Source organism: Phaethon aethereus (assembly GCF_964289735.1).
Source record: "Phaethon aethereus genome assembly, chromosome: 2".
In the NCBI taxonomy this organism is placed as follows: domain Eukaryota; kingdom Metazoa; phylum Chordata; class Aves; order Phaethontiformes; family Phaethontidae; genus Phaethon; species Phaethon aethereus.
Window position 1 is genome coordinate 7,845,644 of NC_138582.1, and position 144,179 is coordinate 7,989,822.

Genomic DNA, 144,179 nt, shown 5'->3' on the forward strand with positions numbered 1-144,179 from the left:
GTGTTCATAATTCCCTCAGCCCTAAAATGAATTCTAGGAGGCTAATCATCATTTGTGTTAATCAGTAGTATGTAGAATAGCCACAATCTGTGACAGTAAGCAGAAGTTAATGATGAAGGCACTTTAAAAAACAAACAAAAAAACCACACAAACAAAAAACCCCAACAAAAACCAACAACAAAAAACATACCTTCACTATTTCAGAACTGTGTATTTCTAGAAAAAAACTCTGGGACTTCTTTAAATGGCACTTCCAGTAGTTTAGATAACATTACCATTTATGTTCAACTTGTCACAGCTTTGCACAAATGCTCAAAATGAGAAAACAAAAACAAAAACAAAAAGGAGATGAAAACACACTACCAGGGCTTAAAAGGAACAGAGGAAAACAAAAGACAACTAATTCCTAGTGCAATCCATGCTCCTTTTTGTCAAATTTAAAGAATTTCATCCCATTTACCCATTAATCAGCTGATAAAGCAGACCCACATTCTGACATGAAGCATAAGATAATGTCAACATTATTTGCAAACTGCTACATTACAGTGACGGCCTAATATTTATTACTGTGAAATTACTGTCATTTTATTAAAAGGACCAAAAGAGCTGGCTTTGCTAAGCACAGCTCTCCATCCCACTAGAGCAGTGAAGCTGCTCCTGCTTCCCCGCGCCGTTCTCGGTGATGGAGCACAGCGTATCCCTTGGCCCGCACAGACACCTCTGTGAACATTCCAGCTAATGAACGGTGCAGGGAATTTTAAATACCAGGACACCTTTTTACCTGAATCACCCTTTATTCGTTGATAGTTTTGTTGTGTTGTTTCCCCCCCCTCCCCGAAGCCTTCATATATATTATCACAACAGTTTATTCCCCTAATAGCTATTCTCCCTGTAGCGTTTCTGTTGTTAGGGCCAAATTCTGATAGCCTGGCTCAGCTTGAAAAGCTTTCTCTGCTGTGTCAGTGCTGGCACCTGTGAAGTGACATGCTATGTAATTTTAGGAAAGATATCACTGTGCTGCCTTCTAGATTTACATCTACTAGTCAAACAGAATGTAGTATTCTCATCACCTATGCTTTTCTAGCGTAAAATGAAAACATTTGGTAACAGATTTGGGCTAATTAGTTCTATAGGCTTGCATGCAAACACCCTAAACTTTATTTTGACATTGCTAACAAGGGCATAACAAGAGCTGGAAGCTGGAGACTGTAAAATTCAACCTTAAAATCAGTGACAATTTCCTAGAATTAGTACTGCTAAGAGCTGACACAAGGAAAGGAAGGGCAGGCACTCTCTCCTGTGGCCTTTTAAACAAGGTTTGAGATCCTTTTATCCAGCTTTGGAAAGAATTGTTGGATTTGCATTTTTTGAGTGGTAAAGAACATACAAGCCTCCTCTGCTGAATGGCTATGGGCACTAAAAGCAGGAATGGGATTTCTTGTGCTGCCCTCAGTGTATTCTTGACACAGTACTTGAGCTAAGGCTTAACAATTTCTTGCGGTAGAACTTAACGTGTCAGATTATCACCTATAAAGGTCAGAAGGATTCAACTATATACATAAAGAAAAAAGCATCAGATGTAGATCTGCTGTGCTCCACCGGTTTGCGTCCACAGAACCACTCCACTCTGTATGACCCTTGCCTCCAGTGTTTGTTTTACAGTTAGTAATGAGCAAACTGCAATTAGAGTTGGTTCAAATGAGAGTTAGCATGACCATTTAAATTTTTCAGAACAAAGAAAATAAACTCAGGACATTCTTCTCTACACTTAGGTGAATACATTGCAGAAATACACATTAAATAGCAAGTCATAGCAAGTCCCATAGCAACATACTTAATATGAAAGGTGGGAAATAGAATAGATGTGAGCTGAGGATTAAAAGCAGTTGGCTTTGGTTGTCACTGGAGGTTCTGTTACATATTCTTAGCTGAAATACTCTCACCCCCAGTCCAGCTCACTGTCCAGCTCCGGCACCATTAATTTCACTGAGTTGTAGTAGCTAACTTTCAGATATGAAACTGAGGCTTCTGGAATCAACCATTGTAATGCAGAGCCAAAACCAACTTTGTTAGACACCTGCACAAGAAACTCATACCTCCTTTCACCACTTCTTATGGCCTGTTCAATTCAGAAGATCTCATATCAAATGTAATGACTTTTAATTAACATATTTAAATGTATGTCTTTCCTTCATTTGGATTCATTATTTGACGTCACCATTTAGGGAAGCACTCCATCTCACTCTCCCAGCCAGTGATGACCATCTCTGGGTCCTGTTCGTGAGACACAACCCTGCTCTCATGTCAGATACTTATTCCACATGTTGGAGATTCTTCCAACCTCTGCTTGCGGCAGTCCTTACTTTTAAAAAGTAAGACTGCCGAGATGAAGTGGGCTATGGAGATTACAGAGCAGGAAAGAGAATCTCATATGCACACAGAACCTTTGTGTGATGAGAGTTTCTTTAGTTGAGCTGCAGTTACACAAAGACCAGTCCTGAGGGTCTGGGAAATTAGCATCCTTGAAGTTTGGAGGAGAATTTTCTAAGTTGACTTGAAATACTGAAAACCGGAAACAGCTCATGACTGCATTTTTCTCTGCACCAGGAATGGAGCAACCTTGCCTACCGCACATGCCTAATTCGGAATGAGCTATCTGCATCAAGGATACTTCTTCATTGTCCTCATTCTGTGTTAAACAAAATTGCCAAGATGGTGCATCTTCCTTTTGAGAAAATAAATATTAGGTGTTTAGTTGTGTTTTGTGGGTTTTCTTTCTTTTTTTTTTTAAATCTCATTTGCATCATAGGTTATTTTCTTATCATTTCATTTTACCAAAACACTTAGGTCAGATCCCCTGGTATAAACTGTGGAAATCAGCTTAGAAACTACAGTAGGAGTAAACACAAACTCAAATTAAATATAACTCATCCCAAGAACAGGCAAGAGGAGTACATCTGGCTAAATCGTAAGGCTGGGTTTTTTCAATTTAAAATACAAATGACCTCGAGTACACTGAAATTTAATTGCAAACATTTAGTCTGATTTAGTAAGCCTAAAAGTCTCTCTCTTCCAGAAGAGATGACTAAATTAGTTTTCTGGATGGGGGGAGGTGAAAAGAACTAGTCCTCTGCAGGGTTATAATAATTTAAGGATATATCCCTACCAATATCAAAACCACGGCTCTTAAATCTGCAGATGTCTGAAAAAGATTTTAAAGTCAAATAAGGCAGAAGATTAGGAGCTCTTTACTCCCAGGAAATTTCACATGCTTGAAGAACAGCAATTGCTTTGTCTTCTGCTGAAATGCAGCTATCTCTGGGGTAGAGAGAAGCAGCTGTGTAACACCACGTAGCGATGCCACACCAGAACTTGACAGGGAAGGAAAAATCGCATGTGAAAGCACAGCGGTGTCAGGAACTTTGCTAGACAAACTCTGCAGTTGTTACCCGTTCAGATTATTGGGACAGAGATCGGAATTAGGCTTCCTGTACCACAGGGCCTTTAAACACCCCCATGTGGAAAAGCTGGAAGTCTGATGTCTTAATTGAAGCCTGGCAACCACCACCTCATAGGACCCTTTGCTCTGGTACTGCTGCTGCAAGTGCTGTTCTAGTGTCATCATGGCCAGTACATTCTCATTGAGGAGCAACATTTGGATACAGACTGAGTTTGCTGGTGCTAATAACTTGGGCTGCTTCCAGAAAGGGTAAAAAAAAAAAAAAAAAAAGGGAAAAAAGAAGAGAAGAGAAGAGAAGAGAAGAGAAGAGAAGAGAAGAGAAGAGAAGAGAAGAGAAGAGAAGAGAAGAGAAGAGAAGAGAAGAGAAGAGAAGAGAAGAGAAGAGAAGAGAAGAGAAGAGAAGAGAAGAGAAGAGAAGAGAAGAGAAGAGAAGAGAAGAGAAGAGAAGAGAAGAGAAGGAAAGGCAGCAATCCAAATATGAATCAAAAGCTGTGCAACCCACGGAATCATGGGGACCTGAACTGAGATAATAAATACCCAGCTCTCAATGAATGTTAGAAGGCTTAGCAATATGGATCACTTGCTTCTCGAAGGGGGAAGAGCAGGGTGCAAAATTAATGCAGTTGCTGGAAACATAAGGGATAAATAACCAGCTTTGCCAGATGCTTAGGCATCTGGGTGATGAGTTTGCCCATAAAGGAATTTTGCTACCTGTGATTAAAGCATTGGTAAATGTAAAAGGCATCCAAAGAAGGAATACCTAAGCAGTTCTTGTGAAGCTCACAAATTGCTGCTATAAACAGGAGGCTGGTGATTTGTTCCTACCTTCCATAGGTTTTAAGTCATCAAAATGATGCATGCTAGCCTTTGCAGGACCTACTTGGATGGTAGGAGTATGCCACCCTGCTACTAACCTATGTGCCTCTTCAGGAGAGTAAGACCTGGCCTTCATATGCAAAACTTAGGCTTAAGTGAAGGATTTAGACACAGTTAAACAGATGCTTTTGAGTCCCACTGGAGGCCTGATCTATACCAACAACAAAACCACCATCCACAACAACGCAGGAGTCAGACCTGCTCCTTTCGTCCACTGTATATGGACCCAAGGTCTGGCAGCCCTAAAGTAGAGGCATTCAAACAAGCCATCTCTAGCTTTGTGTGGTAAGTAATGCTTAGATATCTTAATCAGACGTCTGCCTCAAGTGGGAGCGAGGCACTTATCCAAACAAACCTCATCTAGAGGTCAATAGTCCTTACATTTTTTTCCAGTTTATTTAATCCCCAGGATATTATTGCAGCATAGCATTATACACGACCATAGCAACACCATAACAATACAGTACTGATGCTGGAGCACTGCATGCTAGTAACTAAAGAGAACTCATGATCAAAAATAATTTCAGACAGTTATTGCAGAAGACTGGAAATTACTCTTCGCTGAGTAAAAAACTGGTTGGATAGCTGAGCCCAGAGAGTTATGGTAAACAGAGTAAAATCCAGTTGGCGGCCAGTCACAAGCGGTGGTCCCCAGGGCTCGGTTTTGGGGCCAGTTTTGTTTAATATCTTTATCAATGATCTGGATGAGGGGATCGAGTGCTCCCTCACTATGTTTGCAGATGACATCAAGTTGGGTGGGAGTGTTGATCTGCTGGAGGGCAGGAGGGCTCTGCAGAAGGGTCTGGACAGGCTGGATCACAGAGACAGAATCACAGAATCATTAAGGTTGGAAAAGAACTTTTAAGATTGTCAAGTCCAACCATCAACCCAACACCACCATGCCTACTAAACCATGTCTTCAAGTGCCACGTCCACACATTTTTTTAATAATTCCAGTGATGGCGACTCCACCACCTCTCTGGGCAGCCTGTTCCAAGGTTTGACCACTATTGATGGGCCGAGGTCAGTTGTATGAGGTTCAACAAGACCAAGTGCCAGGTCCTGTACTTGGGTCAAAACAACCCCATGCAACACTACAGGCTTGGGGAGGAGTGGCTGGAGAGCTGCCCGGTGGAAAAGGACCTGGGGGTGCTGGTTGACAGCTGGCTGAACATGAGCCGGCAGTGTGCCCAGGTGGCCAAGAAGGCCAACAGCGTCCTGGCCTGTATCAGCAATAGTGTGGCCAGCAGGAGCAGGGAACAGATCATGCCCCTGTACTCGGCACTGGTGAGGCCGCACCTTGAATCCTGTGTTCAGTTTTGGGCCCCTCACTACAAGAAGGACATTGAGGTGCTGGAGCATGTCCAGAGAAGAGCAACGAAGCTGGTGAGGGGTCTGGAGCACAAGTCTTATGGGGAGCGTCTGAGGGAACTGGGGTTGTTCAGTCTGGAGAAGAGGAGGCTGAGGGGAGACCTTATCGCTCTCTACAACTACCTGAAAGGGGATTGTGGTGAAGTGGGTGTTGGTCTCTTCTCCCAAGTAACTAGTGATAGAATGAGAGGAAATGGGCTCAAGTTGCGCCAGGGGAGGTTTAGATTGGATATTAGGAAAAATATGTTTATGGAGGGAGTGGTCAAGCATTAGCACAGGCTGCCCAGGGAGTCACCATCACTGGAAGTGTTTAAAAAAACGTGTGCACTTGGCACTTCAGGACTTGGTTTAGGGGGCATGGTGGTGTTGGCTTGACAGTTGGACTTGATGATCTTAAAGGTCTTTTCCAACTTTAATGATTCTATGATTCTAAATACATTCTATGATTCCAAACACATGGCCCCGAAGATAGCGCACTTGTAGTTCTTGTAATTCTATCATCTAGCACATTCCAATCAAACTTGTCATTATCTCAAACCCTTCGAGCCCCATGTTGGGCGCCAAAAAGGACTGTCATGGTTTAGCCCCAGCCAGCAACTACGCACCACGCAGCCGCTTGCTCACTCCCCCACGGTGGCACGGGGGAGAGAATTGGAAGAGTAAAAGTGAGGAAACTCATGGTTTGAGATAAAGACAGTTTAATAAGTAAAGCAAAAGCTGCGCACGCAAGCAAAGCAAAACAAGGAATTTGTTCACCACTCCCCATGGGCAGGCAGGTGTTCAGCCATCTCCAGGGAAGCAGGGCTCCGTCACGCATAATGGTTTCTTGGGAAGACAGACGCCATCACTCCGAACATCCCTCCACTCCTTCCTTCTTCTTTGTCCCAGCTTTATATACTGAGCATGATGTTATATGGTATGGAATATCTCTTTGGCCAGCCTGGGTCAGCTGTCCCAGCTGTGTCCCCTCCCAGCTCCCCGTGCACCCCCAGCCTGCTCGCTGCAGGCCAGCACGAGAAGCTGGACTGTCCTTGACTGCTCAGCAACAGCTCAAAACATCAGCACGTTATCAACATTTTCTCATCCCAAATCCAAAACATAGCCTCACACTGGCTTCTATGAAGAAAATTAACTCTACCCTGGCTGAAACCAGGACAGGCCAGCAGGAGACAGTTACACTGAAGGCAGTGTGACTTCTGCTCCTGAGTCTTTCTGCCATGTTGGAAATGGACAAATTTTTGCTACTGTATGTTACAAAATAAAAATCACTGAAAAAGTGATAACGAAAGATTGAGACTATTATAAATATGTTTAAGATGATGCACAAGATGGCAGCGGGGGCTGCCAAGCGGCCGCTGTGAGGAGCGGCCGGGGCTGCCCGGTGCCGGACACAGCCGGTCCCAGCCGGTCCCAGCCGGCTCCAAGGGCCGCAGCGCAGGACACAGCTGAGCCCCGCAGCCAAGCCGGGGGCGCCGGGGGGAAACAGGACCCAGAAAGGGCCCAAGGCGGCACCGGCAGAGGAGGAGGGAGCCCAGGAGGCGGCAGCAGCAGAGGGAGCCCGAGGCCGGAGGAGGAGGAGGGCGGGAGGGGCTGCAGGCCCGGAGCAGGGATCCCCCGCAGCCCTGGAGAGAGCCCGCGGGAGCAGAGACCCCCCCGCAGCCCGGGGAGGGCCCCAGGCCGCAGCAGGGGGATATTTCCTGCAGGAGCTGCGGCCGTGGGGAGCCCGGGCGGGAGCGGGTTGTCCCTGAAGGGCTGCAGCCCGGGGAAGGGCCCGCGCTGGAGCAGGGAGACCTGTGAGGAGGGAGGAGCGGCCGAGAGGGGCTGGGAGGGACTGACCGCAACCCCCGTGCCCACCCCTGCGCCCCTCGGGGGGAGAGGGGTCGGGAGTGAAGGGGAAGTGCTGAGCATGGGGGAAAGGAGTGAGGAAAGTGCTCTTTAAATTCACCTTTTTTTCTCATCCCTAGATCTATTTTAATTGTCAATAAATTAAATTCATTTTCCCCAAGTCAAGTCTGTCTTGCCTGGTGTGTGATTGCGTTGGGTTTGCGTGTCAAGGTTTTGGTAGCAGGGGGCTGCAGGGGTGGCTTCTGTGAGAAGATGCCAGAAGCTGCCCCTCCATGCCTAGTGCCAGCCGGCTCCAGGACGGACCCGCCACTGGTCAGCAATGGGGGTAGTGCCTCTAGGACAACAGAGTTAAGAAGGGGGAAATAACTGCGCAGTTGCAGCTGGAGAGAGGAGTGAGAATGTGTGAAAAGAACTCTGCAGACCTCCAGGTCGGAGCAGGAGGGGCTCCAGGTGCCGGAGCAGAGGTTCTCTGGCAGCCCCTGGGGAAGCCCACGGGGAGGCCGGCTGTGCCCCTGAGGCCATGGAGCTCCACAAGGGAGCAGATCTGCACCCGCACCCGGGGAGGGCCCCATGGCAGAGCAGGTGGGTGTTCATGGAGTCACAGCTTCCTTCAGAGCAAGACTGTTTCCCGTGGGAGGGACCCCATTCTGGAGCAGGGCAGAGGGTGAGGAGTCCTCCCCCTGAGGAGGAAGGAGCGGCAGAGACAGCGTGTGATGGACTGACCACAACCCCCATTCCCCGTCCCCCTGCGCCGCTCGGGGGGAGGAGGGAGAGAAATGGGGAGTGAAGTTGAGCCCGGGAAGGAGGGACGGGTGGGGGAAGGGGTTTTAAGGTTTGTTCTTGTTTCTCATTATCCTACTCCAATTTGATTGGCAATAAATTAAATAAATTTGTCCCCAAGTCAAGTCTGTTTTGCCCATGATGGTGATTGCTGAGTGATCTCTCCCTGTCCTCATCTCGACCCACGAGCCTTTCGTCATATTTTCTCCCCTTGTCCCACTGAAGAGGAGGAGCGATAGAGTGGCTTGGTGGGCAGCTTGTGGCCAGCCAAGGCCAACCCACCACAATCATCTCCTCATCTTTACTTTTTTTTCGTAAATGTAGCAGCCCAGATTTGCAAATATGACCAATGGCAAAATTTGAACTCTTATTTGCTTCAAGGCTGGCGAAGCCACTTGGGTAAGTGGCTGTCTAAATCAAAGTTGTAAAACTTTTAAGGCTTGCTCTGTCCTAATCAAACTATAATATATTATGGCCAGGTACTTAAAATTCTGACTATTGTTCTTTGGAAAGATACAGATGGATCAAGGGGGCTGTCCTAAAATATTGCTGAGGCTTTTTAGATTTCAAGGCCTCTTACGTGGAGGTAATGGGAACAATACATTCAGAGATACAGGAACCAATGCAGTGTTGTGTTCTGCCCACTAGATGTGAAATGCTGCAGCTGCTCAAGAGAAACTAAATAATAAATTGCAGTTTGCTAGTTTTTTGTGGTTCTTTTTAAATACTAAGAAACTGTTTGAAAAATTAATGCCTGCATATAATTGAAAATGTTGCCTGTTCTCCAGGTGTACCTGTAGCAGCAGAAAAGATCTGCAGGGATGATTAATAACTAACACTGTTTCTCAAGCACTATCTGAGTCATGGTGTTCCCATTTACACAATCCCCCACTTGAATTAGGAGAACAGGGTGTTGTCAGTGAATGACAATAATGGGTCTGGTGGTGGGGTAGCGTACAGAAGTCAACTCTTTCCTGCTAACATATGCTGATCATCGGGAACGTATTTATAATCAGCTTACCTACAGTCTGTGTTTGAAGAAGAGAAAAAACAGAGGAGTGAGCACAGACTTCATCTTTAGTGTGTTTGTTCATTAATAAATTAATTCTATTAGTATGTTAACGACTGCAATTATTTCAAACGCTGTTCATGTGGGTCAGTAAGTAGATGTCACCTAATATCAGGCAACCCAATGAAGCTTCTAGCACAGGAGAAGAGTGCTCTCGTGTTCCTCAGGCTAGCCAAATCATACCTGGCCCACCTGTCTCTCCTTTTCTTCAGTGGCTTTCTATCGCAGCTGCCTATAAAGGAACCTAGAACAACTACAGTCTAGTCTGGATCTAAGATCACATTCTGTGGGTCTAGTATACATGAAAACCGTAAGCTTCAATACACACTAGAGGGATTTACGCTCCCTGATGCTGTAAGTACCTTTGAAAAATCCACAGATGCTTACAGCATCCTCAAGACTGCACTGAACAAAACTGTTGTAATGGTCCCAAAGCCTGCTGGCTGAGGGAGGAAAAAACCCAGGAAAATATCTTTCTTTTACCATGACTGACTTGAGAAGAAAAAGTAACAACAAGAAAGCCTGTATTATCTTCTTAATCTCCTTTTCATGCTTTTTACTGAAGGGAAAGGAGGAAGGACCTCTATAGGTTTATGTTTCTCTCAACTACCTTCAGTCGAGTAAATGCTGACCAACTAATGCAGTGTACTAGGTAATGAAGAAGACAGGAAGATGTGGGGGAAGATTCGTCCCGTGTTGGTTTGGGTTTTTGGGGGTTTAGTTGTTTTTGGTTTTTTGGGTTTTTTTCCCCATGACATATATAAAATTAAATATAAAGCAAAAGAATGATGTACTTGATGCCCTTGTCCATCGTCAAGAATGAGATTCTGGGGAGTTACACGTGGCTGGCCTAACCCTGGTCTTTAAGAAGGTTATGGAAGAAATCCACCCAGATGCAAATTTCCATGCACATGAAGGACAAGAAGGTAACCAGGAACAGCGAACATAAATTTACCAAGGGCAAATCACACCTGATGAACCTGATTGCCTTCTGTGGTGACTGGCATGGTAGACCTGGAGAGAGCAGTCAATGTCGTGTACTTTGACAAGCGTGGCAAACGTGCAGTCAATCTGGAGATACAGAGAGTGGTTGGATGGGCTCCATGATGACTGGAAAACTAGGCTGTATTGAAAACATAGCTGGACAGCGGGACTCCAGCAGTAGTGGTCACTGCTTTGAAGATTTGGTGGCAGATAGTTCCTCGCAGCATGTCTCAGGGATCTCTCCTGGAGCCAATACTGGACCGTAGGATGGAGTGCACCATACGTACACCTGTAGAGACCAGTTGCGGGGGGTGGCAGAGGAAGGGGGATGGCGACACAGTTAATACGTTGCAGGACAGGGCTTCTATTCAGGTCGACCTCCATCACGGTGACATGACTGTGTTACAGAATCACAGAATGTTTCTGGTTGGAAGGAACCTCTTGAGGTCATCTTATCCACCCCTCCTGCTCAAGCAGCACCACCTACAGCAGGTTGCCCAGGACTATGTTAATACAGAGAACTACAGTTTGAGAGTTCTGTGTCACTATCCTGCTATTCTTCTTTCTACTTTTTATTTGTTCTTTTCCCTCACAATTTATTTTCTCATGTTTTTTCAGTGGCCTAGTAGCACAGGGCATGTCCTGAGAGAAAGTCACGCTTTAAAAAGATAAAAATATTAAAAAAAAAAAAAAATTAAAAGAAGTTATATTAAAATGAAATAGTAACTGTGTTCCCAATACATGTTTTCCTGCAAACCAATGTTTTTCTGGAAAAATTTGATTTTCTGAGGAATACTGCACCAAGGATAATTTTCAGGCTTGTTTTGGCTCTTCTTCTGCATCATATCTTCCTTAACACAACAGTGTTTGAAAGTTAGTGACTTCCTTAAATGTTAACAACCACAGAAGTATCAAGTCTTAGATTTCCATTAGCAGAAGCGCTGCATATTTTCTGTTTCCTAGTTAAAAAATTTCCTGCAGATATTCCAAAGGAGAGTTAATCTTATTTATACAGCTCTGGATAACTGGATAAGTACACTGGAGGTTTTTATTTTCCTTCTGCATAGCATCTTATGGTTATTAGTGGGGGCTGGATACTAATATTTTAGACAAAAGACTTAAATAACAAATCTTTTACTTCCTACTGTTTTAAGTTTTTATGCAGAGAAATTCAACTGCATTTTCTAGTCAGTAGACTTTCCTTCAGCATATCCCATTTATACCTTTCTTTTAAGCAATGACTAACATTTATAACAACCATAAATTCCCTCTTGTACAAGCCCTCTCAGCTAATATTCTAGTTAATCCCTAGATTTCAGATGCTTCCAAACAAACAAAAACATGTAGCCATGTTTAACAGAAGCCTCTGGAAACAAACACTGAGCATGAAAACGTCCTAATAAATACATATGCTAAGAAGGCCATGTCACAGGAACGTTTGGAACAGAAGCCATCAAAACATAGTCTGCCTTTTTTTCCTGCTTACAACAAGCAGAGCATAAAATTTTTCCTGAAGGAAGGACAGAGAGAAGGACAAAGAGAGAGCAGGTAACAAACGCGTTACACACACATCCTCGCCCCTACTCCTACGCATTTGGAATAGTCCCCTCTATACTGTGTAGCAAACCACATCTTCCACACACCTTACTATGAGAGCTGTCTTCAGTGATTTTCTCCAAGTATCTGTTTATTTCCAGACCCCATCAATTGCTGCTGTTTTCCAGGTATCCACAAAGCTGGATTTGGAACAGAAACATGAGTGGGATTCACCACGCTTCACTTCAGGTGTCTACGGTTTAAGCACCCAAATAAGTTTTATCACCCACACGAGTCAAGGGGGAAGAGCCAGAGGGTGAGTCACTTGATCTAAGTGTACTTCTGTCTCAGAAAGAAGAGTTATCCTTTGAGGTTGCTTCTCTTCATTGACTGTAAGGGGAGCCTGAGAAACCAGTCAAGACTTTGTCATCGGAGTTGTAGATACATAAATCAGAACTGAAAAATCCATCCTGTTTCTTTTCTTTAAAAAAAATTAGAGACTTCTGTTAACTTAACAAGTAGACGCTGCTTTTCAAAAAGCATATCTTGCAAGTTAATCACATCAATATACAAGATTTCTAAATGTTGCTTGCATGAGGAACAAGAGTTGTGTTGGTATGCTAGTATCAGTAAATACTGACTTACCCCGGCTTTCACTGTTTGTAAAGGCAGTAAGACATACATAATATATATAAATATATATATACAGAAATGGAGAATTCATCTTTGTTAATAAAAAGTATTTTGATCATCTTAATCCTCACAGACTACTCATTAGCTGGCAAATCAGGAAAAAAACAAGTGCTTTCTTGTGATGGTTATAATTATTATACAACAATCATGGATCCACAACTTTCAAATTCAGACACGGTTATTAGATCATTCAATCTAGTCTGCTATGTAGGAAAACCAACAGAAGTCCATTCTGCTGTAACTGTCTTGCTGCTGTGGTTAATCACTCTCATTTAAGCCTAATTTCTCATTTAAAACTGCAGGGCTTTTACACCTAGCATTAGTTCCTGCTTTTTTTCACTACTAGATTAGAGTCATTTAGTACTTGTTATTTTCTCCCTGTGCAAGTAATTATAAATCATAATCAAGCTTTTTAAGTCTCTCACAGTATGATATCATCTTCTATCCTTTGAATTATTCTTCTGAAGAGCCCTTACCAAATACATTAAATTATGTACACATGCATATAAGTATTCAGAAATAGACAAAGTGACCTTTGAAAGGGGTATCGATTGTGGTATTTACAAAAATTATCTGTTTATACCATTGAAGGATATCACAAAAAATGAATGAAGTTATTCCTACTATGTGAGGGATTCCAATGCCAGACACCGGTAGAAAAAAAAATGGTAGTTATCATAGACCATGCTTGTAACCTATGTTTCTCTTACCTCTCTGACCTAGGATTCATCACTTCAACGTCCTAACATCAAATACGTCTAAATCAAGAGTGAACTCCAGCGAATAATTGTTGTAATAGTCCATAAAAAAAAAAAGGACATTTTAAAGATTAGCAGCTATTGCAGGGCTTCCCAAACTAGCTCTGGAATATGGAGGCTTTCCTTTTCCATTACAGAATTTGAAGTCCAAAATGGCTTTTAGTATTTAGATTGCTTTTTAACAACCCATCTTCCTCACCCCCATCCAGTTTCCTTCTGTGTCATATGCTTATATTATTTTTCCATTTTCATTTCCTCAGATCTGCAATGAGTGTAATAAAAAAGTAAACGCAACTCATGATCACCACCATAAAACATACCACAAAACTTTACTGCAATTCCTTATGCATTTATCCCGCAGTCCTTTCAAGAGGAGTAATGGCCTGACGATCATCTCTGCTTTCTTTACTTACATTTCCTTAATTCTGTCAATTTTAGAGGGAGTCTATTTCTGATGTAACAGTAATACAGTCTTCAAGGGAATAATGAAAAAAACACACACACTTTTCTTATTAATATGCTGCATGAGAAAATCATCACTGGAATATTTTAAATATCTAAAGGAATTTTCTATTCAAACCATTTGAAGTTACAGCCTCAAGTGCTGTAAAAAAGTGAAACTTATACTAAACAGAATAAGCTTAATTTTCACATGTGGATAATTCTGATCATCATTATTAGTGAGATGACTTCCAATATGCATGTAGGCACATTCATCATAGCTTATACTTGGTCTTCTTACTTGCTTTCAAGCCTGCAATTAACTATCCTGAAAGGTCTACTGAAGTTTTAAAACAGTAAGTATTTATATTGCGGTAAGAACATCGGAAAATGATTCAGTAAAAGCCCAAGGTCCATGGATGTATGTTTAGCAGCATAATTCTGTAGCAGTCTTACTATCTGAAGCAAAAACATCTTCATCCATGGATTTTTGAACTGGTAATTGCATTAGCAGAAAAAGGAACTTAGAGGCAAATGTATTTTCCTTCTTTTTTAATATATCCTTAATAACAGTAGTGAATTCTGTGAGATGGAGTCTGCATATTTTCCCCTCAATAAGAACACAAGAAACAGCTACCTCCATGTTAAGAAACCCCAATTCTTAATAGAAGAATGAAGAAACAAACCACTTTATCAAATGAATAAAAAGTGAGTGTTTAATCTTCATGAGATATTTAGGGCATCAAGATCTTTCACAAACGGATCAACAGCAACGGCACAAGTTACCACTTACTCTTTAGCCATAGAGGACAATGAACTATTGAGTTCATACGTTGCTGCTTGAATAAGCATTTGGGGCGGTTCACTATGTTTTGCATAAGAGGGAGAAAAAAACCCAGTCTATGGAGGTCAGTAAAAAACCAACTCCCCTTTGCCTTCATAAAGGGGCCAGCATTTCACTTCAGGTGAAAACTTTCTTTCTTGACTCTAAATTTCAGTAAGAATACAAAGATAAGATCATTTAAGCTAAGTTATACTAAATGGTTCGAGGCATAAAGAACTGGGTAAGTGTTTAGCTTTGCAAACGCAGAAACTCAGCTATAAGGACTGATTTACATTTGATTTCTCTCAGGGTAATAAGAACAGAACCTTGTTTAGTCAGGAACTCTAGATCAGTAGCTTTCTGCCTTGAAAGCGCATAAGTTATTTTCATTACTGGGTCTAAAGATTCCTGAGAAATCTGGTCATATACTAAATAACAAAATGTATCATAAATGTAAATTATTTTAATTTCAAAATTTTCAAGTATATCTTTGACTGAAAAGTGGAAGTTTCCATTAAGCCTATTGCCTTATTTGCTATTTTCAGGAATGTCAACATTTCATAGTTTCTTAATACTTTCCCAGTGAGGAACCTAATAAAGAACTACACAGCAAAGCAGCTTTATTTCTGCCCCCGGCTACAGTTTCTAAGCATTTTTAAAATCCAAGTTTGCCAGCGATGTTCTCTTGACTTGCAATTGTAGAGAAAGCCTGCCTGAAGACAAGGGTCAATGCACTGCAAACTCATTGAAGCGTCTGAGGCTGTAAAACATTTATTATCTTAGCAATATGTGCTTTAACACTAAATACCTTCAATAATTTCCATTACCAAAGGGTTTTTCTCCCCATTAAACAAATGCAGCTGTCTTGGACAAAATTGCTGAGCTTGTGAAAATAATTCTCAGCCCCTTCATGCAAAACAACTTTTTCATAAACTTGAAATCAAAGATATTCTGATTCTTTGGTGTGTTTGTGACCAGCAGGTTGAGGGAGCGGCTTCTGCCCCTCTGCTCTGGTGAGACCCACCTGCAGTGCTGCGTCCAGCTCTGAGCCCTCAGCACAGGAAGGACATGGAGCTGTTGGAGCAGGTCCAGAGGAGGCCACAAAAATGATCAGAGGAGTGAAACACCTCTCCTGTGAGGACAGGCTGAAAGAGTTGGGGTTGTTCCACCTGGAGAAGACTCCGGGGAGACCACCTTCTTGCAGCCTTCCCGTACCTGATGAGGGCCTATAAGAAAGCTGGAGAGGGACTTTTCACAAGGGCATGTGGCAGTAGGACAAGGGGCAACACCTTTAAACTGAAAAAGGGTAAATTTAGATTAGGTATAAGGAAGAAATACTTCACAATGAGGGTGGTGAAGCACTGAAACATGTTGCCCAGGGAAGTTGTGGATGCCCCATCCCTGGAAGGGTTCAAGCCCAGGTTGGATGCGGGTTTAAGCAACCTGGTCTAGTGGAAGGTGTCCCTGCCCATGGCAGAGGGGCTGGAACTAGATGATCTTTAAGGTCCCTTCCAACCCAAACCATTCTATGAGTTTATGATTTACTCAGCTGCAGCAGTACTGAGGTTTTTGGATATTGATAACCCAGAAATTCTACTACAAGCATGGTCTTTCAGTACACAGTTGTGAACCTGGCACAAAAATCCAACTATAAAGCTAAAATAGTAAAAAAAAAAAAAAAGACTGCAAAGTTATGTGTGGAGAAACAGAAGCAAAACAACTCGAAGGAAGATTTGATCCTATTTATCAGCAATCCGTATTTTTTTTTTAAGTTTAACTTTGCATTTTGATCCTTAAATTTTCAGTTCCTTTGCCCAGAAGGATGAAGGGCCAACTTGAAAAGCATGCTCTCCAGAGTCATTTGGAAAGACAGGTGACCTCAAGGTTTGTTCTAGTTGATAGAGTCATAGAATATTATTTCATACATTTATTATGTATCTAAATGTGGGGACATCCCCACAGCAGGATAAACACTATTGGGAAGACTGATTCAGACTGGAGAATTCATTTGAAGTGGCATGCTCAAGTCCTTGCTCAAACTTTAAGTAATATGGTGGTGTGTAGAACTGGTATCACCGAACAGAGCATCAGGACTGTCTCGCAATGTAGATTGACTTTATCATCATAGACAGCACAGGCAGGATATGTGGTCTCCTGAAGTGAATGACAAAACTATTCCAGTGAGACCTAGATTTCACTCAAATCATTCACCAGAAATACAGAAATCTCAACTTAGTAGTAAGAAAAACAAGCCGAAATGAAATCCAGGCTTCAAAGCACAGAAACAGCCAGTCCCTAAGTTTTTAGTGAAATCAAGCGAAGTACTTGTAAGACAAACAACTGGATATTCTGCAGCCAGACCACTTTGAACCCCAACAGTTCCTGTGTTAGGCCACTCAGGACAAGATCTCAGAAAAATTACTGCATTTGCTAGATAGCTTTGATAGTCACATATATAACATAAGTCATACTCGCAAAGTATTTAATATTGGCATTAAGAAGATCTGTTGTTCATGACACCAGAGTGGAAGGCTTGATACTTCACTCCTTAAATAGTTCATAGTACTCCTCAAATGAGATTGTGTTGGTAATCCTGGTGTCTGGTCCAAATTACAGTAAGTGAAATTGCATTCTGCTTATCTAAATTCCCCCCACAGTATCTATATACAATTTTTATACTTGGCTAGCAGTAAAATGTTAGGTGCTGTTCCACACCAGAGGTTCCTGCCTGTCAGTCTGAAGGGAATCATTATTATACTTCTCTTGCACTTATTCAAAGGTTTTTGGATTTTGCTTTTACTTATTTAAGTAATTACTATCACTTACTGTGGAAAACATTTCGGAAATAGAGTTTAGTACAGTGAGAGATGATGGCAGGGAAAATCTTTCTAGATTGTGAGATTAACTGATGAAATCATCTTAAATATTTGAAGGTTAAAAATACAGACCTTTTTTTACAGTCAAAGTTTTTTTCATCTATTAAAAAAAATTGTATGTTACTCAAGACATGTTGATCAGTGTGCCAGGGTTAACAGTAACTCTATCCACATAAATTTCAAAGCCATTTTTCAATAGTCAGTAAATGGTATTAGAAGTTATGAATACAAGTTGAAGGTATTTGATGTGAAGCTATTAAGTGATATTGCTTATTTTCAAAATAAACAAGACAGACCCAAACTATGCTTTTCTTAGGATGAATGTGAGATTCAGTGAAGAATGGGACACTCATACTTTGCGAGAAGTATTTAAGAAAAAACACAAGAAATTAAATGATCAGAATTTTATTTGTTACAAATTATCACAATCACAATTAATATAAAACAGAAAGCACTGAGAAAACATGACTGTTAGATACAAGCTTTATCAAGGTGTAAAAGCCTCATCCAAGACTCTACTACTAGAAAATCTGTGACTATATTAGAGAAAACATTTCTATGCATTAAACACCAAGTGAAAGAGAATAAGCAGCATAGTATATTTGACAGGGGCTAACACCTTCATGTTCTACAAGTTTCTGAAGAAAATGGAAGTTGGAGTATCATTTCTACCCAAGAGTCTTGTTTTGAGTAGACCTGTTTGCAATTATCTATTAAGAAAAGCTTCAGCATAAAACAACAATTTTAACTTATCCATGTTGTTTATACATTAGACAAGCTATTTCCAAAAGCATTTAAATTCTAGTCATGAGACTTCACACGCTCTTACACTTGCTGCATAAGGCTAAAAAGAGTCACTAAAGGAACACGAGGTTGCATTATTGCTTTGTATCAAGAACTTAGATGAAAATTCTTTATTGAGTTCCAAATAAAACAATGTCACATCACTAAACAATTAAGTTTAAATATACAATTATTTTAAAAAGTGTACAGTGTTATACACTTTAAGGCTTTAATACAGGAAATACTGAACAGGATTTTCATACTCCGTAGCCTCATTGTTGTCTAGGCACACGGATAAATACAATGCTCAAAGCAGTCCGTAATTAACATGGCAGAAGTTCCTGAAAAAGAGCAAAATACAATTTATTTGTATACATCCTGAGACTAGCCACTATGAATTCTCTGAAGACTGTCAGATTATGAGCAATGGGATAAGGCAATTATGCATATAATAAATGTATGTAGATTTATGGAAGCCATTGCAGAAACTGCTATCATTGAAATTCAGTGCAAGTGTGATAAAAAGGTTCAATAAAGGCAAATTAACATGTTTATAATCATAATCATTAACATTAGTTGTTTGATCAGTAACATACAGCAACTGACCAATGTCAGAATACAAAGCCCTACTGGAATGGATAAACACTTCTAGGTTACTTTGTCACAATAAAAGGAAGGCTGCCTTCTACATTGATTTTTTTTTTTTTTTTAATTCAGAGACCTTTTTAGATTATTTTTCCCCTCTGTTCAAAACCTAATGGATTTCATTTCAGAGACTACTCCAAAGAAAAGAAAAATGCAGTAGCAGGACACAGTGCTAGTGCATGTCATTTCAGGAGCTGTCAAGAGAAGTTTTGTACTGCAAATATGCAGTTGCTAAGATCACTTAATACCAGCTGTTTGCACTGATGTTTATTGTACACACATGTATAAGACATGAGAATTGATACAACTTTTTTTTTTTTTTAAGAGGCATGAAAACACATCTTCCTAGGAGAAATAAAAGGTATCAATGTAGAGCACTGGAATAAGGAAGACTTACGGATTTAAATTTCATACCACTAATATGGTCAATGTACGCATGCTTTCTTAGACGTATCAGATTTAGATCTTGCAACTCATTAAAAATGGTTAACTTTTCCACCGAGGTGGGCCACAGCTCCGTAATGGGGGCACCATATGGCCACAGACTACTCCATCTTTTCAAAGGCACATCTGGCACATGATCAAAACAGCCACTCCTGACCACAGGATGAGTCTGCTCTTAGTCAGGAGGGGAATTTTCTTTTAATTTACTCAAGTGACCTGCAACATCCAGTCACATTAACACCCTGTCACACAACGGTGCACCCAAACAGCCTCTGCATGATTTGACAGGGATACACTTTTTTCCTCTGCAAGGGGAACCTGGAACAATTTACGGGTTTATAGGACTTCAGGACAGAGCAGCAGAGAAGTGGTACAAACGCATGCGGATACATTCATCCTCCATACAGGAGGCACTAAGGAAAGATGGCATAAAAAAACGAGTGGGATAAATATTACAGAAGGTTGAATTCACTTCTTATCTTATAGCAAGGATGGCTAGCAGACATTTCAGTTTAAACCCATCAAGTTTCATCGTATATTTAATATAAAGCTTCATATTTCCGAATGAAAACTTGTTGTGACATGTAATTCATCATATTACGTTGTTTAAGATGTGAACAAAAATAGAATTTTGGCCAATTCCATTATAAGTATTTTAAAGAAATATTTATATGCTCATTTTTTCCATAGCAGTTCTAGCAGCTGGTATTAAATCTTTGCCCTTTGAGCCTCAGAGGGCAGAAAGCTTCTCCAAGCTCTCCTAACCTTAAAAGGGTCCTTTAGCTTTAAATCTTTAAAATACTCTCAAAATTGTTCTAAAGCTATTTTGCATGTACAAAAAGTTCCTTTAGCCTGTGACAGCAGTCTCTGAAATTTACTGTGGTACACAGAGGCAGTGCAATGCATGCAGTATTTCACAGAGCTCTATTTATCTAATTCCTGTCAACTAAAGGCACTGAGATCATGAGGTTAGCAGGACGAATTACCATTCCAAGTAGGAAATAATGAAAAAATGTGTTCTATTTAAAATATACAAAATCTGAACATAAATACAGTTAAATTGTTTCTTACTTTATACATTGTATTCACCAGAAAAAGTTTAGCTAGCTATTCTTCAGCTAATGTTTTTCAATGGACTTGTTCTCCTTCATTTGTGCCAAAAAAACAGTCTGCTCCTTGTGCATAAATGCTTAACTTAGAAAATCATTCTACAAAATGCTTTCTTCAGCTTTGGAAAACCATTTTAGACATGTCTGATGACCACATTAGAGTTTTAAATTCCCTTTTGAACACTACTAGCATAAAAATGTATTCGTTTTCTTTCACCTTCCTCTGTCCAATGAAGTACTTGGTTGGTTGAAATGTCAAAGCTATGTATAGCTTCCAATAAACAAACAGCCAGAGGACACTGTCCATACAGTGGGACAGTTTAATGTCCTCTTTAATGATGACTTTTCCCACCAGAATTGACCACAGCCGATGATTTTTGTTAGTCTCCAGCAAAATATATTTACAATATATACACAGTGTATGTATTTACACTTCATACACAGTATATATTGTGTATAAAGAACTAAGAATAAAGAATTAAGGACCTGATTGAAAGCTCCATTACTTATCTAATAATTTCACAGATGAATAAAGATACCTACCAAAGCATCAGAAGGTTAAAGGTTTTTGTTCTCTTGGCTGTCCAAGGAGGTGGGTTTCCTGACAAAAGAAAAAAAAAAAAGATTTTTACTAAATTTCAAAGACTTTTTATTAAAAACTAAAGAAAACAATGTAAATAAAACTATAATTAATAGAAACTTAAAGATTAACAAAAAGCTTTAGATAACATTTGTAATGTTTAAGTTACTACAATTTATGGAAAAATAACATATTACAAACTATTGGTTATGAGGTTTTACAGTTGTTTAATAGGGAATAGTTTGTCCAAATTTAACTAGCTAAGCTGAGGCTTTTTAGATTACTAACACAAATTAAACGTTTTAAAATGAGAATTTAGGTGTCCTCAAAGTCTTTCCTACATTCTAAAATGAAACTTTCTAAGTTGTAGCCTCCCTGTTTTTATTGTTATATTAAGATAAATTAAGTGAGATTAAAATCTTATTTGATTTATTTACCTTTGCAAATGAAGACCGTTTTAAGGGTTACACATCCTCTGTCTCTGACGAAAGCGACCTCAATTAGTCAAGTCAGAAAGTCTTTAAAAGCTTTGTGTTTATTGCTTCCAGCACGGAGCGAGGTGGTCATTAACGTGCCAAAATTCTCATAAAAATTCCAAAGTTGCACTAGTGAAAAAATGCTCAACAAGATGAAAACTAGTCACATCTTTTTCAGAAAATTCATTAGCTATTTTAAACCATTTTTAACAAAAGTATTTTGATTTAGTGTGGCACTCAAGCAGATCCATACCATTTGGATACTTTAAACAGCATTTATGTCTACTGTGAGTATATATACATTTAGTTTTATACCATTTTTTTAAAGAAGTTGCGCAAGGTTTAATATGAGCCTTTTATGCTGATCACTGTTATACATTTCTCCCTGTTTACTACTATTTATGAAGTTTTATTATAAGATAAAGAATAAAATTAATCTCACACACACTGATTTTCTTTCAAAAGTTTATTTAGTATCAAGCAAGGGCAAAACTTTGCTTAACACTACAGAACATTTCAAGACTCGAGTTACAAAATACCACATTATTTGCATTTGTAATTTGCTTCCCTTTTTACGCATGTTTGCAAAGAGAAAATCTAGCAAATGGCTGAAAATAAAAACTAAAAACTAAATTGTTGAAAACCTTTAAAATAAAAGGTTACGCTTATGTTAAAAGAATGGACTAACATATTTAGTAAACCTATTTTTTGTTTAACACTAGTTAATCAAATGTTATTTTTTTGATCACCTATTTTTTCAAATACAGTTTGGAAATAACAAAGTTCCTTGTTTTACATATCCTTCTGTTCAGGTTGTTCTTTCAGCAAAATATTTTAAGTTCAGTCCATCCATTCAGGTTTTTATGCACTTTGATTTAATAAAAAGGGATTGTTCATAGAAAAAAATTACTTTGAACAGTATACAGGACTGGTGGAGATTGGATATTTCACAACATCAGACAGTACAATCAGTATCTCGCATATGGCTGGTCTCTGTAGACGCCTTTTGTTGTCCTTGCAGAAGGTGCCTTGTGTCTTGAGTTGGTCCATTCTTCTTGCCCTACAAGAAGGGAAAATATAGTTAGACACCTTCTAATGTTCTCAGACACTGTACTTATATTTTTCCTTATTTAATTGTGAATTACATAGCAACATTTTATTTACTGAAACCAAGGTGTACAAAGTGAAGTCTAACAACCAAAAAATCCAGGTACAACACATCTCTATGAGCTACTGTAGAATGCTTTTTCAGCACATAACAGCAGGGAGTGTGACAGGCTAACGGCAAAAATATTTAGGGCTCTGGCATTCAACCGGACCTCTTGTTGCAAATACACAGAAACGTCAGCTATAGTAGCAGACCTACAAATAATTACGCTAGGATGAAACGAATGGAGGATATGAATTATGTATAAGCAAATAGCTACCCTCAAAAATAAGCTTCTTTGCATCAGTACCAATTTAGGCTTAATTCAAATATGCAATCCAATAGTGAAAAGCCTCAACTATCACTACAAACACCTGTGGCTTCAAACAACCATGGGGCAATATTCAATTTCACTATAAACACGATTCCTCTAGACCACAAGAAATAGGAAGGCAGATTATAAAAAAAACTAAAAGGGCAAGTGAAGTTGCTTGTTTGAATTCTGACAACAAAATAAGTTTTGGAAAAACTTGTGCTATACTTAGTGCTTCATAATCCTACCACACTAGCGGTAATAAATCTTACCAAAAAGTATCAAAGTATTGTCTTAAGTGAGTCAGACCTACTGTGCCAGGCATTTACAAGAGGAAAACACAGGACCAAATGCAGAGTATAATGAAACAGTACTTAGTTACACTTTAATTAAGTAAACACACAGAGTACCATATCACCCCCAAGGTGAAGAAAAACAGAAAAAAGCAAAAAACAAAACACACCTAAAACACTGTATGTGCTTCCATATCTAACTGTGAAGAACTGCCCTGCCCTAGGCAGACAGGTGTCCAAGTGAACCAAAACCAGAAACTAAGGGTAGAATCCAAATGTATGGTTAACCTAAAATGTAGGCATCACTTGACCTTTCTAGTCCATTTCAGAAAAAATAAAAATCAAAGTCAACAGTCAAAGAAGCCCTGAACTTTGAATGGTCACTTGCTAATTTCAGATACCTACCTAAGTAGGTATCTGAAATTAGGTGACAAGAATCCCATAAGTCAAGGGTCCATTTTCACAATCTCTTCATAGAAGTATCATCCAAGCTACTTTATTTTTAAAAATTTAGATGGTTGTCTGCAGAGCCTAGGTTATATATCATACCTAGGTGGTCAGAACATTTGCCTAGGAGGTAAAAGGAACAAGTTCAAATTTGGTTTAAGGCTGAAAGAATTAAACTTGTACCTCAGGCAAGTTCCACAGGAATCTGATAACAGAACAACATATATGAAAAGCAATCTTTGTGCTGCTTCATCACACAGAAATCAAGGCTTATATTAAGCAGGAAAAGAACCCTAGCTTAACAGTAAAGGCAGCTGGCTGAGGAGTAAGAATTAAAAATATCCCAGCTTTTAAGCACCACTGCAAGTAACTGTTTAAGTGTAAAAAGTCTTGTTCACAACTTAAGGGCAATATTTGGTCCTTCTCAAGCAGTTGGTCAGATCAGTAGGGTAAAGAGTCGCCTTTATCAGTTTTCATTTTAGTGCCATTTAGGTCTCTGAATCCTAAAAATACTGATATTCTTCCTACAGCCTCTGGACTGGCACCCGAGCTTCTCAGAGGGGGAAAGTTCAGGTACTTTCTGAGAATCTGTGTTTCCTCCTGGCCAGCACTAGGCAACGATCTGCTCACTATGCAGTCTTACGAATTTTAGTTTGAGGTACCTAATGTTCTTTACATACTGTAAGGATGATTATTAGTATCTAGTTCTGCATTTAAGGATTTACTTGAGGGTCAGCTAGTTAAGAAATAAAGTGTATAAGTGTAAAAACTTCAGTGGCTGTAACCCATAATCATTCTTCAAGATATTTATAGTCATCCTCTCAACTTGAGTAAATACATCAATTAGTATTCTGAGTGGCTGTGCTTTGATAAACAGAAAACCGATTTTAAATGCAAAGCAATGAAAAATCCATATTTTGAACCTTAAATACTGCAATCCACATTTTTTTCCCCAGTCAACTATCTACATTAAGGAGTTTCATACTCCTCTCCCCCCCCACCCCACTTTGAATTCATGAAATAGTCTTAGAAATATCAGGCTTATAATGGCAAACAGTTTATTTTAATGCTGAAATGAAGATTTAAGCTATATATCTATCAACACCAATGGAAAGTGCTGGGGGACAGAGGAATTTCAAGTGACTTGTTGATGAACTGACTTTCCTCTTAAGCAAAATAATTAAAGCAGACAACAATTGTGTATTAGGTGCATTTATCACAACTTAGCTGAGGTAATTTTAGTTTTCAGCAGGAAGCACTTCCAAGTGGAGTTCAAGAAATACACCACAGAAAATTTTAAGTAGAGCTCTAAAAATCACTGAAGCATCAGTTACCCAGAATCACAACTCTTTTACAGTAGTTACTAACAATCCTCAAACATTTGAGATTTGTGATCTAGATTCTATTTCTCTGATCTCTAGCCAGAGATTTAACATTTATCCCTTAAGCAAAGGTGCCTTTTAACATGCTTTATGCGTCTAATCTGTAACAGATTTCTTTAATTAAACCTGTCACTACTACTCTTCTAGCTTAAAAAAGTGATCTTTACCACTGGCATATGTTTTTTTTGCTTCATTACGCATTGTTTTGTCTCCATGAGTAACCCATTGCCCTCATGTCTATTAGCTACCTAAAGTACTTTCATAACCTTTACATAATGACTCCCTGCTTGATTTCACAAGACTGATGCATGAAAATGAACTAATACAAAAAGACCATACAAGTCTAATACGCACTCAATTAGGCCCTGAGTCAGCTGAGAACTTTTACCTTGTACCATGTTCCAATGCCAGTTGTGCCACACTAGAAGCATTTGCTTTCAGCTGCAAACAGCTCCTGAAAAAAGGTCTTACACCCCCATTTTTTTTCCTTAAATTTCATCAAATGTGACATGAAAAGGGTACTTGCAACATGATTTGGATTTTTTTATGTCTTTGATTTTAGTTTCACATGACTGTTAGCTAACATACACAGAAGCCTCTTTTGGTCTTTTTCTCAATAAGCACTTGAGGAGCTCTGTGACAGTGGAGTCCCTGAACAGCTGTTATCCACTGCAGAACTGAAGCCTGCCTTATGGAAATTCTCCGTAGATGATATATACTACTGTAGCCTTTCAGCTCATAAAGCTACTCACCGTATGAGTCGTATGTTTCTTCACTCAGTCCATGGCCATAGTCATAGTAGTCTGCTCCACTGAACAGGAGAAAGGAAGTAGGAAGAATAAGAACAAGAAATAGAGCAGTTACATTTTAAGAAGCAATGCTTATCATTACACGTCCTACCTTTGAAAAGAAAAAAGCTCAAAGCATATAGACATCCCCTAAGGTAAGAAAGGTAAGCATTTATGTGACAATGACAACTTAGGTCCTGTTTGTTCATGAATTAAAGGTGAAAAAAACATTTACTTTCATTTAGGATTTATTTTCATCACTGAGCCCCTGGTTCACAGTGTAAATGCAGATGTGTAAATTCTGTATTTAAAGTTATATTTGGGAAGGTTGAAGATCTTACAAGTGCCAATGAAAGAAGAGTAGGTGGTGTTGGTACTGAACCAATTCATTTGTCATATAAACTTCTTTTCATTACCTACTGTTACCTAGTATTTTGCCTTTGCACCTTTGAATTCACTGATAAAAATACAATAAAGGACAAGCAACTTGCTGATCTGAGGGTTATACAGTTGCTATGTGTGTACAAGTTCCAGTGCCTTCAAAACACCACAGATGTACACACATGTAAATCCTACCATTATAATAGGCAGGTAAGAAATGACGATAGGAACTAAGTTAAAAGCAGAAATCTGCAGTTGTTAGGATTCAGAAGTATGTATGAATACCAAAAGCATGGCCTAAAACAGTCTTCCATTTTCCTTTCTTTTTATATTAAGATCACTGAATGGAAACTGAAAAACAAGTCTCATTACATTCTACTTCTCCATTATGCTTTCATATTTCATGTAGTGTATAGCTATGTATAGTCTTTTTACATAGTTGACAGAACAAAAGTCTATTAGACATGTTTGTAGGACATCAAAAGCAAGACTCAATTGTTTCTTTCCTTTTCTTTCTAACAGCCAAAACCAGGGTTGATGATATTTGGAAAATACAAACTGATGCTACCAAGTCATTACCTTCTAAATAAGAAGGAAAAAAAAAATAAATCACAAATGTATGATCACTAGCATACTAATATTGACAAAATGTTTCTAATCTTAGATTGATTGCTAACAAAATAAACAGAAAGAAAAAGCAATTTATTGCCTTAACATGAATTAGCAGGTAAAGCATTTATATAAAACAAATAACATCACTGACACACAAATAACTGACACAAGACAAAGATCATTTGTTGTGTTTAGGTTGTTTGTGTTTTAGGTGTGTTTAACTAGTTTTAAATCCTATGAAACAATCCAGGCCAGAAATAATACAATGTGTTGAAATGCATATCTAAAAAGTGTGGATGAGTATGTTGTTGCTAGTATGAGGCTTCCTTAACAAAAACTTAACCAGAATGCACTATGAAGACCCACAAAAAAGTATCTGCATACAACATAAATGTCGTCTAAGGTTTGTCAGTCCATGTGACAATGACCTCAGAATAACAAGGGCAAAGTTTGAAGCTTAACAAATAACAATTTTGCCCTGCAGCAGCCAGTGATAGGACAGTATTTATTCTGACAACCAACTTAAAACTGACATTCACTATCCTTCCGCACAGTACTTGGTTATTTATTTTAAGGCTGTCATCAAGTTTAGAATCCTATAGCAGCTGAGCCCTATCCCCATATCTGTCAATCCTGTCAGAATGACTTTTGCAGGGTTTCATTTCAGAGTTCTAAAATTTCTATTAAAGAAAAAATTACTCATTTTACAGCGTGTAAGCCACAAAATGAGTAAATATCAGAAAAGGAAAAAATAATCTTTACTGAAAGTAAATCATTACCCATCTTTATTAACAGACAAACCATTCAAAATTAATAATCTGTCCAAAAGTACAAGTTATAATGGGAAGTTGCCTAGTGCAATTCAATCCTCTCTGACTGCTTTCATTTCTGCTCTCCAAACAACGCCAACACTGTCAATTCAACTGTATGTTAAACAAATGCAAAACTTCAGATACGACAACTCGAAGACTATGACCCAAAGAAAAGGGTGTGTGTACACACAAATGGCTGTAAGGAATTCTGGGTAAAAAAGAAAACTTAAAAAGATTATTTTTTGTTTCACCTGTAACAGTCTGAATAGCCCATGGAATTCACAACCAAGACCAAAGATAACTGAGGTTTGTTTTTTTCTAGAGGAACTACAGAAAATTCTACTACTGTATATGAAGTTACAGCTTACAGAACTGTATTTTTTTTTTTCCAAAGCAATCACCTGATTAAAGGAAACCTAGTTAAAGGAACCTGCAATACCAAAGTTCTAAACTGATTGTTTGAACTCCTTCACTGAGATAGCGGAGGTCAATTCTGTTGTGAGGAATTAAGTAGCGATATTAATGAATTTTTCCTCTGGACAGAAGGCATGATGTCAATTTTTGTTTTAAAAGCATCCTTGACAATTATACTTTTTTATACAGGTTCTATGGCATCTTAGCATGCTAACTGAAGACTATTCAAACTCTACTTCTCCTTAATGGACTTATTCTGCAAGGGAATCCCTTTTCTTCCTATTCCTTTCATTTTGTCTCATAGAAAGGAGAACGAAACCAAGAACAGGTTCATTTTCTTCTTTACCTCATGTGCCTCCCTCCTTCCAGAACAAGGGAAAAACATGCCATGAGTTGCTTTGAGTTCCTATGTTTTCAGATGTGAAATGTCTTCCTGAGGCAATTTTCTTCAATTTTCTTTTCTTAACTTTTCCTTACTTCTCCAGGTGTCTACTTTGTAGATGGTAACTGCATTACATGGTATAGTCAGCTGAGTTGAAGCATCTTCCTAACCGTCAAGTAAACAGGACAAGTGCAATCAACACTGGAGTATCAGCTGTGACTGAGGTCTTTTTGTACATAGACAGCCCTTACTTGTAACACCTCATATTTAACATCTTTTGTATTCCCATTCCAGCAAAATGTGTTTGGGCTGAGAAGAGAGAAGACAGAGATGGAAAAGAAAAAGTGCTTTGATTTTCCGTGTCAACATAAAAACCTGGAACCACCTAATGGTATGAAAGGATTAGCAAGCAGCAATAAACTTAAGTACGTAGTTTCTAATTGCTAAGGGCTGGGCATTAATCCTCAATACTTAAAGAAAGTGTGAAATGAGGCTTAAGTAGTTTAGATGAAGCCAGGGGGAAGTACCTGTGTTCTCTGTTCAAGAAACAGCCTGAGATAGAGAATAGCAACCTCAGATTTCAGCACTGCATCCTTGATGAAGTAAAACCTTAGAAAAGCTTTTTTTATCTAGTGAAACAGAGGACTGGGAAGCTTCCTGCCGTTCTTCTAGAAGCACTGTGCTGTGAGAAGTATCTTAGAATACTTTAATTTAGAGGTATTCAACATAAGCTTTCAAAGGTCTTATGGAATATGGCCTGAATTTCTCAGGCTTTCCTGCTAAGCTGATTGTTTCTGAAAATATCTTGATGAACCATAATAGAAGAACAAATCTTTATATAACTGCTCTTGACATGATGGTTAAGTCTTAACGAACTCTTACATTTTAGACTACATTAACTGCTAGCTTATTCTGTCTAGAGATGTTCGTATATTCTCTTGGGACAGATACCAACAGAATGGTAAGAGTTTCAATCTAACTCTCATGAAGATCTCAGAATAGGTCATTAGGCTATTTTTGGGACAATCCTAAAACAGGCATGTCAACGGCACAATCTAAGTGTTCTATAGTATTTCCAAAAAACGCATAAAGGCAGTCAAAATACATTGTGATTAATGAATGTGATTGCCATAGCCCTTTAGATTTGATACAGCATCCTTTAGAATCAGCATTATGCCATTGCTTTGTTTGAAACAAATGTAGTACGTCAGGGAGCCTGACTGCTAAGGGGAGAGGAAAAGGTCTCAGATTGAAAGCTTCTAGTTTAATGGAAAAGCCCAGACTTAAGCATTGACAAGCCTGGTTACTGGGTTTAAACACTAAGTTAACAGAAACTTGCTTCATCTTCAGTGATGAAGAACAGCCTTTGCAAACAGTTCAGCTTCTTGTAATGCTCACCAGGATAAAACAGAAAAAATTCTGCTTTTTCTTTTGCACATTGGTATCACAAGTAACTTTGGGACTGATCACTTTAGACAGAAGCTAGGACAGTTTCAGAAAGTGATGGAAACAAAACCTTCTAAACACAAAGGTTTCCTTTTGTGGTAAGAGTAGCTCCACAAGTATCACCTTTGTCATTCTACACAGAGGTCACACAGAACAGCAAAGCAGAAAGAACAAACAAGGAACTCTAGCAATAGGTCTTATATGATAGACTGTATTGGGTTTGCATGGCAAGGTTTTGGTAGCCCAGGGGCTGCAGGTGTGGCAGGACCTGTGGCCCCATGGGGAGAGAAGCCCAGGCTGGAGCAGGTTTGCTGGCAGGACTTGCAACCCCATGGGGGATCCATGCTGGAACAGTCTGTTCCTGAAGGATGGCACCCCATGGCAGGGACCCAAGCTGGAGCAGTTCCTGAAGAACTGCAGCCTGTGGGAAGCACTCACAGTGGAGAAGTTCAAGGAGGACTGTCTCCCATGGGAGGGACCCCACACTGGAGCAGGAGAAGAGTGTGAGGAGTCCTCCTCCTTGAAGAGGGAGCAGAGACAACATGTGATGACCTGACCACAACCCCCATTCCCCATGCCCCTGAGCTGCTTGGGAGGGAGGGGGTAGAGAAATCAGGAGTGATGTTGAGTTTGGGAAGAAGGAAGGGGTGGGCGGAAGGTGTTTTAAAATTTGGTTTTAGTTGTCATTATCCTACTCTGATTTTAATTGGCAATAAATTAAATTAATTTCCCAAGTCAAGTCTGTTTTGCCCATGACAGTAATTGCTGACTGATCTTCCCCTGTCCTTATCTTGCCCCACAAGCTTTTTGTTGTATTTTCTCTCCCCTGTCCAGCTGAGGAGGGGAGTGTTAGAACAGCTTTGGTGGGCACCTGGCATCCAGCCAGGGTCAACCCAGCACATAGACTCTGACCGATATGATCACATCTGAACAAAACTTTTCCACAAGGACAAGATTCTTTCTATCATTCCTACCAGATCTTCATGCTCAGCTGCTTCTGATATCAAAAAGCATCTGTCAACAGTAAACAGGAAGAGTGTCCCAAATGTTATTGTCAAGACAATCACTGTAGCAAAACTTCTCATAACCCCATAATTGTCCTGAAAATTGAGTACCTGTTCTTAATGCTTCTGTGGATCACTAGAACACCATATTCTGTAACTGAGCTAACATCAGGATAACAAACCCAGGATATCAAGAAGAGATTCACATCTTTTCTTGCATCTTGCAGATAGATTTTTGTTTAACGCCCAATTCTGCCACTTCTTAGAAGAAGTTTCTTTGGTACATACTCTCATCCTGCATCTCAGTTTATGTCTGTAAAACAGATAATGATCTCACAAAGCAACTGAGACCTATATGTGAAAGCTGTATCATTTTTCTGTATTTTATAAAATCTTCCTTAACTTATATCCCATTGTACTCTCATATGGATAATACAAATAGCAATACTATTACCTATAATCCTAAAAGATGACCAGAGTGCCCCCTCAAGGATTGCCTTAGCTATCACTACTTAGAAATTACTTTTTATGGCAGAAGTTGTAATAAGTTTTACTTCTTAAGAACAGTGAAATGCCCTCCAAGGCATCTACATTCTGGTGCTACCTACCAGGCACAGACCTATACAGATTTTCCCAAAGCTAACAGTTCAACTATCTGAAACATACAGTCACTTGCTGTCTATGAACTCATTCAGTATTCTGTCCCCCTCTCTCCACACTCGTGTCCCATGTCTTAAAATGGGGAAGGTAAATGGCAAGTAGCAGAGGTGACCGAAGCACACTAATAAGGCTTCTTCTCAGGAACAGCAACACAACTACAGCTTTACCTTGAAACTATGAATAGAATACATCAACAATTCATTCCTAAACACAAAAGTGCTAAGTAAAATGTCAAAAATTCACTACAAACAAGAAAGCACCAGAAAGTCAGCAGGAAAACTAAAAACTCAGGCTGACTAAATACTAAAATTTTACTTTGGCCTGTGAATTAGAACCAAGCCCCAGCCATCCCCACAATACATTTTTCTGGTTCACACGGCAGCTTGGGGGAAGCAAACTAGACTGCGCTCAGAGGAAACTAAACAGGAAGCCTTAAACTACCCAAGTGTGTACCAAATGTGTTCCAACTGCTAAATGGGAACAGAGATGTGAACCAACATGAATATTAACATTGGCAAAGGATGTGTTTTCTTCCCTTTCCCTCCAGACGAGACTACTTAGGACAGTGGAAGCAGCAGAGAATAATGAAGATCTGACAGGTATCAGTCAAAATCTTTAGACTATCCAGTGCCATACTGGAAAGAGCTGTGGCTATTATTCCATCTAATCCTTGGTTATTCCTCTTGAATCCTGCATAAGATGCTGGTAGAGATCTGAGATGATACTAGCCACAGACCGGAGTACAAGACAACACTGTCTTTAATATATCCTCATCCACAAAAACTGCACAGATGGTATGTCACCATTCTGTCATTAGAAATACTACTCAGTAAGATATACAACATACCTTCTTGTTTTTCTAATTTACTGAAGTGTCCTGATTTCAGCTGGGATAGAATTAATTTTCTTCCTGATAGCTGGTTTAGTGCTGTGTTTTACATTTAGGATGAGAACAATGTTGATAAAACACTGATGTTTTAGTTGTTGCCAAGTAGTGCTTACACCAAGTCAAGGACCTTTCAGCTTCTCATGTCCTGCCAGCAAGAAGCTGGGAGGGGACACAGCCAGGACAGCTGACCCGAACTGGCCGAAGGGATATTCCATACCATAAGATGTCATGCTCAGTTTATAAAACCGGAGGGAGTTGGCCAGGGGGGCTGCAGCTTGGGAACTGGCTGGGCATCAGTCAGCAAGTGGTGAGCAATTGTATTGTGCATCACTTATTTTGGATATTCTTTTATCTTTTTTTTTCACTTCCCTTGCTGTTCTATTAAACTGTCTTTATCTCAAACCCACAAGTTCTACTTTTTCTGCCCTCGATTCTCCTCCCCGTCCCAGTGATGAGCGAGCAAGCGGCTGCATGGTGCGTAGTTGCCAGCTGGAGTTAAACCACAACATGAAGGAACAGTACAACTTTCATCAGTTTCCTATAAATTTGATATCCTTACTCAGTTGACACTGAAGAGCACGAGAGAAAAAATATCATTCCATTATATATATCATTCAAAAATAACTGAAGTGCCATCAAGGAAGGTATTTTGTTAAAGAGATTGTATTTAGCTGTTTTCAGGGCTGCACAATCATAAGCATCTGACAGATCTTAAAGTAATTTATTACAATCTTTGAGATCTTTCCAGTGGTTCTCTAATGCCCCTTACACAGGCAGGGCTTGAGCCTTGCCTCTGCAAGTACAATAAGGCAGACCTCTTCCTCTTGTGTTAAAGATAATTCAATCCACGTAACTGCTAAGACTTGTTTGCTGAGCTTATGTGGGCTCTACTACTTTTATCAACATATATGTTCCAAGCACATTGCACCTGACAATTACACCACGATAAACCTCAAATTCTGATGGTTACTAAACTGTATTTTTCATTGTCTGTCAACTGAAGGATGCCAAAATTGTGCTTAAAAGTCCAATTTACAGCTCCCAGTATTTCTTCTAAAATAAAATACAAGGAGAAGAAACATGTAAGACCATTTTGAAGTTTTCCTGCAACCATCTCCCATTTCTAAAGTTGCCCAATTAAATATATATTTCCTCACTAATGGAAAGAAGCACTATTTTCCTCCCCTTGAAAGCAACCAAATACTACAGGATAGTCTAAGAGAAAAGGTTGCAATTTTCGATTACTGCTAGTAAGCAGACATGCAACGTTGACTTGTTAACCAGCAAAATAGCGTCAAATCTACAAAAACATGTTCTGTGACAAAAATACATTCTGAAGGGACGAAGCCTGATTTCTCATGCCTCCTTCATTCAACTAATAGACATTGGCTTCCAAAAAAGTGTAAGTTTCCATTGAAGTTCCTTTCCACCCTACACTAGAGAAAATAAATCTTCTCTACATAATTCTTCACTTTCTACTGCAGGCATGAATTTATGATGCTGCCCTTTCTCTAGCCAGACAAACTATGCAGTCTTTCTTCCTTATCGTGGTATCTCTTAATGAAACCAGTAGAAAGTTTATTATGTAAGACATTTGAAAAGTTATTTCTGAATTAGTAACTTCAACTTGTAAGATGTGGAAGCCTGATTATCTAAGTTCTGTCTCCAAAGACAATATACCTTGCGGCACTGCTGCAGCACCCTGCTGAGGCCTCGCAACAGGATACTCCCCTTTCTCTTTGTTACTCCCATCATCCAAGCTTAAACTACTTTTTTTTAAAAACATACTGCAATTAAATCGAAGTTCTCATATAATTAAGATACTTTTAATACCGCAAATTACCCTTAACAACTACAATATAGCATTTAATATTTCAAAAATATTCACCATTAATGAGTTTTTCCTTCTATTAAGGACTTCTGAAAAGATCTTATTTGACCTACCCATTTCTCATGTTTTCACCTGTGTAATCAGTCAAGGAAAAAATCCTAAATCCTACCAAATACTCAGCCTCTTATAATTATATTGCGGTAATTCAAGCACCCAGTTTAAGATGCTGTACAATCACCTGAGTAAAATTAAACCAATCACACAAAATGAGTAATCTCATTTTATGAAATAATTTCTTTTGTGGTCCTCAAAAAGTTTCACGTTACTATTTGTACTACTATAACACACCTACGTTGTCTCCAACGTATTTTTAAATGCATTTTCACTTGTTTTCTAAACACTGAGGAGTATTTCTAGTTAAGTTTAATAGCAAAGCCATAAAGAAAACCCAAATAATTTTTTGTATCTAAAGCATTTTACTGAGTGTAATTAGTACAAATTGAAAGTATTCCTAACATTTCTTAAATAGTGAAATAATCAACTAATGTCAAAGGATTTTAAATCCTTTAAATCAAAGGATTTTAAAAACCTTTTCCAATTTCATGAGTGCAGCATGTGATATACTTCTGTTAAGATTGATCTTTTCTTTAAAGATCTAAAACTTTAAAGTTTTTTCCATCATTAAACTTGAATTGCCTTAGTCTTATTCCCATTTACTGATGTTTCAGACCAGATTTCTGTAAACCTGTTTAAAAAAAAAATTCAATCACATACGCTAGACTCACAAAAATATCTGTGCTATTGAAGCACTTCAGAATATTTTACCTTGTCACATTTTAACAGGTAACAAAAAAGGAAAACAATCTATCTAAACATGAAGAACTACATCTGAAAAACTGCAGAAAATAATCTCTTCCAATCATAGGAGGGTAAAAATTTAAGCAGGAAACCACATGGCAGGGATTTTCCAGTAAAAGATACATTAACTTGTTTATGCTAACACTTTTGAGGCTTTATTTGCACAGAATTATAACCTCCAGTAAGCTCATACATACCAGGTGTTCGTAAGCAACAATTGCAAAGCTCTAGCCATTTGCACTATCCCCAGAAATCAAGCTGCTGTGGATTGACTTGATTTATAAGTCAGAGCATGAAATACAAACAGCTACTAGCATTAAAATCCAGAGAATTACATCTTGAAAAGCTACAGTAACAGACACTGTTTTGCATATAATGCATATTTATACACACTGCACGATTGCTGACAAACTTAACAACGTAAATTTAAAACACTGAGCACCACAAACAAAATGTTAGCAGTTAACTTTCAAATGCCAGTAGCAACACCTCCATAAGCCAATTTCAAATCCATACACTCGGCCCTTTATGGAAATCCTCCTCTTACAAACAGTGATGTTGTCAACTTTTGCACGACTGCTGAGCACAGGTTCATAATACACCCGAAAATTTGATTTCCTAGTGGAAAGTGAGGAGGGTCTTGCCAAGAACTACATATAGGCATCAGCTTCTCTCAAAACTAAGGTGCCTCTGGAGTGGCATGAAATCAGGGATTTAGAGATTTTCAGGATTTTAGCAAACCAATTCAGCTGTATTATTTAGGCATCAGTTGAACAATGGCCACTGTTGGATTTCAAGGTGGTTTCTAGTCCTCTTTTTAACCCGATATCCAGTTTCTTAGTTCTTAACTACCACAAACTATGAAACACAAACTTCCTCAAGCCTTTCAAGCAACAGGGTCTTCGTGCAAGGTCTTCCCTACTTTGAATAAATTTTATGTCTTGAATCAGTCACTGTTGAAACGAACAGTAAAGAATAAGGCCTCACCGGATGGCACTCATAAATCTGAGCTTTTAACATGCTTAGGAATTACCACATGGGCGGTTATCTTTTTATGCTTTTAGACAAATAGTTTAAAATAAAGCTGCAGCATGTACTTCTCACTTCCCAAGACATTAACCAATAAACAGCGTGAACTAGAGGCACTGAATAAACAAAGGTATAGAAAAGCGAATTTGCCAATTCCTTCAATTCAGATTAGCTTGACTGGATGGCTCTACGGTTTACAGGCATCTGAATGTATCACGTTCTGGTATGATTTGAAATGGTAGCAACTATTGTTAGATATGCAAAAGCAGCAACTGGGAAACACTGTTCAAGCCAATGGCACAACAGTTGCTGCCGAGCGAAATCTAGAGCATTAACAGGCAAGTGTGGAAACCAGGAAACCATAGACAACGCCAGCAATTACGCCAAGTCCTAATCTTCCCCTTTTATATCAGTGTTTAGATTAAATTCTGCGACAGAGCGAAGGTGAGATCACCCTCATCGAAGACCAAAACCAGGTGTAAAATTAAGTTATATTTAAGCATCGAATGACTACATTACTACATGAATGACTTATTCTTGCCCCTAAACAGACACAGGCATATAGTTACACAAACTACTCCTTTTCTAGTTGAGATTGCTGATGTCTGCCATAGCTAAACAATGAAGCTAGACAGAAGCTTCAAGATTTAAATGCTAGCAGAGAAGCCTAAAGAAGTTATTTGAAACTTCGGAGTGCAATGAAGCAGACAGATTGGGTTCTCCACATTTTTTGTACTACAGTAACTGTGTTAGCCATTCCCTCTTGATAGTAAACTTAAAAGCACACAGTAAACCTTTAATGCTGTTGGAGAGGTAACAAACTCAGCCCCCTTTCTCAGGAACCTCATCACATAATCTGAATTTTAGTAACAAACCTCATTCTCTGGCATGTTAAGTCTCTGCAGCATCTGTCACTGCTATGAATGGTTGATCATAAGTACCTCTGTAGTCATCTCAATGCTATTAAGCAGATGGCAGCGCTAAATCCGAATGATGTAGTACATCTCCCTGGTGGACTTTGTTTCCATACACTACCATTATTCTACAATTCCTCAGTGATAAATCTTATGTATTCTAGAGAACATTAAACAGTGAACTGACAGTGCCAATTGATTTATTAGCATCCATTTCCCTTTGCCCTACTATAGTCTTCACAAACACTTGTGCAGATCATGTATGGAGCCACTAAGGGACAAAAGCACTTTTGCTCAATTTGAAACATATTTCAGAGATTTAAAATAAATTATTTCTTCATGCTGAAAATGTTAAGAGTGATCTACAAATTTAAATGAAGACTGAACTAAATACTTCTGCTTCCTCCACAATATTCTTCTCTGAATTTTCATAACAAAATTGTTCTGGCGTTAACATCAGGCCATTAAAACACCCACTACTTTTCGCAATAAATCCAAGTAAAGGATTACAGTTCTAGATAGATTTGGGGAAGATCTTTAAGAGCCAGCTAGGTCTTGTAAGCAAGCATACATATGTGCTAGTGAGGGTTGCTGACACATCTACAGGCATCTGACATGAGAAATTATCAGCACCGGCAGTCCCATGAGTGTGGTGTTTCACACTTGTCATTCACATTCTACCATAAGATGGCAAAAAAGTTTTTGGCATACAACTGCACATGTTAAACGACTACATACATACATAGAAGAAATTTTATGAAGGAATTCGGGACTGCATAACATGAAATCTGCTCTGCATGACAGAGAAACATTCAGCCTAGTCTTGGTGCTCTCCTTGGCTAGGCGTTGAGTATCAACCATAAATGATCACAGCTTTTGACAGTGTTCGTTATGCTCTATTAAGGTAAAACTGTCTTGGCTGCTTTACATGTTTGTTAGCCTTTGATGTTCAGAAATTGAAAAATATTTTGTTAAATTAATTTTGTTATAAAAAACCCAAAACATTCTAATACTGAATAGCCCAGTTGATTAACTATCCCTCCCAGTTTATACTGGTAAAAATATCCTCTAACAATCCTCTGCAAAAAAATGTGTATAATTTAGTCACATCTCTTCTAAAAATGAGTCAAGGTACCTAGTAAAGCTCAGTACAGCTCCAAAAGATATTTGAAGTCTTTTTGACCATAAAAAAAAATTCTGTTAAAAGACATCCTGAAGCACTATCTGGGGCTTTGTTGCACAAACAACTGTGGATAAGAAAATATTTTAAAAGGAAAACTATTTTTTTATAGGATTACAGGGCATTAAGATAGATGAGAACTTGGAGAAAACTGATGTTTCTTTCCCTATTAGTGCTGTGACAGGTTTTAACTAAAGCTTCAGATTGCCAAATACAAACAAGGATACAGTATCACACAATGTCAAATAAAATGCCATTAAACTTTTAAACACACATGATTTGATAGGAGCAAGCAGTCAGGTTATAGAAAGGAAGAATTGTTTGTAGAGGCATGCAAACTCAACTACCATAATGCACACATAAATATGCAGTATGCTATTCTTCATATCTGAACTATTCATATCACCCATCCTAGTCCATCTCAGATTTGCCCATTTCTGGAAAACACACTAGAAATGTCAAAATTAAAAGCAATGAAGGAGAGCCATACGGTGTTGTACTGAATGGTCAAATTTGGAGAACTTACATCTTTAACAGAAGAATCACTAAAATAAGCAAAAACTTTAAAAACAAGTATTTCAACTGTCTCCACTGTATGACACATGTACATTGTACACAGTGTACACACACTTGTGAACGTTACCCAAGTCTGATGAGGTGCAGGAAGAGGGTTCATATACTGAGAAACCACTGCGAATAATTTAATGAGCAAACTCATCTTTTCAGTTTCCTAGCTATTTGTCAAATTTCCTCTTTAATACACAAAATCATTAATATCAGTCTTCCAGAGACATTAATATCAGAAGACATACTAGAAATACTATTATTTTTTGAGTAATAAAACTTACAAAAGAAAAGAGGAAGAGTTATTTATACATGATGCATTTTAAACATGTGAATGCCCTCTATGCTCAAATGTATTTTCTTTCCATGCTTCGTGCAGGCAAAATATGAAGAATGAGGTAAGGCTGAACTATGAAAACAATACACTTTTCACTAATTTCCTTCACAGTAAGCACACAGTAATGCACCTAAATATGATAAGTATCTCTTAGTGGTTACAAAATGACATTTTTGCAATATGGGCTACTACTTGATATTCAGATTAAAGATAGGAATGCTGCTCTAGGTAGCTCAGATGGCTGTTTATAGTTATTACTTTTTGCCTGCCAATAGAATCCTAAAAATCTTTTTGCCAAGCCAGAATATATGCCAGAAAATGAGTGTCGACACGCCGTGAGAAACGTACAAGTGAATCATTTCTTGTTTCCTTTTACTATGAAGCACTTACTAAAATTAGGGGAAAAAGATGAAGTAATCATTCAGAAGCTAATGAATTTAAAAAAAAATCTAACAGTATATGTATTGTGAAACTACAGGCAAAATACAAAGCAGAGCAATCATTTTATGAAGTATCTCCTGTCAGACTGGGCTGAACATGTGCATATATTACAACTAAGAATATTTTATATATTCTGATGTATTAGTCCTTTACAAAAGCAATTTAATTTCTTGGGAAATTTGCTTTTTGCTAGTTTTAGTTCAAAGGAAAAAATCTTAGTGAAAATGCTCTTGGCATGGAAAAAATATCAAATCCAAGTAATGTTTAGTTTTGGCTCAGGCAAATGACTTTGTAATGAAGTCCAAATGTTTGTGTGCAATAAACCCATTTACCAACACTAGAAGCCATAAAACAGAACAGAATTACCAACATAAAAGTTGAGGACTATTTTGATAATCTTCTTTCTGGGAAAAAAATCCATTACAGCAGCTGCTCTCTAAATGTAACATCCTACAGAGCCTCATGTTTTGAAGGTCCTACACTGCTGGTTTCTTAAGTCGTATTATTTTCATCTATTTTCAGTAGCTTACAAGCCTCTGTAGGAGCCAAGTACCAGACACAAAGGTATTTTCATTCTGTTAGTTCTCAACAGTAATGACACTTGAACTTTCCACTAAGTTTTTTCACATTGACTGAATTGCTGGACACAGGAAAACATTCATTTGTACAACAAAATTTAAATTGGGTGTGTCAACACTACAGCAAAGCAGATGTCAGGTGCAAACAGCTTTAACTTTGCTGTGAACAGTTCTGTACTATTTCAGACAAGGCTATGTTATAAAAGAAGGGTCTTAAATATTTAGAAGGTAAAACAGTCCGATCAGTACCTAGTTATCAACATCACAATATCCACCAATATGTCCCTTTCCTACTGTCACATTCTTCCCAGAGAGCAAGGTCTGAAGCTCTAATCACCCCAAATAACCAAAGCAGTAATGCAGAACTACAACATTTGATCTTATTTTGCCATTTTCTCATTTTCAACCATTTGAAGTTTATTGCCAATAAAAGAAATTCTCAATAACATTACAAAATCTACTACTGTTGAAACTATGAATGTCTGGTCTAAGAGAAAAAAAGAGTGAGAATAAATTACAACTCAGTAAAAGGTGCACAGAAGGTCCCTTCCAGATCTGCACATTAGTAGTACCTAATAGTGGGGGCAATCAGTCATTAGTTCAAACTACCAACCAACACAAGTAGTTTGTACTTCATACCATTTTTCCCATCATTAGGATACATTAATATTCCCGGTAACTCCTGGAGATTTCAGATAGTGACTCTTTTGAAGAAAGCAAAATTTTAAGAAAATAAACAAGTGCTTAAAAATAGTGTTGGGAATGAAGTGGGGGAAGGAACACAAATGGCAAGAGATTCAAATTTGTCACAAAGACAATTACACAAAGGAGTAAAACTAAAGGGTGTACTTTTTTTACAGCCAAATAAAGGTAAAATACTGAAATATAACCATGTTTAAGTAGTAAGAAAATGCAACAGCTCTATGTTTCAGATTATTTAATATGTCTTATAAAGTTTTTTTCTTCCTTTCCCCATCCTCCCTCCCCCAAAATGATTCAGAATTAAATCTTCCTGAGTTTCCTTAACTTTTAAAAACTTTGATTTATTATTTGTCATCAGTAAAACTTTATTTCAAGTTCTCACTTCTATTTCTTTTCAACCACTCAGTTAACTTGACTTTCACATTTACATGCTACTAGAGACAAATAACACTGGGTATTATTTCTAATAAGCCTCTTATAATATTTTTGCTGTCTAAGATGAAATTGAAAAAATCTTTAAGTAAATCTAACTTTCCAACCATAGAATATTTCAAATGTAGTTACAGCACATCTGGAGACTTACCTTTGTGCTTGAGTGGTATAGCTGTTATCATAGGAATCATAGCTTTGTTCATCATAAGCAGTTCCATAACCATCATCATACTCCTGAAATGATATAAACGAAAGGTAATATTAACTGTAAGCACACTCCAGAAACGAAGTAGTAACCTAGTTCTAAATATGAAAGACAATACTCTCCTGAAACGCATATATGACAGACATACACCATGAAATGGCAAAATCTTAGAGACTTTCATTTAGGAGGTCATACACACCTAAGACTATAATTACTTTAAAGGTGTTTTGAACTACTGGCAATGTGCTTTGAAAAAGATTTTTTTTTATTTAACACTGGCTTGTGCAGAGACAGTGCAAATGCTTCATGTCTCTGTGTACCTGAATCTGAGATGAGCTACTGATGTTCAAGAGAGTTCTGGGAAGCATCTCAGGAATCCAAACATCTGAATAAATATTGTACAACTGACTTAGGCAGCTGACGTGTTTCTGGACAATAAATTCAATATTCTACATAGACTACTGACGGGAAAAAATTCGTTAGAGGTAAGACTAGTAAGATGGTTTTACTTTGAATGCCCTCTGTATCCTCATCAACCACTGCGAGTTCAGCATCCATTAAGAAACTAGAGGTAAGGATTTCTTACTCCTCCCACATTATGCACACTATTTAAGTATATGCTGTAGTAACACTCTTCCCAAAATAGTACGGGGTTTAAACACCAAGTTGAACAAACCACGAACTCCAGCTACAAGCCATACAGAAGTTTAAGCTACAAACAAGTGACAAAGATGCTGTGTTTTCCCAGAGAAGGATGAACTACAGAAATGCAAAGAACTGTCACCAATTTATTGTTTCATCCAATAATAAACCTGAGCTAAACACATGAAAAGTAGAAAGGGCACCTCCCATTGTACCGATTCCTAGAAATCCTAATATCCAAATAGGCCAGAGACCTTGATGGATATTTAGGGGTCCCTTGTCCATTTTTGCCAGATGAGAATGACCTAATGAGAAGACGTTTGGAAGCTACAGGGATCCAAAGAAATGAAAATCAGGCATCATCTTACATACGGTGTTTTCTGAATAAGCATGTATCAAACCCTAGCAACATAAGGATAAATTCTCATGAAAGAACAAATTCTTTCCCAGAAAAAGGAACCTTTAAGAACAGGTTGCCCAGAGAGGTGGTAGATGCCCCATCCTTGGAAACATTCCAGGTCAGGTTGGATGGGGCTCTTAGCAACCCAATCCAGTTGCAGATGTTCCTGCTCGCGGCAGGGGGGTTGGACTAGATGACCTTTGGAGATCCTTTCCAACTCAAACTATTCTGTGATTCTATAACAATCTTTTAGCAATGGCTAAACAAAACTGACTACCAGTATTAATTAGGTAGGGATGACAAATGATCAACTGTCCAACTCTAGTACAAAAAACATCTCCACTGATTGGAATCTGACAGTTTTCTAGACATTGTAAGGAAAGCTTTCTACAGTGGAAGACAATGACATCCTCGAAACAAATAGGAAGTTGTGAATTTGCTAAGAGTTTTTAGCATTTCTTCAGTCCCTTGAAATTGCTTATATGGAAAACCAGGCAATCTGCACATCAATACTGCTTCACCCCCACTAGATCAGTGAACATGATTGTTTCCCAGCAGTGATTAGTAGAAGGGTGTCTATGAATAATTGCAGGCACAAATGACTGACAGCCTATTCAAAGGTCTGGAAGAAAAGAGGATTATTCCAATTGTCTGTTGCAAACAAGGATTCTTCCAATTGTTTTCTCCTTCAGTAATTCATTGTCCTGAAACTAAAAGTTAAAATAGAATCTTAGCTTGTTCTTTGCCCATCTGATATGGATTTTTCTTGATAAGCCACACACTAAACCACTGCTGCCTGGCAGTTATTACGAACAAGTAGTTTGTTACTTATTGATGCAATACACAGACATCTGTTAACAACAGAGACATTGATCAACAGCAGAAGCTGGCTGAGCCAACTTACTCTGTTCCAGAACATTTACATGGCATTTGGTCTCTTTTCACAGCATCTCCTAACTGTGCACCAGCCATCCCTAAGAGGGACTCCTAAACTTCAAACCGTGCACACCCAGCAGTGACAACAAATGAAAGCAGAGTACTGAAATTAACCTTTTAACATGTTAGGGAATCTTTGTCACCAAGGAATTTTTGGAGAGTTCTTAAGCAATCAGTCCTACTCGCATTTATGTTAACCATTTTACTAAAAAAAAGAGATCGTGAAAGAAGAGGGGAAAACAGACTACTCAAGTTACGGTGTATCCATGACTTCTTGAAGACGAAGAAGCAAAGTGAATTTGTAATAGGAAGACCCTTAACAAGATGTCCAGCACAACAAAAAGAATTTTGGGGAAGTGTGTGCTGTATCAGACTTAAGTGCTTCTACTACTAGCATTTCTCTTACAGAGAAATTTTGCCCAGAACTCAATACCGTTCACCATTTTGTGTGTAAATAAATTGGCTACTGCAGAAATTAAGTCCTGCATTATTATATTGTTGAAGGTGGCTCTTATAAGCTTCGAATGGAAAACAGTTTATACATGGGACTCTTGTCAGTTAACATTAAAAAGATCAACCTGTGCTGTTGCGATTACTCTAATTTGCTTAAATAGATCAATTCTTCCTCTTTATTGCTGTACTTACATTTATAAAAACAAAAATTTACATTAAAACCAAGACAAACGTCATGTGCAACATGCTGCAAAAACAGAATAGATTTCAAGAGCTGCTCTCAATGCCTTGTTCTGCTGAGATAAGAGATTCAAAATCCAAAACATTTGTTTACTCTGTACTATTCCCTTGCAATAGCAATTAGGCAGGGGCAGCTGAAGTATGTTGCAGTGCTCTCCCTGAATTAGGTCTGACAGTATTTTGTCTTAGTCATGCAGTATTCGGAAATTTTCAGTAGGTTACAAATACAGCTGGCCAAGGATAAATGTTTTATATTTCAGATTAAATCCACACTACTTGAGTATTTTCTTTCTGAAACACAGACCTCTCCTGGATTCAGTAAGCTTTCTCTAACTTTATTTACTATCTATGTGAAATATCCTTGGCCATCTGGTATATTTCAGTACTAGAAAATACCAGGCTAAGTTAAATGAAAATAACGATCATTTTTACACATATATAGTGTGTCCTGAGGGAATTGGCTGATGAGGTTGCCAAGCCACTCTCCATGATGTTTGAAAGGTCATGGCAGTCAGGGGAAGTCCCTGGTGACTGGAAAAATGGAAACATTGCACTCATTTTTAAAGAGGGTAGAAAGGAGGACCCTGGGAACCACCAACCTGTCAGCCTCACCTTTGTGCCTGGCAACATCATGGAACAGATCCTCCTAGAAACTATCCTAAGGCACATGGAGGACAGGGAGGTGATTTGAGACAGCCAGCATGGCTTCACCAAGGGCAAGTCCTGCCTGACCAACCTAGTGGCCTTCTGGGATGGAGTGACCACATCAGTGGACAAGGGAAGAGCTACCAGTGTCATCTATGTGGACTTTTATAAGGCTTTTGACACAGCCCCTCACAATGTCCTTATCTCTAATATGGAAAAATGGACTTGATGAGTGGATGGTTGGATGAGGAACTGGTTGGATGGTCACATCCAGAGGGTAGTGGTCAATGGCTCAAAGTCAGCTGGAGTTCAGTGATGAGTGGTGTCCCTCAGGGGTTTGTACTGGCACCAGTACTCTTCAATATCTTCAATGACAGACAGTGGGATCGAGTGCACCCTCAGCAACTTTGCAGACAACACCAAGCTGAGTGGTGCAGTTGACATGCTTGGAGAACAGGATGCCATCCAGAGGGAGCTGGACAAGCTCGAGGAATGGGCCCGGATAAACCTCATGAGGTTCAACAAGACCAAGTGCAGGGTCCTGCACCTGCAACAGGGCGACCCCCAGTATCAACAGAGGCTGGGGGATGAAGGGGTTGAGAGCAGCCCAGCCAAGAAGGACTTGGGGGCACTGGTGGACGAAAAGCTGGACATGAGCCAGCAATGGGCGCCTGCAGCCCAGAAGGCCAACTGTGTCCTGGGCTGCATCCAAAGCAGCGTGGCCAGCAGGGTGAAGGAGGGGATTCTGGCCCTCTCCTCCACTCTGGGGAGACCCCACCTGCAGTGCTGCACCCAGCTCTGGAGCCCTCACCACAGGAAAGACATGGACCTGTTGGAGAGGGTCCAGAGGAGGGCCACAAAAAATCATCAGAGGGGTGGAACACATCTCCTGTGAAGAAGAGCTGAGAGAGTTGGGGTTGTTCAGCCTGGAAAAGAGAAGGCTCCAGGGACAGCTTCTTGGAGCCTTCCAGTACTTAAAGGGGGCTTCTAAGAAAGATGGGGACAGACTATTAGCAGGGCCTGTTGTGATAGGACAAGGGGTAAGGGTTGTAAACTAAGAGGGCAGATTTAGAGGAGATCTAAGGAAGAAATTTTTGAAGAATGAGGGTGGTGAAAAACTGGCAGTTTGCCCAGAGAGGTGGCAGATGCCCCATCCCTCGAAACATTCAAGGTCGGGCTGGACAGGGCTCTGAGCATCCTAAACTAGTTGAAGATGTCCCTGCTTATTGCAGGGGGGTTTGGACTAGATGGCCTTTAAAGGTCCCTTCCAACCCAGAGATTCTGTAATTCTATGTTTATGAAAAGGGACAGGAGAGAACTTAGGTATGCACAGATGTCATGTACTAAAGTACATCAGATTCACTGACAAGCGTTGTTGTACAGGTTTCTTTCTTTATAATACAGTAAGAATTACACTTTCGTGAGTATTTTAATTGGATTTTTTCTGATTTTTCAGCATGTGTCAAGTATTTATAAAAGCATTCATTTTTGTATTTAAAGCCATTATTCTTCATGTGGAGGATAGCATTGGTCTTCCTACCACCTACCCAATGCAATACAATGGACTACCTCTCTACTCCAATTCGATAGGTGTATAAGTAGCTCTTCTTAGAAGTACACTGTAATCAGAAAATTTACTGGTGAAGCTATATTTCTTCTCCCACTCCAAAAAAACCCAGAAGCCCAAACAAGTTCATATTTTCATCCCATAAATGGGAGCATTTTGTTTGTCATTCACTATTCTACTTCTCAGGATAACCTAGAAAATTAACCGTCATCAGATTTAGTCTGACCAAAAGAAGGCAAGTGTGCAGTACAGTTTGTGCTTACAACAAAAACGTAGAAAAAGATGAGCTGAAAATGCTAAAGTCCTCTTAAACTTCAGGTATTTTACACACATTTGAAATATTAACCAGGATGGTGTCAAGAGCAATTCTCCTGACTTCTGTTAATTTCAGTCTTAAGAATCTTCCTCCAAAGTAATAGAACAGCTATAATTACAAGACAGATATAAAAAGAATATGAAATTACTCTGTAAAAATCTCAAACCTTATTAATAATTCTTGTATTAAGCCAGAATCACATTATACTTCCCCTTAAAGAGTGCTTCTGCCTGCAGTTGCCCCAGTGATAGTGCCCACAGTTGATATAAATCCGAAGAGCAGCACTAGTAACAGTAATTGTTCAGTGCAAAGTGCAGAAATTTTTAATGAACAGAACCAAAGGCAATGTGTAAATATGCACCCTTCAAATATATTAAATAGTAAGTTACTATCACAGGTCAAAAGATAAAAGCAATGAAAGCAATTTTTGCCAAAACCTCTGCATTACGGAAAACATTATAAATCATGCTAAGCCTTGCTCATCAGTATCAGTTTAGAGTACTTCATCTAATAATGAAGTACTCTAGACATACCCTTGTTCATGGGGAATAGGAAATGGTGTCTTTAAATTATGATCTGCTGGCAGTGACAATGACAGACTAGTGTTTGGGCTCTCTTTAGGGGAAATGAACAGTGTTTCAAAGACAGCAAGACAGAGAAACAGGAATAAAGAAGAGGGTAAAAAGTTCATTTTAACAAAAAGGCTATTTGTAGTGCTAAAAAAAAAAATCACAAAATCAATAAGAAATCAATTTTCCAGCTCTCCACAACTAAGGAAATCCATCCAAGGGAAAAAATTAAGGCTGTTATCACTACAACTAAAAGGTGGTGGTTTTTCTTCCTCATTCTCTGAAATTAATACTTACACCAGTACTTTATCACAGAACACTGGAGGAATGTCTTCCTTTTAGATAAAAACTATCACATTCAAAAAAAAATTGTTTGTACAGAGATTAACTTGAAGGAGAAAGCACATGAGACCACATCAGTGCAGTGCAATGAATTTTTGTTTGTTTTTTTTTTTTTTAAATTAGAATTGTAAAGTGAAAGAACAGCCATTTTGTTACACTGAAACAACATCTCCCCACCATTTAATCAACAGGGAACATGGAGCAATCAAAACAAATATAGGTAGCCACTACCATCTAAAGTCTCAGTGATAACGTTAAGGACATTAGCAGCAAACATACACAGACTGTAAGCTCTTATTTTGTAATTTTTCATGTTTTCATCTAGAAGAAGCCTAGTGCATATTCAACTCAAACCAATAAGGTATTCCTGGAATGAGAGATGTTACTAGCAGAATTGCCTTTTGTGCACCTCCAAAAAAAGAGAAGAGTTGCTAATGAATATAGGCAGCGACATTTAAACCAAGTTACTATCAGGTCAAAACAATTCTGTCTTTATGTACAACAGCAGGGAGAGCAGTGTCAGAATCAGGAGGATGACTCATACTCGTTCAATAATACTAAGTCAGAAAATGGTCTACTTAGATGAGCAGTTTAAACTAAAATACCTGAAAAGAAAATATTTTATTTGCATATTACAGGTGAACTTCGAACTTCAACATAGGCAGGTGGAAAAGCTTCTCAGCCTTTCATCCAAACCATTCCACTGTTTCCACAGTCACCTGAGTTCCTGAGAAAATGAAAAGATTTTCCATTCTCTCCACCTCACCCTGAAAACCCCAGAGAAGGTAAATGTAAAAGGTTCAAAATAAAACAAAACAATTAATTGAGGGACTTGAAATAAATACAAAAAAGATTCTTAAATTTTTCTTGTTTGTCCTATTTCTCATGAAAAACATTGTAATTGGCAAAAAAGCCAAGAAATAATGGTATGATGTTATGAACATGCTTTCCAAAAGTCTTACCTCAATTCACCCCAACTTTAAAAGTAGTCTTAGCACTTCTGAAAAGCCAGAACTCAGTAAACACACTGCTTAAAAAAAGGCATAATATCTAAGCGGAAACCACAACATTATCCACAGGGGGGAACAGAGACAGAATGGACAAAATGTCATTTCCCCAGTTCTTAGAGGATGAAGCTACCTCAAGCCCTTTTCCAAGAATCCAAACAAAAAGCTTCATACTCAAAACGACTAAGCAAATAAAAGCATTTGAAATGAGCATTGCTTGTTATTAGGAAACTATCAACATGCAGAAGACCAAGGTAAATTAAAACATGGTGTGACTCCTGCAAAGTATCATTAAAATTATACTTGAACTCTATTCAGGGACAATTCAAATTCTTTTCAAAGTCTTACGTCATCTGGACTAGCCCTTACACTGCCTAGTATTTTGCCACCTCAACTCCAAGAAGCATTTATTTGTAAATAAAAAGCATGGGGTTATAGATGGAATACAAAGTTTCTCCTCTTTTTTTTCCTACAGATCTTGCCTTCAACCATGAAGAGCAGGTAAGCAAATGAATGTTGATGAGAAAAAAGTCTACTTTAAAAACAGCTCACCATGCAAAATCAGCATTCTATTAATAGGTCCAACAAATTGCTTTCACATAAATCTTAATTTTCATTTTTTCAAAATCTAAACCAAATATGATCTTGGTGAGACAGGGAATTCAAGCTCAATGCTGGAGATGAAGACACAGAACATGCATTAGCTTTCTAGGAAGATGCACTAAATAATAAGCTATAGGCTATTCAGCTGAATGGGCTCTCACCTGTAAATAGCAAGATTTTGCATTCATTCTTTTCTCTAATGGATGCATCCATGCATATTTTATAATAATCACTGGATCATGAAATGGATTTTGTTCGTAGCCATCCAGCCAGATGTTATTTGTGAATAAACTTTCCTTAAGTATTCCTGCAACTTTGATAAGGATTTCTTGCAAAATTGAAAGGACAGAAACCAGTGCTCCTGATACCACGTATGCTGGGACAGCCAGTATCCTGGTGGCCAGCACACCATCTCCAGAGAGAACCAAGGGAATACGAATAGCTGTGACAGGAATTTGAATCAAGGGCCTTCCACTACTGGAGAAATATTGAGCTGTCAATTATGAAGAGAAACATACAGCACTACCTCATCTGCTCATTGTTTTGGGTGAGATCTTGTTAGACAGCATGTTAAGGTAACGTCTTTTGGGTGTTCCCCACTTCTCACTGCAAACAGTATGAGCCTAGCTCATACTATCGTAGTATCTGTAATATGTACGTACCTTACAGTATACATAGGTTAAGTATAGTCCCATAATATAGATTTAGGACAGGAATTACAAGCTTAAGTCTGAGTTAATTCTGAAGCACTGCTTTGTCCATCAGTAAAAGCAATGTATTTCTAGAAATAACCAGAAACGTATGCTTCAGGAACTATAAAGCTTAAAAACTTAGTAATCCCTAAGCTTTATGATCTTCCAGAATCGGGCAAGAACTAAATGTAGATTTTAAAGAGTAGATTTTGAAGTTTGTTATCGGTATTTTTTTTTGCATCCATGTGTTCTGTACATCCATTTAAGTAAATAGTATCTTTAAGTTAAAATAATCTTGGCATGTAATTGGAAATAGTTCATAATGTTCATTTTCAAGTTACAATTTACTTGACATTAGAAAGGCACCCTAGGTCTCTTACTGGTAGACATTCCATGCTAATTCAATTTCTTATTACACAAAGCAATCTCATTGAAGCATTCTAATTGCAACATTAACTGCTAGAAATTATACATGTGGACACTGCGTTAGAAGAATCTGCTGCTGAGGTAACCCTTGTCTGAACACAAGAAAACTTCAATAAAATTGCCAGAAACAGAATTAAAGCTCTGCCACAACTTTCCCACATACACACTAGGGAGGAACATTTAGATCCAATTGCTTTCCAAAGCAGTGTTGAAGCAAACCTTGGCCATAACTTGCTAGGTTGACAAGCTTTATGTTTCAGTGCAGACATTCCCCATTACCACAGCAATGGGTTTTAAATCAGTGTTTAAAGTCCAATTCTTCATGCCTAAAAATCTGATTGTGAACTTAGATAAATCTCACGTTGCATTTAACACATTTAAGCAGCCAAAATAGGACTTGACATGGCATCATAAATGTGTTCATACAAAGTACAGAACTGGAATATTTACAGAATATTTGCAAAATATTTACCTTTATAAGATGAAAACAGCAGCAAATAAAAATCTAATCTTAAAACAGCTTCAGTCACATTGTTGTGTTACTAAATTGGCAAAAGCCTCAAAGGTTTGAAGTTGGTAAGAAGAGGCAGAGGCAGAGAGCAACAAGAGTTACTAGACAGTAACTGAGACAACAGTTATGTTCTAACCTATGTATGATTGAACATTCACTAAGGAATTGACACCATTAAAGAGTAGCGAGTTGCTATCATACTGTTAATAATTTCCTGCTTATTGAAAACTATGGAAAAGCTTAAAATTTCTAGCTAGTAGTTAAATACAATTTCTAATTCTTAATGGAATCGATTGTCAACTTAAATACATTAAAATATTTTCATCTATTACAGTTTGCTTCAACAATTAGAGAAAAATTCTCATATAATTAAGAGAACAATGTCCCTGAGACTATCTGTTACTGCTTCAATAAATCTAGCAACCACCTAGTATGATTTTCCTTATCTAAGTATTACAAAAATAATCCTGGCCTATGCTTCACATGTCATACCAGGCTTTCTCCTGACTTGAGCAGTTGAGGACATAAGTGGGAGGCATGTTAGCCTTTAGAGAAAGTTCATCACAAACCAAGCAGAGAGGTTAGAACAGTGATCATAAAGCTGGCTGGCCACAGAGGCTTGAATTTTTCCTATCATCTAAACGAATGCTACAGCTATTAAAGAGACAATGTTCACAGGAAACTGTAAGGAACTGTCATATAGTAGCTTCAAAAAAGTCACGGTACTAACAATATGGTGAGGTCCCAGGAGGAATGGGTCCTGGGCCTGAGAAAGATATATGAGACTGGCAACTGCGGAGTGGGAAAACTAGTTATACTGATCTGCAAAAACATACAGATATTTCTGCCAGTCCGATATGTTGTGTGACATTTGCGGAGAAGCATCCAGAATCAGTATTGCAAACACTGCAGAAAACTGACAGATGACAGAGATAGTCTATCTCTGTGTAGAGCTTTCTGTAACAGGTAGAGTTCTCCAGAACTTCCCTATGGGCTCCAAGCACAGGACAGCAACGGTCATGTAGTGCCGTTGATCTTCAGCCCATATTAGAATGCATCTAAATTCAAATGTTTTGCCTGTGGCATGATATTCCCCATGTGAGATACTGCCTACAGAGTTAACCTTTCTGATTTTTAAGAATGAAACAATTCCCATTTGGATATCATCTTTTAGAAAACAACTTCTTAAACCATCAAGAGGAGGAAGGAGAGACAGTAGGATAGGCAGGAGGCAGAACTAAGTTTCTCATAGATCCTAAAGATTCATTGGTCTCAAGGACTAAAAAAAGTCAGCAAAGGGAGTGAAGGAAAAGGGGTGCTGTTTGTGACACAACGATGGTCTCATTTTCTTCCACAAGCTGGATTCACAGTACTTCACAGAGGAAATGGGCAAGGACTTTAAGTACAGAAAGCCCTGCATCATCCTCAAGATATTTACAGTTACAGAAGTGGTTGAAGACTTCCACACAGAATATGGTTTGCTTCTTTATGAACTTGCACAGCTTCATGTTTTAATGAGTACAAAGCAGAGGCTTGTAAGCCTAAGGGAATGAAAAGCTTCATGAGTCTTTGCAGACTTTCCCATTCTCAATGGAAAGCCTTCTTGTGCTGGGTTGACCCCGGCTGGATGCCAAAGCCACTCTATCACTCCCCTTCTCAGCTGGGCAGGGGAGAGAAACTTTAAAGGCCCATGGGTCAAGATAAGGACAGAGAGATCAGTCAGCAATTACCATCACAGGCAAAACACTCGACTTGGAAAAATTAATTTATTGCCAATCAAATCAGAGTAGGCTAACAAGAAAATCAAACCAAACCTTCAAACCTCTTCCCCCCACCCCTCCCTTCTTCTCAGGCTCAACTTCCCTCCCGATTTCTCTCCCTCCTCCCCCCAAGCAGCGCAGGGGGATGGGGAATGGGAGTTGTGGTCAGTCCATCACACACTGTCTCTGCTCCTCCTTCCTCCTCAGGGGGAGGACTCCTCACACTCATCTCCTGGTCCCGCAGGAGATGTCTATCCCATAGAAGACAGTCCTCTGTGAACTTCAATGTGAGTCCTTCCCAGAGGCTGCAGTTCTTCACAAGCTGCTCCAGCCTGGGTCCCCCCACAGGTGCCATCCTTCAGGAACAGGTTGCTCCAGCCTGGGTCCCCCCACAGGTGCCATCCTTCAAGGAACAGGCTGCTCCAGCCTGGGTCCCCCCACAGGTGCCATCCTTCAAGGAACAGGCTGCTCCAGCCTGGGTCCCCCCACAGGTGCCATCCTTCAAGGAACAGGCTGCTCCAGCCCGGGTCCCCCCACACGTGCCGTCCTTCAGTAAAAGGCTGCTCCAGCCTGGGTCCCCCCACACGTGCCATCCTTCAAGGAATAGGCTGCTCCAGCCTGGCCCCCGCGAGGTCCCAGGTCCTGCCAGCAAACCTGCTCCAGCTGGGGCTCCTCTCTCTCCCCACGGGGCCACAGGCCCTGCCAGGAGCCGGCCCCAGCGCAGGCTGCCCACGGGGGTCACAGCCTCCTTTGGGCATCCCCCTGCCCCGGCGTGGGGCCCTCCCCGGGTGCGGGTGCAGATCTGTTCCCCCGTGGAGCTCCATGGCTGCAGGGGCACAGCCGGCCTCCCCGTGGGCTTCCCCAGGGGCTGCCAGGGACCCTCTGCTCCAGCGCCTGGAGCCCTCCTGCCCCGGGTTGGGGGATGCAGAGTTGCTGCTCTCACATTCTCATTCTCCAGCCACAGTACCACAGCCACTTTTCCCCCTACTTAACTCCATTCCCCCAGAGGTGCTACCACCATCACTGATGGGCTCAGCCTTGGCCAGCTGTGGGTCCATCTTTAGCCAGCTGGCACTGGCTCTGTTGGACATGGGGGAAGCTTCTGGCAGCTTCTCACAGAAGCCAGGCCTGTTTTCCCCCTGCTACCAAAACCCGACCACGCAAACCCAATACACTTCTAAAGGCTGCTCCGTAACCTCTCTGGATATCCCCATCTCCAAGGCTCTGAAACTATATGCTGCTTAAATTAACTTATGATACCACCATCTCAGTGATGTTCTTATTCCACAGACTTCCCCATGACACCTGACCCTGCTCAGATATTCAGACTGGCAAACCAGCACTTAATATTAGATATGTCTAAACAGCAGTTAGTAAGGAAAAGACAGATATTACCGACTCCTACCATGTTACCTTAGCCTGGAAAAGATACAGTTAAAGAACTTTGATAACATACTACAAATGGGCAGGTAAAAAAATACCATGCATTCCATTTAACATACAATACACTAATGGCTCACATCCCAGCAAAACTTTATTCTGACAAATCTCCATTTTAACAAAGGAGACAGAAAATATGGTATTTTTAAAATGGACCAGATAGCATTGCTTTATCAATTACAGCTTCAAATACATGTATCCCGGTTATCTTGTTTGGAAAATAAGTGATCTAGTTCTCTAGAACATTCTTTTAAAAAGTTTTTTAGCCCCACACTGTTTTTCTTTATTGTGCTATTTTCTGAACATTCTCTCAGAAGTAAAGCATACATCAGGGTACGGATTCAACCAGCTGCTATTTCCATGCCACTTCTATATATGCATGATATGAACAGATGATATATAAAAAAAATATAGAGTTACTCAGAGGTTTATTTTCTACCGCATCACCACGTGCTCTACAGTGTAGCCCTGGAAAAAGGCTGTTCAAGGAGGACTAATTCTTTTGAAAGCATTGTGAAATATCCACTTATTTGCAGTACTCACTTTGACTAGTCAAGTCAGGTATAGCCAGGGGACATTTAGATATGTTGCTCAAGTACTAGTTGTCATAAAATTAAGAAACTACATTAATTTCTTCTGAATTTTTCAGGTACATGTATAAATGTTTGTACTAATGACATAAGACTTCTTTCTGCGTAAAGATTAGTGTTACACAGAAAAATAGGTTTCCGATCAAGAGGATAGAGATTGAGATTTCATTTAGAGGGCTTCTGGGGGGTGGTAAAAGAAGAGAGGAAGAAGAGTTGACAGAAGAGCAGAAAATGTCTAAACAGCAAAACCATTTTCTGGAACTCAGGAACTCCATTTTTGCTAGTCTGAATAACAGAGACAAAGTCCAGACAGACTGGGCTGTAAACAGGGTATGCTAAAAGCTTTAAAATATATAAAACATTAAAAGCATTGTCCTTGAAAATTTTATTTTTCTGTAAAACTAAATCCATTTTTATGACAATAGTTATGATTTAATAAGCTTTTTTCTTTATCTCACTGCTTTGTAAGTTCAATTTAAATTAAATTTACCCTAACAGTTCATAACTGTCTATAATTTTCAGTCATGTATGATAAAGTATTTTTATATTGTTTAACTTTTAACAACAACAATACCAAGATAAATAGGTACGGCTCAGAGATACACTGTACATTGTTAAAATTTTAGGATCAATTCTGAAGCTTTCATAAAAATATTTTAATTATCTAATCTTTGAACATTTCTATGACCACAAAGATAGGCTTAAGAAGACAAGTAGATCATTATTCTGGTTTAGTTAAGAATTAAAAATATACTGATAATGTGATTTTTCCAAGTTTTGTAAAGCAGAAACCTAATATAATCCATTTAAGAGGTACATAACTATTTTGCTAAATGCACTGTAAACGTCCTTATGGTAGTACATATGACCTTATTAATATGAAACAGTCTAAGTCTGAATAGGTGATGAGATGACCACATTTGCTGTAGATTCCAGGCACAAGACTCCATTAGGTACTAATTAAAGGAAATCTACTGTGTTCTAAAGTAATAGTTAGGATCATCCCTCCAAAATTATGCACTTCATGAATGGTATGTCAACAGCTTGACTTACATATTCACCGTAAGTCTCCTGAGCTGGAGGTGGTGGAAGAGGCCGGTAGCCTGCAGGTGGAGGTACTCCTCTTGCTCTGGGTGCTAGAAGTCCACGGCTACGACTGACTGGTCCTCTACTGGGAGGTACTCCTCTGGGTGCTGGTGCCCCTCTTGGTACGCCTGCTGGTGGTGGAGGCACTCCTCCACGGCCCCTGTGAATATAGGGATCACTGGCCATTAAATACTACACTCTTGGCCTGCTGCCCCCACATCATGACAATTTTGCTTTGCTACAGCCAGAAAAAGTCTAGAAGAGGTTTATAGTTTGTCATTTTTCTGTATGCCTTAATCCAATTACACACATTAGGCAATAAATGCAAAACAATACAAACTAGACATGTGATTCCGTGATGAACTTCTCACTAGCTTGAGCCATTCTCACATACAGAGACACCCAAACCAATTTGCTGGAATCAGTCAGCTTCACTAGAATTTGACTTATAGTATGTGAAATCATAATCATAGTGTAACAGGTTAATCTGAAGCTGTCAGGCTATATCATACTCAAACCCTGCACAGAGGAAGCAGTTGCAACTCCCTTCTGATCCTGTGCAAGCTTCTAAATGCAACCCAAAGATCACACTGCATGTAAGAGATTGAGTGGGTTAGAAAAACTGCATTTTCCTCTGGTTCTAAAGAAGAGATTTACAGCTGTTGCAAGAAACAATCAAACACATAATGCATGTGCAGGGTGATTATAGGATATAACCTGATGTTCTATATATATTTAAGAAAAGAAATAACAGTCTTTAAAGTTCTGAAACAATGATAAACATTAACTTGCATTCCATTGCGTTGGACACTTGACATACGGATTAAAAAAAATCAGACCAATTTCCAAAAATATTTGATCCATTTAAAGGTGGCATTTCCCCCCCCTCCCTATAGTAAAGGGAGAGACTTAGAGGTACAACTTGTGAGAAATTTGCATCATCTATCCTCGTTTAAACAGGATCTCTAAAACAGTGCTATAGACATCTTTTTAAAGGAGATCACTTCACCCCATGGACTATAGCTAAGTTTAATTGAATGTTCTGTAGGCATATAGACTTTTTCTGAGGAAGTCACACCCTTATTGTATACTGTAACAGACACATAAAAGAAAACAAGCAAGCTCAAGCTCTACACTACTTTTCTACCTATCAAGCCATCATCTAATTAATCTCAAGAGCAGTAATTAAGTGAAAATACTCTGTTCTGATTTCAGTAGAAATTTCCAACTTAAACACTATAATAAAGATCCAGATTTGGCCTTAAGATCTCCTATCCCATTTCAACTCAGTCATAAATTGCCATTGGTAAGGTTATCAGAAAAAATATAAACATTTTAGCATAAATAATTAGCATTTGAAAAACTGCATCACTAAATGACGAATGCAAAAGTGTAAATACTTGATACAATCAGGATAGATTTTATTAATTCTAATTACTGATCAAAACAGTCACAAAGTATTTTAAACAAGCCTAGAGAGTAAGTGATTTAAAACTGTGCTTATTACTTGGTTTTGGCTAATCTGTAGAATGCCTCCTCAGGACAGGGTACCAGCTGCTTATTTGACTTCATTGTAGTAGGGGCAGGGGTGAGCAGTGAAGTTCCCAGACACAGCCTGCTGAAGTAATATAAAGAAATAGCAAATGTGATACTTTCCAAGTGAAGCCAAAGGGAACCTATTGGCATAGACAATAGTCAATACCAAGTAAAAAAAGTCAGTAAAAAGACTCAAGAATCACTAGCCATAATCTTCATGGCAACCTTCAGACAGGGTACAAGTGAAAGCAGCAGGAAGTGGGACATGCTGAAAAAGATGGAAAAACATTTGAGCAAGGGGGAAAAAAGTACAGTTTTTAGAGCCAGAATAATTTATTCTTGAAGAGTAATTAGAACACCAGGTCCACGTGATGAGGTCTTTTCTGTATTTCAAAAACAGTTAATAGGATTGGAGTGGTGATGAGTGGGAAATCCTATTTCTCCTATATTAGGAGACCATTTACATGCTTTTTGAAGAGTTACTGTAGGAAGAATAAACAACGTGTAGTTCTGTATTACACTACTCAGTTGATTACTGCACCAAGCTGGAAAAGACTAGAAAGGTGCAGAGAGAGGAAACCCAGTAACAGGAGAGCTCAGTTACCACCATGCAGATTTGAGTCATATCCGTGTATGATGCTAAGAGCAAGTTTTTAGAAACTAAACTCTTTTTTCATTAAGAAGTTATCAGGGAACTAAAGACGTTTGACATGAGCAATGAACAGAAACTGACTGAAAATATTGCGGAACCACTTTGGATAGGAACCTTTGCAAAAACAACAGATCAGTTCTGGTATTGCTTAATTTGAAAAAGGGCAGCTATATAAATTATGTTTACAAAGATTTAAAAGATTAAGATGTATATACACAATACGGGAAGACACTTAGAGAAATCCCATGGGCTGTCAGAGCAAATACAGAACAATTGTCAAAAAAAAAAGGAAAAACTTGAGAAAGAGCAAAAGGAGGTCAGTAACAGCAGGGTATGGAGAGATATTAAAAGTAGCGTAACTTGAAAAACTGAACCCATCTCTAGCATCAAAAGACGCATGCTAATAAAACAAATGTAAAATACTCAGGAAAAACAAGTAAGAAAATTTAAAGAATTTGTAAAAGGCCACAAAAAAAATAGTCTCAAACATCCTGGAATTAGGAAACCTGCCAGTCTGAGGCCAAATCGCCAGTAAAGAACAGTAAGAAGATATGTATACATTAAGTTTTTTGCTACACAATCAAGAAAGACCAAAGTTCTCGTGCTAGAGTCTTTCCTTTTGGGAAACGCATTGGATAGTGCTGCCAACTTAGAAACAAATCACAGAACAAAAGGAGTAATTTAAAGTTATTGCACTATCTTTCTATAAACTACAACAGAAGTTCATATGTCTGTCTATGATCTGCCGCCAAATCCCAACCTGAATGTTAAGGAAAAGAAAGTAGCAAAAAAATGTCAAAGCAGCAAACTAAGAGGGAACACTTGGGACTGTATACAGACATACATTTATATATCCTAATATTATACAATGTAACAGGTTCTGACCCATCACTGCCCATAGAACATTTATAATTAAGATTGGTCCAGTGGTCAGGACAGTAAAAAACAAATCAAGTTTTAGAAAACATAAGAGAACATAGAAAACTTTGTTACCCCACTGTGTGTATTTATAGTCTTGTTTCCTAATTTGGAAAGAACATTAAAAAACTGGAAATGCATCAAAAACTATGATGCATATCAAAAATGACCAGTATAGAACAGTTTACATGTAAGGAACAACTAAGTAGATTAAGGCACTTCATATTACAAACGTCAACTGAGGTTTATATGATAGAAGCCAATAGAAACATCAAGGGAATAGTTCTTTATGCACCTTCTCCATTCATCATTCATTCCCAGTCTAAGAATCAGGGGACATCAGCTGGGAAAGATGGAATATTAAACCAGATTACCTCAATATCTGAGCCATTTTGACTGCTCCTGTGAAATACAATCACTGAATGACAACATGGTTATGTTGCAGGGACCTCTGGAGGTCATCCAGTCTAACCCCCCTGCTCAAGCATGTCCAGACAACTGCTGCATGGCTCCAAGGAGGGAGACTCCACAACCTCCCTGGGCAATCTGTGCCAGTGCTCAGCCACCCTCATAGTAAAAAAGTGTTTCCTGATGTTCAGAGGGAACCTCCTGAGTTTCAGTTTCCACACCATTGCCTCTTGTCCTGTTGCTGGTGACCAGTGACAAGAGTTTTCTCTCCTCTAGGTGTAACAGTCCCAGTTCTCTCAGCCCTTCCTCATAGCAGAGAAGCTCCAGACCCTTCATCATCTTTGTGGCCCTTTGCTAAACCACCCAGTATGCCCATGTCCCTGTTGTACTTGGGAGCTCAAAACACAATACAGAACTCCAGGCGGGGCCTCACCAACACTAAGGGGGAAGGATGACCTCCTCTGGCTTGCAAGCACCACTGATACAGCTCAGCATACCATTTGCAGCGAGGGCACACTGCTGGCTCATGTTCAACTTGGTGTCCATCCACATCCTTCTCTGCCACGTTGTTTTCCAGCTGGGTGGCCTCCAGCATTTATTGGTGCATGGGGTTGTTCTTCCCCAGGTGCAGGACTCTGCATTTCCCCTTGTTGAGCTTCATGGGGTTCCTGCAAGGACATTTCTTTGGCCTTGTCAAGATCACTCTGGATGGCAGCACAACCCTCTAGCATATCCTGCATCACCTGCAAACTTGCTGAGGGTATGCTCTGCCCCATCATCCAGATCATTAACAAAGTTAAACAGGACTGGACCCAGTATTGACCCCGGAGTACACTACTTGTTACTGGCCTCCAACTGGACTTTGTATCGGTGATCATCACTCTCTAGGCTTTGCCATTGTCAGATTTTAATTCACCTGTCTCCTCATCCAGCCCATATATCAGTTCCTCTGAGGATCTTATGGGAAACAGCCTTCTTAAAGTCACAATAGACAATATCCACTGCTCTCCCTTACCTACCAGGCCAGTCACTTCATCATAGAATACTATCACATTGATCAAGCATGACTTCCCCTTTGTGAATCCATGTTTATTACTCCTGATGATCTTGTCTCTTATGTGCCTGGAAATGGTTTCCAGGATTAGTTGCTCCATCCACCTTCGCAGGGACTGAGGTGAAGCTGACCAGTGCACCAGGTCCTCCTTGCCATTTTTGAAGAGTGACATTTACTTTCCTCCAATCCTCAGGCACCTCTCCTAATCTCCACAATTACTCAAAGATTGAGAGTGGCTTCACAATGACATCTGCCAGCTCCCTCAGCACTCATGGGTGCATCACATCAGAGCCCATGGACTTGTGTCCAATTTGCTTAGCTATTCTCTAATGTCATCCTCTTCCACGAAGGGCATGCTTTCCCCCTCATCTTTCGGTCCTCAGATTTCAGAAGGACCCTCTTGAGTAAAGACTGAGCCCAAAAATTCATTAGGTAACAGTATTTTCCATACCCTGTGTTCACCAGGGCCCCTGCTCCATTCTGCAGTAGGCCCACATTTTCCCTAGCCTTCCTTTTGCTATGCAAGTATTAATAGAAGCCCTTCTCGTTGACTTTTTACATCCCCCACCATATCACCAATGACTCCTGCAAGTCATCTCATGTCTATGCAGCAGATATGTCTATCCATTAGGGGCAGAACTGAGCCCTAGGGCAGTTTAGTCCCCACCTATCTCTTACAATCCTCATCTTCCATCTACACTTTTTAGCTAACCCTGCCACAGCTCAGTTGTGATCCACCTTGCCAACTCTTGTTTTCCATTTCACTCCATTATAATTTACATATTTCTCCAGGTATATAAGGTTGCAGTGGCTTTATTTTTATGTAAAAGCTTCACTCAGATGTACTTGAATGTAACTCACTACTACCATTAAGTTTAGTGAATATGCTAATAGTCTTTTCTCTCCCCTTTATACCCTGGGCATTCAGTGGTGTGGGAATACCCACTGGGAGTGCTTTCTAATATGCTGTGTGTATGTAACAACTATTCAGCCAGATTTCCTACAGAGTTTCTCCATATAGTCCATGTTACAAATAGTATTTCTAATCCAATGACATTTTTCCTTTTAGAAACTTTTCTTTCAGTTTCCTGGGCTTTCCCTCTCCTAATCAACTACTTTTGAGTGGTGCCTGTCTGCTTCTCAGTTCTCTAAAGAAACTGCACAGAGAGTCTTTTCTCTACCCTTTTTCATCTACAATCATCTCACCTGTGAATTCAAAAACCTTGGTGCATGTGCTAACATTTAGATTCATTCTTTACTTACTTCATCCAAATCAAGACATCTCAGCTCTGTTCAATCACATTCACAGAGATATCTTACCATCAAATCAAATTCATCATGGCTCCTAGTCCCTCCAAGTCTTTTACTGCTTGTTCTTTGACCAACGACATCATTCTGTAGGCCAAATTTCAGCTAACATCAACTCCCCTTGTCTTTGCACACAGACCTAAAATAGCCTTTCTTTTCAAACTACATGAAAAATTATTTGGCATGGAGATTACAGGTGACATCAAAACTTTAAGACAATGAAGGGCTCCTCTCCCAAAATCAGATATTCTTCCATGTTAATTGATGGTTTAGAAAAGTAGATTTTTAAACTTTCTGGAGAATCTGTGATTAAATACTAATTTCCCATTTATGTTAATTAAAAATACAGCATATTTGTTCAAATAACTATGAAACAAAGTTGATCCATGACTTTGGTTCATGGACAGAATTCAGTTTCACTACAAGCAGCACAGCTACTGGAAATAACTTTCTGTGAATGAAAACTGTGCTATATTAATGCTCAGAATACTTCTGAACCTGAAATTTGATCTGCCTCCCAGTACATTTCCTTGCCTGTTAGCCCTCTTAATCCTTCCACTATATTTTTTTTGTTACAGAAGAAAAGCATTTCTCTAGGTCAAAGCATTATCCCCAAACCTTGAAAGTTGTGTATTATCAAAACTCATTTGTCAGCCCATGACAGCCTTGACTACCTGCTCATGTTCTGAAACACAAGAAGGGTCTTGTATTTAACAATTGTATTAACCAAAAAATAAAGGCTTTTGCCTTTATTTTTCCCTCCTCACTACCATGCTCATTCCCTTTCAGAAGTCTTTTGAATGTCCTCTTTACCCCAGTGCCCATAAGAAGATCTTTTACAGTATTGAGACTGCCAATATATCCAGGCTAATGGTGTACACAAGCGGGAACCCCACCTCAATCTCTCCTCAGACTTTTTGTATATTTTGATTTTGTAAGGACTTTGAAACTAGGTTCGTGTGCCTTATTTTCACGACACCTGAAATAAAGAGATCATTGTCTGATCTCTCAGATTGATGATGCTGCAAATACACGAGTACTGAAGCATCACAGGGAACACTGGTGGTGTTTTCTTTTTGCTGCATTTGTAAGAAAAACTATTCTGGATAGTAAACAGACATAAGATTCAGAATCTCCTAGATTTCTTTGGCTGAGTGAAACCTTATTCCTTAAGTATCTATTAACTGTATTTTATACTAAACAGACTACAGTAGTTAAATAGACAGTACTTAAACACACTCAGTAAATCCTAGCTTCTAGCCAGATAACAGTATAACCTCCAGACATGCTTTAACAAAGTGATCATCTATGTACTTGAGACCATTGAGTCCTACTCAAAGAAACATTTTACTGCCCTAAAGCAGACTACTACAGCTATGTGAGAAAAACTAAAATACTTCTATGTCTCATCTTCATTATCAGTTTAGTTTTGATTTTCCTGAATTTACTAATCTGGCAGCAGTAAATCCAGCAAAGGAAGTTAACCATTCCCCATAAAACACACAGGTGATTTAGGTGGTTAAATTAAGAGTAATTTTGCTCTCATAGCTATGTAATTAACCTATAGGCTCTGCAGTGAAAACGTCTTTTTCAATCTGGGTACCATGGTCTAGACCAAATAAAGCAAATTCCAGTAAAACATTTAACATCTTTTGTTTTCATTGAACACTGAACAGTGTGACAGAATAGTGGAGGGAAAATAATCAAATTTAATTCATATGCCACAGCATCCCTTGAAGACAATGTCATGAGAACTATCTCTGTTGGTACCTGAATCTTCCCCCCATAACATTATTTCATTATTTGTACTTGTAATTTAGTATGAGAGGAAAAAAGAGAATAGTAAGTAAAGCACTGAATTTCCATAAAGCTATCAAATACATTACAGATTGGGAGAACGGGTCTTTCACAAAAGTGTCAGAATGTGCTAGTGCAATTTGTAAACACAGTATAGTAATTATGGAAAATCATCTTGATGTATAAAAAACTGAAAAATGTACCTTATTGTGTAAAGTTAAAATGTTACTTAAGAACTGTATTTTCTAACTGATTGAGCTCTTGCTATTTGAATAAAGAGTTTAATGTGTGGAAAAACAGTCTAAAGAAAATCTAGTACCACGCAGAGCCACATTTTACATTAGGCTCAGAACATATGTGAATGTTTAGAAGTAATTCACAGGTACTAATCTAATCACCGATTGCCACTAAAATAGTATTTTACCAACCCATACAGCTTAAATACATCCATAGAAAACTACTTAAATACTTCCTCTTTGGCCTTTATTAGCAATAATTTGACATATCTACTTTGTAGTAGTCCCATAGTGTTTCTGGGATTTGTTTCTAGCAAGTTGTTGCTCTTGACCACAGGAGGTGTAGCATCTAGCCAATACTCCCTTCCAGCTACCCTCAGCAGTAGCTCTATTTTATCTTTTCATTTATCACTTTCTTCTCTCTAGTATTAAAATTGATTTTTATTTCAAGTCTCTCCTTTCACTGGATGACTGAGTTAGTAAAATTACTCTGATTACAGAATCACAGCTCAAGTAAGTACACAGCTTTCCTTTACTTTGTTTTTATGAAAGAACAACAATTAAATGAGTTTATGTGGTAAGAAGCTCCTTTTCAATATCTCCCCTCTGGAAGGGGAAGGAAATGTAAGAATAGCTTTAAAATAAAAATAATTGTGAAATTTAGAACCAGTTGTTTAACGTTGTATTATTCAATGAGGAAACACTTGGACTGCCTTAATTTTAGCATTCATAGTTCCATACATCTGCAAGGATTTAAGCTGTTCAATAAATGGGTCTAACAAATTTTGTTACCAGATATTGATATATTTTCTTCCTTTTGAGCACAGGCAACTACAGTCAGCGTTCCTCAAACAGTAAAGATTTTTGTTCAGGTTTTATATTAAGAACACCTGAAAAATAACAGACCTGTTATTTTAAAACATGTCAGTACCAAAATATTGAACACCGATTTCCAGATAGCACTCAGAGACCTAGGATTCCTGCCTTTTCATCTTTTTCTTTTTAGATGAGAGTCACTGTTGAAGCTATTAAACAAGTTTTATTTCTCATTTTTATTTGAAAACAGTAATATGTATGTTCATGTTTAATTTTTTTTTTTTAAATGTGAGATTTATCACAAGACCAAAGACACAAAACACACTGCCTTTGTCCTGGATCCTGAACTGGCTTTGCCAGTACTTTGTGCTACAGAATCTTTTGCAGTCTCACATGTTCTCAGCAAGAACTTATTCTTCAATGAAACAACCAGTTGACTCCAGACATACGACAGGAATGATTTAAGTTCAATCTGGTGCTAAACAATTGGAAGCTGTGAACACATTACAGCAGTGATCCACATCACCTTGTATTAATTCTGACATATAGACAGCAAGTTCTAACCTACAATTTCTAACAGTTTTATTTGTCCCCAGATAGGGTGGCATTCATTCAACCACTAGGATCCCAGCCATGTATACACTTAAATATGAATAAAAAGAATAAATGAGAAAAGTAAAAAATCCCACAGTCTTACGCAAGCATAAACCAGAACTTCGTTCTTTCATTAGACTATTCCTACATGTTGGCTCTATAAGAAATTACTTTTTCCTCCCCTCATATTAGTGAAACCAAAAAAAAAAAAACTAAGATTGAGAGGAATTGTATTTGAAAGCAGGAGCAAACCCAAACAGCTTGTCCTTATTGTGGCCTTCCAATATTTAAGATGGGCTGCTTATAAGAAAGATGGAGAGAGACTTTTAGCAGGGCCTGTAGTGACAGGGCAAGGGGCAGCTGTTTTAAACTGGAAGAGGGTACATTTAGATTGGACATAAGGAAGACATTCTTTACAAGGAGGATAGGGAGACACTGGAACAGGTTACCCATAAAAGCTGTGGATGCTCCACCATTGGAAGTGTTCAAGGTCAGGCTGGAGAGGGCTTTCAACAGCCTGATCTAGGGGAATATACCCCTGCCCATGGACTAGATGATCTTCAAAGATCCCTTCCAACCCAAACCATTCTATGATTCTAACAGTGATTCTAGCTGTAAGTGACATGAATTGGTTCCCCACCCCAAGGTAGTAAGATTTATCCATACTCTTAGACTTACTGTTATCATCCTCTAGAATTTCACTTTTCCAATATATCTTAGTCTGAGTCAGAATTCAGTAATCCTTAAATTTTTTACTTATTCTTAATATGAAGTTTTAGGGAAAGGAAATGCAGCTTTAGTTGCAAAACATCCTCAGAGGTGTATATTAACATGTATGTTATGTTTATTTGCAATCTTCAGTTAATCAGAAGTCTCTATTCACATTTCAGTAGTATTATCATTTATATTGCACTGATTCAGCATGGGAATTCAAATGCATTAAAAGAAACACTGATTACAAAAGACATGTATCTAGCTACTCAATATAACAGCATCATATTAAAAATCATGGATCCTCTTAAGTTTGCTAGAGCAATATATTAAAAAGTAACTGGTATGACCCTTAATTTTATATGGTTGCCTCAAAAAACACTTAAGAATGTTTTTATTAAACTGACAAAGGAATGAAGACCAAACTTTCACCAGGGAAAGATTCTCATGTCCCTTCTCTTGCTGCACACAAGAGGCAGGTACTAAAGAAGTTAAATGCTCAGCATAAACATCACAGAAGATAGAAATGTTGTGGTTACATCTAAAGGTCACCTTTAACAGTATTAGGATGAAGAAAAAAATTAAAATGGGGGCAAGAAGGCAGAAGAAAGCAGCTATACACCCAAGCTCAATGATGAGAAAAGCATATGCCTAAAAGTAAAGCTCAAAACATAATTCTTGTACAGGAAATTCCATGCACTCACCCCCAAAAATCTTGCTTTGCTCTAAAGTCAAAGAATTCAGTCAAAAAAATCTGGAACAAGCCAGAAATAGCAGAATAAAGAATACCAAACCACAACCATTAGGAAATTACTTACCATATACAGGACTACCTGTGCAAAAGCTAGAATTTTGTATGCAAACACAAACATATTGTTTTCTACAAAATGAAATTTTGGTATGGAGCTACACATAGACATAAGTCTTCCTAAAAGAAGGCACTTGAAAAGATGCATTATCTCCAGTTTCAACATGTCTGATAAGGAGTAAAAAAAGGCATAAATTAGTACTTTGGTTCTTTTAAGGGAAAGTATTCAGGAATAAAGGCTTAAAAAATTGGGAAATTAAGCACTCAGTTATTGCATCCTCAACAGGATGTTTCACGTATCAAGGCTGATACCTTAAAAATATTCTATGGATTATAGAGGTTAGGACCAAGGCTTTAGGCTTAATTTTACAAGTGTTCAAGCTTTGCTTCAACCTCTCCTGGATAACTCAGGGATGCTTGCTATTAAAACTGTTTTATTCCACACTAAGGCAAAGCCTTTAACAAAGCCTTCCTTCAGTGAAAGTATTACTTACTGAAATCAATTTGTGCTACAAGGAATCAGAGCATTACAAGTGAGTTTAAGATCTTTAACTCAATGGCTATAGTATCTCAGTAGCAATGGCATTAAATTTCACTTAAGGAATCTTTTAAGCTACCAGAGTGTTTCAATCAAGGGAGAAAGCCTTGGAGTTTAAGACAAGCCTTAAAGTAAGGACAAGTCACACCAACGACCTTTCAGTTTTCTTTAGCACACGTATAAAAATTGAGGTGAGAAATACAATTTTTAGCTGTCATCTCTGAAGCAAATGCTAATAACATTTAAATTTACCCTGAACACACTTCAATAGTTGTAGGCCAATAGGATGAAAGGATTTTGTGAGCTACGTAACAGCATGTTTGTCCCACATAAAATGCAGGTTGGAAAAAAATAATTTATCAAAATCCAGAGGATGGAAATAGTGATGTTAGAAATTCAGCACTATGAAAAGTTAATTATACATGCACATGCTAGATACTAGCAGTGGAAATTAGATATGAAACTTTAGTGATAAGATCAGACCGAACAATTTCTGTATCACAAACACTAGCTTAAGGACATATGAAAAATGAAGAAAACATGAAATAGAACTGTGAATGTCTCGGTGCTGAGCATCTGTAGCAGAGCTGTTACAGGCATCTATAGGAAAGTTAAACACAGGTATTTAAGACCTGAAGTAAAATTAGCAAAAAAAACTAGTTTCCAAAATCAGATGAGATCTCTAATTCGCAAGCACTTTTGTATGGCTGATTACAGTGCTGAAGAAGTGAACCATGGTATATGATTACCACTACTCTTAATACTAAAATCAAGAAAAGAAGCGGAATAGATATATTACACAGTATTACTTAACATAAAAATTTGTTGATTTAGAGAAAATAGTTATATTTTTACAGGATACAACCAACAGTAATGTACATTCTCTAAATTAAGATTCATTCTGCAATGCATTTGCAACCATTACTACAGGATACATGTAACTAAACAGATCTGTATAAATGAAATAATTCCTCAGTGCTTTTTCTTCTAACATGCTTAATCTGAGCTAAAACATTTCAGAATATTATTTTGAAATTATTTTAAAAGTTGAAAGTTTGCATTAATAAGCAATATAGCCACAACTGAAGGAAAATAGTTCACTGTAGAAAACTGTTACACTTTGCTGCTGCAGCCATAATCTCTCTGTACTGTAATAGAAACAATTATGCAATTTATTTAGTTTTTGTTTTCACACTTTGGGACTCAAGGGGTTGAAGCTGTCATCTGCATACTGCAAGGAAGATACAGGATCCTAGAGTAAAAGTAAAAGATCTCCTGTGTCAAAGGAAAATAAAGCAAAAGCAGCAGTAGACTTGCCTATTCCCGAATCAAACAAAAGCCACTTTTTAATGAAATAAGTACAACACAGATAAGACTAAATCCAAGTTCTACCTCCAAAACATTATTTTATCAGGACTATACAAGTCTCATAACACAGTAAAAGGAGTATGTATATTCCATAAGTTAGAGAAATTCATCTGAAATTCATGTCAATCAAGGCAAGATTTACCAGTTTTTCAAAGCCGTAAGCTCCATAGGGACAATACACAGATCCTACGTGCATGTAAGGAGCAACTGAAAGTTTTCAGTCAAGTAGCACAGAAGCCTTACTGTGCTGCTCGCAGTAAGATTGAACATCTTTACGATGTACATTGTTTCTTAACTTAGCTACCATTCAAGTTCCATAAGACAATTTTCAGCACCACTGTTAATTCAGTCTAAACTAGACTACCTTCAACAAATTAAGATTTGTTTCCTTCTTACTCTTATTTTGGGCATCCTTAGCATATTTCACTATTGGACTCTTTTTTTGTGTTTGAAGGAAGAAGCTTAATATACACATTCAAATGAAATTCCTCTGCAGCTGAGATACTTACCTGGACAGAGCAGGAACTGGTACTCCTCTTGCTCGAATAGATGGTTTTCCACGAACTACTGGAACTTCTGCATTTTCTGAACCACCATTTAAGTATGTTAATTCTTGAAGCTGTGCCTGTCTGATTTCATCATTGTAGTCCTAAAACAAGGGGCAGAGTGAGAAAAAACCCCAAATTCTTCAACCACCACACCAAGTTAGTATCAGCAAACACTGCTCTTGAAAGTACCCATTTAAAAAAAGTTGAACATCCTACCGAAAAATTTTAATATGCAGAATATTATAGGCATATTATTCAAAGATTTCTAAAAGAATCCTAATATTAACTGCAATTTTTTCTCAGGCATGTTTTTCATTCCCAATGCATATTACCTCCATGTAGGTTTACCAATTAAAATGCCAGTGTTAAAATGCTGCAGATAGGCAGAAACAACAAAAAAAAAATCAAGGTCCCGTTTGAGCTGAGTTGTGATCTGTAGTTCCAGCTGGAGAATGACTGTGTTAAAAGCAGGAAAAATTACATTACCTGGTGTTGCAAAGCAATACAGAAAATATACACTGTAGAGAACAGCCCTTGACAATATAGATTAGACCTCTACACTTTTAAAGTCAGGAGTTAAAGAATAAACAGTGAAATTCATTCAATACAAACATGCACTATCACCTAATAAGAGCTCAAAAAATTTCAGTTCTAGAACATGCAAGGATAAACAATTTGAAGATACATGGCTTGTCTCTTATTCTGCACAAATCCTCTCTCAAGGTCTATTGAAAAGAAAGCTGAAGTTATTACATGGAATTGATATGGTACTTCTCAAATACACAAGAGTCTTTTCAGGGACCTTGAGCCAACCTCCAAAACCAGAAAAATCACAGGAATAAAATAGATACAGCAGTGAACTTTTAAGCTGTACAACAGTTGAGCTGTACATATTTTTCTGCCATTTTTCCTCTACTTAAAGCCAGAGAATGCATCTGTAAAGGTGAATAAGAAAAAGAAATACTTCATTCCACACGTATACATACACATCAAGTATCAAAATTATTAATAAAGTCCTCTCATAAGAATGAAGTGATACTTCTGGACAACAGCTCTTATTTTCTGCAAATCCCCACATTTCAAAGAAAGCAGGTTTATCCAAATGCCATTTATTTTTACATTTCAATTCTAAAACAAAGAATCTACATCTCTTACTAGAAATCTGATTTTATTTCTAGGCCGGTACCAAAAGACTGTCAGGCAGCCTTGCATCAGACAACTCACTGAAACATAACTCCGCATTGAGAGGAGATTAAAGCATCTCTGAACTCAAAGATATGAATTACCCTTGAAGATTCTGCCTCCCCTAGCTTTCACAAACAGAAATAAGTTTTCCTTTACATACCACTGCTAAAGATAGTTCCTAGTGTTAAAAAAAGTGGCACTACAAAGGCACTTTATCCAAATTGTCTTAAATAGGCTCTCAAATTTAAGTCAGCTGTCCATCTGAGATCCTCCTCTATTTAGCAGCAGAAACCAACCAGCAAACAAGAAGAAAAAAGTCTGGAAGACTGAATCAACTGTTTCAAACTGAGTTAACTGAAGCTTTTGAGAAACAGATTCCATTATAAAACAACTCGGAACCAATACACAGCCAAGCCATCACAAGGAGTAGAACAGAAACAGGCTATTGAACGCTGTTCTGGCCAACCACTGTACAGAAAACCACTTCATATTTGTACTTTGTTGCTGGACCAGAACTGGCTACAAATGTGAAATTCCATACATGTATGGAATAAAGAACTTCAATCTTGAAACAACACACTAATGAATTGTTAAAACTGTACCACAACACTTAGGTCTCAGAGTTCTGACATATCATAAAACAGAAATGCCCTTTATAACTTCTCCACAAGACATCCTCTTCAGACTTGGGCTCCTAGAAAAAATACCTTTGATTATCATTTGATATTAATTTAATTTCTTAGGAGACATGCTTAGGTGACCACCATACATGTTGGGTCCTTTTTCTTCCTAACACTTTCTCATTTTCCTGTAGCATAGGAGACATACGAGCAGCCTTAGCCACACACAAGGACTTCACTGCACAAAGGCACAGAACAGAAAACACGGTCCTTATCACATATGCCAGAGGCAGCTGGAAGACAGAGTCAAGAGACAGTCACCAGCTTAATTATACATTCTACAAGGAAGTAACAATACAAGTAGCCATGATAAGCAATGGTGTTAATCCATTAGACTCCGAAATGGATTCTTCAATTAAAAAAGTAACAGATGGTCTATTTATGAATACTCACTGCTGGAAAACAGCACACTTAAAGTCAAATTGAGGAGACAACAATCTCTTCCTCACCTAGAATACAAGAAGGACACGGAAATCCTTTAGACTGCACTCTTACCCTGTACAGTTTAGGCAGAGGCAACACTCCAATTTCAGTCAAATGGCGCTGATTAATTTGAAGTGAACAGATGTACTCTCATTTTATGAATGTTGCCCATCCTGACTTTGACTACAGTCTTCTCTGAAGATGGAGGATGTTTTCTTCTGTAAGAATGACTCCAAGATACACGCAAGCAACATTCTTTTCGATTTTATCTGCAATTTCTACCCTGCCCTGATCAATGCACCAGCAGCAGTTCTCCTTCGGATCGTCTGTAACTTAAGACCTTCCTCCAATTTATCATTTAAACTATTAGTAAAAACATTTTTTATTTAATGTTAGGGCAGGTCCCTGTAAAACCCTATGCAGTTTTGCAAAACACCCAAGCAGATCTTTATCCTGGCATTGAGCAATTAATAGTTATCAGGTTTCCAGCCACCTTTATACACACACCTTGCAGTTATTCACCAGCTTGTTTAAAGAAAACTGTGTCTTTCCAAAACCCACCAGCTCTTCCAAATGCCATTAAACACTGTTTCATCACCACACCTTACAAACTGAGCATTCAGGAGGCAAGACAGACCAACAGCAAAGCATAACTAATGTTGTAGCTGTCAAAAGAAGAATGACTACCACTACTCAAAGATTAAGCAATAAGACTAAGAAAAGTCCTACTGGCCAGAACTGCAGTAATCATGGTATAATACAGGACCTAGGGGGAGGTGAGGGTGGAAGTAGCCAGCTTTTTGCCTTAACTGACAGAAGTAATTGTGGGATAAATTAATATCAAACAAAACATCCACCAATCCAGCAAACAGACTACTGATCAGAGAGTATGCCAGAACAAAGGGACTAGCTCATTTAAAGGAGAACAAAAAGAACATACTTCAAGTCAGAAGTCACAATTCTACCTGTAGAAGACACATAAGAGTCAAAGCAACATGAAAAGCACAGCCAAAAAAACTCAAGTCAGAAGGTTTTATGTTTTGGTTTGAGTTAAACCAATAGTTTAAAGGAAAGTACACCACTGTACCTACTTGAGGCTGAACTTCAATGCAAAGGTGCTTGTTCATGGATCTAAAGAGGTCTTAAAGAGGCGGCGAAGGAATTTTTGCTCTAGTCAGCTACTACAAGGACATTTTGTATCCTACATTCTACCACCAATTGTGATTGTATATTCAGACCCGATTTGAAAACTGAACAATGATGGTATTCATAAATTATGATCAGCCTCTAAAGTTCTTGTAAAATATAGTTAGCTTACAATGTAAGGAGAACACAAATTAAAATCATAACCATACATTCTGATAGCAGGACTTCTTACTTGAAATAAAACTGATATTTTTCTAAGAAAACTAAATAGACCTTACAGAAAATAAAAATCAAGCTGCATTTGGTAGCGGTTAAACAAATGGTAGTTTTGGAGCGGGCAAAGCTGTTCCTTCTTGCTTCCTGGAGCGTCTGCTGCAAGAGGGGCAGGGGGGCAGAAGAGACTAAGGCATTTAAGAACCATTCTGATAAGATGACATTTGAAAAGCCAAAGAGAAATTAAGACAGTGTTGTCTTGATCCCATGGTTCAGAAAAGATTATGTAGCATCAGTTCAGCTCAGTACAATAAAGATGCAACAATCAAAAACTGAGACAGAAAAGTGTACAACCAATGAATGCAATTGCTCATTATCAGTCTGTAATTCTACTAGCTTAACAGTAGTATTGATTAGGTTTTGATAAGCTTACTTCATTTATTATGACATTAGGTGACACAAGTTCAATGAATAAAAGATCTCTGATTAAGGGGACAGGGGAATCATATTCTTATATATTCTTACTTCCAGTGCATGCAAAAAGCACTTATCAAGTATATTTTAATCTAAAAAGAAAAAAGCTGTTTGCTCACTAGAATAGTCAAGAACTTAATTCTCCCTTATCTGTTCACACAATCAAATCATAAATCATTTAAGTACCATGAAGTTCAACACCATGACAGCCCAGTATTCCTACAAATATTCTGCCGAGTTATCTCCTACCTAATCGGTTAGGATGTTTGAGATGTAGTGTATGAAGAGGTACACACATCAAGACAAAGGCCATTTGGAACCTGCAGACGGAGTTATAACATGGTGCTTGCTGCTTTATAACAGAACATAAAGCCCAGGACATTTGGCAAGGGTTTAACTGTCTTAAGGTAGATCCACATTAGTGCATTATTTCACATCAGGATGCCTCCTGATGATTGTTACTTACCACGCTTCAGTTCGTGTCATTGGAATAGTATTGGGGCATATGAACTAGTTTTCATTCAGACAAAAACAAGCCAGAAAAAACACTCAAGGGGCACACAATCAACACCTGCCACCTGGGGACTTAGTTGCATGGACCTAGACTAGAGTTAGCACAAACTAGAATTCCCCAAACACATACAGTAGTATTGTCAGGTTATCAGCACCAGCTGCTTCACCCTAGAGTACAGCTGGAAGTTCTACTCCCAACAGGCTGTAGTGGCTGTACAACAAGGCATCCCCAGCTCGTCCTGAACACAGCTACACTGACTGTACTCTCAAACACTGATGTGCTGCTGTCACTCAAGATACACACATTAGCGAATTTTCCCTAGTTAAGTCTCCCACATTTCCAAGATCTCATACTACTCAAGAACAACACTTGGATAACATTTTCAGCAGTAGAACTAAACAGAAATCAATGCACCTTGAGGATGATTCCGTCATTTGGTAACCAAAAAGAATCGAAGAATGTTCACTGAAGAGGTAATACAGCTAGGAACTTCACACACAGTAAGACCACCTCAATTGCACCAGGTTTGTAAGAGAGCTTGGGCTGTTCCAAGCAGTTCAGTACTGCAAAACAATGCAGGTTGGTCCTTACATGAGAAGCAAAAAAAGGAATCTCCTGTAAAAAGACATTGGACACCCTGCAACATCAGTGTTTATACATATCCCAAACCTGGAGTACAAACTTACACTGGAAATCACATCTCATTTTATACATCCATACCTTGCAAGTTGAAGAATACACTAGAAGACAAGTATAACCAATATATCATTAGATTTGTCAGAAAAATAAAGCTATAATAAAATTGTATTGATTCCCAGCACCGAACACTAAACCAGGATTATGGGTGGTAGCAACACTACAACTTCAAAAGTATTTATTCTTTGTGAAACAGAACCCTATGCTGATGCTTCAGGTGTACCAAAACCACAGAAAAGCCCTACCTTAAGCAAAGTTATTCTTCCCTGTTTTACAGATTTTTACAATTTGTAAACTTAAATACTTTACACATGACCAGCTAAGCAAAGAGTAAGTTTCTTTTTTACTATAGGTCATATGAAGTGACAGTGTATGTGGACAGTTATGCATTCACGCAATAACTTCCTATATCAGAATGAAAAGTATTTGTAAACATCAACACTTCTTTCACACATGAAAGAAATTAAGCAACATGACCTGACCAATATCGTACAGTAAGTTAGTTTTAGAAAAAAATTCTCACTGAAGACTACCAGAATTCTTACAAGAAAATTAAAATACTAACAGGGATGAGGAACTTCTTTATTTCTTCCAACGCATGTCCCATTCTGGCATACGCTTCTGCTGGCGGAGCAAACACTTCAATTAAAACATGCAGGTCATCGTTTAGGTGGAAGTACTTTGCCTCCCCACTTTTTCTCAACTCTTCCTCCTAGGAGATAAGAAAGAAGTTGTGGTTTTTCCAGCTTCTTGTTTTAAACATACATTAATGCAAGTGTTAATGTTGCTTCAGAGACATTTGCAGAGTGCTTACTCATGTTCAGATAACAACTACAGAAAGTATAGAATTACATACTTTTGATACACTTCAAACCAATCATGTTGCTAAAATACCAGAATAGTATTGATAAGCAAGCTGACAGTAAGCGACTAGTAACACAGAAAATAGGACCCATCAGCTTCTGCTCACATACGGAAACTGTAGCACAAGGGATGATGTTCCCAGTTTTCCCAAGCACACCAGTTTCACTCAGAAGACACTGAGAAACTTAAGTCAACATGAAACCTCTTTTCTCAAAGGTAAAGTCTTTAGAAACAGGGTTGATCTAATAGTCCACAAAAACAAGGTTTCTTCTACCAATCTTATTTTAATCTCTTCTGTGCAATGTTATTGCACAGGTCAGATAGTTCTTATTTTCTGTACTGACTGAGATTTCTACCCTATGAGTACATCCTTCAGAGAGCTGTGCTAAAGTTATTTCTTTTATTCTGCTTCACCCAAGCCACTTCAACATGACTGAAAAAACTATCATTTCAGTGTAGTGGAACGAAGCTCAGTTCTCTCAGATACTTGCAGTCACATGCAAAATGTTCTGACCTACGGGACATTTGGTAGTCTCAGATAGGGTCCCTGCCCCCCCACATGTGTTTGACTGGTCCATTCCAGGAGACGAAGCCACCATTGAAAATAATTTCGTTGTATTACCAGATAACATTATAGCACAACTTCTGAGAATTTGATATCTAAAAAACAAAACCTTAAAAAATGTCTCTTGCTGCTTATTGCATTTTGCAAGCACCAGGTAAGTACTTCATCCTTTGGATTACTAAAATTATATAGTTTCAGTGATAGTTGAAATCTCCCCCCACTCACACCCATTAATTACGGGTTGAGGTTTATAAATTACAATCTGTTCCTGCTTCTCATAAATAATATTCTTGTCAGACTTAGTGTTTGACAATGGGGATGCTTAAAAAGAATCAACTGAATCTAGTTAACTGTTAGAGCATACACAGCAGGAATAGAGGCCAGAGTCAGCAGGGTTAGACTTTGTCAGCAAAACCATCGTCTTGTTGATACAAATAACAGATCTCAGAAACAGGAAGTAAATCAATGTAAACGTTACAGCTCAAACATTTAGTTTTAATAGGAACTGTTTCTCACTGAAAAACCTGTGGTGGGTTGATCCTGTCTGGATGCCAGATGCCCATCAAAGTTGCTCTATCACTCCCCTCCTCAAATGGACAGGGGAGAGAAAATAAAATCTCATGGTCAAATAAAAAGCTCGTGGGTCAAGATACAGACAGAGAGATCAGTCAGCAATTACCAGGGGCAAAACAGACTCAATTGGGGGGAAAATTACTTTAACTTAATGACAATCAAATCAGAGTAGGCTAACAAGAAAATCAAATCAAGTCTTAAAACACCTTCCCCCCCCACCCCTCCCTTCTTCCTGGGCCGAATTTTCCTCCTCAACTCCCTCTCTACACCTCCTCCCTGCCAAGGGGCACAGGGAGACAGGGAATGTGGGTTCTGGTCACAGTTCATCACACATGGTCTCTGCTGCTCCCTCCTCCTGAAGGGGAGGACTCCTCACACTCATCTCCTGCTCCAGCAAGAGACAGTCCTCCATGAACTTTTCCAATGCGAGTCCTTCCCACAGGCTGCAGTTCTTCACAGGCTGCTCCAATCTGGGTCCCCCCACGGGTGCCGTCCTTCAGGAACAGGCTGCTCCAGCCTGGGTCCCCCCACAGGGTCCCAGGTCCTGCCAGCAAACCTGCTCCAGCTGGGGCTCCTCTCTCTCCCCACGGGGCCACAGGCCCTGCCAGGAGCCGGCCCCAGCGCGGGCTGCCCACGGGGTCACGGCCTCCTTCAGGCATCCCCCGCTCCATCCAGTGCCTGGAGCCCCTCCTGCTCTGAGCTGGGGTCTGCAGAGTTGCTGCTCTCACATTCTCATTCTCCAGCCGCAGTACCACAGCCACTTTTCCCCCTTCTTAACTCTGTTCCCCTGAGGTGCTGCCACCATCGCAGATGGGCTCGGCCTTGGCCAGCAGTGGGTCCATCTTGTAGCCGGCTGGCACTGGCTCTGTCGGACATGGAGGAAGCTTCCAGCAGCTTCTCACAGAAGCCACTCCTGCAGCCCCCCGCCACCAAAACCTGGCCACACACACCCAATACAGTACTTAAGCACAGTTAGTCAAGATATATGAACCATCATCTAGCACTGGAAGCTAGATGTTTTCAGTGGAGTTCCCCATATACTTTGTTTATTAGTATATACATGCTATCAAGCATCCCTTGTCACTTTTTTAAAGGAAAAAAAAAAATCACTGTATGGTTAGATGGGCAGAGAATTGAGAATTAAGAAAATTTATTTCTGTGGCTACCAATCAGCCTGCCTGGTAACAGCAACAAGCAACAGAACCATCACAGCTTCATGTGCAGTGCCTGGTAAAAAAAGGATTCCCATCAGCATTTTTGGCAAAACAGATATTTCAGTGCAGGTTGTTCTAAAATTATTCCCATAAGCAGGATTTTACATTATTCTTTCTTCCTGCTTCCCTTGCAAAGTTCACTTTCATTAATTTTTTTTTAATTCTGTAACATGACTTGGCAACACACTATTCTCCTCAACACTTCACAGCACGCAAATGAGAGCTCATCCACTGTGGCCTACATCTCCTGAACTTGGGCACACGTTAAACATTTTGGGCTTTTTTCTTGCCTATGATAGCCAATACAAAAGCCACACCTTGCTCCCACTCCAGTATCCTTCACTGACAGTGTTTTTACCTTCCACAAAACCCTCTGCCTTCCATTACTTGGAGCACACACACCAGCTAGGCTCACCTGGCCCATGCGGATGCTACGTGCCTGGCCGAAACAGGTACTTTTTTCTTTACTGCAGTGGAGATTTGAGAGCTACTGAAAGGATGGAAGCAAAGCAGATGTGGAACAAGAGAGCGGAACGACAGCAACGTGGCCACCTTTAGCTTTGAAAAATCTGTCCTTCAAATCTCCATCTCCTCACACCAAACGCTTCACGGCTCGGGTAAGCTGATCTAACTTACATTTTCAGGACAGACATGTGCCTGCAGTACTGCAGTCAGGAAGCCTTATGAGAAAGTTTTGTACCTCATGCTGTTTTATTTCACCCCTCTACGCTCCAGAACCAAGCAGAGTACTAGCACAGCTTGAGGCACAGAAACATAAGGCACCTGGCAATACGCCTACGGACAGCGAATACACCTCGCCCTGTATTCTGTTGTACCTATAGATCCTGTTGCTTTTCATCCTATTTCTCAAGCTACTGAGAACCAGATACCAGCCCTAGAACGCTACTGCTTTAAATCAGTAGTTGAGCAGCAGTATTTATCAAAACATCATGCTCACCGGATTGTGCATTTCCATCTTTACTACAGGATCTTTGATTTAGGTTATAAATTGGGTTTTTGGGGGTTTTTTGTTTTTTTGTTTGACTACCCAACCTCTTTTTAATGTTACCTTGAATGAAACTTGGCTTCTGTCAGGTTTTGAATACCATTCGGAATACTCAACTTGAAAGGCCTGTACCAGTCTCAAACCACTGATAATATAGGAATAACTGATTAGGGTGGAAGGCTTTATTAACTATTATTGCTTTTATTGAAAATCTGAGGAAATCTTGTCATGCAATAAAGAAATTCTGAAATGGGTCCTTTTATTTTTTCATTCTCCCATGGACACATGAACAGTCGAGCAGAAGGCATCTCTCCACTGAGCAATGACTTGTGAAAAGCCAGTGATGAAGTGACAGCACAGCTTGAATAAACATGCAAATGAAAGAGAATTACTGAATTTAGATACTGCATAATCCCAAGAAGATGCATTAAATGGTTCTCCAGATGTTGACAAAAGAAAAGGAACTAGAAACTCCTAGACTGATTCTAGAATACAAGTTTCTAGTGAGTAAGGAACAAAGACACATTGAAAACCCTTTCCTGAATGTACTCTTCTTAAACCCAGGTCTCTTATTTAAATGAATTTAAACTGAGACAAAAGTCCTGTGTTTCCCATTTCATATCTTTCCCTAGAAAACTTAGGGAAGGTAATTGGGTTCATTGCTAGATTTTGTCAAACTTTCATATCAGTTAGCTTTCTTCCACAAGTCTGAAGTTCTTTTAAAGCTAAAAAAGTATCTAGAAATTTGGCTTAGGCAGAGAAGTTTACAGAGGTTACTGACACTTTTCTTTCGGAAAGAGGTAAAAATAGTAAGTTTCAAACTGGTAATGTAGCAGGTGTACTAACATGTAAGTGTTTAGAAACATCAATCCTGGGCTTCCCTTCAGCCTAGACCATTATTCTTTTTCATACAGAAAAAACGCACAGTTAAGGTTCTCTTATTTGCGAGTTCTCTGGATAAATTTAAGATAGTAGTTTCAAAATGCTAACCAAGAACGTATGAAGATCAAGGTAGAAAGTATATTACTCTTTAGTGAAAGATATGGTTGAAACAATTTGTGCACAGATAAGCTACATGAAAAAATGTCTTAAGTTCTCTTGTTTGGTTAAGTTCTCCACATATGGAGTCTCCAGCTTGCTAGGCAGTGTCCCAGAAGAACTAAGGATTAGTGCAACCTGATTTAGGTTATTAGCTGACAGAATCCCTTTGTAGCCCACTTTCTTGCTTATATTCTGCAGGTTCAATCAAGTACTGGAAAAAGCGTCATTAATTGCCTGCTTTAGTTCTGAATGATGCTTTCTGAAAGACTTTCCCAAATGGGTACACACAAGCTACTCCAGCTGTATTATTCCAAAGTATCAAACTGGGTCCTCTCTATTGTGCCTTTTAAAAACCCTACTAGACCCAGAATAACAGAAACCTTACTGTTTCCAAACTCAAAAATTAACTGTATTGAAGTTTTCTGTGAAAACTCGGTCTCCAACCTGGAACAACTTTTTTAGTCCCTTAATTTACAAAAAAGTGTACTTAGTTTTGGCTAGCATCTCAATCAAGAAAAAGTCAAACAATTTTTTAGTTACTTCATTACCAAAAGAAACAAGAGAACTCCAAATTATTCAAATGTAAACCTTTAAGACTCTTCCCCAGGATTCTGAGATTCAAATTAGAATCTGAACTTCTCAGCTTGAGCTTCTGCTTTTAATAAACCAAACTTTTTTATACTGTAGAGCCATTAGAAAAAAACTCAGGGGCCTTCCCACTCCCTGATGCATTATATTTTGATAGATAAGTATATAATCCAGCAACAGAACAATGTCAGCTTAACACTCCACAAGAACTGAGAAAGTTCACCAAGTATCATTTAAAACAGTATTCGGAACTTTACTTTATTATCCTGGCTTAGTAGACAATTTAGTTTTTGGGGGATTTATTTTTTTTCCTAGTTGAACTGTCATATTTCAAGTTTTTAGTTTTTCATAACTATTTGTGTAGGACTTAAATCTTAAGTCGCATTATGAATTACATAACAGCTAAAAAAATCTATTTAATATATTCAAGCCTTTATTTTATAAATGTAACTTATTAAATATAATTTACATAACATATTTTAAAGAAGGAATTAAAAGAGTTAGCTTTTGAGTTGTACAAAAATTAAAGTCATTTATTGTCTCTGATCAAGTTCTTGATCTAAGTCACATAATATTTATATTTTGCTGATGGAGAAGTGTGCTGAAAAATACAGAGTTTAGGAAATTCAGTAGCCAGCCCTCTGAGTCACTCTTCCATATGTATGTCATTATCTCTCTTTATAGCAGATAATATTTTTAAGTTTCAGATTACATAACCACAGAAAGATTTCACTGAAGGCCTATAAAACATGGTATGCTACAGGCAAGAAGTATGTTCAGTGCTTTAATTTGTATCATTAGGAATGCCCCAGTTAAAAAATGCAGCTTACCAGACAGGTGACATCTCACTGATGTACCCTTAGCTGCTACAAATTTAGCCAGAGATTTATTCTGGTGAAGAGTGAAAATGATTAGTACAACCAAGCTAAAGGTTTCTCTCCTCTCTGCTTTGGCTCTTATAACGAATGTATCCGTTATAACCAAATACCTCCCCCAGAAACAACTGCAATTTCTTAATTGCTTAAGCTGCATAAGTCATCCTCAGAGCTGTGAATTTTTTTCCAGCTGCATTTTATCTCCCGTCATCAGCTATTTTCTTCTTTATCTAGAAGTGTTATTAAATGATATTAAATTTCAATGTTAAGTTTTACTTTACATGAAAGTGTTTGGATCTATCTGGAAGTCCGATTCCTTCAAAAGTGAAAAACTGCCCTGTTGGCTTGGGCATTACTCATTACAAGCTGTACAGGATCAATCTAGAACATGCCACTGGTGATGCCCCTCTTACATCCCCAAGGACCATACTTAGGGGTTGGGGGTACAACTTAAGTACAACTCATAGCAGCCTCAAAATACTCATACTGACAGCAGACTCCTTAGAGAAAAGAGATTCCATCTGAATCTAACCAACTCAAGGATAACCTATGCTTTTTATGTGCTCCCCATTTTTTGTCATGGGGTTTGCTCACCACTCCTGAGATTTTAGGAGAAAGTTACAAAATCCAGGTATCTAACGCTCCACTAGCATACTCAGGTCTTACCTTTGTCTTATCTCTCATAGAACCTTTTCCCAAAATAGACATTTTTGTCAGTGTTTCTTCCTGTAAGCGCTTTAGCGAATTTCCACGGGGACCCAAAAGTTTTCCCACAAAGTTGAACTGCAAGAAAACAAAAAACCATTAAGCTCATTGTATTTTTAAGCATAGATGAAAAAGCAAAATGGAATATTTGCTGAAACAATTTTGTTCCAGGTGTAAACAAGTATTAGATTAAACACTATTCTGTCATGAAGTACAAATGTGTAGGACAGGTAACAGCACGTCAATGGCTCCCCCAGGTGCCAACAGAAACACAGAAGTATCTAACTCAAACTCAAACAGTATAGAGAGAACTTTGTGTTTATCACATTCAATGCCGAGAACAGATGTGCTCAAACTGCAATTTGATTCTCAATTGTTGCCAGGTACATAAAACCAAAGCTGGCAGCAATCTCAGATACTAACCAGCAAACCTCTGAAGGAAAAAAAGAAATCTCTTAATCATCTTATCCTCCCTTGAAGATTTATGAAGTCATACAGCAACCCCTACAACATACCCTACACTAAAACACAGAAACAGGGGGAATTAAATCCAGAGTACAAGCATATAAATCCAGTCCCAAACCAGAATCACTCAAGATCCTCCCAACTATCACTCAACTCCTATTATCACTGAAGTTTACCAAAACCAGTTGGGGTTCATAACCATGGCATTACACCATTAAGGTAATTCGTAGGAAAGTGGTGAGCCACAAAAATAAAGCAAGACAGGGAAAACCCAATCATTTCTGTTCCTAGAAAACACCAAAAAACTTATAGCTAATGGTCTTTCAGCACAGAAGGTGCTTCAGAGGGAAAGTAGGCTAAAGAGGTATCAAAATCCATTCATAAAAGAAAACAAAAAGGGAGAATCTGCCTACTGTCACTTCCAAGGTCTCAAAACTGGACTTACTAGAGCTAGGAGGTGGGAAAGTTTGCATGAGCACTGTTCCGTAGGGCACATATTCCTAGTCACACACACCAGGAGAAAAAGCTGTGTACATTCAGCAGTCTACTTTCATATATCACAGCACTATTTTGGAAGTTATATAAAATTTGAGAGATAGTTACAGAGAAGACTCGAGGATTCACTTAAAGTATGCAGACAACTGTTCTAGTTGGAAAAAAACAAATCACAAAAAAGAGCTGAGAAACATAAGTTACACTTGGAAGTTTGTATAGAAAGCTGTAAACAATTCCTGAAAGTAATAATTTATTCCTGTATTGGATTTACATGGCAAGGTTTTGGTAGCAGGAGGCTGCAAGGGGTGAATTCTGTAAGAAGATGCCAGAAGCTGCCCCCATGTTGGGAAGTGCCAGTTCCTAGACAGACCCACCACTGCCCAAAGCTTAGCCCATCAGCAACATAGCACCTGTGCAACAACATATTTAAGGAAGGGTGAAAATACTGCAAAGTTGAGACACGTGAGAAAATGAGACAAACAGCCCAGCAGAAACCAGGGTCAGTGAAGGAGTGGGAAGAAGTGCTCCAGGCTCCAGAGCAGATATCCTCCTGCAGCCCAGCCCATGGAGGACCCCACACCAGAGCAGGTGGATAGGCCCTGAAGGAAGCTGCTGTGCACGGAGAGCCCATGCAGGAGCAGCCCCTGGCAGGACCTGTGACCCCATGGGGGACCCACAGGGGAGCAGTTTTTGCACTGCAGCCCATGGGAAGGAACCACACTGGAGCAGTTTGTGAATGACTGTCCTGCAGGAAGAACCCCAGGCTGGAGAAGGGGAAGAGCATAAGGAGGAAGGAGCAGTAGAGGTTAAGTGTTATGAGCCAACCACAACCCCCATTCCCTAACCCCCTGTGCCACTTGGGGGAAGGAAGTAGAAGAGTCAGGAATTAAGCTGAGCCTGGAAAGAAGCAGAGGGAAGGTGTAGGAAAACAAAACTAAAACCACCTTTATTTCTCACTATCCCTCTGTTACAATTAATTGGGAATAAATTAATCTTTCCCAAGTCAAGTAGCAGCTCCAAATCCTTTGTTGCTACATTGGAAGTACTGATGGAAAAGAGGCCCAGCTGCCATCATCCTACAATGCAGAAAGTCTACAGCTCCAGTTCACTTCTTTTGGTCTAAAGCAGAAGTAAATACAAGCATTAAAAGCCTACTAAATACGAAAATAGAATCTTATTCCCTTTAGTACTTGCAAGTTCAATTCCCAAGGTAGACCTGAGTTAGAACCACGATACAATTCAGCAAATTGCTTATGGATGACTATAGTCCACAGAAACGAAATTTAAGGCCTTGCATGAACTAGTCTTTTCTGAAATTAAAAGAAATCCTCAGGCTATTTCTTTAAGTTCATTTTATTAGGTATATTCCTTTTCTCTTCTTATAGGTCCTAAGATACAGCCAAGGAAAACTTTCATCAGAAATAGGCTGCCCAGCAAAATGGTAGAAATCTCCCTTGTTTAGAATATTCGGGGCCACTGACAGAGCCCTGCGTAATCTAATCTATAGTCATGATTTCAACAGAAGATTGGACGAGATGTTCTCTAGAGGTCCCTTCCAACTTGTATTTCTGATTTTACTATTTCTGGAGGTATAACTGCTAGGAAAGCAAACAAATTGAAACAATTCATAACAAGCCTGAACATCCAGAAGTCAGCAACTCCTCACCAACAGTTTCCTTAAATAACGGATCATTACTTGCAAACAGGGAGTTCATAGTGAAGCTCAAATGAAAGCTTTCAGATAGTGGAATATCACATCAATTTTTCAAACATTACTTAAGATTACTTATGTGTACATTAAAATAGCCCTGTAAGTTATTACGAACAAAAATAAACACTGCATACATTTAAAATGAGAGATTTTCCATTTACAGTAAAGTATGTTGAAATTATTTCAGAATGTTAAGTACCTGCAGTTTGATACAGTCTAAATTTCTAGCAGTAATCTTAGCTAAAATATTCAGATGAAGTTTTAACTCAATTTTTCACTGCCATTTAGGAGCAGGCAAGCATGTATTTAACTAGGCAATGCATAGCTCTGAATATCACTTCCTAACCAGAACAATTAAATACCTGACAACAAAAAAAAATACCTGACAATTAAAATGCAAACTGCAAATCATAACAAATGGAAGCACATACCTGCAACAAAAGTGAAATCCACTTTGTATGTAATCAAAGTAACCAAAAGGCTTCAGTGCTCAGGAAAGACTTGGGTATTCCAAAGCACATTTGTTTACTCCAGCTGCATTGCTTATTTTAATTAAAGCCAAATACTTTAATATGTTGTGTATATCTAAAACTGCTAATACCACCAGAAATTGTCATCTTCTCAAAACCAAAAACATCTCATGTTGAAGCTAGACATTATAGCAGCTACGCAAGCAGCCATAGAGATCATGTTTCAGACAGCACATTTAATGAACATGAAAATGTATAGCTGTATGCTGAGATTCACTGAACTATTCTTTCCTGTGCACTGAGGCTCCAAATATTAGATTTGACAAGTCTGAAACATGAGACATCTGTGCTGCAAGTCTGAAATTTTGCTGATTTAAAGCACAGTACCTCTAGATGTAGCCTAAAAACATGCCAAACATTGAAGGTTACTAAAAAATGGCTTACAATGCAGTCCCAAAGTCTTTTTGCTCCCATGTAACAAAGCTAGAAAGCTTTGGAACATTTCAGTTGATTATTCCATAAATAAAACCCATTTATGATATTGAATGAATCCTTCCAGTAGAAACAGATTTACTTTGAACAGGTACTGGATTTCATTCAAACTACTGGTTTAACTCCCTTCTACATCAAACTGGAAACATCTGATCAGCAAAGATTTATTTTGAAATACTTCATACAGATATAGAAACACTCAGAGATACCAGCCACTAAGTTACTATTGTTATTTATATGCTTCTTTAACCCCAGCAATCAAGCAGTAGGGCTCAAACTTAAAGGCACAAAACTGCCACACAGTAAGACAAGTTTTCACTACAAAGTCAAATCCAGCCTATCTGCTGGTGAAACAGAAGCAAATAAGCCGGGCAGATCCAAGTTAACTCTTGCACAAGATAACTCATGTGCAAGTTTCATGGACACTTCCCATGCCTCACATTCCTAGAGTTTATTTGCCCAAGAGCACAAGAACAAAAAACAAATTCAAGTCCAATATTGAGCTCAAGCTTATAAACTCTCTCTGAATTAGAGGTACTGGATAGTAAAAACACTTTTGAGCAGCTCCATAACAAGTCATATCAGTCACATTCACTAGCTCTGGCTCAGAATCAGACATCCCAGACTCTCCTCTTCACTCACCCTTCTCCCTAGTACAGCATGATCATATCCTAACTGCCACAAACACCCAAAATTGTCCTCAAGTTCACTACCTTCAGCTTAACATTGTCTTAAAGCAGTCACACTGCTTTCCAATGCAAGCTGGTCTGGAAGCTACTGCCATATTCAGTTCTACAGGATAGTTGAACTCTGAAGATCCAGACATGAATATTATTCTACACTGGGTGAATCACCTATATTAAATCAAGGTTTGTCTTTACATTAAGACAGCTTCTGATGTCTTAGGTAAGACTGAGGATATTATGGATGATGGTATGTAGAACAAAAGATAGCGTTCCCAATTCAAAGTTACTTCTAAACCAACTCTGAAGGATATGCCAAATATGGCACCCCAAAGAAAATTACAGCGAAACATTTAAGGCATCTTTACAAAAAGAGTATCAAGATCCAGATTAACAGAGCTGGGAGGAAACAATTGGAGAAGATGCAAAAAATTCTCTCAGCTGCATTTGTGATAAATGGTACCCTCTGTAGCCGTACATCATTACCAAGTATCACCGAAATACATTAGTTTGAGCAAAAGGATGCAAGATTTAAAGGGTATTCTTTCCTAAAACCTCTAATCACTGAAAGCACATCCTCCCATTATCTATACCTCTGGTTTACTTTGAGTAAAGATACAACATGAAGCGCAACAGCACCTTCTCAAATTCTTCAGATATGGGATTCCACCCCTTGGCCATGGTGCCCACTAGCCCACAAATACTGGTTGACTATACTGAAAGCGTGTATTTGTTTCCCTTTCACAGACTATCTTGAACTACTGTATAACTACAAAATTTTCAATTTAAAATACCTTTAATAGAAAAAATATATTAATAGAAAGAAATTAATCAGGTTTTTGCTTGCTCATTTTAAGCAGCAATTTTGCAGATTTAGTACAATGGAGATTATGGACATCACCATGTAATACCCATTTCCTCACAATTCCCAGATCAAAATATGACTTTAACCTAGAGATTTACTTCCTTACCAGATCACTGCTTGAAACTATTCCCTGAAAACAGTTCTGTAGCTGTGTTTTCTCTAAAGTCTATACAAGTGAGACATTCTCTTCATAAGCATTTGATCTACTATATGAATTTCTGCAGAGAAGGAATTAACACCGATGCTACAGCATTTTTAAGTGTATGTATGACAGAAAGAGGGTATAATAGAAAAAGTAATCCTTGTTTATCCCCGCCAAGTCAAGTCTGCTGAGAATGGTTCATGCAGCTTAAAATACTTGGTGAAAGTATAAATGCTTGACCAAATGATTTCACAGAATCACAGAATCACTAGGTTGGAAAGGACCTTCAAGATCATCAAATCCAACCATTAATCCAGCGCCACCATGTCCCGAAGTGCCACATCCACACGTTTTTTGAACACTTTCAGAGATGGCGGCTCCACCGCCTCCCTGGGCAGCCTGTTCCAATGCCTGACCACTCTCTCGGTGAAGAAATTTTTCCTAATATCCAATCTAAACCTCCCCTGGCTCTAAGCAAGCCACTGCCCATTAAAGCCATAGAAAGCTTTCTTGGCATATTAGTTTTCTGCAATGGTTCCTCTGTGATGGGGTCACTAGAAAAAAAAAATAGTTAAATTAAGATTCAGAGTACTTTCCCTTACAATGACCTGAAACCAGGAAAATGTCAAGATTTTTCTTACTTGTTTCAAGAAAATATGGCTTCTGTAAGAAAGGTAAATACTCCTAGCATCTACACTGTACCACATCAAACTAGTCTCTCCTTCACACATAGTAATAGGTCTTTAAACATTTATTTACAACAGAAAGCTTTATCAATTACTATGAAGTTGCTCAAAAGTTATCTCTGGTATTACATTTGCTGCTTGTTCTTCCATGTCACATACGGCTCTAAACCACACTTTCTCATTCCTACTCTAAGAAACCCTTACAGCTAGAGCTATTATGAAAAAAAATTTTTTTAACTAGTCACATGATTAAAATATTCATCTCTCCATGACTTTATGTAACAACTGCAGATATCATATATGACAATGACATTTAAAAATAGATGTTTTCACTTTAAATCTTGAGCTAAAAGTCTTAAATGGACAGCAGCTCCATAAGTCAATAACTTTTGAGAATATATATTTAAAGTATCACTTCAGGGAACACAACACAGAATTTCTTACCAACTTCTGAGGTTCACCCATTATTTAACTGTAGTTCTATGAGAAATGTTTAAAATGGTAGCCTGTCACAAAACAGAAATAATCATTCCCATAGTTTTGATCTTTCTCATAGAAAACTATCATCATTCCATTTATCATCCATGGAAGCTATTTTTCCTCCAAATTCAGAACACTTGAGTTCACTAAACTGTCAAAGCAAAATGATATTTCTGAGATTAAACTACTTCACAATGCATATTAATTAAATGCAAGGGGGGATAACACCCTCCTGCCTCATTTGTAGATACCTAAGCTATGAAACAACTGTCACACATGCTGGCATTTCACAGCAGTTTTAGGATGGATCCAGAGAATCCCTTTACCAGGACAGCTACATCATGACCTTCCATGGCCAGCTCACTTCTTCCACTTTTACCTTTAAGTCTGTGCAAGTTCAAAGATTATTTTCAAGTATGAAATGCAGCAGAAGTACAGCTTTGAGTCACATTTTCACACTTGACCTAAAGTCAGTTGAGGTATTCAATGGATCAAATAGCAAGGTGTATTAAATCACTGTGAACTCCATTACCTAAAGCTGACAAGACATCATTCCATTAACTGCAGTTTAAACATCCAGCATCCACATGGACTCCTACATATAGGTAACTTGATTTTAGAATGAAATACTACCTCAAAAAGTCAGCCCTTTCCCTATAAGGCTGCATAAAAGCCCCAACCTCTTATCCTTACTTGTAGCACATAGCAGTTACAGTAAGATTGTAGACAGCATTACCAAAGCTTATTCAAGCCTCACCTAAATACCTCAGATTAATTTCCATATCACAGCAATTCAGACTTCTGAGGAGTCTGTAGAGCTGGACCAACCTGAAAAATTCATGACAAGATTGTGTACAATCTGATTTTCAAAAGACTTGACTGGACACGCAATCTGTAGAAGAGTTTCCACAAAGTTTTGTCTTACTAAGTAAGACTATCTGTCACCATAACAAGACACAGGAACTCATGCTTTTTAATGTGTACAGGAGTCTGTAAAGGACACAAATGAAGAAATTCAAATACACAGCCAGCCTCAAACCAAAACCAAACATAACTCCTGGGATTAACTATCTTGACAAATTATTCCATAAAGCAGACAAAATTCAGGCTGTCTTGGTTATTCTATAGCCTTCTATCAATGTCCAGACATGAAAAAACATTTAGGGCAACTAGCTCTAGTATGAGATATCCAGCCTGTTAACATTGCCAAGGTTTGAGCAAGACAAAAGGTCCCAGCTAAAGTATATAAACATATAGCACTGAAGAAGCAACCAAGAGCTGTTGGGTAGGAGGCAAGTTAAGCACATCAGACACCCAACTGTTTGCACACTAAGCAGAAGACCAGAAACTCATAAGGTTTTTTGGGGGACAGCAAATATACCCAAACCAGTGAAATAATTACTTTTGAATCTGATGTCTACTTGATTCTTTTTCCAACAGAAACCCAGCTGCTCTGAACTTCAGTTGAATAGCTTTCTGCTGCTGTTAACCTGTCACCTTTCAGCGCTGTCAGAGGTAATGAGGCTGAATTCGCACAGCGCCCAGCTATGAGGCCGTGAGAACATATCCGACGGGACAGGCAATGTGAGCAGGCATTACAATGCCAGGTTGATCAGATCAGAGCTAGGACTGCCTGACCCGTGTTGAGGCCATTATGATTTATTCAAGGCATCAGAGTTAGAAGTTTTAAAGAGGGAAAGGGCAACGAAATACTTAAAAGGAAACTTAGTTAACCCTGTGTGAGGTCTAGTAAGCTATCTGAATGGGGTAGCGGTGGGCTGTTTTGGTCAAGAGACCTCATTTAGCACAAAAAATTATGATCGATATTTCATTAATCCTATCAATATACCTAAAGAGCAGAGGCATCTTTGCTTGGCAGTGTCATCACTGGCAAATACAAGGAAAGAAATAGTTTCTGCAAGCAAAATCACTTATATTTGTGGTTAGTTTCATTTTCAGATATTAAACCCTGTTAAGGATTTAGTAACTTCAATACCTTGTTTATTTGATCCTATTTAAAAGCAGGATTGTTTATTTGGGGAAGCATTATTCTATTCATAAAGTTGAAACAAACTTAATTTTTCCTCATCACTTTCTGGATACCCAAGCTTGCCAGATTCAATCCAAAGTGTTACTCCAATGCTAGTTTGACAGATTTATCTGTTATTGTGTATTGACTTGGTCAGCTTCAAACAGCAGATTTGCAGTTCACCAACACCAAAAACATTGCACCTCCTGAAAGACTGGAAGTATCTTTTTGTTCATGATTTTGCATCATAGCTAATAGCATTAGTGTGGACTGCAGACATACAGAAAGAGATGCCAGCTTGCTAGAACTGCTCTAAACTCAATATTCACATGCAGAACAGCTTTCTGCACAGATTTCATCCATATTTAAGTCTTAAGTTTAATTCTTCTGAAGCATTTGTCACCAGTCCTGATCAGGAAGATGGAAAAAATTGCTCATAAATCAGAACCAAATCTTTTAAACATTTTCCTGAGGAACTATCACTTGGCATCTCCTACAAATGACACATTTGCACAAGTACTAACACCACTTACAGGCAAAACAGTCTAGAAAACTGCATACATGCACAGAAAATAGCACAGATGCATAAAGCATTTATGTGAAGCATCATTTCAGGTTTTATAAGCACCACGTAATACCTTCTGCTGAAGTTCTGCAGAATCTGAATATACTATGCATGCACTCTAAATACAGCTCAGTGAAACCAAGATGACTAGAATAATTTCCTATCTACCCCAAAAGACTTGATAAAGCATCCCTAATTTCTGAGTCCTGTGAACACACCTAACAGGAAGAGCATCGGTCTTTACAGCAAACCATAGGATGCAAAAACACTTTGTTCCCTGCATATAGGCATCCAAAACTCATGTCATTCACTGCAAACTACAGTATGCCAGGATAAGGCTCTCTGCCATGTTGGAGCTATGTCACTTCATACAATGTATTTAGATTTATTAGATCTCAGAAATTAGATCACAAGCCTAGTCCTAGTAAACAAGTGATAGTAAACAGCAGTGACTGCTTGTGGTTTAGGGTGGGTGTTTTTCAGAGAAGTTCAAGAGTACCCATCGTAAGTCTGAATTCATACTCACCTCCCAGACTACTCCTACACAGTGAGAAATTTTAATTCCTTTTGACTACATGGAATCTTTAATGAGTAAGCTCTAAAATAAATTCTATTTTATTACATATAGATTAATAACTTCTAAGAACAACTAACCCCCCTATATTGGAGTAAAAATACTGTTAAATAGAAAATAACTAGGAATTCATTCACTCTGGCAGAAGGGAGATTTGTGTGAGCAGAAATACCAGTACTCTGCTTTCCATGGAGAAAGTCCTAGTGGAGACATAGGCACTCAAATGGCATGTCTATTCTGCACAGCAGTTGTGCTTTGTGCCCTGGGGTCCTTGTGGTCTAAATGGACACATACAGGATTACAAAGCACCATCTGGATATACGTTCAGGTTTCTCTCCATAGCACATACCAGGCTTTATGCCAGCTCAGACAGCCAAAGACTGTCTCCATGGATCAGAACTACTGAGCACAGAGCAGAGCACACCTGCACATTCAAATGATGGCAAGGGCTTTCCTGCTAGCTATCCTAAATAAGAAGCTGTTTAGTTCTTCACAGAAAGTTGACACTACATGAAGCAGAAGCATCTTTCCAATGGTACCGTTTCCCATTTCAATATCTATTTTGCCTTTCTTCCCCTTGAGCTCAAATATCTACATCTCAGCATCTCCAAGAAAAACATCCTGATTACAAACACTGACCACGTAAGCTTCCCCTATCTTTTACCTTCCCGTCTTAATGTTCCTGTATGTTTGTATGCAGCTCTTCAGTCATAAAGATGACGTAAGTCAGAATACCAAAGAGATGCCCGCATATAAAACATACACTATGTTGAATTCACTGAAGCAGTATTTCATGAAACTTTGAACAGCAGTAAAGAAATCCCTGCAAGTTACCCAGCATAGTCTGTGAGGAAGACACAGACAATATGGGAAAAATATTTAGAAAAACGCTTCCTAAAGAAATAGAGGAAGGAATGAAGGAATTCCTTTCTTCCATGAGCGGAAACAGAAGCAGTCTTGAAATTTAGGTACTTAATTTGAAATTGAGGTACTTAATGCCTTCTTTGCCTCAGTCTTTAATAGCCAGACCAGGTATCCACAGGGTATTCAGCCCCCTCAGCTGGAAGATGGGGATGGAGAGCACAATAACCCACCCATAATTCAGCAGCAATCAGTTAAGGACCTGTTAAGCCACCTGGATACCCACAAGTCTCTGGGGCCTGATGGGATCCACCTGAGAGTACGGAGAGAGGTGGCAGAGGTGCTTCCCAAGCCACTCTCCATCATTTATCAGCAGTCCTGGTTAACAGGGGAGGTCCCAGAAGACTGGAGGCTTGCCAATGTGACACCCATCTACAAGAAGAGCAGGAATGAAGATCCTGGGAACTACATGCCTGTCAGCCCAACCTCAGTACCAGGGAAAATCATGGAACAGCTCATCTTGAGGGTGCTCACAAGGCATATGAAGAACAATCAAGGGATGAGGCCCAGCCAGCATGGGTTCATGAAAGGCAGGTCCTGCTTGATCAACCTGATCTCCTTCTATGACCAGGTGACCCGCCTAGTGGATGAGGGAAAGGCTGTGGACGTTGTCTACCTGGACTTTAGTAAAGCCTTTGACAGCATCTCCCACAGCATTCTCCTGGAGAAACTGGCAGCTCGTGGCTTAGACAGGTTTACTCTTCGCTGGGTGAGGAACTGGCTGGATGGCTGAGCCCAGAGAGTTACGGTGAATGGCGTTAAATCCGGCTGGCGGCCGGTCACAAGCGGTGTTCCCCAGGGCTCGGTTCTGGGGCCGGTCTTGTTCAATATCTTCATCAATGATCTGGATGAGGGGATCGAGTGGTCCCTCAGTAAGTTTGCAGATGACACCAAACTGGGTGGAAGTGTTGATCTGCTGGAGGGTAGGAGGGCTCTGCAGAGGGATCTGGACGGACTGAATTGATGGGCAGAGGCCAACTGTATGAGGTTTAATAAGGCCAAGTGCCATGTCTTGCACTTGGGTCACAACAACCCCATGCAACGCTACAGGCTTGGGGAGGAGTGGCTGGAGAGCTGCCTGGAGAAAAAGGACCTGGGGGTGCTGGCTGACAGTCAGCGAAACATGAGCCGGCAGTGTGCCCAGGTGGCCAAGAAGGCCAACAGCATCCTGGCCTGTATCAGAAATAGTGTGGCCAGCAGGAGTAGGGAAGTGATTGTGCCCCTGTACTCGTCACTGGCGAGGCTGTACCTCAAATACAGTGTTCAGTGTTGGGCCCCTCACTACAAAAAGGACATTGAGATGCTGGAGTGTGTCCAGAGAAGGGCAAAGTAGCTGGTGAGGGGTCTGGAGCACAAGTCTTATGAGGAGCGGCTGAGGGAACTGGGGTTGTTCAGTCTGAAGAAGAGGAGGCTGAGGGGAGACCTTATCGCTCTCTACAACTACCTGAAAGGGGGTTGTGGTGAAGTGGGTGTTGGCCTCTTCTCCCAAGTAACTAGTGATAGGACGAGAGGAAATGGCCTCAAGTTGCGCCAGGGGAGGTTTAGATTGGATATTAGGAAAAATTTCTTCACTGAGAGGGTGGTCAGGCATTGCAACAGGCTGCCCAGGGAGGTGGAGTCACCATCTCTGGAAGTGTTCAAAAAAATGTGTGGACGTGGTGCTTTGGGGGACATGGTGGTGTTGGGTTGATGGTTGGACTTGATCTCGAAGGTCCTTTCCAACCTTAATGATTCTGTGATTTCCAGTAGGAAGAAAAAGCCATTTCAAAAAAGCAAGAAAAATGCTAACCTGATTTTCATAACATTAACATTAAAATTTAAAAGAGATAAAAAGAATAACATTCCACAGCTCACTGAATGTTGAATCAACGCTTCCAGGTAGCAATACTTAAGTGCAGAGTAATACTTGGCAGTAAAGTGTTAAGAATTCATGGCGGTCATAGATATTAGCCAAACAGCCCCTACCCCTCCAGAGTAGACTGCATAATCTAGTAGTGCAGGGATAACTAGTTCAAGACTAACAACGGCTGAAACCTAAGAGGATGAGAAGAAAAAATTTACATGCTGAGTTCCTTTAATGGTGCATTTTAAGCTGGAATTCTACCCACAGTAAGAAAGTTTCAAAACCTGGCATCAGAGTCAACTTAAATATATTTCATTCTATTTGCTATTCCGAAGGGAAGGATCCTGCTATCTTGAAAATATGATTCATTTATCATTTGTTTTCAACATACTATTTTGTGTGTAACCAGCACTACTTTTCCCACACATTTATTCCAACAAGAATCATTCCTGCCTTAGAACTTCTATTGAACGGACTGCAGAACAGCAACAGTAGGTTGTTAGTAGTTTTAAATGCAACCATTAAAAAACTAGTTAAGGTATTGGTGGAATATATTTTATAAGCACTTAGATTTATCAAGTACGAAAACTGGGCTTACCTTAGGGAATTGTTTTACTGGAATCAAAACTTTTTGTCCCAACTTCATATTTTTATTGATGACTACATCAATATACTTTTCTTCTTCCTTTCCTTCCCCTTTTTGGAATTTTTCAATTTCTGTTAAAGGAAGAAAGTTAGTCATTTTCTCAGTTAAATACAACAATCTAAAAGCTGAGAATCTTCAAAGTCCGTATAAATTAAAAAATTTAAAACTAATACTCCATGGCATAATACATATTGCACATTGTTTAATTAATACATATAATTAGTTACATAGGTCAATGGGATAAACCATGTTTTGCTTTTTCAGGCTTTTTTTAAATTTATGTTCATATCAGCACCTTGAATTAGCATTGCAAGCATTTTAAATGCTAACCTTCAACTTAATGCTTAGGATATATTTACAATTTATATGGCTCAAGCAGTAAAAACTATTCTTAGACACTTCATTTTTTAATTTAAAAACTTAGGGCACAGTTTAATTCTTGATTATTTTATCCCTCTATACTATAAACAATGTATAAAGTTTTAACGGTGGTTGTCTACAGTGCACTTATGAGCAAGTGTCAAATCATTCTTTCAAAATTTCAGGAACATAACTGAGGCACATAGATCATACCCAGTAATCTGAGATTAGTGTTATACCAAAGACAAAAGAATTCAGAATGAGGTTTAGAAGTTCAAAACCCGGCTGCATGACTACTCATTCCAGTGATACATACAAAACTGATTCTCAATCATAATTCTCTCCAAATATTGACTCTCCAGTGTGCTAATGAAAAATTGCAGATTTCATTTCATTGGTGGGGAAGCATGAGCATAGGAGACTAAAAATGAAGCACTGTATGAAGTCTTTGCTGGACTGGAGTCTAGCACACTGAGTTGCAGTGTTAAACATGTTAGCACAGGACATACCACAATTCAACCGATTTCAGAAGTGCAACAAAGTTCTTCTATAGACATCAAGCATTTGTCCTCCCAAATCTTTAAGTATCTTGTTAGTTTTTCCATAAATCACACCCTTCTACTCTACTTAGCCAGAAGGCTAATGACATTTTCAAGACCTTGAAGTTTCTTTAGTGGGAATGTGACCTTATGCCAACAGGAGACAGTAACAAACTTTTGAGTGCAAAGAAACAAATCAAAAATGAGCATCCTTTACATACACTTTAAAAAGACAATTTAGTTTGAAATTTCTTCCAATGACAAACAGGAGGAGTGGTAAACCAACACATTTCTTACTACTGAAAAAACCCCATGCATCATTAGGAGTTTTGTTTAATGAGTACTAGTCCATTCCCAGTTTACCACAGAAACAAAGATGTTAACATCTCTCCCAATAACAAACTCCAGTCTTTTATGCAAGTTTTTGCCCCACTAGTGCAGAACAGGAATTCCAATTGCATTTATTCAAGTTAGCATTCAGTGACTGAAGAACTACGAAAGCCAGCCTAGCCTCAGACTACCTGAAGGCTTCTGAAAGAACAGCCTTCCCCAGCTATGATTTCAAACCTTCTTGCTAAGTCCCTAGGAAGTTTTTTATTCATATGGATTCTAATGTAGACATTCTGGAGAAGACATTCTGCAAAGCAACCTTCCTCCAAAGTATCCTTTATGTTCCAGCATGCTCAGAAACATCTGCAAATCCCTCAGCCCACAGGCTGGCAACAGCTACCAAGGAACATATTTTAACAGCCAAATCCCAGTAAAAATAGAATTCACGTGTTCTTTGTACACACCACTTTATGGACTAGGGAATTATGGGCAATTAAATAGATGTAAAGTTACATTGAAATTAATTTCCAGGTGCAGTTAAAAGAAATTTTATAGGGCATGATGCTCCCACTCAGAAAGCAGGTGACTAGGATTTTTTTAGAAGTCAAAGTTTCTTAATAGCATATTCAGACTTTTGAGTCTAGTACTACCACAGCACTCTGGTAGAAGTAAATGCTTTTAACACCTCTGCTTCCTGAAAAAAGGGTAGTTATGAGAAAACTTTGATTTTTCTTGGAAAGTAAGGCTACATACTTGAAGGTTTGTATGTTTTAAGAGTGGAAAGCCAAAACATGACACAGATTTTTAACGCAGCTGGTGGTATACACTGTTAACAGTATAAATACTCAAAGCTCAAATCTACATAGTCAGAAATATGCTGTTCTTTAGCAACATTTTACACCAAGAAATATTAAATATTGAAGTTCTAATACAAATGGATGTATTTTTTTATGGCTGAAGGCAATGCAGTTACAACAAAACTTAATATGGCTTCATTTAGTACTGGCTTTAAGTGTTAGGCCTAAAATTTTTTCAGAAAAATCAGAGAAACACAGTTCAACTCCATTCAAAATTAAAAATCAATGCACTGTGCTATAGTATTTTGGAACAGATCAGTACACTGAAGACTCCTGGTAGTAAGATTAATACAAGATCTTTAGAAGTTTTCAGAAGCTTTTTCCTGAAGTACCCCAAACTTAGAAAATAAAAAGTACGTTTAACATCAAAACCCACCATGTTTTATGAACTGGTAAAGCTAAAAATTTGTTTTCTCCTGTTGAGTCACATACTGTTAAACACAACGGCATGGTATGGCATACACTGCAATTCCTTCTGCCCACTTGGAAGTTCAGTAAAATGAAAATTTTGTTTGCAGCAGTAGTAAGGAATTTTAAATTAGAACCACAAATTTATGAATGAACAGTTGTTTAAGGTCCTCCTTAGAATTTGCAAAGAAATATTAAACCTAGAAATGAGTTTTGTGTCAGAAACATTCATGTGTCTCAAATGGACTTGTCAAGGTTAAAAGGTATTTGAAGAGTTAAGAGCAGAGTACAACAGTATCTCAGTAACATTCCTCAGATGAGCCAGCTGCATAAATTCCTTAACTGATCACTAAACTGCGATTTGTATTTCCTAAATATTTCAGCTTGCATAAGTTATTTGGAATCAGTATTTGAAGGACTTGACTGCAACAACTTGATTAATTCTAGATACACTCATAGTTCTACAGTATTTTGATTTACTTAGTACAAAAAAAAATTTGAAGTGTCACAGAAGGAACATTCCCTTCTTGCTCTAGTAACCACTCAACTTGAAGTGCCTGAATTAAAAGAAATCCATTCATTACTCTGGAGATTAGTCTTCCTACCTCAAATAGCTACATACTTTTTATTGACTATTTTAAGAACTACCATTTCTTTTTTCAGCTTTCACCATGTAATCAGCTTTCCATTTGCTTGAAGAAGCTACTGAAACCCATAAGAGGCTGCCAATCAACTCTCAGCAAAATGGATCAATCTTCCCCATTTGTTTTAAAGTCAAATGACTTCATTTTCTTCTAAAAAGCAGCCATAGCCATGGCACTGCAAAATAAGACATTTTTCCTATTATGGTCCAAAGTTAGTCAAACTGACTTAAGACTTTATACATATTCACTACTATAAGACTTTCATTTTGAATGAACAGAGTCCACTGAATTATTGAAAATTTGTCTTACATTGAGACCACATTTTCTCAAATTTTCCTGGTTTTTCTTGTCATTTCTTTGCACTCAAATCTAAGATGACTATGAAATAAAGTCAAGCATTACAGCTTTATCCATATCTGCACAGCTCATTCAATACCTATCATCCACATACATCTAGCTTTAGATAATTAGAGAAAAATCATGCCAGATGACACAGGAAATCCAATCAGATTTTCAAGGTCAAATAGATAGGAAGATTTGCCTTTTCCTAATCCTTAGATTACATTCTCTACTGCTTAGCCATATGAAGCACTGACATTTCCTAGATCGCAAATAGTAAATAAACTTGTGATTAAAGCTTCCCATAATGCCAGAGATTAAAATCCCATGTTCTCAGACCAAGGATGCAGCTAATGCAACAGTCCAGGAATTTAACCGGATAAAGTAGTAACTGCATGGATTTTTTTTTTCCTTTACATTTAATCATAGCAGAGAGACCTAAGCAAATGATTTCTCCTCAGTTAATTCACCAAATAATGTTGCTAGATACATCAGATAATGGCAAAGTAGAATTGTTTCACATTAATCTTTAGGTAGAATTAATCTTCCTGTGGCAGAACTACAAGCCAGGATTCCAGCTCCCTCCGCTAAGCCAATACAAATACTTGTGTTTAATGTACAAAGCAATGCTCCGTATTTGTCAGTAGTAAATCAATATAATCAATGTAATATCAAATGTCAAACCCAAACAAACATTTACTGCTTTTGTCCTTAATACAATGTTTCCAAAACACAAGATCAGGAGAAACAGGAACCAGGTAAATTTGACTGCAAATCCTTAAAAAACATTCTACTTTTTTTCCTTATCAGACACCCTATTAAATCCAAATCATTTCATATTAATTTTTTCTACTTCAGATGGAAGAACAAGAATCCAAGGCTCAAATTCTAGAACATTCAGATGATCATAGCTTCAGGAAGCATAGGGGGTTGACAGAACTGCACTGCAATTTCACTAGAAATCATTTCCACATTAATTTTGAATAAGAATATTTTAAGAATAACATAATCCTGTATAAATACTCCTAAATAATGTTTGAATGAAATACACTAAAGAGGTTTGGGAAATTACTAACACAATACAACAGCAGCAGCACATTTTGCTTTATTTGGACAATTCAAATTTTATTAACTTGTAGCTAAGAGAAAGAAAGATTAAGATTTAGACCAAGCTACCCAAACAAGTCTGTTATACAACTGCTGAAGCATGTCCCAACAACAACAGTATTTCTCAGTAAGTTCTCAAAACTTCTTAGTTTACGTACTAAAAACACACCATCTCCAGTTCAGAAAGCTCTTAAATCAAATTGAAGACTGTGGAAGTATCTTTATACACTTTCCCTGTCCTTTTACTTCTTGAAAAAGTCTCTGCTGTTGACCATTGCTGAAGATACAACACTGAGCTAGATGGGTATCTGGTCTAAGAGTACTTTGGTTCTTCATGGTCCCACATTAAAAAAAAAAATCAGTAAAAACGACGGTACTCTACAAAACCAGATTTTGGTTTACTAGTTTGCCTTTTATAAAGATTTCCTTTAAGGAACACAGTCAAGCTTTGATGAGATACAAGCTGCCAGAGAAGGAGGGAGATTCCAAGTCAGTTGTAACAGAATTTCAGGATAAAACCAGTTTTTCCCTTAATGGAGGAAATAACATTGACACTGTATCTGTTGTTTCCTCAAATTTTCTACATCTTTCCAGTGCAGAGTATCGGTAAGTACTTGTGAAACTGTACTGCGATTAAAATCTTACTGGAGAATTTTATAAGTGGTATGAAGCATTTCAGAAGGCACATTGTAAACTCACCAATTCTGAAAAGACTGGCAGTTAGAACTTTTGCACTGAAGCGAAGTCCTAGTAAGACTGCTAAGCTAGGTGTTGATCTAATGCTCACAGTCCTTCCATGACTAGTTCTGATAAATCTGAAGTGCAGTAATGTAGGATGAACCCAACAATAGTTCTAATTCTGATGATGTTGAGCGCTTAATCTCATTATTGTCATAGTAAAGTGTTCTCTACTGTGCTGCAGATGATATATCTCTTACACTGGACTCTTATTCCCTCGCCCACTAATGAGGCGATTAAAACTTGTCTGAGAATACTTCTCAAAAAAATTATTTCTTATCCTTTCAGATAAAAATGCTACTGCACAACATGAACTTGAACTAGAATCAACACACTAAGGTTTTAATACATTTCAAAAAGCTTTCTGAAATAAACCCCACAGGTTTCCTGAAAGCAGCCTCTAAGTGACCTACTACTCAACTCTCCCCATCTTCTTGATCAGTATGAAGCTGGATGACCCTCCCAATTTTTTACACTAGATAGAAGAGGTAAACTTAGCCTCCTGCTTTTGAGTGTCTTAAGATGCCTGGACTAGTCTAGCCAGCTTTCAAACAGTTTCTGTGCATATATTCACAAAAGGTGAAGAATTCCTCAGTTTGAGTTTTATGTAGCATCCCAATCCCCCAGGAAAAAAAACACACAGGAGAGCAACAACTAAACAACTTCTCATAAGTAAACGCTTATGAGAAGCGTTTAGTTGTTGCTCTCCTGTGAAGATGAGACAAAATATCACATTTTCCACCCACAAGATTTTTCCAAAGCAAATACCCATTCATGTATCTTCATGAAAAAGGCAAATTAAAGAAGTAATCAAGCAAATAACCTCAGAAAACTTACAATAAGGGAGTTAAATATATGTGGAACAGCTACATCTAGATCCACCCTGAATGAGTCTAAACGACTCCAATAAAAAATGCAATAAAATTTTCAATTTTTAACGCAGCTGCTCTGTTACTGCACTCATCCCCATTCCTCTATGAACTTCAGAAAACTCCACCTATCCTCCTCAGCCATCATTTTGAAGCTTTAAAAAAAACTTTTTAAATCACAAATTTAACCTCCACAGTCAGTCCTAATTCTGAACTGGCCTAAGTAGTAATACATTAAGAGCATGAACTGTGCAAAAGAAAAACAGGAATTTGTTTCAAATGCGTATTACAGTAGTTGAATTCAGAATAACCGTCTTTTATATGCCACCTTAACTTTGTGGAAGCAACTGAATTAATTTAATTGTAATTTCTAATTAGATCAGTGGTTCATGCTAGAATGATGTCTACAACATTCAGCATACTCAAATTAATAATAATATCCCTGTTGGAGGACTTAAACCAACCTTTATTTAAATTGCATTCACAGGCATTGTAAGTTCTATTTTACAGTCTAAGTAATACTGTCTGCACTGATCTTAAAATACATTTCAGTCACCACTATGACAAATATTTTGAATAGGCCTTTTCATTTAAGCAATTCAAAACTAATTGAACACCTATTACCTTCACATCAAAAATGCCTCCACTAAAATCTGTTCAGACTGATTAATATTAGCAATAAAGTAGGAAGTACAGTAGAAGCTGTCAAAAGTAACATCTAAGATATTAACAGATGTTCAGTCAGTATTGCTCAGGAAAAAAACAAGGCATAAACATAGGCTTCAGTCCCATATAGCCACCCTACTCCACTGAAAATTACTATTTAGCTCATTGTGAAGAGAGTTTCCGAACTCATTAGAGTCCTAAAATTTCCTACATTATTTACCTACTGTTGACAACTTTCCTCAAACATGAATGTTTTTTACCTTAGCAAGGTCAGGAATCCACTAACTGCAAGAAATACCAACTTCTTTGTTCCGTAACTTAAAAATAAAAAAATTCCAAAAGCAACCTAAAACATACATGTGGAAAAAAAATACCCCATGTCCTACTCTCAAGTTCTTCAAACTTGGATGCTTCATCCTTATCAGGACAAAAAACGCTTGACTTCCATGTTACTCCCTGCTTCAGGAACACCTAACCTTGCTGCCTAAGTATTGGCAAGAGCACTGCTTTTTGTCTGCTCGGAGCAGAAGACTGGACCTTCAGATGTTTCTTGAAGCCTCAGACTCCATGAGCCTTCCTATAAGTAGACAGTGTCTGAAAACCTTACCATCTTGGTTTTACCTACTGTATCTACTGTGCATTAGTCTACAGGTAATGCAATTCCCTTTCCTTAAATACTTTTTTGTGCTTCCATATGACAGCATAAGTAGCCCACAAGCCCCAAAGGCAAAGCTCTGGAAGCCCTCTAAACTAGGTAGATGGCATGGCAGGAACAAAATGGAGGACTTAGTATTACGTGATCTTTATGTTTAGAAGACATTTCTTATGAAACTTTAAACATCAGGCTAAAGTAGTTCCCTCAAAATCAGCATGTGCAAACACGATTTGCAGTATAGATATAAGTTTACTTTGGTCGTAGATTTCAAATGTAAAGCCATGACTTATTTCAGAAGGGAATCCAACACACAGCTCATCTTATACTACTTGGGGCATAGGGCTTAGACAAAATGAAATTAATATTTTGTATCAAGAGTCCTCACAAAAAGGTGTTCCATCTTTTTCATGTATATTTATGAACACGATCAGGTAGCCCTTACACAAGGCTTAGATTGTCATCTTGGCGAGTCATCAAGAAGGGTCTCTATCCTTCCTTCCTTATTATGTACATGGCACTATTCAGTGAACTTTCTGTGATTCCTTTAACAACTTTCAGAAGGAAAAGCATAATTCAGATCTCATTTAAAAAATGGATATGACCTGCAGCTCCTAACATGAATATATCACATTTTAAACTACTGCTAAGTTGAAACACTAGCCATAGCACATCCAGTTATTGAACTCTAAAGCAGACAGACTTGAGCACTATTAAAGACAACATTTAAAGCTTTTTAGGGCACTGGCAAAGACAGTCTAAAAATCTGCCAACAGATTCAAACAAACCACATTTAATACTGGATGACACCTACACTACCAAAACACTTCGTGGGGTATCTTCCATCCCCATATTTTGTATAATTGATAGGTACACAAATAAGTGTTATTACTGTTCACCTAGTATTACTGAAGTTTTATGTAGCCATCAGAAAGACAAAGCAGTGTTATCTTCCCTACTTCTCTAAAAATCACTTTTATCAACTCAACAGCTTTGCCCACAGCCTCCATCCCAATTGACAGAAGGCCAGGGTACAGCTTCACACTCTAGCAACCCATAATTCAGTAATGTGTCACATCCTATTGGTAAATCCTAATAAAACATAATTCATACCCATAAGTCACATTTTACTTGAAATAATCACTAAACCAGATATTTCAGGAAACATCCACAAGCACTGAGGGAGCTGGCTCATGTCACTGACAAGCTGCTCTGTTTTTGAAAGGTCACAGTCATCAGGGAACATTCTTGATGACAAGCAAAGCAAGTATCAGTCTTGTCTTCAAGAGCAAAGAGGAGGATCTGTGGAACAACAAGATGGCAAGACTCACCTTGATCCCTTGGAAGGTGATGCAGTAAACAGCCCTGGAAAAACATCTCCGAGCTTATGAAGGACAAGGTGACTATGAGTAGTCTGCATGGGATTTATGACAGCTAAGTCATGCCATACCAAACTCAGCCTTCACCAATGAGTACTTCTGCATCAACAATATGAGTACCTCCACAGATGAGACAAAAGCAGCTGATGTTGTCCACCTCATCCATAGTAGGGCTTTTGATATTGTCTCCCATACCATCCCCCTGAAAACTGAGGTGGTACAGGCTAGAGAAATGGACAGCAAGGTGGATTGCAAAATGACCTGCCTGGCTCAAAGGGTTGTGATTAGTGGCATCACATCCAGTCCAGCTGGGGGCCAGACCCTTGTGGTGTGTCCAAGGGCCAATACTATGTAACATCAATGACCTGGATGATGGGGCAGAGTGCAGCTTCAGCAAGTTGACAGATGACAGAAAACTGGGAAAAGCAATTCAAATACCATAAGGCTGTGAAGACACCAAGTACCTTGACAAGCTGGAGAAATGGGCAGACAGGAATCTCATTTAGTTCAAAGGGAAGTGCAAAGTCCAGTACCTGTGGAGGAATAACCCCATGCACCAGAACAGAACTGACTCTCCAAAGCAGCTTTGGAGAACGGGACTGGGAGTCCTAACAAGCTGAGCACTAGCCAGGAATGCATGCTTGCAAAGGCCACCATCAGCCTGGGCTGCACTAGACCACCACTGGCAGCACTTTGAAGGATGTGATCCTTCCCCTCTACTCAGCACTGGTGCAAGTTTTAGCAAGCTGCTCATTTGATTTCTACAGTTTTGCCAAAGAGTTTCAAAAAGATTTTTTAAAGGCAAGATGTTCCATCTTTCTAAAAAAAATACTAGTTCTAGTGAATTCTGCCTCTACCCCAAGATTTATTTCTCATTAAATACTGTAGCCCAGAAAGCCATGATTTATTACCTTTTATTGCTATTTGTTATAGGATTATATATGCTCAAGCACTCCAGAGAACAGATTCGGGCAGATCCAGTGTACTGCAGTCCATTGTGTCCGCTCTCCACAGCACCACAGTTACTCTGCTCGGCATGGCTGAACGTGTACATACTCTTCCAAAGTTACACATCTCTTCCCACCACTTCAACCACCACACAGTCTAAAATACATTTCCTGCCCAATAAAAACTTGTCATTGTTCATATTTCACAGTGTTAGGAAAAGGAGCAGAGATGAGATCGCAAGTACCTGTAACATGTCTGAATCCTTATAGTGAATTCAGCAAAACTCAGCACCAGGCACCATTAGGACTTGGAAAACTCATATCCACTGGATCCCACATAACAATTACCAACAAGCATCATCTCATTCTTACTAGATAGATTGAGAAAAACATCTATACATTCTGTGACACTGCACTGGTCAAGTGAACTAGGAAAGCAAATGCTACCACTGCTTTGGAGCCTGTAAAAAATTACCTATTGCAAACAGTATAGGCTGGAGTAACCCATGTGCGTATCTGTTGATTCAACCCTACTGTTCATAGTTTTCATAGCTTGTTGATTCCAACCCAAGTTTCCTGGTCCTTTGATGTAAATTGCTCTGAGATTCCTGAGGCTTCTTGCCTGCAACTTTGTTTACTAAAGCAGAAACTATTGATGTGCAAGTAAGATGCATGAAAAGGTAAACTTGTACCAAAGGAACGTCCAACCACGGGTGAATGCGAAGGGACATAACATCATGGATGGGTTGTATTTCAACCCGTAGAACAAGAATATGGCTCAAGAACTTGCAAAATGCTTTCATATTACTTATGAAAAAGGTAACAACCCAAAGATCCTAAAGCATTGGTGTATTCTGGTCCACAGATGTATGAAACAAACCTAAGTTAGCTGGTGCATGTAGAAGAAAGGGGACTAATTCCAGCACACCACTCTGCATTACTGTAACACACCTCTAATCCTTTCAAAGGCCATTATGCCCACTGCCAGCAGGTAAGAGGCAAAACGCTACTTTTGATACAATTATTGCAGGCAATACTTCTATTATTTGTCACCCATTGCAGTCCTTGGCTGCAGTAACATAGCTTGGCAGGAAACACATGCAAAGGCAGCGCTTCAACATAAACTGGATGTTAAAAATTCTTAGCATCCAAGTTAAAAATTAACTAGCAGGATAACATTAATTACTATCCCTTCCACATGCTCAACAGCAGGTGAATCTAACTATTTTTTCTGTGTATGAAGATACATATTACACTGAATTAAGCAGAATGATACCACATTCAATTGCTTCCATATATTATTCCATTAATGTATTCTCATAAAGTCAGTTGAATCACTTCATGGAATTTTAGACCAAGATCATTACCTAGAAGTGTGATAAACCTTGAAAGTCCAGCTCATTTACAGCTTCCAGCTGCAACTCATAAGGGAAGGAGCTAACATCTCAGCCAACAGACCAGTTTCTCCAGGAAAGAAGCAAGAGGTAAGTCTGCAATAAGCCTGTTCTCTGTAGGACCATGTGCTTATCCATAGGGCACCTTCACTGAGGAAAGCAATCTTCCAACTTACATCATCTGTCAACTTTTTTTCCTTAAACTAGTATTTCTACCATTCACCTAAATATGGAGAATTGAGTAGTGTTCCATTAAGAAAAAATGAGACCTTCATGATTTATACCTGCGTAAGTATCTGAAGTAACTACCAGCTTACACCAGTAAGCTTTTGCTGAGACATACCTTGTAAAGCAAGTCAAAATATGCTACAGTTTTAGTAGCATTTATGGTATGGTTTTACATGCCATAGGAAACAGCTCTGAATTATATTTACCTAAACAAAGTGCCTTCATGTTTAGCTTAAGTAAAACCAAACAGTTCCTTCTGAGTAAGTCGTATTTTGGGTTGGTAAGTCGTATTTCGGCATCTTTCTTCAGTAAAAAGTATTTTAAAAGCCCAAGTTCAAGTTTCTTTCCAGTAGACACAGTTATGCTACAGCTATAAGAAGCTGAATACCTGCATGAAATTGCATACAGCTACTCAGCAGCCAACATATTGCAAATTCATTTGTCTTAAAGTTCTTTTGAAGACAGTTTAAAATCAAATGCTTATACAGAAGTGGAAAATGTGATGCCTCAGTTTTCCTGCAGTTTTGGAAGCCACATTATCTCGTGTAGTTATGTGGTGAATTAATTTTAGAAATTTTACTGGTTTAGTTTTAACCCAGCCCCTTTCAAAATTCCAGCTTTCACTGAACACTACAATTTCTTCCCAGTGATGACTGGGTGTTACCAATTTTCTTATGGGAGTAATTTCTATATTTACTATTTTAAATATCAGGTTTCAGTACATTTCTACAGATTTTACATAGAATAATCAACTAGTAGAAAGTGTCACATGCACAAGGCAGCCATCTCTAAGCGCAGTGGAACAATTCACAGCCAGGGAAGCACAACTACATCCGAGGTGAGACTGCAAACCCAAAAATGAACTGGTCATACCGATCAGTAGTGCTGGGAAAATGCAGAAGCTGCTACTAACCAGACACCTGCCCTGCTTGTCCCCCTCTTGCCTTCATAATCTCATATATTCTAATTTCTGCTCCTTCATCACTTCTGTCTGCCAAGAAACAGTAAGAAAAAGTGTCAGCGCCAAGAACCTGAGGTGCTGTTACTTCTTGGTTCAGTGATGTTTCAATTGCTTCCACATTGGAAAGGAAGATTTGATATTCCACTTTCCAAAAGTATAGAATAAAGTTACCTTCTAGATGTGGCAGAGGACAAAGTGGATGCATTTAAAAAAAATGCAGCTAAGAAATTCAGAGTCTGGGTGCCCAAAGGATGAAGGACAGCTGAGACAGCAATAACAATTAATATGGTAGATTGTTCTATCACTCCTTGCTACTAAGGACAGGCAAAGCATTAAGTGCATTTGGGAAGAACAACACACAAACACAGTCATAATGGGTACTTATGGTCTCATAAGTCTTCCTAAAGACTGGTTCATGTGTACATTAAGTTTCAAATCTCACTTCCCCTTCTTGATTTGTTGATTTACAAGCAAGTATAGGAATGACTTACCTAGTTACAAACAGAATAACCACCTAAAATGCTGAAATGTGCTACTTCACATAAACCCAAGAAATAAAGGTGCTTAACTGAACGGAAAAAGATCTGACGGTCTACTAATAATAAATCTGGAAAGAACATTTAACAAGGGAGAAGTTACACTCTTCCTTAAGCCACCAGGAGAAATACAGGCACAAATGCCTCTACCAAATTTGACATGAGGATTTCAAAACTCAATCATCAGTGTTTCAAAGCAAGAAAATACCAGAAATACTAGAATGAGTCTGTTGAATATAAATGGCACTACGTTCAAGATAGTTCTTTTTTGCAGTATCCCTTTCTGAAGCAACACACAACTAATTTAACAGGTTTCTATTCCAATTTACTATAGCTGTATCTTAATGGGAACATAACACTAAATTATCAGAAAGAGCTAGGAATGAGGAACAGCATTTTTTTCCCCCCACTAAATTCATACAGCTTTTATTTTACCCTTGCATAATAACTATCTATTGGCAGTACTTCTTGACAAGAAGCAAGGGATTAACTATGTAGCTGGCCAGGAGCATCTATTCTCTTTAATCTATTTTTCTGAAGGGGCCATCTGCTCTTATTCCTTCATTTCATGGCCTAGCTTGAAATTGCATTCACTATTCTGTTAGTATTTCAATTAGTTACATGTAAAAATTTCTCCCATGTCAGAATAGCTGTCTAGAGGATGAAATACTGTAAGGTGAAGAGGGAAAAGCGGTTATTACCAAAAGCTGATTGACTATAACTGACACAGCTCAAATAGCTAATTAGTCATCAAGAAAATGAAGGGAAAATAATGCTCTAACATTTGTTTTATTACACCACAGCTTGACATCCTTTACTGGCAAGTGTGTACAGCCCTGTTTTAAGGTGCCAAATCTGAATAAAAGGACTGTGTTTGTCTTCTGTGTTCTCCACACTCAGCTCTTTACAGATGACTCTGCAGAAAAGCTTCAAGTCTTCAACAACAGCACCAAAACCTTCCCAATGAGGTAACCAAAAATACCTCACACAAATGCTGACAAGACATACCTACATGATTAGCATGATTTGCACAGACTGACAAATGAGTAGTTCTGAAAAAATTACTCATTACAAACTACAGGTTTGAGCTCTAGCCAGGTATTACTCTAAAACAATAATATTAAGTTAAGCAAAGTATTCTGGAAGTCCTGTACAGAAGTAAAACTACAATTCTACATCCTACTTCATGCAGGTGGGAAATAAAAGTACTTCTGATTTATTTTTTTCTATTCATTGGACTGTTTTCCCAAACAGAAAGACCAAGCAACAGGCTGTCCAGCAAGCTGAATAAAATCATAGAGCAGTTTGGGTTGGAAGGGACCTTTTAAGGTCATCTAGTCCAACCTCCCTGCAATGAGCAGGGACATCTTCAACTAGATCAAGGTGCTCAGAGCCCCGTCCAACCTGACATTGAACAGTTCCAAGGATGGGGCATCTACCATCTCTCGGAGCAACCTGTGCCAGTGTCTCCACCCTCACTGTGAAAAATTTCTTCCTTATACCCAGTCTAAATACACCCTCCCAGTCTAAAACCATCACCCCTTCCCCTATTGCAACAGGCCCCACTGAAAAGTCTGTCCCCATCCTTCTCTTAAGTCCCCTTTGAGTACTGGAAGGCTGCAAAAAGGTCTCCCTGGAGCCTCCTCTTCTCCAGGCTGAACAACCCCAACTCTCTCAGCCTGTCCTCACAGAGCTGTTCCATCCCTCTGATCATTTCTGTGGCCTCCTCTGGCCCCGCTCCAACAGGTCCATGTCTTTCCTGTGCTGAGGGCTCCAGAGCTGGACGCTGCACTGCAGGTGGGGTCTCCCCAGAGCAGAGGAGCAGAATCCCCTCCCTCGCCCTGCTGGCCACACTGCTTTGGGTGCAGCTAGGATACAGTTGGCCTTCTGGGCTGTGAGCGCACATTGCCAGCTCATGTCCAGCTTCTCATCCCGCAGGACCCCCAAGTCCTTGTTGGCAGGGCTGCTCTCAATCCCTTCATCCCCCAGCCTGTACTGATACTGGGGGCTGCTCCGACACAGGACCCCGCACTTGGCCTTGCCTGAGGTTCACATGGGCCCATGCCTCAAGCTTGTCCAAGTCCCTCTGGATGGCATCCTGTTCCTCAGGCGTGCCAACCGCACCACTCAGCTTGGTGTCATTTGCAAACTTGCTGCGGGTGCACTCAATCCCACTGTCTATATCATTGATGAAGATTATTAAAGAGTACTGGTCCCAGTATAGACCCCTGAGGAACACCACTCATCATCGGTCTCCATCTGGACATTGAACCATTGACCACTACCCTCTGGATGCAACTGTCCAGAGTACTTTAGTTAGTGCCTACTGTCACTAACTTGTCAACATGACCTTCATGCAAGCCATGATAACAGGTAGCCTTCTATCTTGGACAACCAGTCATTGAAAGCTTTGGTCATTGCTTTGATCACATTGACAAAAATAGGTCCTCGAGGACCTACAAGCTACTCAGAGGCAGAAAATACATTATGTTAGCATAATGGTATGTATATCGTAGAAGTCTAAATAAACTATGATCTACTGGTTAAGAAAGCAAATCACATCCATTTTCCTCCATCAGGGCATGAAGTTAAAAAGGATAATTTGTTTAGAGCTCTTCACAGATCTGATCTCTCAGCCTGCTACTTGCCACTTATGTGATAATGAAATACACATCAGCATTTTTTAATTAACCTTATACTGAACTATATGAACTATTACTTAGTGTTCCAAACCAGGCCTATTATTTCAGGAGAATTGTAAATTCTGTACGTGCATCTCTGAACAAATGATTTATAAATGACATTATGGTAGTTTCCCTGCACTCTCCATTTAATCAGCTGATAACAATGTATTCTAAGAGCTTTGAGTTTAAATGTCTAGGAAAGTATTTCTTTTAAAACTGCATTCAACACTTATCAAATTGGACTGACAGCAGTCTTACTAGTTAAAGCATACGTCAAGAGAACAGCACAGGCCAAAGCTATTTCAGCTCCCATCCACATGCCAATTGTGTTTGAAACCCTGTATCAGAGATAAGGTAGTTCTATTACAACCACAACATTCAGCCTATATTTGAGCCTAAGCTTGTGATCAAGGTATGAGCAATAAAGACAAATACCTATAAGATGGCAGAGCAGAAAGATGTGACCAATGCTAATTTCAAACAGGCCATTTACTAATTAAAGCCTTTGTACCTTGAGCATCAACTTTTTATATTGACATAGTGAAGCTGTGCGAAAAAATGGTTCTCTAAGCACTGAAGTGTCAGTAAACCAAATATTGGCTTTCAGGAGGGACCTGCGTTTTAATAAACATAAAGTCATAGCATAGTTTGGGGTGGAAGGGACCTTAAAGGTCATCTAGTCCCTGCTCCTTGCAGGGGTGTTGGACATCTTCAAATGGATCAGGTTGCTCAGAGCCCCGTCCAACCTGACCTGGAATGTTGCCAGGGATGGGGCATCGACAACCTCTCTGGGCAATCTGTGCCAGTGTTTCACCACCCTCATTGTGAAAAGTTTCTTCCTTAGATCTAGTCTAAATCTACCTTCTTTTTAGTTAAAAAACAATAACCCCTTGTCCTACTGTAACAGGCTCTGCTAAAACATCTGTCCCCATCTTTCTTATAAGCCCCCTTGAAGTACTGGAAGGCTGCAAGAAGGTCTCCCCAGAGCCTTACTGCAGACAGAATGCATCAGGCCACAAGAGTTAGTGACAAGCAAACACTGATGGCACCCAGAACTCATGTGCGGCTCCCAGCTTTCCTTAGGAAGGGTGACCCCCCCTTCCCTTTCCCAACAATCCCACCTGCCTGGGTAGCCCCAGTAAGGCTGGAACAGCTGCGTGCCAGCACTGCAGGTACGGGACTGTGCTGTCATGCTGAAAACACAGGCTGCATTGTATTTTCATTAATGCCAAAAAATGGTCTATAAAGTCCTTCAGAAAGAGCTCCCCACAGAATTAAAAACTGCATGATGATTCTCTAATACTTCATGACCTACTGCTAATACAGTGGAGTTTCCTGACACAGAGATAGCATCCAAAAACCTTCCTGGCAAGAGAAGTCTTCAAAATTTCAGCATCACTATATTTAAGGTGCTCTATAAGTATCCTAGAAGAAAACCCTTTGTGGAACACTTTTGCTCTTTGTAAAGTGTGCTCATATTAATACTTCGTAATTTCCTGAGAACCCCAAATTCACAGGAAATAAGGCTGGAAGAAATCTTAAAAGGTCATTAATTCCCTCACAAGCATTTTATATGGCTACACTTATGTCACTCTTGACATTTGTTTCACATGGTATTAACAGGCTTTGGTGAAGACTTCAAGCGCCTGCAGCAAAAGTGTCTTAAGAACAGATACAGTAAGCTTTAAAGACACAATAAATCTGTTGTATGTTTTTATACAGTGGGCCAATAAAAACCTAATCATTTTTCCAGACCATGGATGCATGGTATAATAAAAAGATCACAGGTATATGGTAAGTGAAAAGAATCTTTAAGACCAATTTGTATTACACAAGACAAAAAGGACTACAGTAGTCCTTTCCAGTCTCAAGATCTAGGACTAAGGTGCCACATTTCACCTTGCAGACTCTGTCTACTCAGCCTAGGGTACCACTAGGACATCTTCAGAAAAGCAGCAAGAGTTACCTGGAGCTAAAGGTATCACTGCAACCTACCTGCTGTGAAGCCACAAGCGAAGCGGATTAGCTCCTCCACACACAGACAGGGTTTAAATGAAGAAACTGAGTCAAACCGTTAGTAAGAAACTGTTTCACTTTGAGAAACTCTTCCACTACTAAAAAAGTTGTGAAGAAATCCTGTAAGGAAGGCAAAAACCTCCATTGTGACATACCTTTTTCCCTTGAAATTAGGGCTTCTTGGTCTTAAAAGGCTGGCTCAAAGTGGTCATGAAACAGTCAGATAATTCATGAAGTGACACACCACTTGTGTCAACCTGACACACCAGGTTTCTGAGCTTCCATGAGTGTACGAATGGACCAAGAACATTGTACTCAAACTGTGCAAGGGCAAGTCTAGAATAGAAAAAAATCTGTTTTCCTTCAAACTCAGGGAGGAGTACAGGGTGTAGTTAAGCATAACAAAAAGCCATGAAGGAACCAAGCAGACATGGTGGACCTTAGTGCTTTTCACTTTTGTAAGAGCGCAATCTATCATTTAAGATTCCTTTGGAGCTGGGCAGTAGAGAAAAGGGTGATTTTTTACTTCTCTGGTTTACCCTGGAGTGTGTCACTCCATTCTGCATACAAAGGAGCACATCATTTCTGCTTGGTAGCAGGAGAAAGACAACATGAAAAAGAGCAGATGCTCAGTATCTGAGGATTAAGGAGACGGGGGAGCAGAAACCAGGCTGCTGACCAGAGATGCATCAGGACAGGTGCTTCACCACCACCTCTAGTTAATGAGGACACAGATCAAAAGGAGCCAGTAACGAAAACATCTGTCCCTTATTACAGAAAAGGAAGTGAAAGGAAAAACAGCTGCATTAAACACAGTCCTTCCATTTCTACATCTTTTAAAAACATCAGTATTATCTCAAAGCAGCAGGAAAAAACTGGCTGAAAACATCTAATTTTTTTTCTTTTAAACACGTCTGCTTTCCAGAGGACTGTTGCTGGATAATCGGAGGCAGTAAGAGACTACAGATGCATTTACTCCCCAAGCATTCAGTAAACACAGCAGCACTGTCAGAGCAACAGAAGCAATTTTGACTTCTTCCTAGATGCTTTATCTTGTCCGTGGAAAGGCATCTTCCCCTACTGACTATTCCTTTTATACAACCCAAATGGATTAACAGTTGAAGAAAATCAGTAAATTCTCAAAGGATTTGCAACTTCAGATTTTCACTGTCACTACATTATACCAAGATCAATACAGCAGGAGTTGTTGTAACAAATTTTCTTTTCGATTAAGTGCAAGAACAATAGGTTTACTGAAATGATTTCTAATCTTTTAGGTTTCCAATTACTTTGTCAAGAAATTCTTCCTAGAAAATAAAGACCTATAAAAGAACACCTATATAGGCCAAAAAAGTGAAAGATTTACCAACTACAAGAATTAAACTGACATTTGTTTGCTGCCTTGCAACTTTGCTCCTGTTGAGCTGCTAGCTGAAGCCAAAAGCCTGATAAACATGTCAAATAAGAAATGGAAGGCAGCCAGCAAAACAGCAACTGGAAATGCAGAATAGGAAGGAAAGAAAACCATCTAACTTTACAGTTTCTTATTAATTTTACCTTGACAATGAAGTAAAATCATGAAAGACTACAACACAAAACAAAAGAACAGTAAGTGATAAATATGACAAAGTTGAGTTCTAGCAAAGGAATATTTTAAGATGGGATAAATGCACAGAGTAAAACAGTCACTGCTCAGCTGTTGAGACACTCAAAAAGACAGCTTTCCCAGCTTAACAAAAAAAAGTTGCTTCATTCCACCTCTCCAGGTGGAATTGCTACTCTTAAATTTGCTCCTTGTCATAAATAGCCAGTCTACACCTACTGTATATCCCAAGTCATTGACAGTTCAGTAAAGAGCCTAACAATTTAGTTGAGATCAAGTGTCCAGCAATGCATCTCATTTGGAATCAAAGTTCTCAAGAGATGCAAAATCTACCAGTTCTTGTATTTGATTTAGAGTTAATCATCTATTGCTAAAGCACTGTGATTTATTTTTTCATTTTGCACTTTTTTGGCCAGACATTTCATCATCAGTTTAAAGGGCCTCTTAGCACCTTTATCTCCACGAAGCTATTGAGGCACTCAAGCCACATGTTTAATGATCATTTTCAAACCAGACTAACAAGAAGCCTACAAACCTTCTCAAATGTGCAAAGCACTGTTTTTTTCCATGATCTTCTTGAAGATTAAGACACACGGACTTCCGTACCTAGAATGTCACAAGAAAATTAAATTCCCTAGTCTGTATGCCCTTATGGCCTTAGCTTAAGGCCATAAAGATTAATTTCCTAGCTAGTGATGCACTTGGAACTCACACCAAATAGCAATATATGGCTCTTAAGTCATTCCCAGAACCACTGCCTGCCCTACCACGCAGCTCCCATTGCGCAGGCGAGACTTGCCTGGCCAGGTCTCAGGGGTCGATAGCCCCACTTTATCAAAATACTCCACTTCACCCAGTATAAACATCCTGCCCTTCATTTATTATTTGAAAAATGGTATTAATAATGTAAACATTAAGCTTGCAAGATTCCTGCAGAGCTCAACTAAGAACAGTCAGTTAATTCACCATAAAATATTAGGTGTGTCAGTTACCAGTTAATCCGTTTAAACATGCTTTCTACTGAAACTGCTAAATACTAATTAACAAGTCATGCAGTACCACACTGAATACTTCACAGAGGCTACTCAACTCTGAACTTTGATACCCAATTATTTCAAAGCAAAGCGCATCCTAAATTCTTTTGTCTTCTAATTACACTTGGAAGTTGGGGGGGCAGAACTCAGAGGGCAGAAAGGTCACATACATGGAATTTAAGTGCATGCAAGTTAAGCCAGACAAGCCACAGGCCAGAACCGCCATTCAGTGCTGTGACCCTCCTTCTCATTTCTCCAGTAAATAAGTACTCAGGAGGTTACAGTTTTAATTTGCATGGCTGGTGTCGAAAAGGATCGAAAGTGACAAACCATGTCGGTTTAAATTTGAAACCTTTACATTCGATCTCTCTCATTGACCGCCAAAGTAAGTCTGCAAGTGAATCAGAAGTCAGCTTTAGACTAACTGGGGTCACCGGTGAGCGGCTGCAGGCTGGAGTCACCCTCCGAGCCCGTGAGCCTGGGGTGAGGTTCGTATGATTATCTTCAGCTGCATTCCACAGCAGCCCTCTTCACACAACTGGGACACCTGATAAATCACTTCTCCAGCCTGAAGAGACCAAGACTGGAATCTCATTGTTGAGAAGGCCTATGACTTTCCCAATACAGCTTCTCTGCAGTAAAACCAGAGCCAACCGTTACAAAAACGGTTGTTCTGCTGTTCTGAAGCGTTACTGAACAACGAAGGCTGGGACAATCTGAAATACCCCTTCGTCACTCCAAGTCTTACAGCTTTTCATCCTGTTTCAAAAAGCTAGAAATAGAACCTAAGTCAGCCTTCCCTGGTTTTATGGTGCTACCATCACACCATATCCATTCCGTATTACCATCACCTAAATTTCTCATTGCATTGAGCCCAACAAATAAATAATTCTACCTGCACATTTTCACAGACTTGTTTTGAAGTCTTATTACTAGAAGACAAGAGAATTTCTGTCTTTCATAGAGGTTAACTAGAAAGAAAAGTGACTTGCTGTCTGGAAAAAAAAAATCTTTTTCTGAAGGGCATATTACAAAACGTACTATTTTATTCAAATTAATAGGGTGCTCCAAGTAATCCTAAAACCCAGTCAGCTTTCTTCAGCTGTATTTGCTTTACAAAATGCCTACAACCTTCATAAAATGTTTTGCCAGCCTCTAGGAGCAGGACACTTGATTGAGACTACAATGAGAAATAAAGGACAGTCTGAGGTTAAACAGCAACGGAGCATATTTTACACCATCAGGGGATAGGAACGAACAGCACCACGCGTGTCTGTTCCATGCCATGAGACTCTCGTCCTCAGAGGACAGCGAATGACTCGGTAGCAAACTGATTATTTCTATCTACAAGATATCTATGTCACATCACTATACATAATCAAATAAGTCCTTTAGAATTGTGAAAAATTAGAATTCTATTTGTGAAAAATTAAAGGAAATCCTTGCTAACCACCTAGAAGTCCTTGCATCTCAAGACATATTTATTCAAAATCAATAACAAGTATGAAACCTTAATTTATAAGGACCTACTTCAGATGTTTTTACAAAGCTATCCCTTACCTGCTAAAAAATCAGTTAATATTGTCCACAACGCAGAAAATCAGTACACTTTTCCTCACACTCCATTCTCCCTATATTTAGGGAGGTACTGGTCTCTTTATCGGACTTCTACTCCTAAAATTTGACACAGGAACCAGCAAAGCCTCTGCTGATCTCTATTAGACATGACTCAGTAAAGTCATTCAACACGCAGCTGGCACATACAGCCATCTACTGATAGGAAGGCTTGTTATTCCTGTACATCATCTTGTTGACAATAAAGGTAGCCTCACCAATTTAAGACCACAAATCATTACCAGTAGCCAAAATGAGCTTGTAAAGAAGAATTCCACAGGTACAGTGTACAGAGAAGTAAAAGCTGTCTTTCAGCAATGGCACCAGGACCCATTCCCAGAGGATTTCAGCTGCCCTAACTTGGATTACAGGGTCCTGTCCACCTATACAAACCAAACAAGTGCCAGTTACCTATTTGAATGTCTCTGTTATAAAACATGTCTGGTATCAACATGTTTTATTTACAGTTAGCTTCTTCCATCTTCAATTTCACATACTTTAGCCACCATTCACAAAATACTTGTCAAGAATCAATATTATGCAGAGATGTGAAAGAAGATAAGTAAAAAATAACTCTTCCCTTACAGATCTTCCAGTATTTTTACAGCATCACCCATTAAGTCATGGCAATCAACATTACACTTGCACATTTACCAACATGCAAACCCAAGTCAGCCTTCAAAAACAAAGGTCTCAAAAAAAGGTGAAGTAAAGCTGCTCAGTGCTTTGCAATGATAAACACAAAGAACTAGCTGGATTTCAGAACAAGCATCACTTTCACATACAAAACTTGTGCAGATTTTGCATAAAGATGAGCACCTGTGAGCTTTAAATAGGAAAAATACAAAAACAAGAGTTTAGTACATGTGTATTTTCATAGAGCCTCATCATTCCCAAGGTTCTTCAATTACAAACTTGTTATAAGATGACAATAATGTTCCAGTTCCCTTTGTCTAGTACCAGCTGCAAATTAATCCTATTAGCACAGTCACCTTACTACACATGCAAAATAAGCCTACTTCCAATCTATAACATGTTTAAAGGTAAGAATATCCCCTTTTTAGGAAGGCTTAATGACCAAGTACACAAGCAAGTCATCTTAATTAGAGCAAAGGATATAGTCTAGTCTCCTGCAAAAGATTCCTACTGTCCTAAAATTTAAGCAGCAGCTGAATGTTTCAATGACTGTTCAAAGCAAAATTTAAAGCAACGTATCTTATATTTGACTTGTCTCTTTGGGACACAAATACTTGAGCAGAGTTTTCAACACAAAAAATCAGCACTTGTGTACTACGCAGGAACAATTAAGGATACTGATCTTTTATTTTAAGGCTTTCAAGATGCTCAAAACAAGGTTTTATTAGGGCAAGAGGAGATGCTGTCATTGCTTAATTCTGAAATACAGATTAATAATACTGCTCAGGAAAGTATTCTTGCAGCATCCTAGTTATCTCCACATGGTTCTTTTCAACCCAAAGGCTACCCTGGAACTCAAAGCATGCCAAGCTCCACTTTTTTCCTGTATTATTTAAAAGTATGTCATTTCTCTGTACCCAAATTATAATTTGTAATTATAAGCATAATATGAAAATGTGTCCACTTCCATTTGAGAACTATAATTAACAGATTTTGGAAGTCTAGACACAGGACTTTTCCCTAGAAACCAAATTTCAACATGGTTAGAAATTTGTTAGCAATTTGGCTCCTGTCTAAGCAGTACACACACTTCAATTTCTTTAGCACCTCGGAAGGATTTGCTAGTTCAGCCATACAATCCTTACAAATCAATCTCGAGTTTCTGAAGAAGGTTGGCTGATCCACAGTATTTCAGTTTAAGTAAATACAGATAGTAAATATAATACTATTAGATATCAAAATGCTATTACACAATTAAGCAATGCTATTACACAATTAAGCTGGTTATTTTAAGCATTTAAAACCTTTGCTAAGACATTCTCACACATACCTGGAAGAAGCCAAACTAAGAAACATGTTTCATTAAGCTGAAAAGCTAAACAAACCCAGGTTAAAAAAAATTAGACAAGCCGCTTCATCTGCCTGCTCACTGAACTATCGTAGAAAGAACTCAGTGGACCTGACGTACAAAGTACAAGCCACAAGCACTGCACACACATTTCCACTAATAGTTGCCTTCATTTAACTGCACAGAATTGTTACAATTGAGAAGAAAAAACCCAGTCACTGATAAAGTCAGTGTCATGACAAGATGGGTTTGTAAAACATTTCTCCCATTTCGCACTTCTGTTATACAGTCTCTACCTTATTTCATTCTTTGGTGACTACAGCTGCCTGGAATATCTATTTTACACAGACATTACACAAATTTGCATTTTAAACTACAGTTAGCCAGCTGAGTGTCACCATGCTTAATCTTTTTTTTTACCTGTCTCGAACATGTGAAATACTTCAGATTTAACACAAGGCTTCACTTTCAAAGCAGGAAAAAAAATCTGGGGACTTGCTGGAATAAAGAGGTTGGATCCATGTCTATCTATATTATTTTTTTCACTGACCATATCATTTATTTTTGGAGCTGAAAGTATGCATGCAGATACCATGTATTACATGACAAAAGCAGCCAGAAGTTTCTGTCCTCCAATTTCTCATTTCAATGAGAACCCCCAAAAACTATCATAGTCCCCAAAAAGTCACAATCTTGATAACACCAACCATGTCTACCTCCATAAACGCTGTTTGTAAAATAGTAAATCACATACTTCTGTAACTTCCTAAAATAATTTACATATGAAATAGGATCCTTGCTTCACCATCTGTAAAGGAACTTCACTAATTTGCATCCTTAAACTCGCAGCCATCAAGCTAAATTAAGAAGTTTATTTACAGCAAACAATACAAATACCTATAACCATAACTCTCCTCCCACCATCAACAGTGGCATTTTTTAGAAATTCAAAATTAGGAGAAATATGCAAGATACCAACTATCCAAGGACAGGCATCTATATATCACATGGCATATGCAGTCCACAGCTGAACCTGTGACAGCCGCTCCCAACTCCGGAATATTTCAGACAATAGCTGATTCTGCTTCTGATTTAGATGGGCATTCACCCTCCATTACCCATCAAAACCTACAACAACGCCCTGATAGGAGCCACATTGATTTAGCCCTAGTCCTGTTATAGGAAGCACACTAGCACGGCTTTGTAATCACTTCGACTGAAGCCAAAGGCTGTTAATAAATTATATTAGAAGATCAGTTCTTAACTTACTCCACTTGCCATCCCAAGCACCGTACCAACTGCGTGTCTCTACAGAGCTGTACTTCAAAGTCACCTGTATGTCCAAATTTACGTGAAACCGTAATCATAAGTCTCACAGAATTGCTTTTCTATTCAGCGGAGTATTATTGAAACAGAGAGCTAGCGCTTTAAAGTGTATCTGACACGGGAAGGGGTAGGCATCATTTAATATTCGGAGTTATGTAACTGCAAAAGAAAAGATACTTCTGGGTTTTTAAAAGAGTCACCCAAATGTATTGTTGGTTCCTTAGTATTTTAGCTACAGAGCTATAAGTTCCTGGGAAATGACATGGGTGCGAGGCTCCTTTCTGGGAAGGCTCACACGCATGTAAACACAATAAGCTACTGACTCTTCAGACACACGTTAGAACAGGGTACAACGGGAAAACCTGTGAGGGTTTTAGTCGACCTGAAGCCCAAACCGCTTGGCTGGGAAGGGTGCTCATACCCAAGCCGCGAACGATCGCGCCTCCGCCACGGCTAAAGCTCTGCCCGCCGGGGCGGCCCCCCGGCGCCTGGCGAGGGGGGCGGGAGCCGCTGAACACACCAACAAAAAACCCCAAACACGCCAAGAAAAGTTAAACCCCTCACTGAGCATCCTCGGCGGCCGGCACCTCCGGCTCATCCCCACGGCGGGACGAAGCGGCCCCGCTCCGCCGGCCCTCACCTTGGTTGACCAGCCGCAGGGCGTGGGTGAAGGACGGGTCCAGCGAGTCCTTCTCCGCCATCAGCTCGGGCAGGTACTTCTCGTCCATGGCGGCGGCGGCCCGGCGCGGCAACGGAGCCGGGGCGCCGGCTGCCCCCGCAGGGAAGCGGGTCCGAGTCCCAGGCGGCGGTAAATCCTCGGAGGCAACGCTTCTCCCCGGCCGCCTCCCGCCCGAGGCTGCGGGGACGCATCCAGAGGGACGCGCCGCAAGCCCCCGGCCGGGAGCGGGGAGGGCAGGGGCGCGGGCCGGGGGGGGGGGACGCCCCCCCTCAGCGGGCGAGGGGCGCGGAGAAATCCCGCTGCGGAGGCGCACGGGTGGCTGTGGGAGAGGGAAGGAGGGCGAGACGCGGCCCGGGGAGACGCTGACCCACGCGGGACGGGCCCCCTCGGCCTCAGCACACGCGCGCGTGGAAGAAAAGGGGAGACCGTGCGGCAGCCGGCGCAGAAAACACCTCCAGCGGCACTGCGCCGACTGCGCGGGGGAGCGCCCCGCGCCTGCCCTAAATACCCCCTCTGAGGCCACGCCCCTAACTGCCCAGAAGCCTCGCCCCCTGCCCGCCGAGCCCCGCCCCGAGCCACTGCCCCGCCCCCCTGCTCCTCCCGACGGGCGGTGGTCGCTGAGCCCCCTTCACTGTCGCCCCGCCTTCCCAACTGACGACTCCTATTGGGTGCTGTGGCTTGTCAGTCAGGGACGGGCCGCAGCTTCGGATTGGGGGCAGCTCTTGTCCTTCCCGGCCCCGCCGTCGCGGTGGGGGGTGGCGCTCGCGCCTGGCGGGTGCGGCGCTCAGGTGAGGTTGCCACAGCGGCCCCTGACGGGCGGCAGACGGGCGGCCGGGGCGGCTGCGAGGCGCTGCGGGAGTGTGATCTCCCGTTAAAACCCGCGGCGGACCCTCTCTGCGGGCGTTCGGCCTGCGGGAGTGCCCTGAACGGAGAGCTGTAGCGAGGCGAGGGGAGAAGGGAGCCGCTCGGCGGGCCCCGAGGCGATGGGGCGTGCGAGAGGGGCTCAGGGGAGCCAGGGCAGCGCCCTGAACCCCCCTTCAAGTCTCCAGGGGAGGGGGAACGAAAAAAGGCAAGATTTGTTTCTAAAGGAGGAATAAAACCCCGATTTTAACTTCTTTTTCTCCCCCAAACAGCGGTACTCTAGCCAAAATTTTGTACTTACACCTCTAGTAATACAATTTATGCTTTCACTGCATAAATACCAGCTAGAAAATCTTATTTACGATGAATTACACCGACGGGCTGCTGTAAGTGGCTTGTGATTCAGTAGCAGACTATTTTACAAGAAAGAGAAGCAAAGTTTAAGAGCCCTTGCTCAAGCCTATTTTCCTATTTTGTTCAGTGGATACACTTGGTATATTAGATCATTATTCACTTTGATCTTTAGCTTTGAGGCTTTACATAGCTTCCTCATTAGACCTTAGGTGTTTCATCAATGAATCTTTGGTGACAAAAGCCCAAAGGAAGCAAGACCAACTATTCTCCTCTGTAACAGAGCACAAGGGCAAAGCAGAGGAAAATTACTAAATCACTGAACCACAATCATAGTGCTAAAGTAACATTTTCTTCTCTCTCTCTGTTGGTTTTAAACCAACATTTACTGGAAAGGCCGATAAGGAACTTTAAGTGATAAGGTACAGTTGAAGGACCACTGAAAATATTCTTACCTCTGTAAATCGAATAATTACACATTTACTTTTGTATTTCATGAAAAAAAAAGTTTTGCAATGTATCTTAGAGCCTTGCAAGATGGGGAGAAAAAAACTCTGGAAAAAAAAAAGCTATCATGATGTTCCACAAGCGGGGTCCAGTTCCCGGTGTGCAATAGGCCAATCTCACACACAGAGATGAGATACTTCATTCATGTTTGTGCAAAGATGGGTGCTAGGTGGTAGTTCCACAAAGCTGGCACACCACACAGAGGAACTACAGCCTCTTTATCTTGTTACATGTTTAGTAAAAATAGTGGAAAAGCCGCCCAAATTTACATTCACTGGTGAGTGGTTACTGTATCTGTTGCTACTGGTGGGTTATATTTAAATTAGCCTCGCTCGCTATGTAAGTCGCGCATGCTCTTGGCGGGTGGGGGGCAAGTGCATAGACCCTCAGTTGAGGCCCCTGCTGCCTTTACCTTCATCCCCGTTACTGTGGGTTTTACCGGCTTCAAACCAGTGACATTCTTCTATCCTTATCTTCCTTGTAGCGAGATGTTTTCCTTTACCAGTCCTTGAAGTCTCTTTTTTCAGTTCCTCCTTCAGAGGTTGGTGATTAGTAAGGCATGCAAGTTTATACAAAGTAATCAGGCCTAAATTAAACAGCGTTGCTATAACCTGGGCATTAACCCAAACATACAGTTTTATTCAGTCTACAATGAGAAATCACTCACTCAAAGCTTGGAAGCAGAGGTTAAGGCTCCCTTCTCCGAATTATGTGTGCTTTTTCCCTTTAAAACAGAAAGGCCGTATATTAAAGTATCTTATTTCTTCTTGTATCTTACAGGCTGGAATGTGTCCTAAAACAATGTCTGATACGTTACAACATGAAATATACTTGATTTACATTCTCTCTACAACAACCATTCCAAATAAATCTTGACCCAGGGCTAATAGAAACAAATTTACAAAGTTGTAATTTAAAAGTTCTCCTGCATGACATCAAGCTTGATGGTTATAACTAAAATATACAAGCAACTGGAAGAAGTTGGATTACAATGAATGTTTTATTTCAACCTTCCGTATACATCTTCTATATAAAACTACTGAAATGCAGCCATCTGTTGTGAAGCAGGCTGACATACAACTTTGACACAGAACAATATGTAGGAGTGTAATCTTTATTGAATGACCTGGAGCAAAATAATCCCTATCTTTGCCAGTAAAGCCAAAAATGTATTTAAAGTCCCTCTATAGCATACAGGACCTCAGATAGAAAGGTAGCCGTGCTATTACAAATGGTGTAAAACACAATGTACCTTTCTTTGAAAGAATCATATTCTCCCTGGTAACTAATTAAATAAACATTTTGTGTTTCAAGAAACCACAGAATGTCTTCCCAAATTATACCAATTCCCTCTGGCTTACAATAGAGAAAGACTTACTGGAAGTCTGAAGGTTTGTTTCTCACCAGGTCTATAATAATACAGGAATTATAAAATTATCCACATTTTACCGTATTGTTCAAACTCAAACCTGCACAGAACAAGTGCAGTATATTGTTTTCTCTGATTAAATTCACTAGGATGTAATAAAACGAGAGGAGGACAGAAAAGATGGAAAATAATGAGCCTCAGGCCACAGAAAGCAGCCTAGTATGCGGTTAGCTGGCAAAAGCCTGCTGAGCATCGTTCTTACTCCCCAGGAAAGGCAGGAAATACCAACTGTTCAGGGACTGACTGCTTTCTTGCTACTGAAATCTAAGCAAATCTAACCTGGCTCAAAAAGCAGCTTGATCAAGGAACTGCCCAATAAGTATTAGCTTTAGTATTCACGGGTGTTTAAAAGTCATGAGTCAGAACTTTTAAAATTCATTATTTAAATGTGTTTATCCCTACTCTTCCACAGTAAACTAAACAGGGTTTTTCACACATGCCCACTCTGCTGTCTGAATGCACGTGGTAGGCTCGGGAAGTTAGTCTGGTAGGTGTACATCAGCTGGGAACCGGTGTCAGACTAACGTCCATTACGTCTCTTAAAGCAGCAGTTGTCTGACCTGACTCTGTCTGCCTACGTATAAGCAAATAGTGTAGATGCCAAAATTAATAATCACGTGTAGTAGAAGCATTAGGATATGTTAGTATCTTCACTCTCAGGGGTGAGGTTCACTTTCTTACTTCTTGTACCTCTTGCTGCAGCCAGCGGGATGTCTGAGGACTATGTCTGAAGAGGCTGTAACTGCGCCGCATCCTCTCCCTGGTGTGTAGCTTCTGAGCAGCTTATTGCAGTTACATTTTCCTTATTTGCTGGGTCAGCATAACAAGCAGTAGTTTCACCATTAAGCTTTTTCCTAATATTGTAAGTACACCTAAATATTTGTAATTTTGCCTAAGTTACGGTTCAGTCATATTTTTATTTTGTATGACTAGTGTTATTCCATTTATTCAATGATCCTATTGAACTGCCACCGACCATGGTACACTTTACATGGCTCCAATGTAGTTCTCACCTCTGATTTACCTCTGGGTTCCTGATTTAAAGCTCAGACCACAACAGACTGTTACAGAATCATTATTTATTTGAGGCTTTAGCTCATTAAAATGCGCACAGCTGAAGACCTATAGAAGCAAGGTCTATTTTGGGAAATAGTTTGTCACAAATACCACATCTAGTGAATATGTCCTTGATGTGACTCACCACAGTTCTGATTAGCATGTTGCTAAGTAGGTGCTGGCTTACTTAGTATTCCAATATATCACTTGCCAATTTCTATTAGGCACATGGAAATTACCACTGCACTCCTTTTTCCAATATTCCTGAGGCCATTTCTTTTTTTTTATACTGGCATGTGGTTAAAAGTATGAAAAAATAGACAAGAGTATACTGTCATATCAAGACATCCATCATGAACTGTTTTCAAAAGCTCTGGGTGCTTTCTTCTAAAAATTCACTGCTTTATCTCTTCTACCTTTTGCCCCATAGTTCAAAGGTTAGGCTATTTTCGTCCCTAATGAAAACTTACTTCATCATCAGCTATGTTAAGGTTGTTTCTTTTAAAAGATTTGTTATATTGTTTTCATATAGTGACTACAAATATATTTCTGAAAGCCTTTTTTTTCCTAACACAAGATATTTCCTTCCTGCAAACATGTACCAGGTCTTCCATTTGGTTTATACCTTGTTTTGTGGTATTAAATATCAGAAATGGACTGACAGGAACCTCATGAAGTTCAATAAGGGGAAGTGGAAACTCCTGCACCTGGGTAAGAATAACCCCAGGCAGCAGTACGTGCGGGGGCCACCCAGCTGGAAGGCAGCTTGGCAGAAAAGGACCTGGTGGTCTTGGTGGACACCAAGTTGAACAGGAGCCTGCAACGTGCCCTTGCTGCAAAGAGGACTAAGGGTATCCTGGGCTGCATTAGGAGGAGTGTTGCCCTCAGGTTGAGGGAGGTGATCCTTATCCTTTGCTTCATACTGGTGAGGCCACACCCAGAGAGCTGTCTCCAGTTCTGGGCTCCCCAGTACAAGACAGACATGGACTTACTGGGTAGAGTTCAATAAAGGGCCATGAAGGTGATGAAGGGTCTGGTGCATCTCTTCTATGAAGAAAGGCTGAGAAAGCTGTGACTGTTCAGCCTGGGGAAGAGAAGGCTCAGCGGCGGATCTTATCAGTGTATATAAACACCTGAAGACGGGGTGCAAAAAGGACGGAGCCAGGCTCTTTTTGGTGGTGCCCAGTGACAGCAGAAGAGGCAGTGGGGCAGAAACTGAAACTCAGGAGGTTCCCTCTGAACATCAGGAAACACTTTTTTACTGTGAGGGTGAATGAGCGCTGACACAGGTTGCTCAGGGAGGTTGTGGAGTCTCCCTCCTTGGAGATGTTCAAAAGCTGCCTGGACACGGTCCTGGGCAACTGGCCCTAGGTGGCCTTGCTTGAACCAGGTTGGACCAGATTCTGTATAGTACAAAAAAGCTGCAAAACCTATTTTTTTTTAATGATTATATGCCGCCTCCAAGTAGTACATTTAGGGATTTTTTTATATTGTGTTCTAGAGTCAGCACTGAAATAGCCAAAGGTTCATCAGATTTTTGCTGAATCTGAACTGACTGTGTTTAGTTTCTACTGTTCCTGTGTACCCACGTCTGATGAAAAAAGAAAAAGCATAGTATCCACAAGTAACTACTAGTCTACTACACAATTTTACATTAATGAAGGGCTGCTCTTTTCCTTCTTATGTATTGGCCTACAGTGTATTTCCTTGAATAAGCTAAGACACTGCAGTAGAACAAGTAAATGACTAAATCTTTCATGTTATGGAAAACATAATCTGTCAAATCATTCAGACTGTGATCCCAATACCATTTTCATCCTTCCCTCTCCAATTGATCTAGATTTCTGGCAGTCTTAGCCATCACCATGTTCTTCAGCTCTTGTAAGAAGAAAAGATTTGTACTTGCTTTAAGCACTAACTCTGGAGAGTTAGATACATCTCTATTCCTAGACATAACCAAAATGATTAACACCAATTTTCCATCAAGTGTAATTGAATTTTAGATTGCACCTCCTTGTATCTTTTGCCTGTGACATTAGGATTTTGCCATAATCTTTTGTTGTTGTTGTTGTTGTTTCAGTGTGGTATCAATAATAGCTAATTCCAAACAGTCCTTCTAGTATATCATTGCACCTTCCTTGAAAGTCTCATGTGCAACAGTCATGTTAAAAAGCATTTTCTTGAACTGCCATCTTCCAAAGAGCTGAAAAGTGGGTTGCTACACTCTGCCTGGCCTGAACTCCTGGTATCCAGGTAGAACACATAGTACATGGAATCTATGAGACCTAGAGAGCAAAAAAATTACATCATCTGTAGCAGGTAAATTTTAGCATTCCACCTTACTGTTCTTTTTAGGTCTTAAAAGCTAATGCACTGTATCAGAACAGTCTCCCCTGTTTCCAGTGCAGTAATTGAGGCAATACATTGCAGTGGGTTCACCACCTTTTTCATTATATTAATGTATGCCATAACCCAAAGGGCTTTTTCCTTTCCTTTAGGTATTATTGCTAATGGCAGTAGTAGCAGTGCCCATAGCCCTGGAACTGCATGCACATACACCTTGATCATATGATTTGCCTGTAGGCATCACTACAAACTTTATTTTCTCTGCTCTGAAATATTTTGTAAGATTAAAATAGTCTTTCCTATTTTTTTTTTAAATAAGGTGCAATGATTTTACAACCCTCAGTCCCAGTATTGGTTTTGCACATGTATTTATTAAAAATCTAGATTTTCACATTTTGCTTTATCTACTTTCTAATACTCACTTCATATAGTTCTAATAATGCAAAAGATATCAATATTATTGTATATAATATCAATTGTATATTCTTTTTCTCTTGTGGTCAGATTTGTATATAAATACTTCATTACTACTGCTCCTTTCTTGATCCTGTACGGTAGCTATAAAGGAACGTTATACTATTGCTAAATTCCTCTGCAAGGAGCTTTTGCAAAATTGTATGCTCTTTACTTTCCTATTTTCCTGTGTAGCATGCTTGTAAAAGTGGTTTGCTTTGTGCTCTTTGTGACTGTCTTCTCTGGTGCTGGACAATCAACATGTATTACAAACCTTAATGCATCTGGTCCTCCCACATCCCTTTTTTATTGCTCTGAACGTGGGTGATGCCAAATCCAGTACACCCTTATCTTTGTCATACCTGTCTTCTTCCTGGTTGCACCTCTTTTAGCACATTGTATTGTGTGCTGATGAAATGTTCTCTTTTGTTCTTAGGACAGCTTTTTCCATTGTGAAATTGTTTGTTACTATTTTTTTTTCTTGTATTCAATCCCATTATAAGCCTGTCTTTCAGAGACTGTCTTTCTAACTACCAAAGCCTCATCAGCCATACCTTATCAGTTGTCTTAGCAAAACTTTGATGTGTCTCACAGCATTTAGCTTTGTATGGTGATGTTTTCTTTAAAAAGAAGCAAAACTCAATTCAGAATGATAATATGTGTTTTCCTATCTGCTTGTATGAGCTTACCGGATACCTGAGGTTTGAAAATACCCTTGCCTTTTTCCTTGTTGCCTAGTGGAATGAGTGGCTATTCAGGGTGAAGAATATTGTCTACTCCAATCCTGAAAGAAATCTGCTGCATTAATATCTTATATATACCACTATTTTCTGCAATACTTCTTTTTGGATCTACCTATGGCCCATTTCTTTCATTATTCTGCATGAAAACTGTAGATAGTTTCTTTTCTTCTGATAATATATCAGAAAATGTCATTGTTCAGTCTGCTCAGATCCTCAGAGAGCTATGGTAAACTAAAGTTATTATATAATGAGACCATTTGGTGATGGTAGTTTATTACATTTGCTTTTAAACAGAGTTAACGCGGACACAGTAGTCATGAAGCAGTCTTATAAAAAGCATTTTTAAGCTTCTGTTAAGGGGAAGGAGGGATAACAGTAAAATGTCCATTTTTCTTTTGGAAAAACGTCTTGCTTAAAATGCTGGAAGATGAGGGATTTTAGTCCAGAGGTGCTCACCTGCACCAGCTACTTCTATGAGAATGAGCCAGAACATACTTCATGAAAACTTTTCTGACTATGAGACCAAAGTACCGCTTTTAAGTGACCTTCTAGAGTCTGCATATCTGAAGTGAGATTACGAAGCAAAGCAGCAGCTGTAGGAGAGCCCCAAAGGAACTGCTGGGGGGAAAAAAGCATAAAGCACTAACCTGTTCATCTTCTCTTTAGGAACGGGAGCATGCTCCTTCTGCACCTTCTACAGGCAACAGATGAAAGAGGATGAACTTGCCATGGAAGACAGCAAGACTCGGCTCTTGTTCAAAGTATACAGGCAAATCAGTATGTGATACACTGATTTAATAACTGCTCCCGTTCTGCCAGGCATATGTCCTACAACGGAAGGATCAAGCAGTGCAAAATGTCCCCAGTATCCCATGTTCTTGGTACCTTTTGTGATGCCAAGAGTTAGGGGACAGAAATGGAATCATCAAACAGTTGCCATCATGAGATTTGCTCAGCTCACTAGCAATTGCTGAAAAGGCTAGCGTGTTTTTATGTCTAGCTCCAAATAATGTCATTTGCACTTTTAACACAAAGTTGTTCTGTTTTGTAAGATGCACTGCTTTCAAGCCACCTATCAATACCAGCTCCACGCTGAAATGCTGATGTGTGTTACATATATATCTCATTGCTTAGTTTCGTAATATCACAGAGCAGGTAGCCAATATATGCAAAACAATTGTTTCGAAAAAGGTTTCATCTGTGTATATATTGATAATTATTAGCAACAGAAGAAGAGAGTACCTATGGTGGCAAGGCAGAGCTGTGTCAGATACTCTATTAATGAATTTTGTCTCACAAGAAAATCGCTCTTTAAATCCGTCACATGGTGAGTTTGCATTCAGTTCTAATGGAACTTCTAATCATGGTGTTTTGGTCTTATATTTTGGAATATAATATTTCCTTACTTAAACTTAACTTTCTCTAAATTTTTACAAGAAACAAACTAACTATCATAACTTTAAGTTTAGCATTTCTTGCTGTAGAGAGTAAATAGACTATGTAATTTCCATTTCAGTAACAGTCTGATTTCATTTTTAGGTTTTCTTTTCTGTCAGACATGAACTGAAATTTAAAGTGCCTGCTCTGCAATGTGATACCACATTAGAACATTGATCTTGAGTTCTTTGTAATAATTATATAATTTATAATAATTATAAGAAATATATAGACACAGATTTATTTCTCTATTTGGGCTAAAGTAGCCTGGAAGTATCAATTAAAATTGTTTATCAAGGTTCATCCTCCCATTAATTGTCTCACTGTCGGAGGAAAACAATATTTGTATCATGCATTGTTTAAATGCTGAGTGGTCACAGCATCAGGTAGCTTTTCATGGAGATAAGGGGAGAGTTATCACAGCACAACCCCTCATGTTAGTTTTACAGTTATAAGGTGGTATCTTGTTGCTGTCTTACAGCCTCCTTTACTGCATGCAGTTTTAGGAGTGTTTAAAGGGATTGAGTAATTTCAAGATTTCACCTTAAGAAATGAAAATCAGTTTTACCTGCCCTGTTAAAAAAAAAAAATATCCAGAAGGACAGGTTAAAATTGCAAACAGTGTATTGGGATTTTTGTGGTGTAACAAGAAAAAAAATCTACAAAAGTATCAAATCCAGTTACATTTGAAAAAATATCTGAGCACTAATAAATCCCAGGGGAAAGTCCTCTGGGAATACAGTCTGACAGTTGTGTATTAGGAGATCAGCTTTTGAGACTTAAAGAGCAATTCTAGAGGTTGTCTCAGTTTTGTGAGTCCTAAATGTGTTGTGGAAACAAGACAGAACACATAGAATAGAGCAATATAAGAAGAGTTGAGAGCGCTGTTGCTTTGGGGGGTGGTAAAAGGAAATGTGGCTGTGAGAAGAGAAGTCACTGAGAAAAAACCCCAACCTGTTTCTACAAGGTATGCCTGAGAATTCAGTGTGTGAGAATGATCTGATTTCAGATTTTTCATTTAGAACTTAATTGGGAAGCAATAGCCCTGACCGTATGTTCACAAATATCACAGCACTTCTATCTACGTATTAAGTTTTAGCAAAACGAGGAAAAGTAAGGAGCAGGACTATTTCATTATACATCAGTCTGTAAAGTGAAATGTTAAGACAAAAATATGCCTTTCCTTTCCTGCTAAAAGATTGTAATTAAATGTAGTTTCTGTCCTTCACCCAGTCATTTTCCTTAATAATTTGGGATATTGACTTAATGTAGTTCTGTGACTTAAACTGAAAAATATATTTTTGTCAAAAACAAGTTACTGAAAATCGATGGTTAGAATTTTGTTTATGCAATTTTCTTTTGTTTAAGAATTTTATTCTTACTTTGGCAGTGAACAGACATGAATGTAAGCTTGGGTAAGAAGTGCTTAGTAAGGCTTAAAATGTATCCAAGCACACATGTCCTAAAAATAATACATCAGTGGGCTAATACCTCAATTCTGGGTCTTATTCACAGGATTTTATTCTTTTTTAAATTAGCGGAAAATTAGAACATAACACATCCCAAGGAAACCACTTCTGTTTTCTTAAGGAAACTGTTAAGTTTTATTGACTTTTGAAGAGTTTGCCTCTTACACAGTTCAAGTAAAAGTGCAATGCTTGAAAAGCAGGATATGAATGGGTCTTTTAAATTACCTTGAGAAGCTAAAGATATTTTTATAGCATTAGTAGTTAGCAACTGGTGCATTCATCCTAAATCTCAACTTTGCTGCTGCAGCAAGTCCGGAAAATTAACATAGCAATCCTAAAGAACAAATGGGTCCCTAGCTGTGAGTTTCTCAGCTACTGATTTTTTCATTCATTACGGTGATTTTTTTTTTTTCCTGGTGTTTTGCCACAGTTCTTTTGTTCCCACAATACAATATGCAGTTAAAATTATCTCATTTTGTATTTGTTTTTCAATAAACAGAATGTGTTACACAAATGTGCCGTATTCTTTGTTGTGTTATAAAACAAATACAATGTTCTAAATGACACAAATAATTAGATTTTTAATATTCATTATTGTATCTTTTTTTTTTATTCATGATGGCCTACATTATAGCTGTAAGGATAATAATGTGATCTCTTATGTTCTACATTGCATTAGATTTCCACAGCAAGATTAGGAAGCAATCCTAAAAATATCCAATCCTAAGTACACTCAGATACATTTCTATTTCATTTTTTTTATACCACATAAATAGAACAGCTCTAATTTTTTACTAGTAACAGATCTAATTTGAGTAAAAACACTTCAGGTAGGCTGGGAGAAATTAAAGCATAAAAGTGGGAATGTGTGAAAGAAACATATGCTTTCATTTCAAGATTTATGGTATTTAGCTACGGCAGTGTTAGAGTCTTGATGATTTTTCGTATGGAAGAAAGTATAGATATTCAGATTTCATTAACACAACGGGCCAGTGATCAATTGCAGCTTTATAAAAGATTGCTTTGGCAGATGCTGTTGTCCTCTACAAGCAGGAAAAAAATCAACATGAATTTCTTTTTCTTGACAACAGTCTTACAGTGAGCTGCATGATACAGAACCAAAGAAAAACCGAGTGGAACAGACGCCACAAGGTCATCTAATCCAATAGTCTGCCCAAGGAAAGAGTCCAGGGAACACTGATATCTGCTGAACTGCCTTGCCAGAAAAACTGGATACAATGCACCTGGTAATGGCCTTTTCTTATACCTACAGACATCGCCTTTGATGTAAAGCGTTAGGGGACACAAGTGCACCAGGACGGAGCTCGCTGTAGGAACTGAGTTTTTGCCCTAAAGCTGTAAGACAACATATATAATGTTTATCCCACTTGTTCAGGTTTTGCAGGTTGCTCTTATGCATTCTGCATCTTGTTTGTAATATTCACCCACCCTAAAGAATGTGAATAATTATGTTATACTTCTAGAATCTAAGTCTCTATACAAGTGCCTAGTTACCCTTTCTTAAAAATAAGATAAAAACCTAACTTTATCCCCCACTATACTGTTTTCCATGGCATGAATTCTTTTTCAAATTAGTTAAGGGCTCATAGAAGATGCTGAATTGACACCACCATATCTATTTACATGTGGAATGAGTAAATCGCACGTGAAAGAGTCCACACCGAGATTCTAACATGTTTCAGTCTTCAACAGTTATGAGAATGATACTAGCAATAGTATCTCCCAATTAACCCCTTTTTAGATGAAAAGGTTAATGATTAGTCTATTTTTTATTTAAAACCTACTGCAATAAAATTACTGCAGACTAATGGTCTTCTCTGGCTCACTAAATGTAAAGACCAGAGGACGGCACTTGTGAAAGGTTAACATAAAAGTTAAGGGCTTTTGAAGAATAAATTTTGAATAAAATCTTCATAATTAAAATGTTAATGGTTCTGTCATTTTAGTTAGTGCATGCTATGCACTGCAATATGGGATGGGTGAAGTTCAGAAAACAACAAACTGCTCCAAATGGAAAGGACTCATAAAATAGGTGTGGAGAGCATTATTACTGCAGTAGTGGTAATACAAAGGATCTTAATTCAATGAAAAAAAATAAAGGAAGTCAAAGAAAGCATGCTTGTCTAATTTTTCTTTTCTATTGTAAGCTTACAAAAACTTAAAGCAATTTGATGCCAAATGAGAAAAGCAAACACTGTAATTTGAGAAACAAGTAAGTTGTCTTAAAGTTGTCTTCTTAAAAAATGAAATCAAAGCCTGTTGACTATTTGTGGCCCTAATCTTACAGGATGATTCATCCATATCAAGGAACTTAAAACATCTGCACTTATGGCATTTCATTGCTATGACTGTCCTGAGATTGAGAGGACTAATTAATATTTGTGTCCTTCAGAAGAAAAGTATTCAACTATATACATTATTGTTAATAAAAATAAGAACATTTAGTCCACATATTCATTTCAAAGGCATCAAATTACATTGAGTATGTAATTTCAAAATAGCATGAGACACAGGAAGAAAAAAGAATAAATTATAAGCTAATTTAGTGTTCAAATAATCTTTATTGCAGCTAGCTTTTTCTTACTTACACTGAGGTTTCAGCTTTTGTTTTCTTTCAGGGTTTTTTGGGGTTTTTTTTATTAAAGAAAAGAAACCCATGCATCATTTTATACTGATTACTTTCATCCAGATCTGCTGATACACCAGGATTCTTTAATGGAGTAATTTCTAATCTGATTTTAAAATAGCCATCAACTTCCACACTTAAAAATGACAAAACCCTAAAGCCTCACACACAGCTAGTGATATTTGTAACATATTTCTGTATCCAATTTGAGAAAGAAGAACCATTTCTGGTTCCTCCAGAGTCTTAGAGCCAACCCACCAAAATTGGGATTGGCTCTAATATTATAAATTTTGAAACAAATAAAAGTTAACATACATTAAAAATGTGAAAGATCATATTCTCTCATATTAACAAGTCCTTTGTAGTTTTAAAGATTTTCTTAAGGCCCTCAAAATTGCAGCTCTCAATATAGCCCTAGATGTTTCCTGTGCTACATGTCATTTAAAATTTCCCATGGTGAGGAAATTCTTAGAAAATTTTGTTCCTCCCTCGAATTTTGTTATAAGGAAATCAGTTCTAATATACAACAGTGTACAGATGCAACAGTAGAGTAAGCTGAGACAAGATAAGGTCCCTACAAAATAAATAACCTTTTGTCTTTGTTTACAAATACCTGGAAACCCTGAGTTGAGAACTCTGCAATACCAGCTGTAGTGGCTCATTCAACTGGGTCTTAAAATCCAGTCCTGAAAAAGGTTAAAGAAGAAAGTTTCCTTTTATACTGGAGTGCTATTGAAAAATAACTGCTTTGCAAAACAGTTTGGGAAATGTAGTTCTACTGCAAGTGGTTATTTTGGTAAAGAAACCTTATTAACACACTGGGAAAAGGGGATGAAGAGCTGGTAGCGTTTGATAAAACTGTATCTTACAGTTAAAGACAACATGGCGCTAGCAAGAGAGTGTTAAGAGTGTAATAAGGGTCCATAACCTTGTTTGTGCTACATTCGGTGTAGGTTATCTGTTGGGTTCAGAGCCTGTGCTTTGATTTCTTTCTGTAAAGAAGACAGATGCTTTTTATGAACATAATGTAGGACGGTTTGGTTTGGGTTTCATTATTTGCTTCATTGTATGGTCTGTGAGCAACATGCAGTATATCATCTGTTGAGATATAGGTTTTTTGTAGTCGGGGTTGAAATCCTGAGTTTTATTACATTATTTTAATATTTAAAGGGGTGATACAGCTTTTGCTCATACCCCTCTGTTATCTGGATGATGTAATGGATAGCTTTAATACGCTGTAGAAGTCAGACTTTCCTGCAGTGCTGGTGGTGTCGTGATCCTACTGCTACTGCTGGAGACCATTTTTAGCCCCTTGAATCTGAATGACATGGCATTTCTTGGAAAATGAGATTTACTATTTAGTTTGTGAAGCAACATCTCTTACATTTTTAAAACAGGGTCACCAGAACCGTGTGACATTCCTTAGAAATCCTCAGTGAATTCTTTGCTGTCATTCTGAACCTACCAGTGGATATTTAAACCAAAACACTGATTTCTAAACTTGATTTTGCATGAACTGTGTTTAAGCAATAAAAATGTATAACTTAAATTTTGTACACGAAAAACTCTCAATGAGATCTTGACACAGCTTTTAGAGGTGAAGGAGAGAGAATAGAGGGTGAGCTAGAATTACTGACAACCGTAACTGTAGTTCTGGCTTCTCCGGTTTAATTGCTGTCCACCAGTAATAGCGAACAGTGAAGCCACCACCTGTGATTCAGCGTAGAGTGCACACCGAGGACTCTGCTCTCTTTCAGCATGAAGGTGATACAGTGTTCACTGAGCTGGGAGGCAGGTACAAAACACGTGTGTCTAATGCGACATGACAAACCTAGAATAGCACACTTGACCTCCAGCTACTGTTGCAGATGAATGAGGATCACCTATAGATCTTGTGCTGTACCATCTCTCCCTCTATAAACGACACTTCGGGGAATCTCAAGTAGCACTAGATGCTTACATTTAGGCAACTGAATTGAGCCCTTCCCGTTCTTGGAGAATTTCTTTTTCATAACCTAGCTTATGGAAAGTCACTGAAAAGACACTATCTTCTTTTACAGACAGAAATAGTTGGAATGATTTGGATCTCTCATCCCAGTTAAGAACACAGATATATCGACTTCAGACAATGTTTATTCTTCTGTAGATGACTGAGGTGTACCCAATGGCAACATTCTGTTTCTTTGATATTAACCCGAATGAAATCTGTCATAAGCTGATCTGTTTTCACAGACCAAGTCTACTCTATAAGGCTAATGATTATAAAAAATGTTTAAAGAATGTAAATGCTTGCTCCTCTGTGGCTTTACTTGTTTTTTTTTCTGTAGGAATTGAAGTTCTTCACCAAGCTTTTCATGTCCTAACAATATTTAATGACATCAGAGTGCTTTGGTAGCCTCTTTAAAATATAGAAAACAAGCTAGCTTGAGAGCAGATGAAAATAAGTGCCAACATAACTGGTAATAGCTATGACTCCATTGTGCCAAAGGTTGTGAAGGTGTTTAACTTCAAACACCTGTGCAGACCTCTTATGATGGCCTCTAATGAACACATTTATACTGGGGACAGAGTCACAGAAACCTTAGCCAAAATGAGCCTTCTGCATCTTCTTACTTTTTCAAGATTGAAGTCTGTGGAGTACTATCATCTGCTTCAGTGAGCAAAGATATCCCCCAAGAACAGCTTCTCTGCTTAGCTATTTTCTATGGCAGTACTTAGCTAAGTAGGACTCCTTCCATACTAGCAACTTAGAGTAAAATTGTCTCACACCAGCACTAAAGACAGATGGATAAAGAACTGCAGTGATTTTTTGCAATGGTTATTTCTTAGGTCCCAAGAAATGGAAGCCAAAGCCTACCATATGCTTTCTCTGCAATGCTGGGGGGAGAGCTAATTCTCTTGGGGAGACAATTCAAAGACCCTCAGATTCACTAGGGCACTGCTAATACTTCAGCAGTTACCTGTGGAAAATTCTGAGCACAGGAAAAGTCCAGTTTTTCTGTCCTCTCTGCAATTTAGGCACCACAGTCAGTTCTGCAAAGGAGATGCTACACAGCCTCCTCAGAGTCCAGAGTCAAAACTGGTTCATGAGGGAAGATGCCTAATCTGAAAGAATGGAAAAAAGTGTTGTTCTAAAAACATTGTGATGCCCTCCTTGTACAAAATAACCTGCTGGTTTTAACACTTAACCAGAAATGCTTTTAGACTGGTGCCTAATGCCTTGACTTAAGAGTGTGGAGTCCTGCAGTCTCAACTTGCCCTCAAGATTATTTCTTTTTTACACCCATTGACTGCTGAATGCAAAACAGAGTAGCCTGTAGGTACATTCAAGGTGTTCCCCTGTGTTGAAAAGGAGGAAAGATTCATACGGCAGGAGGAGAAAGGATGTGAAAGAGTGAACCGCTAACTGGCTAGAGTAGCTTTCTGAGAGGAGAGAGTCTTCCCAAAGCATACAAGCCAGTTTTCATCAGTTTATGGGCAAATATTGCAACTTCTGGGCTATTTTAATGATAGATACTGCTGCAGCTGGGCTTTTATAAAGAAAGAAGCTACAAGAGCATTTTGGCAGCATTTGTCCTTTTGAGTATGTCCCCACTGTTCTCAGAAGACATCCTCCAGACCGGGTGTCTTGAGTGTTAGGCATTGCTGTATGTATTTTCTGGATCCTGACAGAGCTCGTGCTTCAGGCTCTTGGGGGAAGAAGGCAGAACTGCACCTGCTTGAAAAAAATTGCCATATTTGTGTACCTAAAGGAGTTACCATAAAAATATCCTCAGGTTGGTTTTTTGTATGCAGTTTTCTTTTTAATTGTGCATGACTATTCCTAAATCCTACAGTTAATCTAGTTATAAAATTAACTTGAGCACCTAGTGGGTCTGCTGTCTAAGTATATAAAGAATGCAAAGAAGATCTCGCAGTCGATCCTGCAGGAATGTAAACTTTCCTATCCCATTTGCTCTGCAGATGAAAAGATGCAGAGAGATGGCAACTGACAACATATCCCAGCATCTCCACATTAATAATGTTGAGGGGGGCAGGCTGGGGGGCAGGGGCGTGTGAATAAAATGTTGGGGTTGAGATGAGCATTTGTATTGATAAAAACCACATAAATAAACAGATGAAGCATTTACAGAGAAGTCCTCAGAGCCTTGGCTATTACAACAGAAGTTCCACAGCATGCAAACTGACAATAAACAATCTGTGTGCATAATTCATTTTATTTGAGGGAAGACGTGAGGAAAAAGCAATGTACTGAAAAGTACTTTTGTTTTTGTTGAACTTAAGGGAACCCCTTGGGATGCCTTCCCCTATTTATCAATTCCCTTTGAGAAGTAAGCAAAGCTCTGTAAGCCTCTGTGTGTACGTGCATTTCTAGTGTCTCTAGAATAACAGAGTATCATCACATTAGAGCTTAGAAACAACTGCATTTCTTCATTGTTCTTGTGTTGCCTTTCCCCAGTTTAAAATACTAATCTGAAGGATTTATAGTACATAACTAGGTACATGGTCTATTAATGCATTCTAGTTTTCACCATTTTGTTTTGCCCTTTTCTGTAAAAAAGCATATAAATCTAATAACTCTCCAAAAAGCAAATTTTAAAACAAATGTCCTCCGAGCCTACCCAGCTACAGCACTACGGAAATGGAAGAAATGGACAATAGCTCCCAGACAGTAAAGGTAAGTGCATATTTTCTCATCATATTTTTATATGGAAAAAAATCTATATTTATATAAATATATATATAAAAAAATCTTTAATGTCTATACCTTCATAAAAGCAAGCAAAGGTTTAGTTAGTTTTAATATAATTTTCAGGAATTATGCATGTGATTTTGTTTTCATTGGTGCAAATCAGAACCAAAATTTCACTGTGAATGAAATTAGGCTAATGTTAGCAGTTAAATAGATCAGGACAAATATTGTCACTCCTATTTCTAAAAAAATATCTATCCCAAATGAGGAGTATAATTAATTATACATTAATGACATTCTACCAGATCATGTCATTGTACAGTATATGACTAGGTTATTAATTATGATTATTACTCTGTACAGCTGCAAGAGGATTATAATTTGCAACCAGTCAACAGTTGTTTATAGGTTTCCTCTCCCACCAACTTGTAGAAAGAACGTTGTTCTTCAGGGCATAACAAAAAAAGAACCAAGACTACTCAGTCCTGTACAAATTTGTGTTCCTAATACTGAAGGTAGGTGAGTTTCATTTGGTCAAATTCCAGATTTCTCTGGAACTGCCTCCACTGGATGGCTTAATTTGTAGGAACGACGTTAGAAATATAATCTGCTCTATGCTCTCTGATGAGCTGCTCGGTGCAACTACTTTAAGAAACCTGCTCTGGTTGCTCATAACCCCAGAAGTCCAAGGCAAAAGTGAACAACTAAGTTGTTTAATAACATCAACGAAACTATTTCCTACCTGCAGGTTACCTCTGACATCAAGGTTGGAAATGGCAATTGTTAAAAATGAACTTTCTGTGTCATATTGTCAACTGTCATTAATAAAGGAATGAAAACACACACACGTGTTATCACAAGCTCGTGACTGGACTCTTTGGGGCTCTCAGCACTCCTGATCTTCTAGACGATTAGCAGCACAGGGGAGAGCTGCTTTGTAACCACTGACTGTGGGAATCAGAAGTGGATCTGAATCCCACATTTAACTTGACTTTATAATTTAACAAGTTGTTTTTAATAAAGGTAGCAGCAAACAGACAGAATATTGGTTGAACTTTGCATATTTGTTTTTTTCTGTAACCGGAGTAGAACTAAATGATCGCTTTTTGTTCTTTCTGTCCAGCAATAAGAAATAAATTAATTAATCAAATGAACAGATTTTTTTTTCCTCTTGCCGAAGCTGCTGGGTGTCTCTACACCTGCATAGAAGATAGCTGTAAGGACCTCTCCGAAGTATTTTATATGAGCCTCATTACAACAGTATCAAAGTGCATGACAGTTATAAATTGATTTCTCCCTAAAATACTGCGATAATTAGAGAACTAATCTTTTGTAGATGAAGATCCAAAGCACAGGAAATTGTCCAAAGATAAGCTATGGCAGAGCAGCAGATTAGATTTCGGCTAGCACGCCGTACAGCGAGCTACCTTCTCTGATGCGCCGGCGTATCTTCGTGAGCGCATGCCGAGCCGGGCCGACTCTGCCTGCGCTGCAGCGCGGCAGGGTGCGAGCCAGGTGGGAAAGCAGAACTATTTAATCTCATCGGCTCGGGCTTCTGCTCGTATCCCTCATCTCGGGTGACGCGCTCTCGCAGGAGCGCAGCTATCGGACCCGGAGTTGATTTGCGTTTTGCTGGCTGTGCGTGGAAGCAAGAGTAAAGCCAGATGTTTCCACCTGCCTGAGCGCATGCTCTTGGCACAGACAGATATGCCAGGCAACGCCTGATATTCCCAGGGATTAACCCACGAGACTACCTTTAACATTAAAACCTCTTCACTAACGAGGAGTTTCAGCTATGTATTGTGTTTCTCCCAATGTATTCTGTGTAGTGAGCTAAATAATTCAAAGTTTAGTGTGCCTTAAAATTGTCCACTTTGGTTCTTTGTAAGTGTTTCTGTACTCCGTACCATCCGCAAATCTTTCTGGGTTAATTGTCCTTGGGCAGTCAAGGGAGATGATAGCACATTTATCAATGGTTAGAGGCATGTGTCTTCCTATCTTCAGGTGAAAAAGGGCAAATAGCCTGCCTGTGAAACACTGTGGGTAACAGCAGAAGAGGAAAATGTTATAGGCATGATCAGCTTCAGGAATTAAACTCTTGTATGTGTGAACCAATAGAAATCATAAAGCATTGCTTGAAATAGCAGTTTTCATATGTTATTTTCATTATAAAATAACAAAAATCCTAAATAAGACTGTATTTTTTCAAACTTATGGCAATTTTTAATAATACAATAAATGCATGAGAAAATAGTATTAAGCAAAGCCTTCTCTAACTGCTATATAAGTGAGAGTCAATTTTTTTTTAATGAAGTTCATTCGGAAACACGGAATGCAGGGGTGAAAAAGACCTACAATACTCTTCAAGCTGCAAAAGAATTGTTAATTACATGAAAAATAATATTTTACTTAGATGAATCTGGGAAAAAAAAAAATCTGAATTTTGTGGACTTTTATTCTGATGAGAGGCAATATAACATGCCTCTTAGTCTTCCGTGGTTTATGATTTTCATTTGTGCTGCACATAGCTTTGCTTCTTCTTGTGAGGTTATAATCAAGGGGTTTGATACAGCTGAAAATTAATAAAAGACAAATTTAGGGGTTTTTGTCAGCTGAGAGGAGAGTCATATTAAACCACTACTTCCAGTTTCTTCTTGTGCATAACAATTTGCAATTTTGAAAGGTAGGTATTCATTCTGTAGATATTCCTTAATTTCTAAAGTACAAAGAAGCTCCTTCATAAGCACATAACATTTTTGTTTGTTCATTATAGCCCTGTTCAGGATAAAGATGGATGATGCTATACCAAAAAAACCCAAACAAACCACCAAACCCAAAACCACTTTAGTCTTGTGTAACTAGCAAAACTCGCACATCGCTTTTATTGCAAATACTTCCAGTACTATTCAAGGTAGGTACAAATGCATCAGCCTCTAAATATCTATATTTTCTGTACGTCGATGTTCTCGTTCGGGCGGTGACCTGCGTGCGCTGCGCTCCGCAGCCCGAGGCTCGCGGGCCGCAGCAGCAGCGACTTTGAGGATCTGCTCCCGAGTGACAACAGTGCCTCCCGGTGGCTTCCTCTCCCCTTCATTCTCCGTGCCTTCGAATCTTAAAGCTGCTTTTTGGCCGAAATCGTGTTGTTTCTTTTGTATTTTGAACGCTAGGTGCACACAAGGGAGTACGCTCCTTTTTTCCTGTCTACAAGAAGACGTTGCTACATCCGTATGTGCCTTCGCAGGATGCTTTTTCTGACTTTTTCATACGATTATTCTACTACAGTCGCAGTAATTGAGACGGACTGAAAACCACAACACGCTGTTTTCTTCTTACTCTGGTTTGGCAAGATTATTTAGGGAGATGCACAAAGCGTTATGTTCCTTGAGTCAAATTCGAGTCCAGAACAATATTTTTTGCAGCACAGTGAGCGATCTCATCGCTAGCAACTTCTCATCATTTTGCAGAAATAAATTAATTAATCTGTATCCTTCAACTTAATTGTACGCGTTAGCTTTTTTGTATTGCTTATAGCTTTCCAAGAACACTCAGGTCCATTTGACCTGTCTGCACAAAGACTACAGAATCTCTCAGACCTCAGAGAGATGACTCGTTTTTCAAAACCTGAAAATCACTCTTAAAAGAAGGGTCAGCCTTTCCGAAGTTTTGGCAGCTCCCACTGTCACATTCATAGCTGGCTGCTTTTTTAAAACTTCATGTACTAAGTAGCTGAAAATCTTAAAATGTGGTCAAATTATGTGACATATGTATGTGTCTCTAATGAGATGAGACTTGTCGCTACGAATACGCACGGGACACAGTTAGCATGGAGGGGAGCTTGCTTTGTAACCCACAGAGAGTGAGATCCTGACGTTTAAAACCGACAGTGGTATTTCAGATCATTTCCCGGAGCTTGTCTCGGGGACTGTCAGCCTCACCTGGCACACGCTGGATGAGAAACTAACGCTTGACAAAGGGTGATGCCGAGGTCCCTGCCAGCCATCTCCCTTCGCACGAAACATGGGAACGAGAAGGGTGAAGACGCAACAATTTGCAAATATCCTTGGTTTTAATGTTTCGCTTAAAAACAGTACACTTGCATTTTGTCAGGCTATAGCCGCTGTTCATGGAAGCGTGCTGTATTAATTCAAGCGACGGTATAAAATGAGTTGAGGTGGATATGCCCTTTTCCATGTACTTTATTCAATTATATGTGAATTACAAAGCCTAATTAAATGTCTGTTTTACTGAATGTAAAACAATTCCCCTTTTTTTAAAGGTGAAATAAACAAGGAAACTAAATTAAGTGTGTGAATTTAACATATGGCTGTATAGTTAATTTTGAATTTTTGTATTAATATTTTAGTTTGCTGTTGAAATCACAACATATTTCAGTTTAGGGGTATAGTTTGGGGGGTTTCTTTGTGGGTTTTTTTCTTTCTCACCTTAGGACTGTGCTCAGGATCTTATCTGGCCACACGAGAGCCACTGCACCAGATGTTCCAGGCCCTGTAAAAGTTACAGCCTACATTTTTGAAAATAGTTACTGATTTTAGGTAACCATTTGAAGCATGAAAGCCTAAAACGCAAGGCTGCCATGCATCCATGCATTCTTGGCTGCACCTTCTTTATCTGGGTGGAACTCTGTCCGAAAGAATAAAAAAAGGAATATGACCAAGTCCTCGCGTCCTCCAATTAGCAGAGACTTGCAGCGGCAAGTAGAGATGTTGTAGGTCAGTCGGCGTGCCTCATGTTGGGTTTCAGAAACTGAAGAGCCCAGAAGTGCTGGTGACTTTTGTATATGTGACCCATGGCTATACATCAACTGGTCATTACGGATTTAGAGAGAGCATTAAGGACAGGAAACAAATGTGAGCTAGTGTGAATATGTATCGGCAGCAGTCTCTGTGGAAGATGAGAGTCACTGGCGTAGAAATGTAGGACTCCCAAAGTGTTTGCACTGTTTTGTCTCCACAGACAGTGCAGGTGTTGATATGCTGAAGGTGTGGGGTAGTAAAGCTGGATATAGGCTCATTCTGACCTCTCTATGTCAGTATATATGCATGCATATATACTGTGCAATAAAGATGTGTCGATGTTGCCATGGGAGAGCTATTTGTTGCATTTTCTTTCCTGGAGGAATCCCCTATGACAGCTTTCCCGCAGTCTTAAATTCTCATAGCTATATAATGATACTTATTTCATGATCCTAAGCGTACGAGTGCCCGCCACAAGACCTGCCTCCCAGCTGCTTTCTGTACTCGGCTTGCTGCGTGCCGTGTTTGTGCAGTGGTGGCGTAAAACATGACAGCGACAGTTGCTTTTCCCAGCTCTACTTTCTAGAAAAAGAGGAAGGAAGA

At 39.0% G+C, this 144,179-nt stretch overlaps 1 protein-coding gene across 1 annotated transcript; it reads right to left on the reverse strand.

The window, feature by feature from the left end:
- Nucleotides 1-22,517: 22,517 nt before the first annotated feature.
- KHDRBS3 (KH RNA binding domain containing, signal transduction associated 3) lies at nt 22,518-120,987 on the reverse strand (the record flags this gene model as incomplete). The annotated part of the gene is made up of 9 exons (XM_082014971.1): nt 120,792-120,987; nt 94,889-95,007; nt 81,831-81,947; nt 75,004-75,150; nt 69,069-69,208; nt 55,783-55,975; nt 41,537-41,619; nt 25,884-25,942; nt 22,518-22,609 (listed from the first exon to the last, which is right to left on the reverse strand). The coding sequence occupies exons 1-9, from the start codon at nt 120,877-120,879 to the stop codon at nt 22,518-22,520; spliced, it is 1,038 nt and encodes a 345-aa protein (XP_081871097.1). The 5' UTR covers nt 120,880-120,987.
- Nucleotides 120,988-144,179: the final 23,192 nt, after the last annotated feature.